The 134,460-nt window shown below is 40.2% G+C and overlaps 3 protein-coding genes across 3 annotated transcripts; 2 read left to right on the top strand and 1 right to left on the bottom strand.

The window, feature by feature from the left end:
- Nucleotides 1–12,936: 12,936 nt before the first annotated feature.
- Nucleotides 12,937–13,643, top strand: LOC128736365 (glutathione S-transferase 1-like). Its single transcript, XM_053830843.1, has 2 exons — nt 12,937–13,071; nt 13,137–13,643. Exons 1-2 carry the CDS (start codon nt 12,937–12,939, stop codon nt 13,641–13,643), a joined length of 642 nt encoding a protein of 213 aa, XP_053686818.1.
- A 1,262-nt stretch (nt 13,644–14,905) lies between these two features.
- LOC128736344 (glutathione S-transferase D7-like) lies at nt 14,906–15,608 on the top strand. Its single transcript, XM_053830824.1, has 2 exons — nt 14,906–15,040; nt 15,105–15,608. The coding sequence occupies exons 1-2, from the start codon at nt 14,906–14,908 to the stop codon at nt 15,606–15,608; spliced, it is 639 nt and encodes a 212-aa protein (XP_053686799.1).
- A 5,613-nt stretch (nt 15,609–21,221) lies between these two features.
- On the bottom strand, nt 21,222–101,779 carry LOC128740995 (uncharacterized). Its single transcript, XM_053836573.1, has 6 exons — nt 100,654–101,779; nt 23,031–23,384; nt 22,466–22,961; nt 22,248–22,406; nt 21,857–22,170; nt 21,222–21,790 (listed from the first exon to the last, which is right to left on the bottom strand). Exons 1-6 carry the CDS (start codon nt 100,727–100,729, stop codon nt 21,222–21,224), a joined length of 1,968 nt encoding a protein of 655 aa, XP_053692548.1. The 5' UTR covers nt 100,730–101,779.
- Nucleotides 101,780–134,460: the final 32,681 nt, after the last annotated feature.

Here is a 134,460-nt window from a genome sequence, read left to right as displayed (position 1 = left end):
TGGGATTGATTTTTTTCTATCAAATAAAATAGAAAAAGGCAGTAAAATGCATTTAACCTAAGTTTTCAGCCATTACACAGACAAATGTTAAGTGAAATAATTCACTCAAAAAATATTACATAAGTTTTAACAAACTCGTCGTTCGCCCCGGTTGTGAAACAGTGGAGTTCTCCGGTTATGAAAAATTCAGAAAAACGATTATTCAATACTTTAATGATCACAAACATTTTCAACACATTTTTCAGGCACATGAGAGCCAATTCTGTCTATTTGGGTTCTCGAACTTCCTGTATGTATGTAAAATACATTGATTACAATTTAGATTTAGATGATTAAATTAAGAAACTGATAAATTACTTTGCATTTAAGGTGTTTTCCGTTAATAAATGAATGGAATATTTTATTTTCATTTCATATTTCTTTATTTTTTTTCTTTATTTTTATTTTCTTTTAAGGATTTTTCGAAGTGGGACACTTTGTTTTTGGTCAAAAAATTCTATGTCTCCCAATTTCGCTATAACTTGTTTGTTTCAAGCAAAAAATATATGCTGTCTTTAGCAAAAACATACGTAAGTTCAAATGCTTTAAAAAGATTAGGAATCAAATAATCCGTTCAAAAGCTATAACCAAAAAACAAAACCTGTTTCAATAACCGGGGACATTCCCCTATTTATATTGAAATACGCACACAGAAAATTTCAGGCCATTCGCAGTCAAAGTGAAGTTAGCATGAGTTTATTCCCTCATTACCCTTCTTTCGTGTTGAATTCTATTACATTACCCCGATGAAGCCTCTTGACAGTGCTAAAAGATATTATTATAATGGACTGATCAGCCCCACCATGGATCGGGGACAGTATGCGATAGTTAAATTCAAAAATTTCATGACTCTATTTACGACAGAATGAAATCAGGACACTGAACTGAACTATAAGACTGAAGAACGTAGCAGTCGGCCAAGCTTTCCCCAATGGCGTTTTAAGGTCGCCGGCAAATACCAGTTTACATCTACCGTTAAGTAGAACCGCTACATTATTAAAAATAGCGAAAACAACAACAAGCCAAGGTCAGTACCTTGGGGAACTTCAGTCTAATTTACGAAAATATCAGAGAGTGATGCTCCAATTTTAATCTGTGGCTTCCTGTTTTTCAAATCTCTCTTCAAGAATCTAATCAACGACAAATTCGTCGAGAAAACCAATGCTTGGCGAACTTCTTCAGGGCAATATCATGATCAATCCGATCAAATGCTGACTTAAGATCTGGCTTGGTTGCCCAAGCCAATTGTACTAATGCCAAATCTAATGAAGTCTAGCAGATTCGTATCAACTGATCTACCTGGTACGAAACCATGGTGGTCAGCACGAAACAGCATGGTACGAAACCATGCTAATTTTCGTCATTTCTTAGGTGGATTTAATGAATACTCCAAAAGTTTTGCTACTGATTTGACTCAACCACACTTACCTTCCGATCCGTGCCCTTTGAATTCACTAAAAAGCGATTATTATAGCATTTTATTCAAGTTACGCTACTGACTTTATATCTTAAATTCGTCGTACCGTTTTAAAATTCGTCCATCAAAATTTTTCATCGTTCGAACTAAAAATCACAATAATGTTTACGAAGCTAGCGCGCATGTATTTGTGTAGGACAGCATGACTAATGTTATTCTGCAGACCATACAAGTTTTCTGGGCTGCAAAATAACGACAATGAGTTGCGCGAGTTATTTTCATTTTATGAATGATGGAAATTGAAACGATTAGTCGACATTGTCTTCTTCGTCGCACGAAAAAACGTAGGAAATTTGGCTGCTAGGAATCCTTTAATGAAAAATGGCATTTAAATAAATCTCAGCTTACTTTGATTGATCGCGTATGATAGTCAACAAACTAAAATATTAAGGAATGACTAATTTTGCATTGTGTGTCATAAAAATCGCTGATATTTTTAATAATTTGTGTTAGATAGGACGGGAATAGGCAATTACGACGAAGCAGCAACATACCCTAGCTGCAGTTGCTAACTAATCGTTTCTCGCCGTTTTTATAAACCGGAAACATAAACGACTTCTTACATTTTAAAGGAGGCTTTGCCTGATCCATTGAAAGCTTAAAAAATTTCAGAAGTGGCATTGATAGCTGATCAATTTTTATCATTTCAAGATTATATAGCTGTTATACCGTCAGATCCTGGCATACACTATGGTTTAAGCCTGAAACATATACTTTGAATATTTCTTCTGAATATTTACGGCAAAATCAAACGGAAATGTACAAAATAGAGTACACAGAACGCCTGTCCAAAATACATAAATCACCCTATGGATACAATCGGGCAAAAGAAAGAGCTGGTAGCTCACTTTTAGAAAGCAGTTCACTTTCAGGACATCAAATTGGACTAGGTTCAATATTTTAACAATAAATTCCGTTAAAGAGGAGAGGTGTTTTTACTCTTTCACTAAATTGTTCATTCTCAGGACATCAACATGGTCGAAACGAATAGTCTCGGGTATGTTGTAGGCACGGAGAGACTTTGTCGCTGTTTTTTAAAATCTATCGTCACGATCTTGGAAAGCAAAACCGTGCTTACATGTGGTTGATTAGTTCTGACAGTACTTGATATTTATGCTTATTCCAATGGTGAGTTGAATATTGCTAAATGGTTGAAAAAAATGTGTAAAACAGATCCCATAGTTGTCCTTAGCCTCTTATCCAGCAGCTCCTATCCCTACCTCCACGTGGTACCAGCCGGAATACGAGCAACCTTAGGGGAGATCGGCTAACCAACCCCGGTGGAAACTAAAGTCGTACATCAACAGGTAAGGAGGCACAGTGTTGTCTCGACACTGTAAGATGGCAACCCGATCACGAGACTCGGTAGCGTAAGCCCTAGTATGGCTACCTATCTAAACTCACTAAACTAGAACTAAAAAGGGTCAAGAAAATTCTACTCGGAACATTCGGTATGGACAAAGGCGACGAAATAAGGACATGGATTAGAGACTTGGTATCTGGAACTGCAGATCGCTAAATTTCATTGATAGCGACAGGGTGCTGCTCGATCAGTTAGAACCCCGAAAGTTTGGCATCGTGGCACTGCAGGAGATCTGTCGCAAAGGCGAGAAGGTGTGGAGGATCCGCCCAATTTTACCAGGGCGGTGGAGCGACCAACGAGCTGGCAACGATACGAACGATAACGGCCAGCGATGCATCAACTATACAGCTTCCCGAGGCTTGGTGATCAAAAGCATAAAGATATCTTCCCCCACAAAGATATCCACAAAGCCACCTGGTGATCACCTGACCAACGAATTTCGAATCGTTGGTCGACCATATTCTCATCGAGGGCCGGTTTTGCTCGAATATCACCTACGTACGCTCCCAAAACTATCGTGCGCCCAAAACTATCGACGTTTTATACCTCGCCGCCCTCCGCGGTTAAACATTCGGCAACTAAAAACCCGCCAGTTGCCGAAAAAACTAGATGCTAGATGAAGCTCTGCCTTTCTCTTCGACCCTCGAAAACGTCGAAAACGGATGGAGAATGATACGCTCGGCCGTCAACGAGGTCGCAGCTGCGGTGCTAGGAGCGAGGGACAAGACACTGTTGAAAATATATTACTTTTCCCTATGAAAATATTGTGCATTTACTTGACCGATGGATTCCGAGGGGAGTTCAGGTACTGTTTCAAACGTTCCAAAGGTAAAAAAATGACTAAATTGGCAACACAGTTCGTAATGTTTTATCGCCATAACTGGCAACACAGGCTCATTGCGTTTCTGTCGCAACCTTAATCGTGACTTCGTGTTAATCATACAAAAGCATTAAACAAATTGTTTTCGAATACGAACGTTATTGCTTTGTTATTGCTTGTTTGGATAATGAAGGATAAACTACGCTTTATTCACTATGAAATTTCGGCAAACCGGCGTTGAAAATACAAATTCATTTCATGCTGAATTTCATTCCGTTTCTTTTGATAGAACGGTAATTCCTAGGTTTATTTACTTTGCTCGATTGGTTCCAATAATGAAACAGCGATGATGACACAATTTGACATTTTATCTGTCAAAAGCTAAAAACGACCCTTTTTACGACCGTTCAGAAACACGACTGTTTCAACCGTCGTGTCCAGTAAGGGAATGCGCGCACAATATTTTAAAAAATATTAAAATATTTATACGATTTAAACGGGAAAAGCAAAGTAAACTGTTTTATTCATACGGCCTAATATAACCTAAAGCCTTATAAAGATATCCATTTATAGGGCTTTAATAGGGCTTAATATAATAATATATGTACACCCAATTCTGTTTTTGCGCGGAATTTTTTTACACGGATTTTTTTTGCACGATTTTTTTTGCACGGTTTCTCGAAATAACACGGTTTTTCTAAAATTTCGCCAACAACAGTTGTGCATCCAATTCTTTTTTTTTCACGGATTTCTTTACGCGGAATTTTTTTGCACTTACCCCTCGGCTAGGAGTGGAAACCTCAAGTGCACGAGGACAGAGATTGTGAGGAGTGGGAACAACTATTCCGGGCTAATGACACGCGCAAGTTTTACGAGAAGGTGAACCAAACTCATAATGGCTGTACACCTAAACCTGATATGTGTAGGTAGAAGGGAGGGGATCTAATCACAAACGAGCGCGAGGTGGTCGACAGGTGGAAGCAGTATTTCGATGAGCACCTCAACGGCGATATAGCAGCAGGAGACGCAATGGAAGTTAACCTCGAAGTTCCTACAAACGACAACAGCGTGCCGGCTTCTGATCTCGAAGATATCCGGCGAAAAATTCGTCAGCTGAAGAACAATAGAGCCGCCAGAAAGGACCGATTTCCGGTAGAGCTCTACAAAAATGGCCAAGAACCGCTAGCAACGGCACTTCGTTGGATAATTTCTAGGATTTGGGAGGAGGAGAAACTACCTTAGGAGTGGATGGAAGGTGTAGTCTGTCCCATCTACATAAAATGCCGCCTATGAGATGCTCTAGCCCCAATAGCAAGATAATTCGTAGGGCAGTATCAGGCGGGCTTTATGGGGTCCTGTGCTACTACGGATCAAATTTTTACTCTCCGACGCACGCATCATATTTTCGTGGATTTCAGGGCAGCATACGATACAGTTTAACGAGAACAGTTATGGCAGATAATGCACGAGTACGGTTTTCCGGACAAACTGACGCGGCTGATCAAAGCTACTCTGGAGCGAGTGATGTGCTACGTGTGAGTTTCGGGGACACTCTCGAGTCCTTTCGAATCGCGCATAGGGTTGCGGTAATGATGATGATGATGGAGCCCACCTCGTTCCCCTACAAAGGTTTGAGGTAGTCGATTTATCTAATAGATAATTAGTGAATATACATTTGAACCAGGTAAACAAACAAAACGATCTGGTTTTTAACACAGATATAAATTCCTTCGATAGTATTCAAATACAAGTTATAACTATTAAAAATATATAATTTTTCAAGTTATTGCCAAACCAAGAATCTTCAGTACCAATTTGCAACCTACTGTCAGTTACCAAGATGTTCATATAATTTAGGTTAAGCCGATACCCAGTTTAGTCCGCTACTAAATCGAAGCAGTCCCGACGAGGCCATTCCCGCTGTAATCAGCAAGCAAAGCACAAGTCCAACCTTCAACTTAGTATGAGACTTATAAGAGCATCCCCACCCAGGGAAATCAAGAAAATTTCCAACCCGAAAAAATCCTTGACTGGCTAGGAAATTATACATCTAATAACAAGCAGAAGCATCCAAATCTTCCTGAACAATCACGAATTTGTCAACTACTAGTAGTTAAGTCAGATATTTCTAATAGCAAGAACAGTCAAATTTTTAAATCAGTCCTCTATATCTGTTTATCGCGCGCGATTCTCAAACCTTTGAAGACTTCTCTTTTTTTTTTTTAAACTACATTAACAATTACAAAATCCATCATCACCATGATGACGAACATAATAGTTTCATTGTGCTTCATTAATCTCTAAAAAAAAATACTATAATAACAGGTGTCAAAATTAAATAATCAGTTGCAAGAACTTCGTCAAATATCATTTAAGCTCAAAATACAGCCTTTACGTGTGAAATGCATTGTCTCTTAAATTCTGATAGCGTCGTTGTACGTCTGATGTGCCTAGGTTTCGAATTGTATATCTTAATTCCTTTAAAGAACAAAGAATTTTGAGAAGCACCAGTTATAAAATTAGGTGTTCTAATCTCTGCCGCATTTCTTGTATTATATCTATGGATGTCACTACCCCTTACAATTCGATCACACAAATATCGAGGTAGCAATCCGTTAACTACTTTAAATATGAACACCATTGTCAAGAAAACAATTCGTTGCTTCACCGACAACCATTGCAAAGCATCCAGCATCAGCGTTGAGGAAGTGAATCTATTGCAACGCAAAATTAAACGCATGATTTTATTTTGCAAACGCTGTAACCTCGATATTTGTGATTCATTCGCTAAAAATAATATGGAAGTGCAAAAGTCTAAGTGGGGAGAGATGATTGATTTATAGAGATGAATCTTACTGAAAGTATTCAGCTCTTTTTTCAAACGACAGAGAATCCCGTACTTCTTGGCAATCTTTTTGATGACATTGTCAATATGAGTATTGAACTTGAGTTTGTCATCAATAATAACACCAAGATATTTAATCTCGTGTACCCGTTCAATGATTTCGCCGTCAATCTCTAGATCAACGTGATCATTCAAACGGTTGCGCGATATTACCATGAATTTGGTTTTACTAATATTTAACTTCAATTGTTTGAATTTCAACCATCTACTCAGCGAGCGCAAATCTACATTCAAGTGTGTTATGGCATAATCGAGATTTTTAGCTGCTATGAACAACACAGTATCATCAGCGAAAAGATTGATGTCACAGAAACGTAAAACTCGTCTCATGTCATTAATGTACATAATGAATAATAGAGGCCCCAATACACTCCCCTGAGGTACACCTAGAGTATTCGTCACGGGATCTGAGATAAAATCATTAAAAATTGTCTTTTGAGTTCTGTCACATAAGTAGCTCTCAAACCATTTATATGCAGTACTCGTTATTCCGAAGCGCTTTATTGTTTGCAACAATAAGGGCCTAGAAATCGTTTCAAAAGCACGTTTCAAATCCAAAAACACCGCAACAATAGTATCTTTACGCTCGATATTCTCTTTCCATTTTGCTAACACCAAATTCAATGCAGTTTCACAAGAATGATCTTCCCGATATCCTGATTGCTCTGGTATTAGCAAATCGTTATTATTAATATAGTTCAACAGCTGGCCTTTCACAACAAGCTCTAAAATTTTCTCTAAAGTGTGCAACATATTGATAGGGCGAAACTCTTCGGCTTTAATCGTCCCAGCAATTTTTTGAATCGGAACCACTAACGATTCCTTCCAAACATGTGGCACGTGCCCAGTTTGCAATGATTCATTTATAAGGCTCAGCAGGTCGTGTCCAATGACATGAAAACAATCTTGTACGACTCTAGCGTTAACATTATCAATTCCAGTCGTTTTTTGTAACGAAAAACAAATATTTTTAAGTTCTACTAATGTTATTGGATGAAAATCGCTAAAACAACAGTTAGTGGCAATCGGTTGTTTTATTTCATCTGGTTCATCAACTAATTCAATAGATTGATTAATTGAAGAAACACTATCGATGAAATAATTATTAAACTTAGAAGCGATTGTTTGTTCAGATTGCTCTTCAGTGCCGTTAAAAGTTATGGACCGCGGCTTACAATCGCCAGGTTTTAACAAAGACTTTAGTATTCTCCATAACTCTTTGCTATTGTTTTTGTGTTGATCAATTTTCCTCTGTATATATTCACTCCGTGTCTTTTTTAGAGACTGTGAATACATATTCCGCGAAACGGTATAATTGTACCAATGATCACTTCTATTTGTTTTACAAAACTTTTTGTACCATTTGTCTCTTTTGCGTTTAAGACGCAATAAATCCAAATTGTACCAGCTATTCGAGTTCTGTATAACAACGAATTTTTGTTTGACTAACTGATTGGTACATGCTTTTAAGGTGTTATTAAGCACCGCCGTTTTCTGATCAAGGCTTCCTGTTAATGGAGAATCCAAGCTTCGTGCAACAAGTTCCGATACCTTTTGTTTTGAGTAATTTTTCCAGGTCTTTAATTCCACCAGATTACTACTACTGTTCATGCTACGATCAATATTTATTACTATCGTCTCATGATCAGTAATTTTTAACTCAGGACACACCACTGCCGAAACAGAGTCAAAGTTAACGTAAACGTGGTCTATTAAAGTTCTACTGAACCTGGAAATACGCGTATATTCCTTAATTATTTGTTTTAAATTAAAGAATTCCGCTAATCGCTTCAAATGATTCGAATTATAGTTATCGCGCCAATTTATGTTGAAATCTCCCGTAATCATAGTAAAACTACTACAATCCACGAATATCTCAAACCAATTTTCTAAAATCTCTATAAATCGTTGGTCACTAGAACTGGGAGAGTGATAAATAACACCATAATTTCCCAGCTTCATGCCGCTTTCCACTGTTATGCCTAAGAACCAATTACAATCGATTGCTTCGTTGTAGCGAAGAATAATTTGAACAGATTCTTTGACATAAATAGCAACCCCTCCAGTATGCCTTGAATGTGAACAACAGGCAGATATTTTGTATCCCGGTATAGAATATTGATCAAATGCATCAATATCTACAATATGTGTTTCTGACAAACATATCAAAGATGGACGTTTTTCCTCTACAATCTGTCGCAATGCAACGTGGTTTGTAGATAACCCAGCAATATTCAAATACATTATGTCAAATTGATTCACATTTCTCTTGGAGCTTGGTTGCTATTTATCGAAATGTAAACTGCCTTTTTTTTGCTCATACAATTTCTTGTAAACTAAGCATTCTGAACTAGATGCTGCGTGGTTAACGTCCAAATTCATTTTACGTTCTTTATTGAATTTAATACAATTAACACATTTCGAAACAGTGGACGTACAATCAGATGTTCTGTGTTTTTCACTGCACAAAGAGCACGTTTCGTCATTCTTACAATCCGTACTTTTGTGACCGAATTCTCCACATTTGAAGCATCTCAAAACATTAATTGCCGGAGCAATATGGCATCGATCCCAACCGACATTCACTTTTTTTGAAGTCAATAAACAGTTGTAAGTCTGTTTGTCAACTTCAATTATCGCATTGTACTTATTATACTTGAAACGTGGATTCTCGTACATATTAACAACCTTGACTTGATCTATGGAAATATCCTCATTTTGACTTCTTAAAAAGTCAATGAAGACATCAGAAGAATACTGATCACTCATGCCCATTACTTTTAACCTTGGCACCGGGGGAATGGGAACAACAGCAGTGTAACTCTCACCAAGATTACTTTCAATGCCTTTTTTCACGTGTTCCACAATATCTTTTGTTGCACACTCAACTATAACCGAGCCATCTTTCCCGTTTTTAAAGTTACTTATCTTGTGTGTTTTTGGATTTAATTTCGATTTTAAAAAATCCCGTGTAGCCTCACTACTCTGGGAGGACTCTTTTGGTTTAATCACAATAACTGGACCAGCTTTACGTTTCTTTACATTCCCTTTCAATACGCTAGCGAAGGTTACCTCTTCCTCTTCATTATTCGCGTTACTACCGCTATCATTCAATTTACGCTTTTTACTTTTCACGCTCAATTTTTCCGAATCTAAAACATGTTCGTTCATAACAACTAATTCCTGTTTACGTTGCATGTCAAAAAATGACCCAGCCATATTTTTCATTTTTTCAAGCATAGCTTTTTCAAAGCCGAGAAATCTATCATTTATAGCACCATTTACTTTTAATCCCAACTCTTCCATCCCGCTCTTAAACGCGTTGTCTATCTGAGCAGCAATGTTGTTTTGGATATCTGTGATGGAGTCTGAAATCTTCTTGATCTCACCTTTCATCAATATGATATCCGAAACCGCAAAAACATTCTGCTCGTCACAACTCTGAACGGATAGACAGCCATCACACTTGAACAGTACATTATCGCTTGCATTGATCAATTTTACAGCAGGTCCACTTATTCCACCGCAGCGAGAGTGAAAGCTCCCGCCGCAGCGGTGGCAGCAGACAAGATCATTGATGAATACGTTCCCATTACACTTTGCACATTCCATATTGCCTAGCACGGTGGACGCTACGACAGCGCACACAGGCAATAGAGACAAAAACAAAAGGTTTATCACAATACGGCAGCGGCGAAGCCGGCTGCAAAATTATATCGTAAATAATTCAATAACAAGCAGCAGTTGCTACTGAACTTCTACTTATCTTGATAATAATCCTTTTGAGGTACACTTTGGAAACACAAATTCCTCTGTACACTTGCAATTTCACACGTAAATTAGTTAATAAATAACACAGCACGTAAGAAACAAACTATGATGTTCGCCATAACAAAAAAAAAAAAAAAAAAAAAAAAGGGTTGCGGTAAGGGGATGGACTGTCCTCGTATGTTATTCAATATCGAAACGAGAGGAACGATCTTCAGTTAGAGTAGCCAACTCTTAGCCTTCGCAGACGACCTCGACATCATTACTAGAAACCTTGGGGTGGCGGAGGCAATCTGCGCCAGACTGAACACGGAGGCTAAGAGGATAGAGTTACAAATCAATGCGTCGAAAACCAAATATATGGTAAAAAGAGGCTCCAGAGAAATCAACGTTTGCCTCCCTCGGATGGTAACTATTGACGGCGATGAACTGGAAGTGGTTGATGAATTCTTATATCTGGGATCTCTGGTCACCGTCGACCATGTACAAGCTGACGATGTACAAAACGCTAATCAAACCGGTAGTCCTCTACGGAGTTGAGACAGTATCTTTGTTTACGGAAGACATACGTGCTCTAGCCGTATTTGACGGACTATTGCGGATGTTGCGGACTATTTTTGGCGGAGTACAAACGGAAAGCGGAAAGTGGCGAAGGCATATGAATCACGATCTACAGGCACTACTTGGAGAGATTCCCATCGTACACCTGGCGAAAGTTGGGAGACTACGGTTGGCCGGCCACGTCGCAAGTATGCCAGAGGACCGTGCAGTGAAATCCGTTCTCTTCAAGAACCCCACCGGCGCACAGTTGTCCAGATGCGAAAAATGCGTACATTAGCAATTGGATAAATAATGCGTAATTTTTTAGAGGTGATATCTTCCGAGAAGTTTAATAATAAAATATAGTGCATCTTTATGCATTATTAGGGTGACCGTGAATTCATCTGTTAGGGCAGCAAGCAGTGCGGAACTGTCAATCTCAGCTTGTAGAATTTTTGCACCGAATACAGCTTGGTTTGCATTCCGTTGATCTTCCAATGTTTCGATGCCAATCAATGCACACCGATCTTTATATGGAGGCAGGTCATGCGGATGCGTCCATGGAAGGTTACGTGGCGCATATCGAACAAACCTATGCTGCACTGATTCGGTTCGGGAAATCCATATCTCTTCATAGGGCGACCATACAATTGACCCGAATTCGAGTATAGATCCTACTAAAGAACAGTACAATGCGTGAAGACACAGTGGGTCAGCGAAGTCAGCAGCAACTTTCGAAACGAAACCAAGTTGGCGATTAGCCTTGTCCACACTAGATGAGAAGTACGTTTTAAAGGACAGTTGGTAATCTAACAGAACACCTAGATCCTTGATTTGATCGACACGATTCAAAACAGTTCCGTCGATAGAGTAGTTAAACAGAATACTTCAGACGTCGATAAGAAATCACTTAGCACTTTGCTACACTAATCATAAGATTATTCAGCCGCCACCACCTGGTAAAGCTGTCGAGCATATCCTGTAGCCGGAAGCAATCATCTAGCTAGCGGATGACGAGATAAATTTTCAAATCATCCGCATAGAGCAACACACTACTTCGGTTCGGTAGAATCGAAACGACATTATTGAAGAAAAGAGCGAATAGAAGTGGTACTAAGTAACTCCCTTGAGGAACCCCGCACTTTGGACTTAATGTTGTTGAGTCAACCGATCCTATCTTTATGTATAGCCGCCGGTTTGGTAAGTAAGATTTCAGCCAATCACAGAGTCTATCCAAGAAGCCGAGACGTCGAAATTTGGCGTAGAGTATTTCGTGGTTCACTGTGTCAAAAACAGCTTTGATATCCGTATATATTGCATCAATTTGTACACCTCCATCCATCTGGCTGATACAGAAGGAAGTAAACTAACAGAGGTTCGATTCCACAGAGCGCTTGCGGAAGAATCTGAGTGCTGAGAAGGCGTGATGTAGAGTTTGCATGCTTCAAAAATCACTTTGTTCAGTATGGTCTCAAAGCATTTCGACCCGGCAGACCTTGAAGTAGTTTGTTTTATTTCGACCTAATTTCTAATATCTTTAAAACCGACTTAAAAGTGAGAATATTTTTCAACATGACGTGTAGCAGCGTGATTGAGCTGCGTGCTTGCCTTAGTATTACTTAGTATTAGTTTTTATTAGTTTTAAGCTTCAGTTTTCGTAAGTAGCAGTGAGATTTATTTTTTATTTGCGTCGTATCTGCTTGTCTATGATGAATCATAAATCAACGAAAAAATAAATAACTAACTTCACTTCCAAAACAGGCTTTGCTATTGCATAATATAACGCAAACCAAATTTAGGCGTCGTTTACATTTCGGTTCGGATTTTGGCCAGTCATTGCGTTTGCTTCGCGGGTGAACAGTCATTATCTTATCAGACACAAGCTCACGAAGAGGCACCTACATCCAAATAGAGGCAAGCGGTTATAAATTGCAGAGACAATTTCGAGCGGAACAACAGAACGTTGAGCGCGGTTCAGTAGTTGAGAGTAGTCAAGTTTATTATAATATCTATTTTTTCTGACCATGGAACTGTACATTCATCCTATGTCACCGCCATGTTGGGCCGTTCTGCTGCTTGGCCGTCAGCTAGATTTAAAAATCAACCAAAAAGTGTTGGATTTCGGAACGGAGGAACACTTGAAGGAGGACTTCGTTAAGGTTTGTTCAAATTTTACCCTCAGGTGATTGGTAGAAAAACCTTGACAAAAACGTCTCTGTTGTAGATCAATCCAGAACACACGGTTCCAACGCTGGTGGACGGAGAATTCATTCTCAGTGAGTCTCGTGCGATTCTGTCCTACCTGATGGATGCTTACGCAGAAGACAATCATGCGCTCTACCCGCGGGCGGCAAAGGAACGGGCTGTGATCCAGCACAGATTAAATTTCGATTTGGGAACCCTGTACAATCGTTTTTATGCCTACTGCTCGCCAATGTGGAACAAAAAGGCAACCTCGACCGAAGCCCAACGGGATAAACTGTACGAAGCGTTAGGATTTTTGGAAACCTACCTCGGCAGAAGCCGCTACGCCGCCGGAGATCATCTAACGATTGCGGATGTGTCCTTGGTGGCTTCCGTTTCGGCGATCGAGATTTGCTATGTAAAATTGGAAAAGTACCCAAAAGTGGTGGCCTGGTATGAGCGATGCAAAAAGGAATTAACCGGTTACGAAGATATCGTGGCCAGCCAGTTCGAGGGTTTCCGCAAGTTCATAGGTGATCCAGCTTGAGCGTTATGTGATTTGTCTAAGTAAGGTTCGAATAATAAAGCGTGGGAGATAAGTAACGTGTTGACTATTTCAGTGATTCAGAAACATTACATAGCATATATTCAATCTTTTGTGAATAAGTTGCGGGAGAAAAAGTGCCTATTCACTCAGTGGAATAATTTAGTAACCAAAGTTGCACAGCATTGAGAACGGCTGAAATCGATATACAGATATCTGTGAATGCATAAATCTGGGACTACTAAAATATTTTAATTTTAGTTTTACGAATGAATTATAGATAATTCACATGGATTTGGATGAAAAATATTGAATTCTAGTAGACGGATTCACGTCAAGTGATCGTTTGATATATTCTCCTAAAGATATGCAACCACCTTACATAATTCAACTCAGGTGAGGGGAGATATCTTTGACTCGCTTTTGAACAAAGCTGCGCAAACATGGGTGTTTCGCATGTACCGGTTTTCTTGTACATGCACTTCATCTGAATCGAATGTTACTAAAAGCAAGTAAATAGTATTTCATTTCTTTTGAGACCTATTGAGCGGTGTTTTTAATTTAAGTTTTTAAAGATTTACTTCTATTTGCTTCGTATCTGCTTGTCTTTAGTATGATAAATCATAAATCAAGGAAAAAATACCTAACTTCACTGCAACAGCTCCAAAGCAGGCTTTGCTATTTGCACAATAAAACGCAAACAAAATGCACAAACCAATGCACACTGACGTCAGTGCGTCCGTTTCATCTCAGGTTTGACAGTTTGTATTGATTATTTTGTTTTAATTTATTTGCGAAAACTCGAAGTAGAAAAACTGCAAAAATTAAATAATTGTTGAGAAAACGGCTATCATTTTTCTGCTTTCGAAAAGTCGGGCATTTTCAGTTTCCGCAACAAGTGGTACGAATTACTAGTCAAAAATTCAGCTTACCAAGAGAATCAAAATAAAGAAAACAGTGGCCAAAAAACAGACCACACAAAAACTTCAAACTAAATGTGAGGTTAGACGCCATACAATGGTCTATTCGGGCGTCGTTTCTATTTCGGTTCGGATACTATCCAGTCATTGTGTTTGCTTTGCTGGTGAACAGAACAGCGAACAGTCATTATCTTATCAGTATCAGCCACACGGCCAACGAACAAGTATACATCTAAACAGTGACAAACGGTTATAAATTGCGGAGACAATTTCGGATCGGAACAACCGATCGTTGTACGTGTTTTCAGTAGTAAACGTTATAGTCAAGTTTATCATAATCGGAACATGGAGCTGTACATTCATCCCAAGTCGCCGCCATGTTGGGCAGTTCTGCTGCTTGGCCGTCAACTTAATCTGAAAATCAACCAAAAAGTTTTGGAACTCAGAACGAAGGAACACTTGAGAGAGGACTTCATCCAGGTTTGTTCAAGTTTTATCAGCAGATGCTTGGCAGAAAAGCCCCAACCAATGTTTTTTGTGATAGATCAATCCAGAACACACGGTTCCTACGCTGGTAGACAGAGATTTCATTCTCAGCGAATCTCGCGCCATTCTGTCCTACCTGATGGATGCTTACGCTGGCAATAATCATCCGCTGTACCCGCGGGCGGCCAAGGAACGGGCTGTGATACAGCACAGATTGAATTTCGACTTGGGAACCCTGTACACCCGTTTCTATGCCTCTTGCTCTCCAATGTGGAACAGAGGGGCCACCTCAACGGAAGAACAACGGGATAAACTGTACGAAGCGTTGGGATTTTTGGAAACCTACCTCGGTCGAAGTCGCTACGCCGCCGGAGACCATCTAACGATTGCGGATGTGTCCTTGGTGAGTACCGTTTCTGCGATCGAGCTTTGCCGTATAAAGCTGGAAAGGTACCCGAAATTGGTGGCCTGGTATCAGAGATGCAAAACGGAATTGATCGGTTACGCCGATATCGTGGCCTGCCAGTTCGAGGCCGTTCAATCTTCTCTAAGCGCGGTGTAATGTGTTAATTATATATGTAATGGTAGTAATGTAATAAATTTAAAAAAAATGTCATGTAAGAAGAGCGGAATGCGGGATTTTAAATTAAACAAGTTAGTATTCATTTGTGATTGGCTGATTGGTATTCTGGTCTTTTGCTTTTTGACTGTATAATTGTTGAAAATTGGCATCGAAAATTTGTTTTGAATTCTTGTTCGTAATCAGCTCCAAATAAGCATTGCCAGCACTACTAGACGGTTAGCAGTAAAGTAGCCGTATATTATGCCAAAGTAATTTTTAGGTAGCATAAATGGTGACTTGAATGCTTATTGATTTGCATTTGAATTGTTAATTGAAGTCCTTGGAAGGGCTTTTAAATGGCGATTTGCGGCTGAGATTTTGACGTAGGGCTATGTCTTTGTTTACTATAGTGGGTTGCACTTTGTGAAAACGAAAATAGAAGTGTAACGTTTGAATGAAAGATTTCCAATCGTAATAGCTTCTAAACTACTGAACGAAACTGAACAATTTATATGTCGGTCGTTGGATAGATAAAATGATCAACAATTTTATGGAGGGAGTAAGAGAGCAATTTTATGGAGGGCGTAACCAATGAAACACAAATTTCCTCAAAACTCGAGAACCAATCAAGCAAATGGAACCAAATTTGGCATGTGGGAATTTTTGGAGGCAGGATTTTTTTCTATGGTGAATTAGGACCCCTCCTTCCAAGTTTTATTACGTTCGTATAGAGGTTTTCATGACCAATTTCATAAAACCGCTAATAAAACTATGAGCTCCACCAGAATTTTCTGATGACCGCTATAAAACTGCTTTCTGACCTAGTGGCCCACTCCTCAGAATGTTTTCATAACCGCTATCAAGTTATAAACTCAAGTAGTCGTATCACGCTCTGCTAAAAGCAACAATAAAACCGGTTAAGCTTTCGCTGCTTGACATCCATCGCCATAATTTAAAAAAGCTAGCTTTGTCAACTTGAAAATATATCCGTGGGCAGAAAAGTTTTAGTTTTACTGACATATCATTCTGAACGATTTGGTTTATAGTGACCAGAATAAAATATCCCATAGAATATTTATTAAATTTCAAATAATTCCGTTGGTTTGCACCATGTGCGCATTTAATTTCATTGTGCATTTTGATATGATAGGTCGATAAAATCAGCGCGCCACTGAAATTTTTGCAATTTTCGAAAACTGGTTGTTTTAACAAATTAAAATTATTCAGTTAGTCGATCTCAATTTCTAGCAAAATCATTTTAGTTGCTTCCTCTGACAGGAAAACCGATTGATAATAACCTTCTTTCTGCAAAATACTTTGCTTTGATGAATTGTTGTTTGCGAGCTAAAACAAAATACTAGAATATGGCAATATGGCTTCGTATAAAAAAAGATTTTGGCGTTGAACTTTGGTATTCTTCATAATAGCAACAAAAAAACTGTTTAGTAAGGGTGTTACCGTTTCAATAGCTCTATAAAACTAACAGATTTATTGTGGTTTGACTAGTAACCGCGATAAGATAAATTTTGATTGGTGCGCCATTTGATTGGTGTGTGTTTGGACTCGTATCCCCTTGGTATTGCGCAATACCACAATAAACCCAGTGGTAATGATTAATACCGCAATAAAACCTTTATAAAATTCAAGTACAACCAAGTGGCTTTAGAATTGTTACTTGGGCTGCCTTCTTTAAGAAGTTTACAGTTTACATTAGTCTTTGATCTAATGATCTGGTATAGACACCTTCGACACCCTTTTGTACAACCTATAGGGCTGTACCTTCTAGTTTTTGCTTTAAATATCGACTAGACTAGAATGGCGAAATGTAATGGAAGTTCAGTTCGTTTGTTTCACGTAATCACGGCCTTTAATTTCAATTTTTCAATTGCGAAGCCTAATATTCGTGGCTCTCCTTTCGATGCCCGCTCTTCGGATCACACCCTTAACCCATTATGTCCTAGCGTATGATATATCATACCTCGTCTTCAAAACCTGTTTACTGCTGAATTTCAATAGTTAGCATTGTTAATATATCACTACAAGAGAGATAAGACATTAATCTGATGTGTGTGTGAGATAATTTGTCAGTTTTTGTCATTTCATCTGTATTTTCAAGTTTCAACAGTTAACAACTTTGTAATTTGTTTGAAACTGAGTCTATGAAATATTAAACCTGCGATATTTTGGCCTTGAAACCATTCCAAATGACGAGTTTGCGTTTCCCGACACATTCGAGCCATAATATAATAGATTACAGAGTTTCACTTCATTTGATCTAAATTTAGGTATACCCGGGTCATAATGGGTAAAGAGCGATGTTGACAAGCGTGCAGGATAAGCCTTCTCTACCGTCGCTGCTTCTTGGGGGGACTCGAGAGCCACCCCGCGATGCGCACTCGATCGACTGTATCATATGCTGCTTTCAGTGGTGGGCACCGCTTTAGCGTCGCTAATCGTTAACCGAAAAAGTTAGCTCACTAATCGCCAAACGCTTATCGATAAACTCCGATTAGCGAAAATTTCACTAATCGCTAATCGCTAAATCTAAATTATCCAAAAATTACTGCATTTTTGTTTGAGCATATAAAATTATATATAGCGCAGACAACTGTCGACAATTCGTAATTTTTGGACATATATGCATAAAAATTAAATGATTTTAGCAATTTTTCATGCGATTACCCAACCAACTGCCAATGATGAACCCGCCTATGTACCGCCAATCATAGGAATTGATTGTGTACATAAATAATTCGATAGCGCTATCAATTGATTTTTAGCAGTTGTGACGAAAACAGGCAAGCAACTACACTCGATGTTTTGTTCGTACTGGCAGATCCAGCCCGTTAGTGAAGAGGTTGAACATCGTGAGGCACTTCGTGTCCGCCGGATATACAAATCCTCTCCCTTCTAGAGAATGGTTAAGTGCAGTAGAAGCTGAGAAGGGACACCGAGAGCAAGCTGCCCTCAGCCTTCCGCGCTTTGGGGAGGACGGAACTGAATAGTAAAGACTAAAGAAGTACCTCGCCAAAATAGACATTTTTATGTGCAGTCAAGGTTGGCTGAAGGTGCTGGTGAAAAACATCTTTCCGGCGAAGATGCAAATATGACTAAACCTACTTGATGTTAGACGCCAACGACTGTCAAATCACTGAGTACATTACGCCCCCCCCCCCCACCGGAACTACCGTTAAATATTACTTCGGGGGGAAGCTGTATCTGTACACCCCGATCCGGAGATGACGACCACGACCGCCTTTACGTCACCTCCTTCACAGGCACCCTCGCAGGGTTCTGCCATCCTTGATGCTACTACATGCTCCTTCTCCTTTTCCACTTTCCTTGCACCTGTCGAGACGCGAACCGATCCAGGGATAGCGACCAACATAACATCCATCCTCTCACGGCCGCCCTCGTAGTGTCCCAGTACGGACTTGTCAATTTTACTGTTAAATAAGGATTTTGAAGAACAAGGAACTGATATTTGAAAACATAGTCAACATAATTATAGATGTTCCTGAGAAACTAAAAAATAACTACTGTTGCAGTAGAAAGGCTAGGTCACACTGCTAGGTGGATTAATTCGGGCTTTTAGGCTTTGCCTGCGATAATTGAGACTCGGAAAAGTAGTTCAAAGTTTTCAGCCCAACAATTAAGTTGGTCCGTATAATTGCTCAGTAATATAATGTCCTGCGGTTCACCATCAACTGACACCAACTGACTCACTCAACCCATTTTCGCGGGAAGCTGTCAACCGATACCCTCTCTGTGCCAGTTACGCGCGACCGGCAACTACGCTAATATTGGGTCGTTAATACACATTCAAGGCAAATCCTATAATATGCAATAAATACCATTATATCAGGATGCCACAAGTAACTGGCTAGATTTGTGCTTGAGCAGCATCTTTGCATTAGCAGGTACTGTGGACCCCCGTTCGTTTGACCGTTTTTAATCTGAACACTTTTTAATTTGAACCCCGCTAGTTTGCACGAAGTGCAAATTAAAAATTGTTCAAATGTCATTCTCAACATGCCGTCATTTGCTTATGCAGACAATGCACATACACAGGATTTGTTTGTACTAGTCTATCGTGTTTAATATGTTTCATATTGCGTTTTCCCAACGATTATGATAGAAATCCGTTCGGAGAATGAAATATTCGCTGCTTGCAACTACCAACTGAATCAAACCACCAAAACACTAACAAAGAGTAGGGTGACCAGCTCAGACAAGTTCCAGCATATTTTGGGTTACCAATGATTCAAATTAAAAACTAAACCCGTTAGTTTGCATGAGGAATCGTTCAAACGACCGGGGGTGCACTGTACACTGGCGGCTGCCCCTACTAGCTCCTCAACTGGAGAATTTACGCAGGCGTTCTTGACCCTTATACAAGAATTTTTAACAGGCCTCTCCAGTTCGGCGTATTGTTGACGGGCTGCTGGCTTAAGCGCTCTGGTTTGTACCCTCTCAAACCTTACTCTGCTCACCGATCATCCTTCAGGTTTTATCTAAAACTCTGCCGTAGAATGTAGCGATGACTTCAAACTAACCCGTATTTTACGTGCACTGAGTTGTAAAAAATTTGACGTCTCTATTGTCTCGGCTAACAACTGTTGAATTCGAGGTTCAACGCAAAGAAAGCAAGAGAATCAAATTGTCCGTCATTACTGCCAAATTTTACACGAACTCCTTAAGACTTTTGGGAAACCCCTAGGGATTCGTGAGCCCCCATCTGAGAATTGCTGCTCTAGAAACTTAACCGAGAGCTAACGACTAATACCCAGGAGTTAGGTGCTTCAACCCTCGAAGACTGATTTAAGGCAGTTGCCACTATAGAGAATTTGGCCAAATACCAACGAACTGGTTTCTTCCGGTTGAGTACGATTCAGAGAAGGAAAAAGTGCCCGAAGCAGAACAAAGATCGTCAAGAATAACAACTAGAACTACCAACCCCGTAAGAGCTACACACTGTATCCTGAAATGTGCAGGAATGAGCTCAAGGTGGTCGACAGAGGGAAGCTGTTCTTTCCCTAGTTTAGAAGTTAATTTTAGTGTGCCCATGGTAGATGGTTGTGTCCCAGCACCAGATCTCCAAGAGGTGAAACGAAAAATCGGGTACCTGAGGGCCCACAGAGCAGCCGGTAAGGAGCGATTACCAGCAATGTTTAGCAGCAAAGCCGCTACCGGACGAGTGGATGGAAGGAGTCTTCATTTAACTATTATAAAAGACCACCGAATTGAGACCAACTATTAGATCAGATTAGTGACTTACCTCCTCGAATATCCAATAAAGAAAGAATGCGATTCTTCATGTCACGTTTGCACCACAGGTGAAAATTAACGAACGTGATTACTATGGTTACGATTACGTTGCTTAACAATATACGAATAATTCAGTCTCTTTATTTTCTACGCCACACAGACTGCTGCAGTTATCGTGGCTTGATGCTGCTAAACGCCGCCTACTAAGCATACTTCCACATCTTGTTCCGCAGGCTGTCGTCAATAGACCATCGATTTGTAGGTTTTCGAACCCTCATCTTTGAAGGTAAAGCTAACTCTCCAGGCAAATGAAACAAAACAAAATTAAATTTAAATAAAAATTGTTTAACACCTAAATTTATTACAACCTAATATAACACAGATGAGAGTTGCTAACAATAATAAATAGGACGACTGTTGTGACTGTACAAATCGAATACCGGCGGCGGCCGAGCCGGGCACGCTCGGTCTCGCCGTCGGCCGGGGCTGCGGTTGCTGCTGTTTCGGCTGCTGCTGGTTGGTGACCGTGTACTGGGTGTTGCTCTGTCCGGTGGTGACCACCGGGGACGACGGTGTCGTATTGATCACCACCGAGGGTGAGGAACTGTGCTGCTGGCTGCCGTGACCGGTCGTGGACGACCGTATCGTCGACACCTCGGAGTACTTGTGTGTCGGCCTGCTGGATGGCTTGAACGTTTCCGGCACGCTGCAGTGCGCCACCTTGTTCAGCTCCATGCCAAAACGGTGCGGATTCACGTCCCGCTGGCAGTGCTCGCCGGCTTCCTTGATGAAGATCTGCCGATCGGAAAGCATCGTGCCTACGAAGCACTCGTAGGTGCCGACGTCCCGTCGCTGCGTGTAGGTGTAGACGATGTTCCGGTGGGTCCACTGGCCCAAGCAGCGGTATTCACGCTCTGCGTGTAAAGGAAAACAGTCAATTAGTTCATCCTAAAAGGTTTTTTTTTATGAAAACAACAAACCTTCATAGACTTCATCAAAATCGCATGCAGAAATCTGATAGTACATGATATCCGGGGAGCCACACTCCGACGATAGCTTCGCACAGAGACCTTCGTCGTCCGGGATTACGCCGGAAAATTCGCCGACAATCGGACACGGAGAAACGATGCTGTTGCTGTCCAGTCGACCCTGCGTTAGCCACCGATCGTCGTTGAAGTAAAACTCGCTGCAAATCGTGGCCGTGTAGTTCGGTTCCGATCGGGAGCTGATCTGGAACTCGAACACGTTCTCGTCTCTTTGCTGGATCTTGAGGCACTGGTACTTTTCCTCACCGCTGTAACGGATATTGAATGTGGTTTGATTAGATTATTTCCTAGAACAGGAACAAACAAAAACAAACAAAACACTTACCATTGCGTTTGACTGTACACGATGTACTTGTCGGCTTCGTGGCTGGTGCTCTTTACGCACTTCATCGTGTAGGTTTTGAATGACGTATGATCCTTGTAGATGAGTTGGTTTTGGCTCACGATCACCTGCTCCCATTTACCGATCAGCCAGTTGGGGAAGCTGTAATAAAGTATCGTTTTATTTCGATCTAAACTAATGATTCTAACTAATCAACCTACCTGCAATACTGACTGATCTGGCCGAACTCCTGCGGGATCGGTTTCAGCGAGACGACCTCACTGTGGTACTCGCTGTGGATGTTGTTCCCGTACGAGTTCTGATTGCGGTGGTACTTATTGATCGACCGGCAGGTGGAGTCCTTGCTGAAGGAAATCTCGATGTCGCCACTCTTGGGATTCTCCACCCAGGTAGCGCAGCGATATTTCGGTCCAAGCCGGGCGTCGCCGTTCGCGTTCACCAGTGCGACGTAGTTCTGATTGCGCAGACCCCGCCAGTGACCGAGACACTCGAAGGTTACCTCCTGATCGCGGAAGGCACAATTGCGGAAGCGCAAGTTCAGTGCCGACCCCGACGGGCAGTTGTCCACTTCGGATTCCTGCGATTCGCACTCCACCTGATCCTCGGTACCGTTGTCGATGTTGTACGTCAGCTTGTAGCGACCGTGAATCGGGCAGTACTCCTGCCGGACCTCATCGCCGTTCCAGTCGCGAAATTCTGTGCAAAAAAATGAGAAAAAAGTTAGAATATTCTAACAAATTCGGTGACCTCTGTATGGAAACTTACTGTAGAGAATGATCTCGGTACTTTTTTCCTCGTCCAGTAGGGCTTCCTCCCCCAAACAGGATGCCAACGCTTTGTCCTCGTTGGTGTGACATTTGGAAATGTAATCGCTGTCGGCCGTCAGCACTCGGAGGACGTTTTTCGACACCAATTTCAGGTTGAAACAGCGGTAGCAGAGGGCCTCCTCCGTGCCGGTGACCAGCACCACGTTGTTGTCGTGTCTTCGGTGGCACATGCCCCAGATCGGTATTGCGCTCTCGGTGATGTTTATCCTGCTGTAACGAACCGCACCGTCGGTGACCGTGTTCTGGGTGATGTATTCGCCCTGGTACTCGATGGGAAAGAAGCATGCCGACGCTGCAAATGGAAAGAGGCAAAACACATAATTCACGGTTAAAACGAGCATTGTTGTGCAATTATATGGGGCTGAAATTTAATCCGGGAGCATCACGGAAGAAAAGTTTAGCCTAGCCGACGTCGATACAATGAAAGCCAGGAAGGTATTTCGCGCATCAGGGAGCACGGTGTCAAGTAGCTTAACCGATGCGGTCTAGGTGATTTACCGGTAGACATCCGAAAGGAAGCGAAAAAATAAACGCCGACAATCAAAGTAGTCCGTCGCGTCGGTGAAAAGTCACACCTACTGATGAAAATTAGTGACAGTAACTGTTGATGTTTGGTTGTTGATTTCTTCAATCACAGCCGAGGTGTGAAAGGGACTACTGGACGCCGGAGAAGCCCGAAAATTCACAGGTGTTAACAAGATGGCTGTAAAACCGTGGACTAACCCGTAGAACCGGAACGCCATAATTTGATTCGAAGTGCGCCGGTTTTATTTTTACGTTAGATTTCGTCTCGGTGACGGTGCCGACAACAAGAGGAATTCCGATCCGATTGATGTCCAACCCACACCGATGCAGTTGTAGGAACTTTTTTTTTGACCAGATTCATGTACCGTGATTATTATTACGAAATGTTGAGCTCAATTTCTCAGAAGGCAAACATGGTTTAGTTTAAGCTCGAGGAGGAGGAATTCCGGGGGCGAAGGCAAACGCGCCTTGCAAGGCGTCTAGAGTGTCTTCCCAATTTCATGTTTATTCCTTTTTCTCCAATTGTTATTCTCGACGACGAGCTTTTACGTGTGGTTGGTTGCGGCGATGAAGAGATACACGTCGCTTCGGTGCCGCTGGATTCAACAGCCGCCGCCGCCACCACCGCGCCGGTCCGGCTCCGTGTGCTGCCGTTTGACGGTATGTATATGGTACTTTAGAGCTGCGCCCACGCTGAAAATTCCTTTCTGAGATACAGACAAAATGCGATACACGGTCATACCCGGCGCATGTTCGATGCCCGTGGCTTCACTTGAAAGGCTTCATCTTCGTCAAAAAGCTGTGGGCTGTAACCGGCCGGAGATCTTCGAGCGGCCTAATTGCGGTAAGTTTTGCAATGATATCGAACAACCCTGATGGGTGGATACACCAGTCAGCTTCATGTTGCTTTTGTTGGGCTTAGCGAAACCTACGCGCGTCACGAGTGCACATACTTGAATGGAGAGTCCCTTTCACGGCACGGCTCACAGCCCCATTCTCATGTTGTGCGAAATATGATGGCGCGTCGTCGTTTAGGTCTTCATTTCATTCATTCTTACACGCATTCGCATTAGTCATCATCGTGCAGATCTTCACTTCCTGAGATGCCCTTGCCCTCCCGGGCAGCACGTATAATTAAATCTTCACCGCAACGCAACGGTGGGAATTTAATTAAAATCAAATCCACAGCTGCTTAGCGGGCTGCGCACCCATTCCCGTATGGATTAGCCAGAAGTGACCACCCAGACCCAGTCTCAGACAGCCCAGATTGGAAGGGAACAGAACAGGGTTCTGCTCGTTCCCTCCTAATTACTATCATTTCCGAATGCGATCCAACTCAGGTGCGCAGCGATCCCGTTAGCCGGCCGGCTGAGGCTGCAGTTGCAAAGCGCAGCCGTTATAGTTTCACTCGTTTGTAAAACAGTGCGCATTACATGCTCGTTACAGTCAGGATCCGCGAGCTCCCTCTCGTACCTGGTGCCTCGCCCCCCCCCCCCCCCCCTTATTTCCCCGTCACAGAAATTAAACTCATCAACGATGTTCAACACAGCATTTTGCATGTTGTGCCAGTTCCTTGTGATTACACGCCGGTACCATCACATGCAATCCGACTGGCTTAGCGCTGACTGACTGACTGACTGAGTATTTAGCGGCGGAACGGCAGTAGATAATGCACTTCGTCAAGCGTTCCGTTTTTTTTCCTCAGCGTTGGCAGCTGGCGCGACGGACGGCCCTGATTCGGGCGTTTTCCATCTGGATGCACCACGCTGAAGATGGAGATTGTCTTCACGCGGCATACAAAATTGCAACAGTCCATGCCCGGCTAGATGCTAGCGAGACGCTGCGCTGGCTGGCGCTCTGTGATGCTCTATAATTGCCCTGTACCTGCCTGCCTGGGCTGGGATGGGAGAGCCTTGGGCCGTAGCTGTTTTCCTTTCACCTAGGAAGCGGCGAATGCCTGATGGCCTCCGTTTCTGTCTGTCCACACGTTGGCTGCGGTGTGGGTTGTACCGTATTTTTATTATCATTAAAATATTAAAGAAATAAACATGATTGACGCTATTAAGATGCTACAACTATTGTTTTTATCCGATTGTATTCAAAATGCATGATATAAGAATAGATTGTTTGCAGTCCTCAACTTGAAGAAGGCCACACTGAAGAAGGCTACAAACCAAGTAACAATTTCAGGCTGATCAAACGCTTTTAAAGCTGATGCTATTTAACCTTTGTCTGGACGAAGGTTCGTTAATAGAAATAAAAACCTTTATTCAGCTCTTAAACAACTAAATCTGGTGATTTTGTGAATTCAACAGCAGAGGTTTTCCTGCGCTGTTAAACAGCCGGTTTTGCTTAATGCTGTAAATTCTATCTTTAGAATGAAAAATAGTTTTGCAATGCTTTTCTAGCCGCTAAAACAACGTCTCTACAACCTTTATGCAACCAAAAAATAATCTTATATATTTCCTTTTATCTCGTTTCCAGTCTCGTTGTTCCACTGGTTTCTTATCTTCTTTTCTATATCGTTTTCCCTTTTTTACTCTCACTATTCTTTTTTCTTCCGTTTTTCTCTCCGTTTCTGTTTTCTGTTTCTATTCTATTGTTTTCTGTTTTATTGTTTCGTTTTTCTTCGTTTCCTGGCCCATTTAATTCTGTTTTTCATTCATTTTTTGTAATTTTCTTTGCATTTTCCGTGTTTGCTATTTTTTTTTTATTTTTGCCTTTCTACTATATAAATATATAGTATAAAGGTATAGAAATCACTTGGAAAACCGGAAATGGAAAGAAGGTCCTGCGGGCCGAATGTCATATACCATTCGACTTAGTTTCGAAAACTGAGCATTTTCTGTGTGTGTGTATGTATGTGTGTGTGTGTGTATGTGTGTGTGTGTGTGTGTGTATGTGACGCTTTTAATCTCACTCACTTTTCTCGGAGATGGCTGGACCGATTTTAATGTTCTTAGTGTCAAATGAAAGGTCTAGGTGTCCCATTGGTCGCTATTGAATTTCATACCGATCGGACTTTTAGTTCAAAAGTTATGTATAAAAATATGAAAAATATGGGACTTCATTATCTCATAGGTCCCTTAACCGATTTGAACAAAATTGATTGCATATGAAAGAGGAGCCTTGCAAATCCTTAACTTCCAAATTTCATGACGATTGGGCTTGTAGTTTGAAAGTTACATAAAGATATGTGAAAAAATAGTATTTAAAACATATTTTTGAAACATATAAACATTAATTCAATGAAAAACATCACACATTTTATTATTATTTAAAAATTACTGCTGAGATCTATCAAACGAAACCGAGTTATTAAAAATCGGACGGTTCATTCAAAAGTTATTTAAACTTTAACACTTAAGCACCGTATATTAAACCGTTAAAACGCGTGAAATCAAAACAAATGTTGATTGTAGTCAATGTGTGTGATGTATGTATGTATGTATGTATGTATGTATGTATGTATGTATGTATGTATGTATGTATGTATGTATGTATGTATGTATGTATGTATGTATGTATGTATGTATGTATGTATGTATGTATGTATGTATGTATGTATGTATGTATGTATGTATGTATGTATGTATGTATGTATGTATGTATGTATGTATGTATGTATGTATGTATGTATGTATGTATGTATGTATGTATGTATGTATGTATGTATGTATGTATGTATGTATGTATGTATGTATGTATGTATGTATGTATGTATGTATGTATGTATGCATGTATGTATGTATGTATGTATGTATGTATGTATGTATGTATGTATGTATGTATGTATGTATGTATGTATGTATGTATGTATGTATGTATGTATGTATGTATGTATGTATGTATGTATGTATGTATGTATGTGTGTATGTATGTATGTATGTATGTATGTATGTATGTATGTATGTATGTATGTATATATGTATGTATGTATGTATGTATGTATGTATGTGTGTGTGTATGTGGTCCCAAGCAACAATGTGAGTTTGATTGTACTCTTGTGGTGGTTTTCATGACCAATTTTGGTCTTGAATGCCATCATAGGAGTGTAATAAAACTCAAATTGTTATTTGGGATGACAATTTGCAATTTTTAAATTTGCATTGAAATTCAAGAAAAGATGTTTCTCACTTTTGTGAATCAATTGTCTGAAGTTTTTGAAGCCTCTTAGTGGAATACGAAATTTGAAATCAAAGAAAAGAAAAAACTTTTACCGACTAAATTCCACAATTTAATATTTATTTGTAACAAATACGTATACGCTTTGAAATAAGACACAGATGAAGCCTGCACGTCGTAGACGAACTACGTATCTGTTGCAAATAAATATTAAATAGTGGGATTTAATCGAAAAGTTATTTCTTTTCTTTGATTTCAGATTTCAATTGTCATTTTGTTCACTTGCTGTTACTCACAATTGTACACGAAAAGCAAACAGCGAAAAGAAGCAGTTAATTTAAGCATGTAGGTATAGTGGTGTATAGGATTAAAAATACTAATGAGTTTTCCAAATAAATGTATACAAATTTCAAACAAATTTTACGCATCAATAGACGCTCTTTTTAATCAATAGATACTGGAGCTTAGAAATGTTATATGAAAAATAGGAAGTAAACTTTGCACGGTAGTAATTTTTTAGGATTTGTTTTCGTTAATGACATTTTAAAGGACAGATGTCTTATGTCATGTATCATGTTTAAACAAATAAATCAAAAATGACAAGCACTGGAAATCATATCGATCATATTTCCCATTCTCAAGCATGTTTAAGGCGCAGCTTGCATTATTTTTCGACCTCATCTTGTTTTCCTAACCCTCTAACATTGTAAAAACGATGCGATCAAGCTAATGACTATCTTTTCATGAAAGTACATTCAAAAGAAGCTTAAGTTTTGATTTTCATGCAAAATATTTATCTGAAGGAGCGCCAGCTAAGAAAAAGTTCAATTTCTCTTTTTCATATCTAATGCTCTATTCAGTTATTTTTTCTAATTCAAATATATTGCAAAATTGAAGCCAAGCAAACTAATAGTAAAATTTTGAGATTAATCATTTTGTTGTCGATATCCTTTGTCTTCAAAAGCGAAGTATAATAATAATTTTTCTGAACTCTTGCTTTTCAAAGATGCTCACTTAATTATCAAAAAATCTGTTATAATCACATATTTCATATTGTCAATTCAAAACAAGTTTCGTATGTGGCTCTGAAGCCCGAAAATTAAGGCCGACCGATTATAAAACTAAATAAGGTATTATAAGTATTTACGCACCCAAGGAAAGAAAATTTAATTATTCTACGCAATACGTTGGTAATTTTACTGGCAAATAAGGATTTTCAGGAATACGGAACGGATATTTAAAAATATAGTCAAGTTAATTATACATAGATGTTCCTGAGAAATTAAATAATGATTATTGTGGCAGTAGAAAGGCTAGGTCACGCCGCTAGGTGGATTAATTCGGGTTTTTTGTTTTCAATTTTCGTCTTTTTCTAATTCTGCTCTTCGTTTTTCTGCTTAGTCTGTTCCACTCTTCCTCTTTTAGTGCTTTTTTTAATTTTTCCACAATTCTAGTTTTAGGTTTTTTTTCGTTTTGCTGCCAGCGTTACCACTTTTATTTCCCGTTTTACGTCTTTTTCGCTAGTTTTACTACTTTCTTTGGTCGGTTTTTCCCGTTTTTTCTTTCTTTTTTATCTGTTGCATTTTCCCATTCGATTCTAATTTTGTTCCATCTCTATCGCTCCCATTTCCCATGTCTCATCTATCGGTTTTCTTTGTTTCTCTGCATCATTCCGGTTCCATTCTTTCTCTTATTAGGTTCTTCTTTTTTTCTATTCTGTCATGTTTTGTTCTTCGTGTTGTCCCATTCACCTTTTGTTATCAATTATTTCTCTTCATTTTCTTCCATTCTCCTGTTCTTCCTGTTCTCGCGTCTCAATTTTTCTGCTGCAGCATTTTCTCCTTTCCTTTTTACAAGTTTTTTCCTTGTTTGTTTCGTTTTTTCTTCCGTTTTTCTTTTTTTCTGGTCAGGCTTTCTTTTTTTGCTCGCGTTTTTAACGTAGAACTACGCTTTTGTTTTCTGTATTGAGAAGTACGTGAAATGAGCATGCACGAAAAATGGTTATGATTTGCACGCTTAAATCTCAACCATTTTTCAATGGATTTTGACGATATTTGGAACAATTGATAAGAAATGTTTCAAAAAAAAAAAAGATTAATATGGCAAATATAAAAATAATTTGTGAAATTATTATTGAAAAAAGCACTAATAGTAGGTATTTTTAAGAACGAACGAATCAGCCAATCACATGGAAGCACTCTATTACTTATACACCTGCGGTTTCGTTTACTTCGATTCTAAGAAAAAGTAACCGAACCCTTGCTTTCGAACAGGACAGGAATTCTTCATTACCAGTAAACCTGAACAAAATTGAAGACCTGAAGGTAAACAATTTTTGCAAAAATTGGAAACTACGCTCGCTTTTTGATCGATGTTATTGTTTAAACATTGAACCCAGACGAATTCGATGTCCTGAAAGTGAACAGTTGAAGAAAAGAACGCACCTACCTCTCCTCTTCGATATACTATAGAGTAGGGCGGGGAATAAGTGCGATGTTTGAAGTTGTCATCAATTTTCGTGATATATAAAGAAGGACAACAACATAATATATTTTATAGATATGCAGTAACTCAATGCCTCCACATTCAACTATAAATCATCTGCGGTAATAGTGTTTTGCAAAATAAAGTCTTCTTTCTTCTGATCATGTGCCGATACGCACTTTTACCCCACTAGCGGGGCAAAAGTGCGAAGCTCGAATCCATGAAATTAGCACAACAGTAGCTAACAAAACCATTTTATCTTCAATTTGTGTTATGTTTCGGTAAGGAATACTCTCAATTTGCACCTTTTCTATTTTGCGCTGGTGTATTGCAGCCTCCGTTAGATCGAAACTTTTCCAAACGTTTTTTTTTTGTTTCATCAGCGGAAAAACATTGTTTTCCCTCGGCCAACATCTGTAGAGCACACAGTTTTCTGCAGATTTTCCATTTCTAGTATCTGTAATATAGTGCCTAAGGCTGTATATAATTAGCTATACATTTTTGCCTCGTCCATGAATCGCACTTTTGCCCCGTCCATAAATCGCACTGTTACCCCGCTAGGCGCTTGACGGGGTTAGATTAAATTACGGAAAAGCGAAATAGATTTTGTAAATTCTTTTCACCGTATTTTCAAAACAGATGATATGTGAGTGATGTAAAACGCTGCTACAAATTTTCAACAAGTAATATCCTCCTGTTGATGTCGTATTTGCCGTATAATGAAAAATTACATCAAAACCGCCCTAAAATAACATTTGTGCATAACTCAGGAACTATGCTTCACAAGCAACCAAAGTTTACGTTAGATTCAAGCTGTCAAAGTCACCCATTCAAGCCAATGTAGTCAATTTACTCGGAATCTGCACTGATAAATCATTGAAACGCACTTTTATCCCTCCTTACTCTATATATTTTGTATAAGAACGTGGTAGATGGAATATTCTAGCCTGTGAGGCACAAATTTTCAACAATGTTGCGAATCGAGCGAGATGTCAACCATGCCTACTCACAGGCAAAAGAGTATGAGAAATATAGAATTCAACGCTTACGCCGTACACGCAGGCGTGAAAGAAACAGCCGCCGGTGCTGTGTGCAGACATTTTACTACCCACACACTCGCGCACGCACATCCTCACATCGTCTTCCTGCAAAGCTTATTTCCGAGTCAAAAAACTCGGAGAATCGGTGACGCACTGGGATATAAATTTTGCGTTACTTTTTCTTCTTCTTCTTTATCACCGCCTTCGATTCTACTGACGGGCGGAAGTACGAGCCGTCGTGAGTAATCGATATCAACAGATCGGGCTGCAACGACGAGCGACGACTGTGTAGCTGTTAGCTAAACACACACTCGCAAAAGCTCATTGCAGTGCATGAAGAAATAGGAGCGTGAGTTTTAAAGGGATGCTTACGCCGGCGTGTTCGTTAGAATGAATACGCGTGTGTTATAAAATTAGAGCACCATTAGAGGTGTGGGCTTCGCAACAGTGATTTTCAATGTTTATTTGAAGACTAACCATGAAATTCTTTACAAGATTTTGATTCAATTGCTGTAAAGTATTCAAATTACTGAAAAGCAGAGTGCTAAGAATATCTTCAATGTGCTTAGAACGATAAAATTAATTGAAAATCTTTCAACCTGCATAGTTTTAACCTTCACAGAGCACACACACCGAAAATCAGACAAATGCAAGAGATGCGTTATGTATGGTATTTTGATTTGAAAGTTTGCAGTGTCTTTCCCGACTCATATCTGCGGTTTTATTACATCCAATAGGTTGCTATAGGTTAAAAAGGCAATCAGTGAGCTGAAAAACGGTAAGGCTGCTGGGAAGGACGGTATCCCGGCTGAACTTCTAAAAGCGGGGAGCGAGCGGCTGTACGAAGCAATCCACCGGATCATTGTCGGGATCTGGGAGGAAGAACAAATGCCGGAGCAGTGGTTAGATGGCCTCATTTGCCCAACTTTCAAAAAGGGACATCGACTGGAGTGTAAAAATACTATCGAGGAATTACATTGCTCAATTCTGCCTACAAGACGCTTTCCCGTATCCTGTTCTGCATACTGAGACCGTTAGCGGAGTCCATCGTCGATGAGTGCCAAACCGGTTTTCGTGAGGGTCGCTCCACGACGGATCAGATGTTTACCCTGCGTCCGTTGCTAGACAAGTTCCGGGAGTACAACTTGCAGACACACCATCTGTTTGTGGACTTTAAAGCGGCGTACGATTCAGTTAAACGAAATGAGCTGTGACAGATAATGCTAGAACATAATTTTCCGACGAAACTAGTTACGCTGATTCGTGCGACGCTGGACGTATCTAAATCATGCGTTAGAATAGCGGGTGAGACCTCAGCTGCTTTCGTGACGTTGGATGAACTGAAACAAGGGGATGCACTCTCTACCCTGTCAACATTGCCTTGGAAGGTGCATTACGAAGGGCAAACGTGGAAAGAAATGGAACTGTCATCACGAAATCTCACATGTTTCTTGGTTTTGCGGATGACGTCTATATCATCGGAATCAACCGTAGAGCAGTAGAAGAGGCCTTCAGGCCTTTTAAAAGGGAAGCGGCGATATTGGGACTTACCATTAACACCGTCAAAACGAATTACATGATTGCTAGTAGGAACGTGGGAGCCCAAGTGGTGTTGGTGCCGAGGTGGAGTTAGATGGGGAACGATATGAAGTAGGAATTTATATACCTTGGTACACTCGTGACATGTGACAACGATGTAAGCCGCGAAGTGAAACGACGAGTTGCAGCTGCAAATCGGGCTTTCTACGGATTACTTAGCCAGCTGAAGTCCCGTAGTTTGCAAATTCGCACAAAACTGGCGCTCTACAGAACACTAATCCTCACGGTGGCTTTTACGGACACAAATCATGGACGCTAAAGGAAGCTGATCGGCGAGTGCTTGGGATTTTTGAGCGTAAAATTCTGCAATCTATACTTGGTGGTAAAATGAAAAATAAAGAACGGCAGGTACTGGAGGACCATAATTCGTTCGGCGCAGGATCGGTAATGGACCGTTGCCACTAATGTAAAGTAAGTAAGTAAGTAATGAGGTCTTACCAGCGTGGTAAGTCTTCCGAATCCGCATTTCATCGTTTCATTGAAAAGTCGCTCAAATTCCAAGAGACGGTACTCTGTGCTTTTCTTGATATTGTAAGCTCTTTCGACAACACGTCCTTCGCTTCAATTAATACGGCTCTCCTTAGCAAGGAATCTGACCAGACGACAATGAACAGGATTCAAGCATTGCTGTCAAGCAGGGAAATCCCAACTTCATTAGAAGATCCGTCGATCACGGTTTTTGCGATCAAGAGGTATCCTCAAGGACGAGTTCTCTGCCCATTGCTTTGGTCATTGTCGATGCATTTGCACAAGCTAAAGACTGTCCATGATAAAATTGCAGCACACAAAATTCGAAAACTTTGACTTTTTGTTCGATTATCATCGGATTGGAGCGAGAAGCAAACGATGTCTACTCTCACGCGGGCGAGTATGAAAAGCATAGCGTCCAAAGATTACGCCACTGACGCAAGCGTACGACAGCCTGCCGCCGCGTTGTGTGCAGACATTCTACTTTTGTTGGTAACACTGGTACGTAAAATGTAAACGTCCTCATGCCGGCACCGAAACAACAGGTTTCCTTGGCAACGGAAGTTGTTTGGTCGAACAATCTGAAACCTGGACAAGAAGCAATTTTCTCAAGCTCGTGAATTTTATCAAATATCTGTTCTTCTAACATAGATAGTTTAAACATAGTTTATAGAATAGTTTAAATTGCATTATTATTTCGGTGAGAAGTAGTGTGCTGTTGATCTCAAGTTGTGGCCTTGAAGTTCCCTAGCAAATAACGGAAGAATCTAACTTCTTCCGCGGGTGAGCATTGCCTAGGACATTTGCGACCAGGTAAAGGCCGTGGTCCTTCTTTCGCAGATGAGGATTGCTTAGGATATTTGCGACTAGGCAAAGGCTTCACTACTGTCTACACACTCGCGAACGCACAGCCACATAGTGTCTTCCTGCATAGTCTGCTCACGAGGCAAACAATTCGTGAGTAGCCAGCTGCCCGTGGGGGCTAGCGGCACACTAGGATACAGATTTTGCATTATTTGTCCTTTTCTTCTTTATTTTACGCTCTCGATTTTACATGCGGGTGGGAGTGCGAACCCTCACGAGTGGTCGGTATCAGCTGCTCGGGCTACAATGACGACCGAGAGGGACGACCGTGACTGTTAATTAAATACACACTCGCCAAACCTCCAGTGCGTGAATTAACCCTAGAATGGGTGCGCTAATGTACACGTTAGCGTTAGGAGAAGGAAGAAAGCGTGGACCTGCCGTACTAAACGTTTCCCATATAGGTAATGGTTTATTTACAGTTGTTGGGAGTATCTTTGCTAATAAAGGTTAAGTGATACTTCGGACCCTCGGGGGTGAACTAATGGCATTTAGACCAGAAGCCAAAGCCAGGTTGCAATTGCCCAAGAATATAGCGCCTTATTTTCGCTCTCTAAAAACAGATAAGTTTACCAAAAATATTAGTTTAAATAATCTAACACTCAAATAAAGTCGTGTGGTTTAATGGTTCCCTAAAACTACAGTTGTAAGATTAGGAACTGAAAACCACACGATCCACACCTCCAAGCTTGGCTACTCAATTATACAGATTGAAGTATTACCAGGTATGGCCACGAAGAGACACTGAGTAGGAGCTTGGAACGGCTAGAACTATGTTGGGCGCTTTTTCCTATATGCCTTCCCCGTATATTATTTTATGGTGACGTCATTTTGCCGTTTGCAGAAAATGTCTTTGTACTAATACTCTTTTGTACCACACTCTTTTGACACCACTTGGTGGTTTGTTTACATCCAGCGATTTCAATTTGAATTTTCGTGAAGGATCAATTGCTGTATCAATCGCTTGTAAAGCACTTTTTCTTCAATCAAAACTAAGCATTTTGATCATTATCTGGCAAGCGACGGCAGAAAACTCAATTTAAACTCTAACATCATGTAAACAAACCACCAGTGTTAGTACAAAGACATGTTCTGCACAATAGTATCATCGACATTTAATTTCCAGTGAGAAACAAAATCTTCTCGGGCGCATTGCGCTTGACCAACATTTGAACAAGGCATTTTGATCACGCATAGTGACTAATTCAATTCGTCCCTAGCCCTAATGGTTTGAACATGAACCATAACCAGCCGCAACCGAGACACCGGCTAATGGTCCTTGTTTTCCACTACCCGTTTTGGCTGACAACCGATAAGATTAACTTCCTACTTTCGCTTTCCTGACCTAGCCTGACCTCACGTGTGTTCAGGTCGATCTGGCGAGCGAATGCTTTCCACCTACTCCACGCGCTCTCAGTTGATTAAATTCTCCTCATCCGCGTTCGTCTTCCGTTCGACAATACATTCCTGCACGTCCAGCACGCCAACAGTTCCCATAAACACATTAAAACGCTTACGTTTAGGCAAGCCCAATCGGCCCCTGCTCCTTCGCCCCTCTGCTCTAGTCAACCCAACTCTTTTTATTCTCTCAATCCCTTCACCTGTTCCGTGGACCCGACGAACGAAGGCCACTTCAGTTCCCAGCAGTTAGTGTGACTAAAAGCATCTAAGGCTTACAGTTCCCGATCAAGCATGGATTCACATATACCTACACACATAGGTAGTACAAGCTGAAAATCCCTCGCTGAACCGATCAGACATAAATCCGCTATGAAAAAGAAATCAAAACACAAACGCCTAGTACTTCGATCGTCCGTTTCGCCACCGGTCCGCGGACCGACCATTCCGTAAGTTCGCGTGGCCATCAGCATGGCCGGATGCCCCCATCACTTCCACCACCACCACGACCACCATCAACATCATCATCGATTCCATCGAGCGCGCGGCCTTTCCGGGCCGGGGCAGCCGGCCGTTCGTACCTCGCTCGAGCTGCAATATTTTTAATTATATGCTCCGATAGGCTTTAATAGAATTAAATTGGACGGCCCCGGCGAACGGAGCACTACGACGGGCTGGATCGGAATGGGAAAAACGGACCCGTTTAGGCCGTTTGAGGTACGACGACGACGACGACGATGCAAAGTGAAGATTGAAAAGTCGGTACCTACCAGTCAGTACCACCAAATAAATAGTTTCGACAGATTACCTCAGGTTTTGTGTATTATTTCTTGTCCAATCCTATTTTCGCTGCATTGCTTTCGGCTTAGGGTCACACTCGGGGGAACGACAATATGCGATTTTCGACAGTATCAAATAGCAACGGTACGAAATAAGAAAACGTAGAGACGGAGAGCTTCTTAGCCGTTTCAGGTTTTGTCCTTTTCGGACTGTTATTTGATGCTGGAGAAAGAAAAATCGAAGAATTTCTTTGATTCGAACGGATTTGGCGAATTAGATTAGATGAGTTGTGTGTTTTGTGCGGTGAAACCGTGTGCTTCTGGATGGTTGGCTTAAAGTTTCCTATTTCGGTTCGCTGCGCTTGTTTAGGGCTTTTTGTCTGTTTCTCATGGTCTGGTCTCTCCCAAAACAAGATATTGCACCCGGAACAGGCACCCGCTTCTAGGAACATGTTCCAGTGTTTCTGCTACTTTATGCGCTACAAGCGGCTCTTTCTTCTGTTGTTTGGTTGTCTACTTTCGTTTTGGACCCGTTTTGGTCTGCGCCGTAACATGTTTATTTATGTTGCCATTTATTGTGTACATGTTTCCATCCAGCGCTTCTTGTTCCGACGTTTTGTTGGTCGCCAGGGGCAACGCGTATGCTTCCACTCGGTGTTCGATGATGGTTAGAGACGCAAAGCCTACTGCTGAGACGCCACCGCATCCATACCCTGCCACAGGTACATACTAGTGCCGAAGAAAGCTATTTAAGGTAGAATTCTAACATAAGTGCTATACAAATAGTGTAATTGCGATTTTCGCTTGTGTCATGTTTGTTTGTGGCTTTTCCAAGTTGTACAATCGTATGGAGTTTTTTTATGTGCTTTCCTTGCACCCCATTGGAATGTGGATCAAGATGGAAAAGTACGATTAAGTGCATTATGTAGCGAAACAGTTCAAGCGTTTTTTTTTTCACCGGGACTCTCACAGTCGGTCGGTTGGCTACCTTTACCTTTCCGCTTCTCGTACATTGTATGTATGAGGTAGGCTTAAAATTTAGCCGCGGTTAAGCAAAACACGCGTGTGAAAATAAGACGGTTTTTTTTGTGCCAACCACCGATGGATTGAACGAGGTTGAGATACATCACTGTAGAGTTCGGTACTCGGATATAGCTTTACTAGTGAGATTCCATTTGGCAGGGAAATTACGTTTATTTAGCTGAGGGAGATGAATATTGCCAGCAAAATTATATCATCTGAAAGCTGTCCTTCAGATTTTCCAGATTTGGATCCAATAATTAATGATTTCTACAAGACCTGTATCGAATTTATTGTACAGTGTGATTTCGAATATGGCTACAAATGCGTGTCGCCTGTGTTGCTAAAATCGAAACCATGCCAAAATCGAGACCCTTTTTTGATATGAATAAATTGAATGAAAATGCGTTAGAAAATGATTAAATATTATTAATCAACGATTGCTACCATTTTACGTTTGAAAAGTCCGCCAAGAGCTATCCGTCCGGTGCAAGTAAGCTTCTGGCACCCTGCGGTAAGACGTAGTCCTACGGCAATAAAACTATTATTGTTCGAAACATTCTATAATAGCAAACTATTTTTCATGAAAACACTGAGGGCATCATTTTTGCGTCATTTAAAGCATGTAAGCGGAAGCTGATTGATATTCAAGCATATTTTTGTAAGGGAAATATTTTGTGTTGCCAAAATCGAGGCTTGCCAAATTCGAAATACCACTGCACTGACAAACTGACATGACACAGAAGAAAATACTTAAAAAACCATCATCCTACTCATTTTGCTTGCACACTAACACCCTCTGTTATGCATGTTGCGGAGTAGTTGATATTTGTAGGGTTATAAACTGTAGGGTTTTTTGCATTTGTATGGTTTTATACTGAAGCGCCGCGGTGCGGCCATGTTGCGAAACATGCTTTTTTGAAAAAATAATCGGTTTTTGCATGGACGATGGAAATAATTCGAGTATCTCAACTGTTTGACTGTGCTTACAGATTAAGAACATTAAGAATTATACAAAACGGTTGGTAAACGGCTGAATAATACGTACCGTCGGTGCCTTGTGCACCTGTAGGCATAAAATAGACCCTACAGTGGTTCATAGCCTCTTATTGGTACCAGTCGGGATGCGAGTAACCGTGGTGGAGATCGGGTAACCAACCCCGGTGGAAGCCAAGGTTGTATGCCGACAAACACGAGGTAAGCCGGCGAACATCATTATTCAAACGCTAGCTGAGCTGCTGTCAACATCTTATTGGCACGCGTCAAAGGAGGAAGCATCAAGGGCAAGCGAACGCTCGAGTCGTGCACGTCAGCGGTTTCCGATCGGTCGTAATCATCGCCTGCTGAGAAAAGGAAAGTATGCTGAGCTGGAGGGGGCGCACTCGTCTCGCTGCCGTGATGTAATATCTGGCTGCTAAAGTTTTGAAATTGGCAGGAAATATGCTGCTCGCGACAACAAAACGACCAGAATTATCGTCATTTGCAGCTGGCCATTCGCAACGACGAAGAGTTGAACAAATTGCTGTCCGGTGTCACCACTCTACTCAGAGAAGTGTCCTTCCGAACATCCAAGCTGTTTTGTTGCTGCCCAAGAAAACGGATAAGGCGTAAATTTCCAACATATCGTGTCGAAACCCGTTCTTGTAAGGACGAAACATATGTTCATGAAGATTTAAGGAATTTTCACTAACTGATTTTAAATCAATTTAATTCAATTAATTGTAATTGTTCCCTTCTTATCAAATATGCTGCTCGCGACAACAAAACGACCAGAATTTTCACTTGCAGCTGACGAAAATTCAGGTGAAGGGCTCATTGGTAACATTGCTCTTGTGTTCAGACTAAAATTGAAATGCTCCAGTTTGTTCAACGTAGATGACGGAATGATGGACCATGAAAAGTAGGTGGGACCGATTCTTGTCGCTTGCTCTGGTATATAACACAAGGTAAGCCGGCGAACAGCATCATTCAAACGTTAGCTGAGCTACTGCCAACATCTTATTGGCATGTCTGGACGCGTTAAAGTAGGAAGCATCAAGGGCAAGCAAAAGTCACGCTCAACGGCTCAAGTCGTGCAGGTCTGCAGTTCCCAGTTGGTCGTATTCAACGGCTGCTGAGGAAAGGAAACTATTGAAGCTGGAGCTGGCTGCCGTGATGGAATAATTAGCTGCGAAAAGTGCTTGAGTTGGCAGGAAATACTGCTCGCGACAATAAGAAGACCAGAATTATTCCACGTCACTTGCAGCTGGCCACCCGGATTGGTAATTCATCGTGACTCATTACCATACACGAACGGCTTCGTCGACCGCTCAGCTGCTGAGGCTTTCCGGTTGGTTCGTTGCAACCAGCCGTACCTGGTTTGCGGTTATCGGTACTCCAATTTACCGAAAAGAAAATTACGTTAAGTTCGTAAGTGCAAGTTTATTGTAAGCTGGAGTTGTAATAATCAAACAATCGGTCCTTTTAAGGGCCATACAACGATCGAAGAGTTTATCATATTTTCTCGCCCAGTTAATACCATAATAACACAGGCAACGAGGGAAAAATTGAATTTTTCGCCGTTGCAGACGACCAACAAATGGCGGGAATGAGTTTTCTGGTCACGGGCGGCATTTTCTGCCACCTGTCTGTAGCTTGTAAATGCTTTACTATCAGTGTTATTCTTTTGTAAGCAGCAGAAAAGTTTTGCGCAAAATTTTCCGCATTTTGAAAACTCGCGCGTACCATCTTCGGATTACTAGAGGAAAATCACTCTTCAATGTAGAAACAGATCATGAACATTTATTTACTGTTTAGTTTAGTGTGACTTCAATTCGTTTTAATATAATAGATTCAATCAATTCGTAGAAATAACTCCGAAATCTGTTGAGGATTGAACGGCCTGGCAGGTATTGTGGGTTCAAATCCGGTTATAATCTCTGATTATAGCTTGGTTCGACCCATGCACCTTCCAGCATTGGACAAAAAATAGGAGTCACAACGACAACTTGTTAAGCGTAGCTACTTATTACCCCCCCCCCCCTTCCTTTCCACTTTTTCCCCTCCTTTCCCAAAAAAATTTACATTACTTTCCCCTACCGTCCCTCCATCAATTGTAAAACCATCGTTTGAAAAAATATCAATATTAATGCCTGACCGCATTTCACGAGTTTGGTCAGAAATAAATAAATAAAATAATCTATCTATCTTCCATATGTATAAAAGTGAGCGTGAGTATGTTTGTATGTTTGTATGTATGTTCCACCATAACTCCATAACTCCAGAACGCCTTGACCGATCTTGGCACACATATTCCTTGATATAAGAGAATCAGCATTGGGGGGTTGATAAGAGGGGGGTGGCATAACTCCGAACTGCCCGGACGGTTCTTCATCAAACTTGGCACACATGTTCCTTGATATTAGGGAATCAGCACTGGGAAATTCATAAAAGGTGGAATCCCTTACCAGGAGGGGAAAGATCTAAATAATTAAAAAGGGGTTGCGTTTTTTGCATTTAAACCGATTGCAGTTGTGCAACTGACTTTGAAAAAAGAGGGGGGTTCCCCCGAGGAGGAATATATGGTGCATAAACCTTTGTTTCGTTTCCATCATAGCGATTTTCATTGAGCAAACCGATGCACAATGGGCAAAAACGAGCTCGTAATCCCAAGAATTAAAAGCCGCTGGTTTGGAATCTTACAAGATACCTATTTATATGTTAAAAAATGCAGGATATCGATTGGTGTTGGTTTCATCCAGCGCAGGTTTTGGGAAGTGTTCCGTTTTGCCTTATTTTCCCCAAAAATCAAGATAAAAGCTATTTAAATAATATAAAAATTTATTTGCCGCTCGTGAACCAAGTACCGAACCTAAATAGCTTCCAAATTTTGTCAAAAATTCGAATCAGAAGAATCAAATTCTATCCATTCTATACTGTGCGAAATGCAAGAATAGTCCATTTTGCCCAATTCACCCCCATATACATAGATAACCTAACTAAAGCGATTAAAACTAACTCAAAGGCAAAAAAAGTCTTCAAAAAATGTGTATTTCATCATACTGAATAACTTTGGCAAACAGTTGAAAGTAATAAATAAATTGGATGCGAAATTATTGTGCAAAATTGATTTTCAAATGTACTTTTTAAATAAATCATTATATCTCGCAACCAGCAAAAGATAGATAGTTACTATCTTCAGCAAAGTTGTTCATTTTACTGTGTTCTATAATTTTTGTGAAGAAAATTTTTTTTTTGACGTATTCAAAAACACAAAAGTTTGTATCGCCCTGATAGAGGAATATAGGATCACCTTGATAGTTTAAAAAGATGCGCTGTATTTTATTGGTAAACTTTTCTAAAGACACCATCGTTGAAAAATTACGATTTTTTACGCAATAGCAAACGAACGTGGTTTTGTAGATCTAGGAGAGAATCAAAACGAACCGATTGTGAATTCATCACGGTACTAAATCGATGACATTCAAATCTCATAATGTCGTTCTAGTAAATTGATGGTTTTCGAGTTTATTCCCCTGTCTTTGAATTAGTTTTAATCGCTCTAATTAGGTTTTACTATGTATTTTGGGGTGAATTGGGCAAAATGGACTATTATTGCATTTCACATAGTATGGAATGGATGGGATTTGATTCTTCTGATATTTTGACAACATTTGGAAGCGGACGGCAAATAAGTTTTTATATTGTTTAATTAGCTTTTATCATGATTTTTGGCGCAAACAGGGTAAAATGGACCACTTACCGAAGTCTGTGCAGCATGAAACCATCACCAATTGATTTCCTGCATTTTTTTTACATAGGAATAGGTATCTTGTAAGGTTCCAAACCAGCGGCTTCTAATTCTTAGGATCATTAGCTCGTTTGTGCCCATTGTGCGATGCATAATTAGCTACATGACAGAAGAGGGAGCTGACTGGGAAGGAACCGACATGTAGGGGGACGAGGAACGTGAGTACGAATATATGTTCCGCCATACCTCCGGAACTTCTAGACTGTTCTTCATCAAACGTCATTTGTCAAACACATGTTTTTGGCATAAAAGAATCAGCACCGGGGGGGTTGTTGTCAAAAGAGGGAGACAGTCTCCTAAAAGGGGAGAGAAAGGTTCAAATAGGTAAAGGGGTGCGTTTCTCTTGCATTTGGAACGATACCAGTTGTACAAGTTGCTTTATTTCTGAAAGGGGGAATAGGGTGGGCATTAAAAAGGAGGAAGTTCAAAAACGTAAAAAAGGCTTAGTGTCGAATTATAGACACTTATAGATTTATAGAGTGTCGAGAAAAAGACAGATTTATAAGTGGTTGGGGGACAACGTGAGAGAAACTGATAAAGAGAATAGACATATTCCAATAAAAAAAGGGTTTTGTTTCTTGCATTATGAGAGTTTTTGTCACAAAAACAGATGTACAAGTGACTGAATGACAGAGGGGCCCCGAGCGAGATCGCTAGTGGCTAATAAAAGTAAGAAAACTGAAGACCTCCGAATTAAAATCACATTCAAGCTATAGCTCCAATATCTTATTTAACCAAATTGTGCAATCTTTGATCTGGAAGTGCAACCGGTGCGGTGTGACGCAGCGGGTGAATCAGTCAAAACCCACTCCACGACAGTGTGGCAGTGACTCATTAAAATGGCCCCCTTTGAAGCACTCCAAATAAGTAGTTGTACCTGCAGCAAGCGAGCAAACGTGCGGCTAGCGGCCGATGAAGACTGTCTCAAATTAAAATGACTCAATTTCATTGCTGTTGCGCCTGCTGGCAGGCACAGGCCCTGCCGAACGGAATTCCAAAGTTTGCTTCGCAATAAAGGAGCAGCTCCTTACCGACCGAGAACGGGAGGAAAGGTAAAAAAAACACGTTAACAGTTGATTCGTTTTTTATTGTGTTACGATTAATTTTAATTCGGTGTTAGATCCAAGCGAGTAGATTAGAATCATCAATCACGGCGAAAAGTTTACCCCGACGGTATGTTAAATGAGATGAGGAGTACACAGCAACAACAACACCGACAGGATGGGAGGAGAAGAGATTGTTTGCGCGTACGATCCGTATATACATTCACTCACTTGACCACCCGATTAGATCTTGGATCAGCGACGCTCCCTACAGAAATGTAGTCCGCGTGTTCAATAACCTTCTATGGGCGCGTTGATCCGTTTTGCCGATGGCGATGGCAGCTGTACAGAGCGGCGGCGGCGGCGCACCAGATTGACAAACCATAGCGAATGTCATGATTAGTATAATTGATGTTTTTTCTTCTCTTTCCTTCACTCGGTTTCGAAGTCCGGGCAGCGACGAGAAAACGATAGGTTCATAATTCGACAGGTTTCGACGAATGTGTCGCTGGCAGCTTACGGACGAAGTCGGTTCGAACTAGCGAATCGCCGCGCGCCGGTTCCCAGCACAGCGCAGCGCAACGCGATCGAGTAGGAATGTGACCCCAAATCGACAGCAGAAAGCGCAGCCTCTCGCTCTCTGGGCCAGGGCTTGGTGGTTCTGCGGCGATGATCCTAATCTATAATTTCCAGCAAGCTCTAAAAGGAAACCAGAAACCAATACGCGTATTTCAGCGTCTAAATGGAATCGTGTTTGAAAAAAGTCTGCCAAGAGATAGATATAGGTAGATGGGGAGCGAGTGAAAAGCATGAAGCCAAAGTGCGCCCAGTGCGCGAGTGCGTTCCGTTGCCGCGAGTGCGGCGGGCTAATGGAACTGGAAAAGGAGCACAATTAAATCATCCGCGTACTCCGCGTACGATGAGGCTCGCGCACAGGAAAAGTACCCGAAAAAATGAGGTTTAAATCGCAGCAATAAACGGTTGAATAGCTTACCAGAAACTGGAGAAGAAGGGAAACTACCATCGGAATAATTACACGGTTCTCGGCTGAATTTATTGGCTCCGGTTAGCCTCTTCGCCTTGCGCGTCGGCATAGGTTTCATTCCATTCCAGATGCTCTCTAAGCTTGCGTACATTTTTTTTCTGTGTATTATTCCTGTCCATGGCTCACAAGCTGGCCGGTTTTATGTCCAAGCATTAACTCCATCTTTTTTAGCATATTATACAGAGAAAAGTGTAACAATGGCAGTCGCTAAGGAAACTATCCGTTTCTTAAGTTGCTGTTTCGAAGATTCGCAACCGTCACCGTCCATCACCCGAAGTGGACTCTGAAATCGTCCAATTAAGTTTGATTAGGAAATGGCTATAAACACATGTCGGTTTCTTCGGCCATTCCACGTAAATGCGATCAATGGCGCTTGATTTTTCTCCTTCGATTTGCTGCGATTTCGGCATCGATTCAAGCAAGCCGAACGAATTGTCCAACCAATTATTAGCCACAGCATAAACTAGCCGAGAAACAGCAGGCTGAATTTTTCCAATCTAATCAGAGGAGCCACTTACGTTGTAACGATCCTACGGACGAACTCAATCGGGCGATACGAGTCCGTGTGTGCATCGTTAGCCCCAGACGAAGCAAGCCACGATCTGGCTGGATGCTGGCTGTTTCAGTTTTGCAGCGTTTTAGATTATCTACGGTTAAGACCACCTCCGTTGGCGCTTTCGCCCGTTGCGCACCAAATTAGCAACTAGTTATTTTGATAGCTTGCTTCGATGGTGTTTACCAACGCAGCTAGAGCTGAGTGAAAAGCGCTTTTCACGCGTACTGTCGGTCGAGGCGGCCGATTGTTTCGCTTTCCACCAACAACGAACGTCTCTGTCTCTGTCTCTCTCTCCCTCGAATTGGGCTGCTGTTGCTAACGGGTTTAGATCCGATCTGTTTGACCGAATTGTGGCTTCCTTCAGTTTGCATCAGCCGTTCCATTCCAAGCAGCAGCCATCATCATCGGCAGAGAAATGAGCAACATCAACTCATTAACGAAAATATGCACTTATTTCCGGTTGATTTATAATATTTTAATACGCTGGCTCTGTTTTCTGCTTCGCAGTCGCCTCCACAGGGAGCGTCCATATAGTAGCAAACGGAAAACAGGTAACGAGCTTATTGACGGGATGTTGGCTTTCTATAGGAAAGGTGAATCATTCGCAGTGTACCCTGCGGCATGCCGCAATTTATGGCCATCCCCCGTCATTTACCGATGGAGAAACAACGGCAGAAGCAGCAGCAGCAGCCGGTCGGTTCGGTAAGTGTGTTCCAATTTAGAGCGGCTCATTTCGAATTGGATGGGAATCGGCGTCGAGAGGTGATTCTGCTGATCGCAGCGATTCCAATGACGTCGCCTTCCTGATGAAGACGATGTTGATGGTTCCATATAATTTTAAAGCGAAGTTTGCTTTTCTCATCAGTTAGGGCCTCTTCTTGCGTGGCTGCGTTCCTGCAGCAGCTTCTCTCCCGAGGAGGAGCGCTTCGAATTTAGTGCTGTCTGTGTATTCATTTTTTTACGATCCAGCCAGCCACAGCCAGGCGGAGGTTACCTGTGAGTGTGTTTTTTTTTCGACTTCTCTTGTCATACCGTGGTTCGGTTTTTTCCCCGCTTGCTTTTATTTCTGGGATCCCGATTCGAAATGGGCTCCGGGGTAAGCAAGCCGTAGTTTTTGCTGTAATTTTTACGATACGACATTATTGGCTGGGTCCCCGTCCCCAGGTGGCAGGCAACTAACTGGTGGCAGTAGATTGCCCGCAGGCGATGCTTGACCGAGCCAGTTTTGCTGTGCAAATTATTGTTGGCGCAAGTGTCGTTCACTTGTGTGTTTGCGAAACTATCAACGGAAGGTGAATATTCCGAGTGGCTGGCTAGCAGGGCGCAGGAATCGATTTGCGATTTCACACAAGATTATCTTTCCATTGAGTTCCCACACAGCGCAGTAAGTCCGAGAGTAAGCGAGTGTTGCAATGTTTGAGAAATAGAGTGCATTTTTTTTATCTTTTTGATCGAATTTCTGTAAGTTCTTCTAACATCAAAACGGAATGTTTGTTCGTACGAAAACTTTTTTACATAAGGTAAAATGTGATGTCAAATGTTTTAGGGATCAAAACCGTACTAAAATAATCAAATTGCTGGCAAGTAAAGTGTGCATGCATTGAAAACCAACATTTTTTGGCGAAAGTTCTATCGAATACTATTTTAAGGAGACATGATCGACTAAAATTTTTGAAAAAATTATAATTTTTTTTATTCCAGATTTTGATTCTGCAATTTTTTTTGCTTATTTTGATACTAATTTTGTAATGATCCGACCACGGGGAGTGGCCGAAAAACGATCATACACATAAGCATGTCCGTACGGCGTGGAACAACCTCGACGGAATAAAACGCCGCTCCTGTAAAAACACGATTTTCGAACTTTATGTACCTTTTTCTCAGAAACTACACAACGTATTGGAACAAACTTTTTTTTTTGTTTTGTTGGTAGGAGCTTGTCAAAGACTTTTATAACTTTTGAGCTTTGTAAACGAAACACAGCCAGAGAAAAACAAAAGAGAAGAAGGAAAGATGGCTGAAAAATAAAATTTTGTCTTCTCTTTGACAAACATTACTGTATTGTTATATCGTTTTGGTGTAACTTTTGTATCATTTCTGCGTCATTTTCATGCCAGTTTCGTTTAAGGTTGAAAATCGTGTTTTTACAGGAGCGGCGCTTTATTCCATCGAGGTTGTTCCACGCCGCACGGGAATGCTTATGTGCTCGATCGTTTTTCGGCCACTTCCCGTAGTCGGATCATTACAAAATCAGTATCAAAATAAGCGGAAAAGACTGCAGAATCAAAGTCCGAAATAAAAAAATTATGATTTTTTCAAAATTTTTAGTCGTTTATGTCCCCTTAAGCATTCTAAATCTGATCCACTTAAGCACTCTTGAAGACTTTCCTAGTTAGAGATTTGAAAATGCAACGACTGGTTTGTTAGACTAGTGTCGTACTTTGAGACCAGCTGGGAGGCCAACGGCCTGCAGCTGGAAAAAGTATTAAATTTTAAACAAAATGATATCGGGAGTACCTCAAGGGAGTATGCTGGGACCACGGGACCACTGTTCTGCTCGCGCGAAAATTATGCAAATGTGTTAACAGGCGCGAAACTGTTGCTTATTTATTTTTGTGTCGTTTTTGTCATATTTGTGCCTATATCTTTGTATCATTTTTGTGTTATTTTTGTCGTTTTTGAGTTATTTTTATAACGTTTTTGTGTTTTTTTGTGTTATTTTTGTGCCATATTTGCATTTCCGTTTTAATTTTGGGTATGAAATGGGGAAGGCAAATGAGGAGCGTCCAATATAGCTCTAGCCATCCCAAGCCCCTACCTAGCGCCTCCACGTGGCCATACCTGGTAATGCCCTATTGAGTAGCCAAGCTAGGAGGTGCGATGCTGGGTGGTTCCCGCCTGCCTGATCTCAAAACCGCGGTTTTGGGCAGACGGCGGAGCCACACGGCCTAGCTAATAGGTAAGCCTAATAAGTTATTTTAATTATTTTTTTCGTTTTAGCTTATGAAGCATCTCCTGCTATAGAGTAGGGCGGGGCATAATTTCGATATTTGAAGTTGTCATCAATTTTTGTGAGATATAAAGAAGGACAACAACTTAATATATTTTATAGTCTCAATGTCTTCACATTCAACTATAAATCATCTGCGGTAATAGTGTTTTGCAGAATAAATTCTTCTTTCTTCTGATCAAGTGCAGATTCGCACTTTTACCCCACTAGCGGGGCAAAAGTGCGAATGCCGCGGGGCAAAAGTTCGAAGCTAGAATCCATGAAATTAGCCCAGCAGTAGCTAACAAAACCATATTATCTTCAATCTGCGTTATGTTTTGGTTAGGAATATTCTCAATTTTAACCTTTTCTATTTTGCGCTGGTGTATGCAGCCTCCGTTAGATCGAAACTTTTCCAAACGTTTGTTTTTTGTTTCATCAGCGGAAACACATTGTTTTTCTTCGGCCAACATCTATAGAGCACACAGTTTTCTGCAGATCTTTCATTTTTAGTATCTGTAATATAGTGCCTAAAGCTGTATATAATTAGCTATACATTTTTGCCTCGTCCATGAATCGCACTTTTGCCGCGTCCGTGAATCGAACTTTTACCCCGCTAGGCGCTTGACGGGGTTAGATTAAATCACGGAAAAGCGAAATATATTTTGTAAATTATTTTCGCCGTATTTTCAAAACAGATATGTGAGTGATGTAAAACGCTGCTACAAATTTTCAACAAGTAATATCCTCCTGTTGATATCGTATTTGCCGTATAACGAAAAATTACATCAAAACCGACCTAAAATAACATTTGCACAAAATTCAGCAACTATGCTTCGTAAGCAACTAAAGTTTATCGTAGATTCAAGCTCTCAAAGTAGTCACCCATCCATGCCAATGTAGTCAATTTACTCGGAATTTGCACCGATAAATCATCGAATCGCACTTTTACCCGCATCGCACTTTTACCCCTCCTTACTCTATAGTAAAAATTTTGGCCAAAACAAGTTTTAATACTGCGCATGGATACCAGAATGAAAAATTAAATTAACTATTAGAAGCACTTATAGAACCTCAAAGGACGCTACTCTATTCCATACGAAGGACTGCTGGTGAGATTGTTCTATTTTCACCAATATATACCACATTTCATCTTAATATCAAATTATTAACAGTATTATTATTGATATCATAAATGTGGAAGGCTGGATGATGGAGTGGATTGCCAACCTGAATCCTTAAGGTATGAAGCCAAAATGGCACTTCTCAATTCAAAAAATCATCACGTGAGTTAAAGTTGGGACAGCGAAATTGATTATTACATGGAAGGATCTTAATGCTGGAAGGCGACTCTTATCACCCCGGAATGCGCAAAAGTGCCTCCGCTTGAGGGTCCGCCCAATTCCTTTTGGCCCTTCTGTAACAGCATTAGTGTGAAATTCATTTGATAATCAAATTTGGATCTACTGTAATTCTACCTTGTCCTTGAAATGATGGTGGCTTTCCCCTACTACTACTACTACTACTATTTGCATTTCCGTTTTAATTTCATGTTATTTTTATTTAATTTTTAAGCCATTTTAGGATCATTTCTATCAATTTTGTGTGATGCTTGCCATTTATGTTATTTTTGGTATTTAACAATTTTGAGTGACTTTTGTCTGTTGTTTTTTGTACCATTTTATCAGTTTAGCTTCATGTATGTCCATTTTTGTGTTATTTTTGAATCATTTATATGTTATTTTCGTACCATATTACGTGATTTTTGTATCATTTTTGTGTCGAATTCATATCATGTTTATATTATTTTTGTGACATTTTAAAATCATTTCTAGACAATTTTTGTATCATTTTTAAGTCATTTTTTGGCAGTTTTGTACTATTTTTATGTGATTTTTGCATAATTTTTATAATTTTTATCATTTTTGTAAGTTTTGTAATTGAATTTTTTATCATATTGTTATATTTTTTAATGGGACTTTTGAGTCATTTTTGTGTCATGTTTGTGGCACTCAGAAGTGGGCACCGCTAATCAACTAACCGCTAACCTTTTAGCCAGCGAGTAGTATAGTAGTTTTAAATGTGTCAGCGATTTCATTAGCTTCCGATAAGTTAAAGCGCCACTAAATAAACTACTAGCCGCTAATTTTGTGCCACTTTTGTATCATTTCTGTGTGTTTTTTCGTGCCATTTTCATAAAATTTTGAGCCATTTTTGAGTCATTTTATGTGTAATACACTCGTTTACTGTCAATTTTGAGTCATGTTTCATTTTATTTATTTTTTTCCTTTTTTAGGGTCATTTTTGTGTTATTTTTGTGTCATTTTATTTGCTTTTAAGTCATTTTATATGATTTTTGAGTGAGTTTCTGTATAATTTTTTATCGTGTTAATTATTTTTGTTATTTTAGTATTTTAGTTATTTAGTGCGTCATTTTTGTGCGACTTTTGCGCCATTTGTTTCTTACTTTTGTCCTTTTTTGATCATTTTTGTGTCTTTTTTCTACTTTTTACTTCACTTCACTTTTTAATGTTTCATTTTGAGTCATTTTTTATCCTGTTTATCTTGCTTTTGTGTAATTTGCAATTTTTTTGTGACTTTTGTGACATTTTTGTGTCAGTTTTAAATCATTTTTATATGATTTTTGAGCCACTTTTTGTCATCCTTATAATTTTCTAGCTGATTGGTCAATCTTACGCGGGCCCCTATGTCTCTCAGTCACTTGTGCATCTGTTATTGTAACGAAAATTCTCATAATGCAAGAAGCCAAACTCTTTTTTTTTATTTGAATGTGTTTACTCCCTTTGTCAATTCCCCTCATGTTGACCCCCAGCCACTTGTAATTCTGTCATCTCGGTAATCTGTAAACCTTGTTAATGGCCACCGTATTCCCCCTTTCAGAAATCCAACCACTTGTACATGGGCTATCGTTCCAAATGCGCCAAAAACATGCATTGGACAAACGACGTTTGATGCAGAATAACCCAGAACTTCCGGAGCTATGACGGAACACTCATTCATACTCACGTTCCTCGTCCCCCTACCTGTCGGTTTCTTCCCAGACAGCTCGCCCTTCCGTCACATAGCTAATTATAATTATGCATTGGTTTGCTTTATGAAATTTCCTATAATGGAAACGAAACAAAGGTTTTTTTTACCATATATTCCTTGTCGGTGGAACCCTCCTCTTTTCTGAAAGTCACTCGCACAACTACAATCAGTTAAATGCAAGAGGAACGCACCCCTTTTACTTGTGTGCACCTCCCCCCTTGTTAGGAATCCCCTCTTTGGACAACCTCTCAATGCTGATTCCCTTATGTCAAGGAAGGAACATGTGTGCCAAGTTTGGTGGAGAACCGTCAAGACATTCTGCACTCAAAATAATCCACACGTCTTTTCCACGTGGAAAATCACGTAAATTTGTCTACAGGGATTTACGTGACTTTCAGGTGATTGTTATTGGAAAAAATAATAACATCTATCTGATTTTCACGTTAACGCATTAGTATGCGTGCGAACTACCTGAAAATCACGTAAATAGTACAGGAAAAGCTGGGTGGAAAATATTCACATAACTTTTCAGGTAACTTCGACGTGAAATATATTTTGAGTGTGGAGTTATGGCAGAACGTTCAAACATACTAGTAAGTAAGTTATTTGTGCAATTTAGAGTTTTTTTTGTTATCAATTTTACGTAGCTTTGGTGTTATTTTAAATCTTTTCTATATCATGTTTAACTTATGTTTTTGTTATTTTTATATCAGTTTTAAGTTATTTTTATGTTGTTTTTGAACCATTTTTGTGTTATTTTTGGGTTATTTTATGTGATTTTTCGGTCATTTTTGTATAATTTTTATCATGTTGATCATTTGTGTCATTTTGTAACTTTTGTGTAATTTTGGTGCGACTTTTGTGTTATTCGTGTATCTCTTTTGTCTGTTTTGTAACACTTTATTGTATTTTTTCTAATTTTTTGTATCATTTTTGAGTTATTGTTTATATCCCATTTGTATTGTATTTGTATAATTAGCGATGTACAATGTTTTGTGTCATTTTAAACAATTTTTGCTTTATTTTTGAGTTATTGTTTTATTTTATTTTTGTATGATTTTTATATCATGAGTTTATTTCTATATCATTTTTATCTTTTTGTGGGTGTTGAAATTAACCCTCAATTGATCAACCGGGTACACCTGTACCCCTGTCAAAATTTTCGAGTTACAGTTTCGGACTGTTCTTTTTGGATATATCGTCAAAAGAATCCACTTGTTATTTACATAATTTTACGTAAATTGAACGTAAATTTTCTCGGATTTTCGGTCAGTCAATTTGGGGTAAACTGGCGTTCCGTTCTCTGAGTTTTGACTCCCTGTTTAGTCATAATCGCTCAACTTCGCATTGTGACGACTCTAAAATGATGGTTTAAACTGTGGTTTAAATAAGCGGTTTGATTTCTATTCCCATAACTCTTGCCAATCCATGCGTAGTAATCTGATTGCTATGCTACATATCACTGCGGTTGAATTGTACGTGGAAATTTGTCCTGGATTCCCACGGTAGCAAACACTTACAGGTCTCGGTTGCAGTTGTAAACGATTCAAACCACACACGATCAATCGATATTCTGTGTGGTCGTCCCAAACGGAATGTAAATTGGAAGCTGCAGGAAAAGAAAACCATACTTAAAAAGCTGTTGAATCACTTGAAGAATGTGATCTGTTCACAGCTTTAGTAAAATTTGGTATTTGTCGTACATTTTTAGTGGTTTTATTATTAAGAAAAACTGCTATTTAATATGCAAATATTAGAACGCAGACTGACATTTTTCTCTCCGTCCGTTGATTTAGTTCCGTGTAGCATAATCGAGGCAGGTCATGATTTCCCGCAGAACCAGCCACAACTGACAAAGTCAGTGAAAGTTTACAAACACCGACACAAAAGTTGGCTTTTAATTTTCTACTCTGTTTCAAGTTGGAATTAAGAATCATATACCACACCGTCTTGCTCCAGCTCCAGCTATCTGAAGTGCGGCGCGCCGTTTTATCGGGCGATTCGATTGGATGGTACTTTTGTCCATTATTCTCATCATCATCATCATTATCATCACCAACATCACGATGATGATAATCCGCGTGCAGCGCAGTTTGTGAAGAGTTTCATTCATGAAAACAAAACAAAAAAAAAACACAATATCATCGCCTCCCGATTTCTCGCTCTCACGTGTGCGGTCTACCGCGCGGGCTGTGGCCTTTGAAAGCCGATATCTTGACCGCTTACATAGCTTTCAACGGTCATAAAAGAGCTCGGCGCACTACGGTGCAGGTCCAATCATATCGGAAACGGTGTAAAATATTGCCCTCCTAGTTTAACCCAGCAGCCGTTGACCCCCGAAGCAAGCGCCTACCTTCGTCTGTGGCAACCCGGGTCGGTCGGTACGTCCGATCCGAACCTCAACGATGATAATAGCCCATTTTCAATTCCACTTCGATGGCACATCGAGAGCCCTTTGAAGGTCCGGCCAGACGGAACTAATTTTCAACACATTAGTGTCTTTCTCTCTCTCTATTTCTCTTCTCGTCTATTCTGTACCATTCCCGGTCTGTCACAGTCCGGTGAGTTCTCACAAAAGCACCGCCGGTCGCGACATCCAAGGGAACGAAGGGAACGTCGTCTTCCCATAGTGTTCCCTTCGTTGACGGTTCCGGTTAAGGTTGATTTAGTTTGCGGAATTTCCCGCTGCTCTGCAACGCCACCTGCGATATTTAATATGCTTTGAAATTCTTCGGTTATTAGCGAAACGACCTGGCATTTGTTGCTCCCGCAGACTCGGCACGTTGTGGACCGGATCGGATTTGAACCGATCATAATTTTAATTCGAATCGGAAAGCTTACTGCGAAGCAGCAGTAGAAAACCCACACACAAACACACACCGAGCAACGATTAAAACCATAATGTTTCGTAACATGTAGAGTATCTTAATTTCGGACGAAATACCTGGTAATGGACTTCACCTCAATTAAGACCTCTTGCCTGTGTCCTCCTCCGCCGTGGGCGTGTGCCTTACCCATCCCTTTCCTGCAGAGTGGTTTCACCGCGCAGTAATTAGAGTAAGACAGAAAACCAAAAAATTTCTGTTGAAACCAAAATTATTACCCAAAATGTGCGCATCGATAGAGATAAACGCTGAATGAAAACAGAAGAAAAAACTCCAATTATAGGTTTTTTTTTCGAACTATAAACTTCGGAAAAAAGGTGCCCATCTCGCGTTCCCTGTCTTGTAATTAGGCGAGGAAATCCGGCAAATACCTTACCCATTGGCACAGGCGACCACCTCGAAGCGATCAAATTCAACCTAACGTTCGGCTCTTTTTCGGCAACATGTTAAGCGACAGTCAGACAGTCTTCGTTAGTTTCTTTTCCGTCCTTCTCGAGTACCTACAGGCTTACAAAGTGTTGAAAGTTTAAGGCCACCGTACCGTACCCCCTACTAGGGGGTACCCGCTAATGGCCGAGCCAAGAGTTTAATAGTTCGGCGGCAGCAGGTTTGCGCTTACACAATTTCATAAATCACCTCAACAACCAACCATCACACTTGTTTGCTTCTGCCCACGCTTGACGTTTGAGATTGGGGAATTAATGGCTGGCAGCGCCTATTTGGATTTTGAAAAGTAAATTCACGATGGAACCTGTTTTTTCAGGGCCCTGTACCGATAGATTCAACAACGAAAAAATGCACTATTTTCGATGAACATTTGCATGCAGTTCAAGCTTTCAGTGTTTGCTGCTATCAGAGATTGTTTGTACTTCCTCCTCAAGTCTCCAAGCAATAATTCACACATTCAATTATAGCAAAGATCGCCACCTAAAGTACCATAGTTGACCTTAGTGCCATCGCCACTGGAAGCTGGTTGCTCTTACCGCCAGTATTTCGGGGGTTATAACCAGAATCAGAAACTAGACAGCGAAGACAGAGTGTGTACAGTTAACCACTTCGGTCGGTCGGTTACTCCCGGTGCGGTGAGGTAATAATAATTGCGCGTAAATTCCACTCTTTTTGGACCATTGGAATCGATTCGAGGGGGGGCAAAGAGGGCGAGATACCAAGAAAAAAAAACGGCGGCCCACGAAAATTCTCAATGCTGCGGTATAAATTTTCTGGTAATTATACTGCTGGGAACCGAATTTTTAATTTTGCCCGGGGTATTTTCGATTGCCGGTGTTTTGGTTGGGGTTCACGGGTCTTGGGGTGCGGAAGTACAACTGTAAGAAATTCTTTTCGAGGTGCACGGGAGGGCAGGTTATGTTGTACAATTACCGCTGGATCGTATTATTCTAGAAGCCGAAAATTCCACCGGGGGACAGGTTTGATGCTTCTCAAGATATGTGATAATTGCTGTGTGTTTTTGCTTGCGGTCAAAATATTACGGTCACAAAGCAGCGACCGCCGAACGGTTGTTCGGCCAGATGTGAATTTGAACCGATGTTTTCGAGTAAATCCTTTTTCTTTGTAGATTTTTCCAGTGATAATGATAATGATAAAAATGACTCTAAATGACACAATAATAGCACATAAAGTGACAAAAGACACAATTGGATTACAAAAATCATATAAAAATAATTCAAAAACGTAATAAAAATACCTAAAAATTGCCCAAAGGACATAATATAAAAATACAAAAATCACACAAAATACGTGAGAACATAAAAAATATATAAAAATGACTCACAAAGTGTAAAAATAATATAAAAATAACTCATGATACGAAAATTATACAAAAATTAATCAAAGATGAAGCAAAAATCGCAAAAAAATTGACAAAATTGACAGAAACATAACACAAAATATGACTCAAAAATGACAAAAAATTACACACATTATAAAAACGACATTAAAAGAACATTATAATGACACAACAATGAAACGAGAAACACACGAAAGTGTAACACAAAAAAATTAAAGCAGATGACAAACATGCCACCACAAAAATGACACGTAAATGGTACAAAAGTGACACAAAAATGATTTAACAATTACACAAAAATGGCAAAAATTAACAAATCTCCCGAAAACGATAAATATGATTAAAAAATATCTCATGTCATAAAATTATAAAAAAAACAGGCTAAAAAGATAACTAAAAAATGATGCAAATAAGTCGAAAAAAGACAATAAAATGTTTCAAAAGAGATAAAAGTGATACACCAAAATCAAACAACAGTTACAAAATGACACAAAAATGGTTCAGAAATGACTCAGAAGTAACACTAAAATAACACAAAACTGATATAAAAATAACAGTAACATAACTTCAAAATGACTTAGAAATGATTAAAAAATAACACCAAAGTTACATAAAATTGATTAGAAAATAACTTAAAATTGCACAAAAATGGTGTAACAATTACACAAAAATTAAGAATTACACATAAATAATAAAGATGACATGGAAATGGCTCAAAAATCACATAAAAATGATACAAAAATTCTTTAAAAATGACACAAAAACAATTTAAAAACGATTATAAAATATCACAAAAATCCCATAAAAGTGATATAAAAATGACACAAAAATTATACAGAAATCACTAAAAAAATTTCAAATTACACAAAAACTATATGAACAGGATAAAAAATGACTCAAAATTGTTACAAAAAGTAGAAAAAAACACAAAAATGATCCAAAAAAGACAAAAATAAGACACGAATGACGCAAAAGTTGCACAAAAATGACACAAGCGTTTCCAAAATAACAAAATTAATCAAAAAGATAAAAAATTATACAGAAATAACTAAAAAATCATATACAATGACATGAAAATAACACAGAAAATATTCAGAAATAACACTAAAATGAAACATGACTTAAAATTAACACCAAAATCACAAAAAAACGACACGTGAATTATATAACAAATGACTCAAAAATAATTCAAAATTAAACGAAAATGGCATAAAATTACCACAGAAATTGTACAAAAGTGCCATAAAAGTGATATAATAGTTACACAAAAATGGCAAAAATTAAAAAATGACATACTAATGATAAAGCTGATACGAAAATTGCTCAAAAATCACGTAAAAACTATACAGTAATGATCCGATTTTGTCAGCTCCACTTCAGACAAAAATGGCTCACAAATAACACAAAAATGATACAAAAATGACTTAAAAATGAAGCAAAAGAGATTCAAAAATGACATAAAATTGACACGCGAATTGCATAAAAAATAACTAAAACATAACACAAAATTACGCGAAAAGGGCAAAAAATTGATACGAAAAAGACACAAAAATGATTTAACAATTACACAAAACTGGCAAAAATGAAAAAATGACATAAGTGATGAAGATGTCACAAACATGACACAAAAATGGCTCAAAAATCTAATAAAAACGGTATAACAATTAGATAAATTAATACTATCTCACATAAAAAAACAAAAATGATGAAAAAGATACAAAAATCACATAAAAATTAACCAGAAATGATACAAAAATGACAATTAATTAAACTTATTACAAATAGTTCAAAATTGTTACAAAAATCACATAACAATGATACAAAATTGACACAAAAATAACATAATTATTGCATAAGAAATTGAAAATTACATAAAAAGAATATAAACGGAATAAAAAATTTACTCAAAACAAACAAAAAAGCAGAAAAAAGATACAAAAATGACTCTAAAAGACAAAAGTGGTACACGAATGACACACAAGTCGCACAAAAGTCACACAAAACTTACGAAAATGACACAAATCACCAACATGATAAAAATTATACAGAAATCAATTATTACGCATACATTTCATAAAGTAACACATAAAATAACATGAAAATGACTCAGAAATAACACAAAAATGATAGAAACATGACTTAAAAATGACGCAGAAAAGATTCGAAAATGACACCAAAATCAAAGGAAAATGACACGTGAATTGCACAACTTAAAATTACCGCCATCCGGGGTGAGATTGTGCCACGGGGGTGAGATTGTGCCAAAAACCAAAAATGTTTATTTGTGAAAATTTATTATATCTGTAGAAACTGGTGACCTAAATTCAAAATGATGATGAACATAACATATTTATTCATAACTTAGAATGGAACTCAGATAATATTAGCAAACTATTTAGCCTAAACAGTGTTTCAAAGTTCGCGATCAAAAATACTCGGAAATATTATCAATTGCAAGGAAATTGTACCATCCAAAGTGCGATATCGCTCATAAAAGTGCTATTTTGCATTAAATCGTTTCGGTATCTTCGGCACACTTTTTCGTTATCTTCCAAGCAATAAGTGCGCCGAACATACCGAAACGATTTAATGCAAAATAGCACTTTTATTAGCGATATAGCACTTTGGGTGGTAAAATTTTCCTTGCGATTGACAATAACGCTTGTAAAGAATGTCTCGCATAAACCAACCCAAACAAGAAATCGCACCAACTTGCTATTTTGAAGGTATATAAACTAATCATTTACAATGTATTGAAAAGTTATTAGGCTTTGGATAAGTTTTGATGACGAAAATAATATTTTTCGAAACTTTGTACTTTTTGAGCTTCGCCGGGGTGAGATTGTGCCAAGCCATAATGATCGATCCATTTTGTGGATTTCACATACACAACAAAAATACGTCAGTATACACCAGCACACTCACATTCTTTATTATTGAGCACAATATTTTGACAGATTAGATTGCATCATCCATTTTGGAGCAAACAGCATCATAGGTCTGCTAAATAATTTAAACTAATTTTTACTTTTTCTCTGGAAATTTCAGATGCTTTGAATAAACACTCTAATATAAGACGAATATATTATACCGTGTATAAACTGCCGGTTTTAAGGAGAGAGGAGGGGGGTGGGATGGGCCACATGTTCTGCGGCCGAGGGTTCTTGAACGAAGTAATGGCAACTTTTGTTAAATGATCAAATAGGTATGCCCCCTTAGAACACACCCATTCATATATCTCCCCCTTATTAACCCTAGAACCGCTACTGGCTATATAAAGGCTGTCCATTGACTACGAACTCATTTTTAGTTATTTCAGACCTACCCGGGTTATTTTAGTTCAAACTTTTTGTATGATGCGTTGTTTTTGGCCGACCCCCTTCCCCTAATAGCTCACTTAGTTCATGGACGGCCCCATATGAACTACATTATATTGATATTTATGTGTATTGTGTATAAACATGCTAATGTTCACTGTTTAGCTTTTTAGCTTAACTTTATGTTTTTGGCACAATGTCACTCCCTAGAAGGGGTGAGATTGTGCCAAAGTTCAAGCACTCCCAGTAAAATTAGGTTTCATGGTAACTAAACCATCTCTACTATGGTAGTTGTTAATTGAACAATTTAGTATATATTGACAGGTTTGAAATCAACTTAGTTCCTAAATTGTGTGTATACTGAGCTAAAGAACAAAAACATATGTTTTTTGGCACAATCTTGCCCCGGATGACGGTATACAAAAACTAGCTGATTGCCCGATCTTACTCGGGACCCCTTTATCTCTCACTCACTTGTACCTCTGTTATTGTAACGAAAATTTTAACGAAAATGCAAGAAACAAAACCCTTTTTTTTTCATTTGAGTGTGTCTACTCCCTTTGTCAGTTCCCCTCATCTTCTCCAGCCACTCGCAAATCTGTCTTCTTCTCGGTAATTCCTATAAATCGACACAAACCCTTTTTGATGGTTTTGTACCTCCCACTTTTTAATGGCCATCCTATTCTTCCTTTCCGAAATCCAGCAACTTGTACAACTTGAACCCACCACCCCTTAGTTTTAACCCCTTCAGTTCTGATTTCCTTATGTCAAGGAACATGTATGCTAAGTTTGGTGAAGAACCGTTTAGGCGTTTCGGAGTTATGGCCTCCTCCCCTGTTAGTGCCTCCCTTCTTGTTAACCCCCCCTGTGCTGATTCCCTTACATCAAAGAACATGTGTGCCAAGTTTGGTGGAGAACGGGCAAAGCGTTCTGGAGTTATGGTGGAACATACAAACATACAATTCCGATTGTGTCATCCGCATGTTGAATTTTCGGCTGACAAAATGGGGAAACTGACAAAATCGGGAAAAAACTTTTTCGGAATTGTTTTCAAAATTCAAGACCTTGCACTATCGAAGACTTCTACTAAAAATTAAATTTAAACCCTCAATTGGTCAACCGAAAGCTCAATGAACCGGGCACAGCATTCTGGCCCGGAGCCTTGTTTAGTGCGCATTAGGTTTGAGCAGGAAAACTTGGTTTTATATTTATGAAACCTTTGGGAGAGTTTCTTAAAATTAAAAGTTCTATCGTCCAGCGGAATTCAAATTTTGATTAATCCCCCTAAAAGTGCAATAGAAAATTTATTTTTCTTCAGTTTCAATATAACATATTGATGTGTTCTGCAAAGTTTTACAGCATATTATTGCAAAAAACTTTGCTGAAGATAGTAAACTTCTATCTCTTCAGCAAAAATAGAAAAATTCTAATAAAAATCGTTAAAATCAGTTTTTCTATTTTAGCTGTTTTTGTAGTTGTTGTATGACTTTTTCCTGTTTTACAAAGTTGTACAAATAGTAAAAATACACAACATTGCTGAACATAGTCCACCTATATCTTTGCTTGTTTAGTAACTATAGAACTTTTTCTATAAAAATTCCCTAATTTTGACCCCGAATTACTCGCAAGAAGGCATCATTTTATTCAAAAACTCTCCCCAGAGAATCAAATAGTTTCAAGCAGGCTGAAAAGTTTTATAAATCATGTTTAAAAGCACAAAAGTCAAACAAAATTTATAGGCTGACAAAGTCGGGATAAAAAGCTGATAAAATCGGGAGCTGACAAAATCGAAGCATTACTGTATGTAGATGGCATACAAATGGCTCGAAAATTAAAAAAAATAAAAATTACATATAAATGATAGAGAGGCCACAAACATGGTACAAAAATTGCTCAAAAATCACATAAAAATGTTATAAAATTGACAGAAAAATCACGTAATAATGATACGTGAACAACACATAACTAACTCAAAAGTAACTCAAAAATGGACATATCATGGTGCAAAAATGACAAAATGGTACAAAAAAAAACTACAGACAAAGACACAAAAGTGACTCAAAAATGCAAAAAAAATCGAAAAATAATAGAAATGGCAAATATAACACAAAACTAAAAAAAATGATTCAAAAATAACTCAAAAACTAAATAAAAATGATACAGTAATGTTCCGATTTTGTTAGCTTCCGATTCCGGTGCTTATAAACATGATTTATAAAACTTTTCAGTCTGCATAAAACTATTCTGATTCCCTGGGGAGAATTTTTGAATAAAATGATACCTTTTTGCGAGTAATTCAGGGTTGAAATTAGGGTATTTCCTAAACAAACAAAGATAGAGGTATACTATATTCAGCAATGTTGTGTATTTTTACTATTTGTACAACTTTGTTAAAACAGAAAAAGTCATACAACGGCTATAAAAACCGCTAAAATAGAAAAACTGATTTTAACGCTTCTTCATATACATATGAGAAATAGGATTTTCTATCTATACTGAAGAGATAGAAGGTTACTGTTTTCAGCAAAATTTCTTGTAATAATATGTTAAAAAACTTTGCAGAACACATCCATGTGTTATAGCAAAGCCTTGGGCTTAAACGTCTTTCTACGTACTTGACCCTTCTTTATCGACATATTTCACAGTCGGCCATTAGAGTACATGACAGTTAAGGGGCTTGTGTTATATTGAAACTAAAAAACACTTTGTATTGCACTTTTAGGGGGATTAATCAAAATTTGAATTGCGCCAGACGATAGAACTTTTAATTTTAAGAAACTTCCAAAGGTTCCATAAACCTAAAACCAAGTATTCTTGCTCAAAACTCTAAGCGTATCAAAAAAGGTTCTGGACCAATGGCTGTGCCCGATTAATCCGATTGCGTTGCAAGGTCTTAAATCTTAAATTTTGAAAACGAATTCCCGATTTTGTCAGTTTTCCCATTTTGTTAGCCCAAAATTCAACATGGGGCTGACAAAATCGGAACATTACTGTATAAAAGTAACACGAATATGACAGGACATGGCAATAATGACACATAATTGTTACGAAAATGACTCAAAAATAACACAAAAAGCAACAAAAGAGGCACGAAAACGTTAAAAAACTAACCCCAAATAGTACAGAAATGATATAAAAATAATGACACAAATATGTCAAAAATGATACAAAAATAAATAAGCCACAACTTCGCGCTTGGTTACATATTTTCCATATTTCCAGTCATTTTCATGTTTTGTGCGTGTAGAGCGGTGAACCGTAGTCCAGTGGTGCCAACATACTGCCTTGGGGTACATCGGTACCATTCTGTTTAATATTTAACACTTTTTCAAGCTGTGAGCCTTTGGCCTGCCAGCTGGCCTCGGGGTACGACGCTAGTCTAACCAGCCAGTCGATGCACGTTCGAACCTCGAATTGAGGGTTTTTAAGAATCAATAGCATTTCCGCAATTGTCCAATATTCACAACGGCTGGCTGCAAAGTCGGTCGTAAAAAAATTAGTTTCAAAAGGGTTTGCATTGTTTGGGTTTTTAGATACACGAACGTTGAAAAAGTTAAGAAAAATCAAGTTCGCTAATTTTAATTCATTAGTTCATTGTACAAGCCTTCATAATCAGAATTTTTCAATGAAATTGCTGTTTTAATGAAATATGTCATGAAACTTTCATTTTTATCATTTTAAGTGCTTTTAAAATGCTATAATTTGCGCATAAAATACGTTTAAAAAATTTTTTATCATCCGAATTAGTTGGAACAAAACCTGTTTGGTTCGAAACTTTAATAAACAGTGAATGACATTAGAAAGCAGCTTTCAGTAAAATGAAACAGACTGTAAAATTTGTAAATACCACTAATTGAGCGAAAGTTTTCGCGCGTTTGTATCCTGTGCGAGCTCCAATGTAACCGACCTTAACATTATCTAATTCGTTTTTATTTACCATACGATTGCTTACCTGAAAATAGAGATGGAAAAAAAAGATTCAATAAATAACTGTCTTTTAAAAGTCATGATATATTGTTTTCGATCGATATCGAGCACAGATTGCTTTGATAAATCAGTCCGAAATGTCCCACAACCCCAACCCAAAACAGAAAAAAATGTCGTTTTTACCACACACCGGAAGAAGATATCGAATATCTAGGGACGATAAAACAAGATTGAACACAAAAACTAGTCTTGATTCGCTGCAGGGTGTCACCTTATGGTAGCAAACTTTATTGCCACAGTATGCTTCCCGAAAACATTACACGGTCACCCTGTGCTGTTGCCGGGGAGTGTTGATGCTAAGCTAATGCCGGTTGGGGTGGCCCTTATGCATGTTCGCAAATGGTGATGGCAAACCCCCCCAAAAGAAAGGGGAAATTTGACCGGTAAACCACAGCACCTGAAACCGGAGACGATCAGCTCCGCCAAAGAAAAAGGAACCTTTTTATTTTGGATTTTAGCAAAAGGTCTCCGGTTTCATCGTCTTCTTAGGGCCGTCTTTTGGTCGAGGGCTCTTTTGTTTCGTTAATTTTTTTCCTCGTTCCGTCGCATCGCAACCGGCCGCAGGGCTTCCATTAACGGGGAGGGTTAATTTAAAAGTTGTTTTATTCGGATACTTGGGGTAACATGACACAGATTTGGACGCGCGAGCAATTCAAATTACCATAAATATGTCGTTCGATCGATGGATGTGGTCATGCGGTGCTGCGGTTAAAACCAACGCAGACAGACAGGTTTCGGGCTTCGACGGAAAGATTCTTTTCCTCGGTGACCATCCTTGCTCTTTCTCTCGCTTTTTTTCCACTCGATTAAATTACACTTTCCGTTAAGGGCGTGCGCGTAGCAAAGAGGATTACACAGTACAAAGCGTTGGCGGCGGCAGCATCAAGAGAGCCAGCTTCGCGCGAGTTGCGAAATATTCCACGAAAGCCGATGCGAAAAGTGCACCATTTCCCAGGACTGGTATTTTGTTTTCTTCGCGTCGACAATAAGGGAAACATAGGCCGCGAGAACGTAGACCGTCCGTGCGGGAGGGAGAAAGCGAAATACAACATTGTTATCTTAAAATAAACAACCGTAATGGGTATGGAATTTTTATGTAGCTCTGTGCTCCGCCGTCACCGCCGCTGCCGCCGCACGGAACGGATCGGAACGGAACCAGATTAAACGCAGCCACCCCGGGCACAGCAACAATGGCACACCCAGATTTGCGTCGGCGACGCGGCTGTCGCGCGGTGCGGAAACTTGTTTCTTCATTTCTGCGAGCCGCGTTTAATGTCATAGTTTGCGGCCACCGTCATCGTCGTCCGTACCGCTGATTGGGGATAAGAGCAAAAAAATAAACACTCACACACAGTGATGCCAGATTTTACGGCACTCACTTTGCTCCAGTAAGACATAAATCTGTCACTTCTTTCGTTGGTTTATGGCTTGTGAATTAGATCAACGTTGCCGTTCGTTGGCGGTAGTAAAATTTCCGTGGAACTTTATTTGCAACCTTGGTCGGTGGTTCGATTGTTATCAGGGCTTTGTTTGGAGTTGGCTACAGCAACTCATTTTGACGGTAGTTTGACTGATTGAGCTTACCATTCGAGGGCGCGCTTGGCGATCGAATTTTATCGCGATGATCCAAGAAGGATAAAAATATGAAGCGGGACCAGTGATGCAATCTGTTCGGTTCCGGAGCAACCAGCGCTAGCGAAATCGATAATGATATGCAAAGTTTATGGTGATTTGATTACTGTTGGATCTACGGGACGTGCGCCCGGCAGCGGGAACAACGTACGATCTTCATTTTTGGCAATCGTAAGTATGTAGCCTGAGAAGCTGGCTGGCCGGGTTCCCGGCCGGTGGGGGAGACACCCTGTGGAGTGTCGTGTACCCGAAATGCTATCGACCTGTGCCGAGCGGTTGAGTTAAGTTGCTAAGATTTGCGTTTGCGTTTGTTTGAACGAGTGGCCACTTGATGCCAAACGATGGGGTTCGGTTGGTGCGCTTCGAATGGAACGACCGACGACGTGCTTCGGAATAAGCATGCGGTACGTACGGACGATGTTCCTCTCGATCGATGGCACAGATAAGCTTGTTTTGGCGTTACTCCCGACAACGGATCACGTCGTGATGGGGCAAGTTTTGGATCCGTGGAGGGATCCTGCCGAATTTGACGGTGGGATAACCGGGAGAGGGACAATAGGAACATTGCCCCTTGGCTAAGTACACATTCCAGTGGAACGACATCCACGGTGTGTTGCGTTGTCTTTTCTATTTGAAGTTTGTTGTTTCATAAGTAAAAAAAATGAAATTTTGTGTTCACCAAAAGTTCAACGTTTGTTCGTTCTAACTAGTCGCTCTGGACGAAAATGTGAATTTGACATGTTTGTTTTTTTTTATTCTGATGTTAGCCAATTCAATTCTATCTTTATGTCTTTGAGAAGAAGACGCACCGTCTTTCTTCAGGAAAGATTAACTAAATACAGTGTCGGACAAAACACTGAGACCACGGCACTGTACTCTAAAAGGGCGAAAAGTGGAACTTTTTTCCTAGCATCTTTTGTTTTCATTTTATCATTTATGGTCTTCAGCACATTTGTTCGTATGATTATCCCCTTTAATCTAAAACTATCAAAAGTTAGTCATCGCTCACCACAATGAAAATAAAAAAATAACTTTTTTGTGTTAGGAAATATAAACATAGTTTCTTCGGCAAAGTTGTAAATATTGTAAAAACAAGCAACTTTGTTGAGGAAATAAAATTTCTATCTTTATCGAGTGCTGAACTATAGCGCATATTCTTTAAAACTTATTTAAAAATTGGTTTTTCATGCTTAGCTTTACTCAGTCGCTTTTTACAAGAACACAATGTTTTAGGCAATTATCGAACTTCTTAAAATACACGTTTTTGCAGAAGATTGCAAATCTCTAGGACCTTTCCTTACAAAGTTATCGCTTATTAAAGCTTAATTTTTTCTTAACTTCACGAGCCAAAAGCGGTAACTTTGTAAGAAAAGGTCCTAGAGATTTGCAATCTTCTGCAAAAACGTGTATTTTGAGTCCTTCAATAATCGCCTAGAACCAACATAAGCTAAGTATGAAAAACTAATTTTTAAAGAATTTCCAAGCAAAATGCTCTATAGCTCAGCATTCGAAAGGAATAGAAATATCCAATTTTTGAAGAAGTTTTAAATAATATGCCCTATACTGCAGCACTCGATAAAGATAGAAATTTTATTTCTTCAGCAAAGTTGCTTGTTTTTACAATATTTACAACTTTGCCGAAGAAACTATGTCTATATTTCCTTACACAAAAAAGTTATTTTTTTATTTTCATTATAGTAAGCAATGACGAACTTTTGACAGTTTTAAATTAAGGGGGATATTCATACGAACAAAAGTGCTGAAGACCATAAATGATAAAATGAAAGCAAAAGACACTAGGAAAAAAGTTCTGTTTTTCGCTCTTTCGGACCACTGTGGCAGGAGAAGCACTCCCACATCATAATGTTCCCTCCTCCATACTTGGGCATGTAAGCGCAGCCTGGTGGGCGATGGATCCAAGTTTTTCCGTCCGAGCCGATGAGGTTTACCTTCGTCTCACCCGACCACAGCATATTTCGCCACTCCAATTACTCCATCGAAGTGCGCTACTGTGAAGATTTCTATTTCAATCTACAACTCGAGACAAGTCAGAGCGCTACATCGTTCGTCTACCCATACGAAAGTACGACTTCGATGCTATGTTAGGAGAATCTAAAACCTGTGCATTTCGCTGCTTCACTCAGCTTGAACGGCGACTCGACCACGATGAAGCATTGAAGGAGGAATACCATAAATTCGTAAAGGAGTACCTCTCCCTTGGCCATATGCGACTTTATTTGCCCCACCACCCTGTCCCAAAAGAAGATAATTCGACTACCAAAATTATAGTGGTATTCAACGGTTCAGCTCGTACTTCGACCGGTTTCTCTCTTAATGAAGCACTTTGTGTGGGTGCGGTGGTTTAAGATGACCTCCTTTCAATCCTCAGCTAGCATTTTTAAATGTACATAAAAGTTAAAAATTAGCATTACGTACATATATACATGCTAATAAATCGCATTTGATGCGCAAAATTGGCATATCCGTGGTATTTTGGAGGCGATATACGTGATGAGGACTAAACATACGCATTTCATCGATATAAGTAATATAATTACGACAATATCCGATTAAGCCCGACCCGCTCCATACTGCTATACGATTCTGTGCTGAATATCGTATGTATGTCAGCTATTATCATTACATACGACTGAAAATCAACTTGGGCGGACTTTATTGAGCTTTAGTTACGATTCCGAATTTGTTATTTACGATAGTTTTCGGTTATTAATGTACGATTTGGTGATGGGTCACTCTTCAGTTGGGTCACTCTTCAGTTCCTCACTTATCCTGTGGCTGTCGTCGGAAACATAGAAAAAATGTACAGGCAGACTCTACACCATCCAGATGACCGCGCTTTGCCACGCATTCTCTTCCAGTTTTCAAAGGACGTCCATGTTCAGACTTATGAGCTTCTAACCGTGACTTACGGATTAGCTCCGTCATCTTTTTTGGCTACACGAACCCTTCAACAGCTCGCAAACGACGAAGGTTCTGCATACCCCTTGGGTGCTACGCAAAAATTTCTACATTGACGATTTTATCGGAGGAGCGCGTACGGTACAGGAAGCTATCCAGCTCCGAGAAGAGTACACAATCCAGTGTCCAATTCATCACAGACGAGTCAGTGAAAACGCTGGGGATTTGGTGGTCCACTCTACATAAAACCCGTTCACAAGCGTGCAGCCCCTGCCAAGGCTTACCTTTATGTATTCATATGCTTCTCAACAAAAGCTGTCCACCTAGAGCTGGTTGGGAACCTGCCCACCCCAGGATTCTTAGCTGCTTTGCGTCGATTCATCTCGAGACGGGGAATCCCAGCACACATATATTCCGACAACGGGAAAAACTTCCAAGGAGCTAAACGCGAACTGGCGGAATTGTTCGCAAGATTGAGGAGCGACGACGAGCAAATCAAAATCTCATCTGCCTGTTCAGAGGAAGGAATCGTGTGGCATTTGACTCCCCCTAAAGCACCATACTTCGGGGGCCTGTGGGAGGCGGTGGTGAAGACCGCCAAGAGACATTTGTTTCGGCAATTGGGTAGTACACGCCTTAGTTTCGAGAACTACTGTACGATTCAGCACCAAATTGAAGCGGCCATGACCTCACGTCCTTTGCTGCCGATGTCCGATGATCCCAACAACCTTACTGGATTGACACCGGGGCACTTCCTTACCGGATCATTGCTTCAAGCCTTGCCCGACCCAGATCTTCTACATACTCCAGTAAACGGCCCCGACCATCTCCAAAGACTGCAACAACACGTCCAGAAACTTTGATCTGGCACTGGCGGTCAGAATATCTGCAGGAGCTGATAAAGGATACGAATCGTGCTGCTCGAAACGACGAAATCCAACCGGGCCGCATGGTAATCCGTTGGCCACTAACTCACGTCATACAAATACACCCTGGAAGCGATAATTTGACACGCGTGGTAACTTTGCGTGCAGTAAAAGGAGCCATAACAAAACCTATTTCTAAGATCTACCTGCTACCAGTTCCGGAATCGACTCCCGAGGATGAACATCTGGATATTCGTGCCATCGATCACCATCCTGAGCAACAAGAATAAATATTAACTGATGTATAGAAGTGAACCTAAATAGTTAGTTAATTTGAACATAGTAGTTCAAGGCGGCGGGTATGTTGACTCTGGCAGCACAGAGTAGGGTTTCGCCTTCTCACTTCGCAGCCGGTGCTAACGGGCGCACAATAAGCGAGTTTGCCTAGTCGTTCTGGCTCGTCTAGTCTAGTCGTCTTAAATTTTGACAGGCCGTCTGGCTAAAACGGATTGCTTTGATTGCGTTAAACTTGCGGTTTTCAAAGTTATCATACTAGCATAAGTGCTCGCCGCTAGGTTTCGCATATACCTACTATATTTGAATTGGCAGTAAAAAGCTTATTTGAATTTTTTACATTAGAGTGGTCTTATCGTTTTGTCCGACACTGTATGAAGGACTGCGAAATGATAGCGGTTTCCGACTGCGTCCACACTTTCTGGAACAGTCTTTACATTCAGACTGGGAGCATAAAGTTTTCAGTTATTAGAACGATTGGCACGGTATGAATGAAATTTTAAAATAAATCTAAGAGCGACTCTAATTTATGAATTAACCGATGGATTACGCCGTCTCTTATTCGGTTAATCGACTTTTTGCGAACCGAAATTCCATCCCACAGATTGTTTCTGTTTTCTCCTTCATCGTTTTTTGTTCTCATTCTATGTCATTCTCGCGCCTCACGAGTATTTTTGTTTCGTCACCCTCTCTATTTTGGCCTTGTTTACTTGTCTAACGCTCAATCAAACGTCATTGCCGCAACCAGATTAGTAAAAGCAGTTCAAACAACGAAACTTGCTACAGGGGAACCATCCCGGTTTTATCACCTCTCGCAACATATTGTGACCAAAGTTTGACGTTTATTACCTTAGTCAGTGCACGGCACGGGCGCAGGCTACCCCGCCGGATAACAATCATCCGATGGAAATCACATCACATCCAAATTTACGACTCTCGCCCGCCGCCGCCGCCGGCCGGCCGAGATTAGCAAAACTAGATTCGGCCGCATGCCGCCGCGCCGTTGCTGCTATTTATGCAAATTTTCAGCGCTACTTCAGACGGGAAGAAAAACACGACCAACATCACCCCCCCCCCCCCCTTGCGATGCGATCGAATCAAATTTACTCCTACACGCACACCACCGAGGGGAATGTCGCGGCGCGTTCGTCGGCCGTGTTCGACCCAGGTTGAGGACCATCGCGTCCCTGTTAAGCCTAATCCAAGGCAGGCCCCGTGCATTTCCGGTGCACTCCGTTGAGCGGATGAGCGTCAGTTCGCAAACACAGATTGTGTCGGACGACCGACCGACCGACGCGTCGCGTCGCGCGGGGAAGAAGCGTGAAACTGGGCGACTGAACTTTCAGTAATTTAATCCGACTCTCGTCCGGAGTTCCGAAACATCATCATCATCATCTACTTCTTCTTTTTCGTCTTCTTCGATCAGTGCGTTGAATGCCGGGGACGACGGGGAGACGAAGTTTACGGCATAATGAAATTTACGTAAATACTCATCTCTTGCTTGCAGACTGCCCCCCAAAAAAAGAGCCTGACCGTCGTCGACGGGTCGTCAATTGCTGAACTGGCTGGCTGGGTGGGTGGGTGTTTGACGAGCAAGGTTCATCGCTTTTTCGATGGTTTTAATCTTCTTTTTTTTCGCATGAAAATGGTTTTGACCCAGTCGCTGTGCCATGTTGGTACTGGTTTTTGGGGGGCGCACCGACTGGTGACAGCTTCAAGATCAGAGATTACTGCGCTCTGTTTACACTCAATTTGAGTTTTCTGATGGCACCGGCTCAAAAGAATGGGTTGGGACAAATCACAGCAAACGTGAAATTAAGGTTATGATGATGAATAGTGACTAAAAAAACAGCTTAGTTTAGTTTTTCGCCGTCGAAACAATGGGAAAATGGGTGTTTTGAATCGATTTTTTGATGGGAAGATTTTTTTTTTAGAAAGTTCGAAATGATACACCGGATAGTAGGGTATCGCAAAACCACATCAGTACGCCGCAGGCCATTACCACACGGGCAGGATACCGTCCGTCGCAATAGGATGTTGTAATTTACAGTCTCCGTTGTCGATAAAAAACGAGAACTACACTCGAATCGGTCGTAAATTTTCTATTTGATTTGTGCCAGTTAACGCTACCAGATTGCTTGGTTGGTTGGCTGGTTGGTGGGAAAGCCAAAACATGCCAACTTACAAAAGGCGCTACCTGCTCGCTTAATGTTATTATTACTTTTGCGGTTTCAGTGCCGACTTTGATTACTTGGGTCGGGCACTGACGGATGCAGAAGAACGAAGAGCTGCCTGCGTGCACACAACCATAATTATATGTTGTAATGTAATGGTTTATTGGCGGTTGCGAACCAATCTTCGTTTCGTTTGCACGCTGTGCCCACTTAAGGCCGAGGTCCGGTTGCATGCACTTTTGTCGCGCTGCCAGCAGCAGAATGTATTCTAATAAAATGCATCCCTAATGAGCAAACCGATCTAGCCAGAAGGCACTCGGCGCAGATCGCATGTCCCGACCGAAGAATGCGAGCAGAATCCGGTCATCAACGAAGTAATCGATGAGCCGCGCGGTGCAGGGCAATAAAAATGGCCTACTGTCGTTTACTCTGTGCATCGAACGGCAACGAACTCGCGAATAAAACTCGTTTTTCGGAATGCACAAGCTGGCAATCCAGATACAGGTGCTCGTGTCCTGTGCGCACCTGACGACCAACGCCGTGATGTGAAGAGGCACTTGGACACATGACAGAGGCTTCGGTCAAAATGAAAAGCAGGCCTCCATTGCCAAATAGTGTATAGTTTCTCGACTAGACAGCACTAAAAAATCATGAGATTCAATTAAACTCACCGGAACCGCAAATTTTCCCTCCCAAAAACCCCATGCCAAAAGAACGAGCAATTAGAGTAAAAACCTCACAATTTGTGCAAGCTTTGAGATCGACTGCTTCCCCATCCTCTCTCTGCTTCCTTTCCCAGCTTGTGGTTGTTTTGTTCGCCATTTGGCTGAACTTATTGAAAATTTGCCAAAAAAAAAACCGATGAGCACAAAGAAAAGGTGAAGTGAATATCATTATGATAATTAGTTCGCTTTCCTTCTGCGCACATCATTCCGTCGATTATTTCGCCTGGTTCGAACCGGGATGCTGCTGGTTCATTCGCCGGGGCTGCTGCTGGATGCTGCTACTGCCCACCGAAGGCAGCCGTGGTGGAGTGTATCCTTTACTACTTCGCTTTAATAACAGTAATTACAGGCGGTCGAAAAATTTTATATTCATACTACAATTTGGCGCAGCCAAGAGACGGCGCGCGGCTGCGGCGGCGGAGCCCAAAATTTGCCATTCCAAAATGGGGCTTGAAAAGGTGCGGAGAAGTGAACGAAAATACCAAAAAAAAATAATAAAAATAAAACAAAACACGACAGACTGGCCAGAAAGCGCATGTTGCTTATAAATTTTCGAGGAATTCATCATCATTCGGCGGCAGCAGCAGCAGCAACAGCAGCCGGCCGTTGTTGCCTGACCGGTCATCTCGGCTTTATCATTACCTTGATTTTGCTTTGTTCTTCCGTTCGACGTCTGCTGCGTAAGTCCAGCCACCGAAGAACTCGGAACAACTGGACTTTTGAAAGTTGGCAACATTTTGCATTCAAGGTCTCAATCGAAACTATAAACTTAATCAACGCGTATGACATCTCCAAAAATAATCAGCATGGGAATGACTTGCGCCGGCCGGTCCGGTTGATTTTTACAAGTGACGAACCCTTTTGCATCGAACGGTCCACCGACAGGTTCAGACACCTTACGCCTAGTAGGCCCTGACACGCCGCACGCCGTCGTCCGTATCTTGGCCAACGAGATCACGAGCTTTTGCACTCGCACTGTCTCTCTCTCTCTCTCAGCCCAGGCTCGTTCACCCGTTCGCTTGGCCTGCTGTGATGTGATGACGATCTTTTCCGTTTGCTCAACCCGCCGTTGTTGTTGTTGTTGTTGTTGTTGTTGTTGTTGTTGTCGAGTTTCGGAGCGCCCCTTGCTGGAGCATCACGCACCGTTCATTGGCAGTAGGTACAGTGGCCACTGCACTGGAAGGAATCCAGGGGAAGCATGATTTATTTAAACTCGTTCCTTCCTTTGCAGCTGGCGTGCGCAGGAAAAGGCTCCCTCTGCATGGTGAAAAAAAAATAAGAACATTGCCTTCGTCGTCTTCGGGAAATTGGAATGTTATTAATTGCGACCGGCGGTAGCCTCGGGGATCGAACAGTTCGGAGCAGAAAAACCGATGGCAGCAGGACGTTGACCGACAGGATCGTAAGCAGATGGTCTCCTCTTGAACGGTTCGCCTCGCCTCTTCTTTCGAAACTAAACGGGCGACCGTGAGAAACCGGGGGAAAATATCATTCGAATCTGTCACCAATTAAGTCAACGGGGTATCCACACGATAAAGTACCACTTCCGGTCGTATTTCCATTTCCTTCTCGTTCCAGGTCCCACCAAAATTTACATAAGCAAACGCGACAAGTTGGTAAGATAAGCAAAGATATTGTTACCGGGTTTCAACCTCCCGCGTACCGGTACGGACAAGTACGCACAAGTCACACAGTCAAAGTGATTGTTTAGCGGGGAAAATAAAAACGAGAGCTCATATAGTTTACCATACCCCGTTGCGTTGTATTGCCTTTTCGGCACGTTTGTCACCAACAGACGACGACGTGATCAAGATCCGGCTGGGAGAGGCGAGGAACAATGACGCGGAACGACATTCCGTTTGAAAGGCGTTTTCCGAAACCTTGTTGTGTCTATTATTATGTGCAGTGCTGCAGCGGTGATGAAGTGTATGATATCATTTGCATAAATAAATACGCACACTCGTGCCGGCCAGCCGGCCGGGCCGCTTAGTCATCATCCTAGCCGGTGACGATGGATGCCGGCATCGAGGCAAACTGAAGCTGAAACAAATACCCTAGTGTTAGTGTTAGTGCTAGTTTAAATAACTCATAAGCCGTAGGTAAGTAAGTTACCACATGGTTTCATCAGAAGTTTACCGTCATCAATGAATCTGCTGCTGCTTCGCGGGGCTGTTTCCATGTCGGTTGATATTTCACAATATTGCTTTCTAAGACCGCAATTGTCGCACAATTGCTTTATCCTGATTTGACTAGAGACTTTACGTCCATAAAAAGTCCATGGCCTGAGCTTACAGCTGTCCAAAACAAGTGCTCGCCGCAATTGCCTCGCCTCTCAGTTGAGCAATCTGCTCGGCGTGCCGTGTGGCGTGGAACGTAGCGCCGTCTTGTTGAAATCACATCAATTCCAGTCGAAAAATTTGGTAAAAATGCTTCTATTCCAGACAGTGAACACTGAGGGTAATAAGATGTGCCCGTTTTGCATCTGAAGATGTCCGAAAGAACGCTGTGCGCTGAAAAGTATCACGTACAAAACAAGCATAGTGTTTTCATTTCACCGAAAAAATATTAAGCAATCTCCAATCATAATATTGCGGTGATTTAATGTTTAAACTAGAGTATTTATCTTCCAATTTTTTCTGCTTCGCGTTTAAGTCTGGTGTACTGATCTTCTCCCGCCTCACACTTTCTACCGACGGACGTGGCCCGCATTTCGACCGCCGCTCGTCTTGTAACACCTTCAAGCACAATGTTAAATAATAGCGAACACCTCTATAACAAGAAGACTGGCAGCTCTGCCAATATTCGGGAGACACTGATGGTAGCTCGCTCTACCAGCCAAGGTAGTCCCTGGATGCATCTGTGTGAGTGAGTACTTGTATTCATACAGCCATGCCAACATAGCCGAACAAACACCAATACAGAAGTTTGGAGAGCTTACTAACACTTTTGCAAAATTTACCACCTTTGCTAAAAGAAGCGCCGCTGATAGTGACGCTCGACGTTTATATGAAAAAATAACAGAGATGCCAGTCTTGTTCGTAATGGGGTCTTCGATAATAGGCAGGTTGTCGAAGCCACCTGCGAGATTGGAACGGGTTCGACAATCCAGCCGTGATTCTCACACAGCACTGGACTGGATCCCATCCATCGTAGCCATGATAAGTCTAGTAAGCTTGCCCGGAAAGCCGTTTTCGTTCAGAGCTCTTGTCGGTTTACACTATCATGCGCGGCTTTGTACTCAATGAACAGATGAATCGGGGGACTCGACATGAAGCCGGCCTGATAATTTCCCACGAATCGATTTGCTATTAGCGGCAGTCGATGGAAGATGACTTCGGAAGGCATAATTCAAAGGATAGTGATCGCTCGTTAGTTCTCACAATGCAGCTTATCGCCTTTCTTGTAAATAGGGCAAATAGTTCCGTCTTTTCACTCCTCCGGTAGTCGTTCCGTATCCCAAATCTTGACAATCAAACAACTGGCCAACTTATCCGGGTCCATTTTGATAAGTTTCGCTCCAATTCCATCAGATGATCACATCACAAGCAGATGGTACCGACAAATCTGTCTGAGTGCGCCCAATCGAAGATTTCTCCGGGATTTTGAGTTCCTTGGTGTACAAAAATAACTGGAGAGCCACGAATTGCAAACAGTTGACCGGTAGAATCAAGAGATGCATTCGTAAAGTTGACAAGACGGTCGTACAACGCTCCTGTTCCGGCATCAAACGGAAGCCCCGTCGAACAGCCGATTACGGACCGTTTTCAAATGCAGCGCCGTAGCGTGGGGTTGGCCAGACTGGCTCCCGCCAAGGGCGCAAGAAAGGGCATGCGTTTTAGTAAACCATTAGCAATAATATATGCATTAAAAGCTGGGCTGAGCGAATTTTCATGCCACGCTACCAGTTGATTTGCATGCAACAGCCACGGCAAAAAGTTAAACAATTACGCTCGATGCTTTGTTCGTACTGCCAGTTTCACTCCGTAATGAAAAAGTTGGACATGGTGGAGCACTTCGTATCCGCTGAATAAATCCAATCTGGCAAAAATCATTCCCCGCGAGATAGGCGAAGCGTTGGTTCCGGCGAAGCGTTGGTTCCGGCCACCCGATAGTCCTGCACGACCGTAACGTGCATCAGAAGCTGAAGATCGAGAACAAGGTGGTTTCACAGTTCCGCGCCTTGGGTCGGGAGGTCGAAGCAACCGGTTAAACAGTGAAGTACTGGGCCAAAATGGACATTTTTTTGCGAAAGCGTCAGTCAATACTGGTTATGCCTGAGTAGCATGCAATCATCCAGAAAACGGATGAAGGTGCTGGTGAAAAACATCTTTCCGACGAAGCACAATGTCGCGTTCATAATGGGTGACGAAAAGCACTTGACGTTGAGCGGCAACGACTGGCAGCGGACCGAGTACTTTACGTCCCCCACCAAGAAAATAAGCGCTGACGTCAAGAAAATCTTTCCAAAGAAGATCCTTCTATGACTGACGATCAGCGGGAAGAGAATGTTCAAGCCGATGTTGTTGTTTTCGGAGTTTATGGTGAACAAGGAGATACGAAGATACAGTACGAAGTATCTACCGGATGTTGCCGTCTTCATCAATAAGTATCGCGCAAAGAACGAGCAAGTCTTTTGGTCGGCTCTGGCCTTGGTCCATCATGACAAGCGATCACTGGAGGAGATGAACCGTCGTACCGACGATCACCAACTCTCCGAACGTTCCCCAACTGCTACCAATCAAAAATGTTTAAGCGAAGCTCGAACGAAGCATTTACTCCAATAAGTTTGTGACCAAAATCGAGAAGGAGCTGACCACCAAGGCCACTTAAGAGTTGAATAATTTACCGACGTCTATGTTTTGATTGGCCACCAAGAAGGTTTCAGTGAACCGCCGTAAAGCCACCTGGCAGAACGTCAAAGCATTTTTATAGAAGGCTTAATAAGCGTAGGATTTATGGATAATTTGTTTCATTGCATTATCTCTTGTATTTTTTTCATCGTCATCCGAAATCCGAATTTTTTTACGGAAACAAGGGGGCGCTAAAATGGATTTTCGCCAAGGGCGCCACAATGTTACGCTACGGCTCTGTTCAAATGTACACTATTTTTTTCAACAATGAACAATGTATCTTTAATTTCGTTAAATCAAATCTTCTTCATGCATCTTTGCCTTTTTTGACAGCTGAGTAATTCTCGCTGAAACGGGGCCACTACTGACACGAGGTCTTCAAATATTGGAACTTTTGCGTGTAATTGGTTGAAAATGGTTAAAAAATAAGAATTACACTTTTGATACCTCGAAATAGTGGACCCCTCGTTCGCCAAGGGGCCTAACAGGTTCAAAAAAAGTTGAATTTTGAGCAAACCTTGAGATCTATATCATGTGATATTTCATAAATTTGCCATGAAACAACTAACAAATGGCCCGGTTTTGTAAAGAAGAAGAACAGGGCTTTCAAATAGAGTAAAAAAAATATAGGCGGCTATCTTGGGTTTGGCCGCCATGTTGGATTTTATCAAAAAAATCGCCGTTTTCACCTTGAGCCCCCCAACCGATTTTCATTTTAAGACCACCATTGGAAACCTGAGAAAAAATGCTATAAGAAACATTAATTAAATTACCTATGTAGTGGCATTAAATAAACGAAACTATTAATTATCTGTATCAAGGTTTACAACTTTCATGTAATGGAATATCTTGCTACAGATAATTAATTGTTCTATTTAGTTAATGCCATTGCACACCTAACTTGTTTCTTATAGTATGAATGTTTCTTATAGTATTTTTTCTCAGCTTTCCAATGGTGGTCTTCACATTGAAATTGGTTGGGGGATCATGGCGAAAACGGCGATTTTTTTATATAATCCAACATGGCGGCCAAGTCCAAGAAGTCCTATCTCTCCTCTTTACATAACAGTGTCGTTTGTAGTTTGTTTCATAGCAAATTTTGGAAATATGACAATAATTATATGAAAATTGTGAACCTTGCTACAAATAACTGGGATTCAGTAAATGCCATTGCACACCTAATTTCATGAATGTTTCTTGTAGCATTTTTTCTCAGCTTTCCAATGGCGGTCTTAAAATGAAAATCGGTTGGGGGCTCATGGTGAAAACGGCAAATTTATGAAAGTTTGCTCAAAATTCAACTTTTTTTGAACCTGTCAGGCCCCTTGGCGAACGAGGAGTCCACTATTTCGAGGTATCAAAAGTGTAATTCTTATTTTTTAACCATTTTCAACCAGTTAAGCGCAAAACTTCAAATATTAGAACACCTCGTGTCAGTAGTGGCCCCGTTTCAGCCAGAATTACTCAGCTAAACAAAAAAAATCCGAAATTTTACTTTTGACTGGCTTATTAGACCAGCGTCTTACTTCGAGGCTAACTAGGAGGTAATTTTTTCCGGGTATTCGAGGTAATATTCCAGTTAGGCTGTACCTTTTGTTTTTCCCAGTTCCTAAGTTCCATTTTAAGGGTACAGGAAGATAGCCCAAAGAAGGGTTCGGGTCCTACGAACTGCATAGATGATCCTTTCTTTGAAAAATTGATTAGTAGTTTCATCCCCTTTCATTCCGCAGTGACCAGGAACTCAACAAAGGTTGACCATATTGTGACAGCAAAGTTCTTTCAACAGTTTTATGCATTCTCACACCAGTTTAGAAGTTTGAGTTTTTGATTTTAAATCATTCAATGCTGCTTGACACAGATAATTGTATTTTTGTTGTTTATTTTTATGCAGATTGATACACACTCAAGTATAGCATATATTTCTGGTTGAAATACAGTGGGATGTTTTCCCATTGAAACTAAAACGTTAATCCCTGGGCCTGTTAGGCACCACCACCTGCAATGTTATTTTGTCTTGATCCGTCTGTGTAGAACACCAGTGATCCTGAGCGAAAATTGGGTTCCCTGGCATGGAAATCAAAGCGAATGAAATCAAGAACACGAAATTTGTGAACGAAGTAGTTACGCTTAAGCATATGGTTTTCGTTCATTAATATTAAGGCATTTATGGAAAACTCTTCAAGAATGTTCACATGTCCCACGAGATCGCCATCGAGGAACGTCATGGATCGCTTGAACCTTAGAACACTTTTCACAGCATTCAATTGAATAAATTGATGTAGAGGAAAAGGGTTACTAGAGCATTACGATGGTCAAAAATAAAACACATTTTCTAGCACCTTTTGCTTGCATTTTAGCAATGCTTTAACTCTTCAGGACATTTATTCGTATGAAAAATCAACTTTTTTGTGTCAGGACATAGAGACATAGTTTCTTGGGCAAAGTTGTAGAAAATGTAAAAACAACTAACTTTGTTGAAGAAATGAAATTTCCATCTCCACCGGGCACAGAGTTTGGGAATATTTTCGTTGGAAGTTTCTCAAAAACTGGTTTTTCATACTTAACTTTTGTTAGTTGCATTTTACAAGCATACGCTGTTTCAAATAATTATCGAAGCACTCAAAACGCACAACTTTGCAGAAGACCGCAAATCTCTAGAACCTTCGCTTGCAAAGTTAGCGTAAACAAATTTAACAATATGAATTGCCAAACAAGAAATATTCCATTTTATAAGAGTACAATGAGAACATAGTTTTTCCAATTTTTCTCTGGAAATTTAAGTACTTTTCAAGATAATATTTTTGCTGGAAGACTCAAAATTTTTCTTACATTTTAATTGAAATAAAAATTGTTTTACGACCCTTGCTTGGTTTAAGTGTTATAAATGTTGGAAATAAGCGGTAATCAAGAGCTTGTTGCAAAAATAGATTTTTTTTTTAAATATTGTTAAAAGTCCACGAAATCCGCATATGAAATTTCTTGCTCAAACCTGCAAGATAAGTTTGAAAAGATACTGTTTACGCGGTAACCTTCTTATTCACGGGGAAAATACCAAACCACCTTCTAATGTGTAACACATCATCGTCCTGCAATGCGCCCCGGTGCAATTTCTTGAATCAACTCCTGTCCGTGTTGCTTGAATCATCATCATCATCGTCGTCAACATCATCATCGGTGCCGAGAAGCTTCCAATCACGCTAAATTGTCTCCTGGTTAGTCACAAATTAGCGCGTGACTCTGCGGTTGCCCCTATCGGAACGAGCGGCCGGTACCGGTGCGGTGTGATACTACGGGCAGTGTGGTGTCATGTCCAACGTGCAAAGGTATCCGTTACCACAGCCCGCCGCTACCGTCCGGTCCGGTCCGGTCCGTCACCCGCAAGCGGCTCCTGCCCGGCCGGCCGGCAGCCAGCCAGCGGCAGTAGCACTCAATCAATTAGCCATTCACCCAGCCGCCCGGGTCAATATTTACACTATTCCGAGCCGTGTCTTTCTGCGTCTCCGGGCGATGTCTGACCTGTGCAGCAGCAGCGTTAGCACTACAGCTGATGATGATGGTAGTCCAGGCGGCCGGACTGGCACATTCCGCACATTTCACACGCCTCAGAATCCGCAAAACACCGAAGTGCTCACTTTCGCAACGCGTCTCTCACCTTCGCAACACGCAAGATGATATTGCGGTACAGCGCGGGGCCGAGGGCTGGGGGCTCTGGAGCGGTGATAGACTCTTCTTCTGTTTAATTTAACTCGACGCTAATTTACGTCCGCCTTTCGAATGTACGCGCTCGGTACCGAGCACTTGCGCCAAACGGTGTGTATAGTAATCTAATTATTTGTAGAAATAATGTTTTAGCATAAATTTTATGCACTAATTATGGCTGAAGTGGAACCGGTCTGCGCCGATCTACCGGGACCGTGGGTTGGTTGGAATGCTTTCTTCAGTCTTCGCCTCTGCTGCCGGAATGCGCTCGAGGCGAGAAAAAAACGTGTGCAAGAACCTAATTAGATTGGCGCCGTTCATTTGACGACCGAAAATTTAGCGACCAGATAATGAAAGTACTCTATGAAATGGTTAAGTGCCTCTTATCGGATCCTTCAGAGGGCAATTAAAACAGTACCAGATTCTTCGCCCACGCTCTGGCTGTACAGAGTGCTGCTATCTGGTGCAGGTAATATAAGACAGTTCCCACGCGTCGTCGCGCCCGCGCAGCTTGCGCTTAAGTGTCTGCACGCGAACGAGGGCAACTGCAAATGTCCTTTCCGCTGCAAAAGCTCGTTAAAAATAATAAATGACAGACGCACCGGCACACGGGCGGATGATCGTACGATCACACAACAAGGTTGGTCGCGGACTCGTTGAAGGCAACCCTATTGTGCTAATTCACCCCGAAAAAAAAGCATAACAACGAAACACACAAGCACATAACCTCCGCAAAAACCACAGGAATGCAGTTTGCAATCGGTCCGGCAAACGGGGCAATAGCAACAACGCAAGAAACCGCAAGCCTTGAGCAAGGTGTCTACCCGATCTACCCGATCTACCCGTCTACCGGACGAACGAACCAACGATCGAACGACGCGACGCGGCAGTCGGCATTAGCGCAGGATGAAAAATCGATCCCGGAGCGAACAAACACGACACTTTTTCTTCATTCCAATCTCATTTATCACACACGCCATTCGCTGAGTTTCGATTCGAGCCGAGCTGAGCAAGAGCAGAAGCAGAACCAACAGAACAGCCAGAAGAGCCTTGATCTCGATGAGGGCGCGTAGGTGTCACAACACTCCTCCGAGAAACAATATGAAGCCCGGACCGATCAGAAGATGGTCGGTTCTCGTTTGAGTGGTTCTTCGAGGTTTTGCCTGTCCAAAACAGAAGAAAAACTACTGGAAGAAGGCTCCTCAAAACTGCTTTTATTACCGGCAGAGGAATGTTGGAAGAAACCATGTTCGTTTATTTTTTTTGGTTGTTGATATTCTTCGAAACATTCGGCGGTTGCCCGATGGCCGTAGGGCCTAGTGGGAACCGGGCGGTGATCACTAATGATGATCACCCAGAACACCCCGAAGGGTAATTGAGAGTGCAGTGACATTGCGCGGATGGGGAGACTGGACGATTGTTCGGACTCCGGTAGTCGGTCGATAATAGCGAACACGGCCCGTCAAAAAAAAGTTTGATTCACATGGAATTACAGACTATTAAAACCGCCCGGGTAACGATATCTTTGGAAGCCCAATAAAATTGGAAACAATGGCTCATCGACGTTGGTCCGTAATGAGATATTTTTAGAGCAAGCAACTCCCTTGTCGGGTTTCCTCGCCCGTCAGTCCGCCACCGATGGCCATGTGGTGTCAGCGGCAGCGACGACAGGTAAATGCGAACCGAAGCAAGCCTCGTAAAATCCTAGAATTACGACCCCGGCCCAGTGGTTCGATCCTGAGACAGATTGAGCGCACGACGACGCTACTCGAGCGCGTGTCTCGCTGTCTGCCAATGTCAGTGCGTACCTATTTATGTGGTTTAATTGCCTGTCCTTTTGCGTTTTGCTCGGTCCCGATCCGGTTCTAGCGTCGGTCGGCATCATTACTCGGTTAGCAGCGAGGAAGAAGAACGATAAGAACGTGGTTCGGGGTTTCCTGTGTCGTTTAATTGCATTTTAATTGACAGTCCACCTGTCGCCCCGGGCTCGGGTAAGGAACAGGTAGATCGTCGCATGTCACGATCACGACGACTGGAGCATATGGCGCAAAACTCGGTCGACTCAGCCAGATCATCCCGTTTCGACTCGGTGCATCGGTCATGCTTCTCTTGAACGCTCAATTTAAATGCTTGAGAAAAAATGGCCTTTTGTTATGCCGCGGGAATGGGAGTCGGTCGATTCCCATAACCGGCTACCGACCGGCGGCTGTCGTCGGCTTTGCCCCGGCTGAGAGCGAAAAGATGAAATTTAATCAATCTTCAATGGCTAATGATGCCCGTTCGCGCCTGGCTTGGGGCTTTGCTTCGGTCACCGCATGATCCGTGATCAACACCTCTGCGAGAGGCGGAAGGGCGGCGGCGGCGGCCGGGGCAACGGAGAGCAACGACCGACGAAGCACCAAAAATAACAACAATGGCAGATGCGCGTAGCAGCAGGGAGCGAAAAGCGATCGCGAGGCTAATTTGAGCTTTTCATGGAAGAAAATTATCGTTATTAAAAAATACCTCCCGAAATATACGAGCCACCCGAAATCGGAGAGGGAGAACAAAGAGATGAACGCGCTGATAGCGCGTTGCAAGAAGCCGAGGAAGAAGATGAAAAGCTAAAAGACACGCGTGTGCTAGATTCGTCTTGATCAGTTGTCAACTGAAGACAGTTGTCGTTTCCGCTGATTGATCTGCGTGTTCGCTACATATCTATTCAGGCTAAAGCCCTTGATCTCCGGGAATAGTGCCAGTAGTTGGGCAAAGGAATCGAATTTCGTGCTTTCGGTCAATTTTTGGTTTGGGAGGAAAAAAACGCTCTGAATTGAGGATGATTGAGTAGCTCAGACAAAGCCAGGAGAATAACAAAAAAACAAACGCTCGCAAATTACTATCGGCGATCGCGTCAAAGAGGAAGCATAGACCGAATCGATGGTTCAATGCAGAATAAAATAATAAGCGAATTGATCATAATGATATTTAATCACCGTAATCCATCAGAGAGCGTCCGTTCGTCCCGATCCGCTCGATGTTTGATTGGGGCAGGAAATCGCGTGTGGAGCGAAAATTAGTAGCGAACCGCAGTCGAAAATACGCGAATTGTCTTAGCCTCTGCATGACAGGAAAAAAGGTAAACGATGGCCGGCTAGATGCCGAGCCCGATCGAGATGGAGTCCGAATAAAAAACCTAAAAGCGGGACAACACGCAGCGCGTTCATTCGATAGGGAATTTGGTTCGGTGTGATTCAGACAAAAAAAAATAAGTGAGCTACTTTCAGACCATGGCTGAGCCAGAGCAAGGCTCATTCGGAACCAATCGGTGGAACTCTCGCAGAGAGCTGCCCACCGTTAGACTTCCGGACGATTCCCCTTCTCTGATTTGCTTATTAGGACTTATTTTAGAGTGAATTATTTTCGTCTTGATCATCACCTGCCGAGATTATTGATCGGATCGAATGATTTCCTTCTCAGAAGTGAAAATCTTTTGAGTTGAACTATTATTGTCAAAGAAATTCGTATGAAACAATTTTTCCCTAACTTTTGTTTGTTTCAATACGGTCTGAGCATTGAAAACACTAAAAAGTTATGACATATGGAATTCTTTTGATTTTATATTATCGACGCTTTTGTAAGTTTCAATGCCAGCGCCACTATTTACGACGATTAAACCTAGACCAATTTGATGTCTCTGTTTGGGAAATACGCCAGAAAAAATGACGAAACCCCCTCGTCTCAACTGGTCGAAGATTTTTTACGTACGATGATTAATACTAGGCCATTGCATGCCGCAAGTAATTCCATTCCTACGCAATACCAAAACGGTCAAAATATTGCAACATATCAGCGCACTGCCAACTTCCCGCAAATTAATAATAGGAAAGATAAGTTTATTATTTTATTCAATACGCTTATTCACCCAGCAAATGTTACTGGTGCTGTAGATATTACACACCAATCACCGTCTCGGTTCCTGTTGATAATGAAATATGGTTTTATTTAACCCGGTTTCTGCCGCTCGAATCTGAACACAATAACATTGTTTGTTATATATCTAATCGGACCAACTGCAACCCGAACTCAATTCACTGTCACAAACTGGCGAATTTACAATCGAATCGACGTCATCTTTCACTTTTTTTCTTTCAAAATACGCGTTCCCGATGCAATTGAAGTAAAATTGCATTTCCAGGGTTCTGGCCTGAAGGAGTGTCCATATCTCCTTTTTTTAGAACGCTACACAAATTAATTCAAACGTATAACTGTTTAACGACCTCTATCTAGCCTTCCCACTGCTAGCCTCTCAGGACGCTTTTGGCTTGTGAAGCTAAGGAAAAATAGAACTTAAATAAGCGATAACTTTGTAAGGAAAGGTCATAGAAATTTCCAACCTTTTGCAAAAACATGTGTTTTAAGTCTTTCAATAATCGCCTAGAACCACATACTTTTGTAAAATGCAACCAACATACGCTAAACATGAAAAACTTATTTTTAATGAATTTCCAAAGAAAATGCTCTGAAGCTCTGCGCTCGATAGAGATAGAAATGTCATTTCTTTAGCAAAATTATTTATCTTTATATTTTCCATAACTTTACCGAAGAAACTATGTGTCTATCTACTAACATAAAAAAATTAATATTTTTTTTGAAACGATGATTCTACAATTGATGAAGGGACGGTAAGGGAAAGTAATGAAGAAGGATTTTTTTTTCGGGAATGAAGGGGAAGGGTGGAAAGGAAGGAGGGGAGGGGGTAATAGGTAGGTAGCTATGTTTAACATCCCTTCGTTACGATATACATGATCAAGGAAGCCTGCTCAAAACTAAAGTCATCCACAAATGCCTGTCCAGATGGCATCCGCGCGATCGTCTTGAAGAAATGCTCCAGCAGCCTTCTAGAGTCTCTCTCAGTCATTTTTAACTTATCGCTCCAACAGGGGATTTTTCTTCAGCCTTTGACAAAATCAATCACCAGATAGCAATAGCTAAGCTAGACAAGCTAGGATGACAAGGATCATTTCTAAACTGGCTCAACTCTTATCTCATAGGACGCAGAATGGCAGTGAAATTCGTAGTTTGTACTACTACTTACTTCGATATCACGTCTGGAGTCCCACAAGGTAGCCACCTTGGACCTTTTATGTTGCTGATCTACCCCAACGATCTTAATTTTGTTCTAAAATGTCAGAGACTTAACTTATGCTGATGATTTTAAATTATTCGAAATCGTGAGAGATTCTGAAGACGCTTTATTCCTGCAAACTCAGATAGAAGACTTCCCTAAATCCCAGTAAGTGCTCTGTTATCTCTTTCACTAGGAGACGATCATCAGTTTGCCCTCGATTACAACATCCCGGGAACTATACTTAACCGTGAGTTACAAGTCAAAGATCTGGGAGTCCTTTTAGACTCCAAACTCGACTTTAAAAGTCATATCAACTACATAACTGCAAAGGCATCTAAAACTCTTGGGTTTGTATTCCGTGTATCTAAAAATTTTCGAAATATACAATGCCACAAAGCATTGTACTTGTACTTGTTAATTAACATGTAGCTCTGAGCAGACCCGGCCGTGATTTTTAGGCACACTTCTACTATGTTCTATGGCTGTTCAAGCGGTGCCAACTATAGCTGCCAGTAAGTGCCTATTAACGAAAAAAGTTACTGATAAAAATGATAAAAATGTTGCTTGAAATCAGTTTATAAAGAAAATAAAGCAATATACGATATTTATATCTTCTAGAACGTTATGTATTTCGATGATATCAAAAAGTTTGTAGAACATGTCAAGCCAGTTAGATAAGTTTTTATGTACAAAAAGGTTAATAAACTGATTTTAAGGGGTCACAACAGAAAGCCAAGTATATCTCGCAAACCATACGACGTAGATACCTAGTATATTCGGCAAAGTTTGATCAAATGCTTGCTATCTAGTTTCTACTACAAGTTATTTTTTCAAGGGTGATATCCCCTTAATATCGACTTGTAAGAAGAAGTAAAAAGTTGCAAAAGAGTGTATTAAGTAACTTCTCCGAAGACACCTAAACTCAAAGACGTCAGGAAAGGCGAGAAAACACTTTTGACCGTTTTTTTAGAATGGTCCCACTGTGCACCACTGCGCTCGAGTGTTGCTTCGTGTTTTCAGTATAAAAACGTCGTCGTTGTCAGCAGCATAGAGCTGGTTCGACGACGACGACACGTTGAGCCCCCCTTGGTCCCAGTGCCGGTGGGGTTGTTGAAGAAACTGTTTTCGTCGCACTGCCGTCCGGCATCCTTACGACGTGTCCGACCCACCGTAGCCTACCGACTTCCATCGATGTCTGTAGCTCGTGATTTATACGCTTCCGCTACTCTCCGCTTTCAGTTTGTACTCCGCCAAATATCGTCCACAGCATCTCCCGCTCGAACGACAAGGGCGCGCGTATGTCCACCGTGAATAGCGTCCCAGTTACAAGTACATAAAGAACTTTTCGGTCTGATAAGGGTTTTGTACATTGTCAGCTTCGTACGGCAGCGGTAAAGAAGGCTCGATTTCCTGCGGGGATGCACCGCTGGATCTCCTTACTAGTATTGTTGTTCGCGGTCATCAACGCTCCCAAATACACGAATTCATCCGTGGGAGGGGCGCTTTTGTTTCTTTTGAGACTCTTTCTCTCCCAGTAAAAAACCATACAAATGTAAAAACCCTACAGTGTAAAACCCTACAAACATAAGTTACTCCGCCAAATGCATAACAGAGGGTGCTAGTGTGCAAACCAAACGCGTAGAACGAAGGTTTTTAAATGATTTTTCTCCTATGTGTTATGTAAGTTCGCCAGTTATTAAGGGGAGGAACTTGACTTATAGGTTACTAACTTATCGTAATCCTACGTCAAGCCTGCGTTTATGTCCTGACCAGGGAATCAAAAATCCCGAACGTACAAGAGATAAAGATATTGTCCCTACTTCAAAATGTTGCATGGAAGTTAGGACAATGACAAGTTATCATAGCTGTTTATCGTGGATACAGATGTTTAATGACAACTGTGTTGTTGCCTGCGAATAAGACACACTGCTGTATGCAATACGTCTTGTACGCAACAAAAGCGATCCTAATCATGTCACACTGTGTTGGCAGCGGCAGTGTTTGGTAGTTACCAAGGTAACGTTCGTTGGTAACTTTTGTACGCCAGACTTTAGGTCAAAGCAAGCTAGTCTTTTTCTCAAGGTTTATGCTGTTTGTCCCTTTTGTTTTGTGTTTTTGTGTTTGCTGATAAAGTATTGCCTTTAACCAGCCGACTTGGGACAAAGATATATTATATTGTATACCTGCATCACCAACAACAGGCGCTTGTGAGAGCGAGTGTGATCAAAATATATTCTCACCGAAAGTTGTCCGTCTCACTGGTGTGAAGGGACATTCATTTGTCCTATTATTTTGTTATCGTGGTACATTCTGGTTGCCACACATGTTTGTTTCATTGGCAGAGAATAACTGGTTTATCGCTCTTCGTTTTTGTCAGTTATTTCTGTGTATGAACCGAACTGTGTCCGGACCCAAGTAACAATTCTAAAGCCGATTAGCTTTATTTCAATTTTATAAAGTTTTATTGCAGTATTAATCATTATCTCTAGTTTATTATAGTGTTGCTCAATAGCAAACTGGTACATACAAATAAAAATTACTTATAGCTAGCTTTAAAACATAATAAAACTGTTTATAAAGCAAATTTATTGTGGTTGCTTATATTACCACGATAATACTAGTTAATTGCGATACCTCTCTTATAAACTTAGCAATACAATATGGCGCACCAACTAAAGATGAACTTATTGTAGTTGCTTGTCAAACCGCAATAAATCTGTTCGTGTTATGGTGCTATTAATATGGTAACACCCTGACCAAACAGATTTATTGCTGCTATCATGAAGAATATTAGAGTTCTAGCTTTTTTTTGGACGCCTAAAAATAATTCGTCAACGTGTAAACTGTGAATTTCCGAAAGGAAGTTGGTATTAATCGGTTTTCTTGCAAGAATGCAACTAGACTGATTTTGCTGGAAGCTAAGGTTGACTGATCGAATATATTATTTTGTTTACACAAAGTTTTCAAAAATTGCACAATTTTGATGGTGCGTTAATTCCAGCCACTTATGGTACCAATATGCACTATAAAATTTAATGCGCATATGCTGCACAACTACGGAAACTGTTGAAAATTTATTCTTTCGGATATTTTATTATGGTCGCTAGAAATCGATCAGCAGGATGATCTGACAGTAACACTTTCACTTTTCTGGTCATGGTTATATATTTTCAAGTGGATGATGAAGCTGTCTAGGTGATTTAGCATTTTACGCAGAGAGTTTTCTGCTTTATTGTTTAGTCGAACAAAGCGAAATTATAGCGGTTGCCGCTCAGCAGCGGAAAGCATAATCGGTTTTATTGCTGCTTTCAGCAGAGTATCATAAACCTACTTGAGTTTGTGGCCTGACTCTTCAAGAGGTTATAAAAACCTTCTGAAGAGTGAGACTCTTGGTCGGAACACAGTTGTATAGCGGTCGTCAGAAGTTTTACTTAAATTTCTGTTTGGGGAGACACATACTCTTCTACTTTTTTCCTGAATAATCTAATTTTGCTCACATTTCATAGGTTTGGACTTTAATTTGAACATGAATTTGGATTTCATTTAGAATATGAATTTGGACCTAAATTTGGATTACATTTTGAATATAAATGCACTTGAAACTAAATTCTAGGTCTAGATTTAGACTTGAACATGATAGTTTGAATATGATTTTAGACCAGATTTTTGATCTGAAATTGGATCTGATTTTAAACCTGAATTTAGACCTAATTTTTTACCTGAATTTGGAGCTGAGTTTGGACTTTAACTTGTATCCTGGAGATAGGCCTAAATAATACTAGATTTTTGACCTGAATTTGGACAGTAATACGTATTTCAATTTGAACATAAACCTGGACCTGGACTTGGACCTGAGTGTGAACCTGCTTTTAGTGCTGAATTTGGCCATTAATTTAAACTTCAATTTGAATGTGAATTTGAACCTGGACCTGAATTTTGGCCTGAATTTGGGCTTGAATTTTGATCTGAAGTTGGAACTAAATTTAGGCCTGAATTTGGACTTTAATTTGAACATGAATTTAGAGCTGCACCTGGACCTAAAATTAGGTCTGAATTTGCATTTGGCTTTAAACCTGAAATTCTCACTCTTTTCTTATGAGTGTTTTTGCTATATTTTTTAGTTTGCCGTATGTTTCAATCGGCACCAAACCTGGGATAAGCAATCTTCCAAAATTTGGTTCAAATCTGAGAAGGACGATTACAAGTAATTCGTAAAACTTAACGTGACTCATACCTAAAAAAAGGAATCTATATTTTGATTGTAATTAAATTTTTTGTTCAGAAAAATTTCAAATTGTCCTCGTCGAATTATTCAATCCTTTTCTCCTCAACCCTTAACTCAAACCTTATATGTATGTCGATTCTCGTTGCAACCCCAAGGCAGGATGGCAAGCAAGCAGTAGGTCCCAACCGAACCGATATGTTACTTCCGCCCGAAACAGGTGTCGGCGAGCCGTTGTTCCTTTCCATCCGGTCATTCTTCGCCGTACCTAAGTAGTAGGGTTTAATCACCCAAACGGACAACCGCATGTGTTGTGCGACGGAAGATAACGCTCCCCATTCATTCGACAATCTAAACGTTTAGACCCGTCATTCAATTTTAATTCCGCTTGGAAGTATGTACCTACTTGCATTCGCTCGCACCTGATAGCACGGTTTTCCTACGTTGCGGCTGGTTTGCTGCGATGTGTCTTAAATTTCCTACGACCACGACGACGGCGCGCGGCAACAACCGGCGGCGTCGTTGTCGGTGGCAACGGGAAACAAATTGGTACACACATGTTCGTAGCTCACATAGCATCGTCGGTACCTATCCCGGTACCTGTCACGGCCTATTGCAGAGGGCAAACAGCACACGCTCTGCTTGCTCCGGGTGACGGTGGAGGTCAAAATGTTCCTAATATGGGCTAATTGGGCACGGGCTTATGCCGTAAGTGTTGTCTTTCTCTGCTTATTCTTCGCGACACATCAAAGATTTTCCCTGTGCCCACGCCACGGTGCGGTGGTGGTCGGTGTAAGGCTAAGGATCGATAGGCAGGAAGCACAGCGAAAGGAAATCTTTGCTAAGGTTTCTTAGGTCCGCCAACGCCAACGCCGAGTGGTGGAGTGCTTCTTGCGGCGAATGGAAAATAGGGAAAACATGTGTTACGGAAAATGGCCAGCGCATTGATTAACTGCGCCCCGAACTTGGCCAGTTGGTTGGCGTGCCAGCGATCCATCATTTGCTGGTGTTTTTTGCCTTTTTCACGTGTTTTTGTTTTTCGGTGAAGAATAACTGCGTGGCGGCGGCGGCAGCTAGGCGGGAAATTAGTGCAATTTCGCTTTATTTTTCTTCGATTTTTGCTATGGGCTATTAGCAGAAAGCTTTTTCGTTATTGGAAGCAACGTAAGCGAGTGTACAATTTACTCATTTCCGACAGTGTTCGCCTCCGTTTGCACTGAGAAGGAAATGAAAATTGGTAGCTGCCCGGTTTTCCTCCCGCATAGGTGCGAAGCACAGGAGGGTTAACGCCTTTTGCGAAGAAACGCTCACCACCGCGCCACTATTCGTGCAGAACGGAACGAGCGGAAATTACATTACACTCAGGATTTATTAAATTTACTCGCCACTTTGTAATATATTAGCGGCACGTTTTTTGAAGTGAAGCGCCCGGTTTGACGTTGGGAAACGCTGGGAAACGGAGCGAGCTAATGACCGGGTTCTGGTTCTCGCTAGCTTCCTGTGTCATGCGGTACGGAGATGGAAATCAATGTCTTAGCTTTCGGGAAGCCAGAATTCTCCGAAGACCACCCAGCTGGAACTGCGTAGTGGTCAGATAAATTACTGTAATAGTTAGTTTTACCAACAATAAAAACCGAAAACAAAAGGAAATAATTGTTTTCTATTCATAGCCCGCAGGAAACGCGAATCCCTCAAATTGTGAATACCGGCCAGAAGCAACCCGTGTACACAAAGTCGAAAGCAACGGGCAAAATCAGAACCAAGCAATGGGCCATTAAAGTCGTTAATCTCGAATAAGTGCTTCCGGAGATAGGCCGAAGATCGCCAACCTGTTTTCCCTGTTTTCATCTCTCAAGCTCGGCTCGACTCGCCTTGGCTTGGTTTGGTCTGCTCATTCCGACTTTCCTTCAGGTTGGAACAAAGTCAATGCGGGACTGAACTGCTCTGTTTACTCTGATCGGATAGGGCGGAGTACGGCGATGGTGGGTCATAAAAATGAATAGTGTTGCTCTAGCGTGCCGAGAAACGGAGCACCGAGGGAGGCAGCAGAAAAAAAAATGGGAAAGAATTTCACTCAAGCAACCTGCTAAACGACCGCACTGTGGAAAAAATAGCGCATCCTCCTGTAATTTCAGTCGTTGTTTAGTGTTTAGTAAAAGTAGGCAGCAAGTCCGCAGCCGCAGAAGCCCTCTATAAAAATGGTAATAAATCTGCACATTTTTGCTTTTGTTGTTGGCTTTCGGCCGGGGGAAATCTGCCGCGCCGCCGGTGCCTACCTGGCCTAACCCGGTTGCTGCGAGTGCGAGTTGTACTAAGATGGGAACGCTGATTGCCGGAATGCCGCTAAACGGCAGGTGCGCTGTGCGCTCCGCTTGCAGTTGAGACGCAATTCGAGCGGTGCGTAGGTCCATTTACGATTGGTAGGGGATTTTGCTGCGATATCGTGCCAACCGAGCAAGTTTACGATTCGAACCGATTCGAAACGATCCTCTTCGGTTTGGCTGGAATTCGCCTATAACGGTTTGTGGTCTAACATACCGCGATCCTTTGGTATTGAACGAACGGTGAATGGTAAGGTTTGAAAAGGTCTGGAATTGGTTTATTGCAAGTAATTTGGAATTTCTAGAAACTTATGTAAGTTTTTGAAAATATATAAAAAGAATCCCAAAAAGACAAAATGGACACAAAGATACCAGAAAAACTGACAAGAATTGACATAAAAGCAGTACAAAAAATAGTACAGCGGATTTTTTTTTTGGCAAAAAAACTAAATGTTTCAGTAAGTTCACCTTGCAGAGTACTTTCAGAGCATTACAGAGCAACGTGATGCCACGGCAGTCACCGCATTCTGTTGGATCTTATTTTTTAGAGACTTTGACTAATTCAAAGAATTCAAACTGGTGCACAGTGGTACCGTTTCGAAAAAAAAACGCAATTTACGCAAAAAAACGCGTAATTTAGAACATTAGTGTCTTTGCACTATTAGTATGACTATCCACCTATTAAGGTGATACAAACTGTTGTTTTTTTGATAGCGCCCAAAAAAAAATTTTTTTTTTTCAGAAAACTTGTAGAACATACTAAAATGATCAACTTTGTTTAATATAGTAACTATCCATCTCTCACTGGTTGCAAAATATAAAGATTCGTTTAAAAAGACTATTTAAAAAGCAATTCTGCTCATTAACTTTGCACACGATTGTTTTGGCGGTTTCAAATGTTCTACAAAGTTATTCACTATATTAAAACACACATTTTCTCTGAAGACTTTTTTTTCGCTAGGATGCATATTCAATGAGTTATAAAATATCTTTAAAAAAATATTAGCACTATTCAATAATTTTGTTTTTCAATTTCGAGCAACTTCGGATAAACCAAACCACTTTCATGGGAAAGTACTATATTTTATCTACAAAAAAAACAAAAACTTCCACCAAAAATCAATTGAGAAAAAAAAAATTTTGGGGCCAATAAAAAAAATACAGTTTGTATCACCCTGATAGATCCACCTATTAGGGTGATACCAATTGGTCATACCAATAGTGCAGAAAGATGCGCTATATTTTATTACTAAACTTTTTCAACAACACTAACTTTCTAAAATTACGCGTTTCTTGCGTAAATACTAATAATCGCGTTTTTTTTCGAAACGGCACCACGGTGCGGTGATTGGACAGTTCAGCGCACACCCGCATACGATCGAAGACGCCCCACCGTGGGATGGAACCCAAATCTAGGTGGACAAAAGTAATTACGCTAAAACCGTTAGTCCTAGGTATATAGTATCTTCAGAGTAAATTTGTTATTTCAACTTCCGCATTTTTTGGTGTATATGATCATCATAGTAAGCAAGTGCAATACATAAACTTTTTTATGGCCTAAGTTAGCTGAATAAAATGTTCAGTAAAGTAAAAGAACATTAACTTTAGAGTAACTTCGCTAAAGAAATGAAAGTTCTGTCTCTTATGGTTAATGGGCTGAAGCTATTTAAAGTTTTTTGGTCGGGGTGTACCTAAAAAAATAGTTTTTTCTTTCGTGTTTATTTCTCACAAGCTATACCTTCTAAGCACTTTCATATGCATGAAAAACGCACATTTTGTTTGAAGGAATCAAGTCGCTATCTCCTTCGGTTATGAAGCTACAAGCATTTTTTCTAAAATAAATTTCAAACATGACATAAGCAATAACGGATAAACTGCTCAAAAGCAGCAAATCAAACTTTATATAGATATTTAATAAAATATTGGCCTCCGAAATTTATAGAGATCACATCGGTCCAGGTCGGCCCTTCTTTGCTAGACCGTATTCTATAATGAACTAAAAATAACCGGTTTAACCGGTTTAACCGGTTTACCGGTTTACTTACCAAATTTACAATTTTTACGTTAATAGAATGAATTCAAAAACGAAAACAAGTCTAAATGCTTGTTTTTATCTTAATTATCTGTATAGCTAAAAAAGGGCCGACCTGGACCGATGTGATCTCTATTAATTTCGGAGGCCAATATATTACTAAATCTATACCTATAAAGAAGGATTTCTGTCTGTCTGTCTGTCTGTCTGTCTGTCTGTCTGTCCGTATGTTCCTTATAGAATCGAAAACTACTGAACCAATCGGCATGAAAATATGCATGTAGAGGTTTTTTGGGGCCAGGAAAGGTTTTAGTGATGGTTAGAAACCCCTCCCCCCACTAAGAGGGGGGGCTTCCATACAAATGAAACACAAATTTCTGCATAACTCGACAACTAATCAAGCAAATAGAACAAAATTTGGCATGGGGGTGTTTTCGGTGACAAGAATTTATTCTACGGTAAATTGAGACCCCTCCCCTCTTTATAAGGGGAATTATAACTCCTCTCCTCTTTAAAAGGGGGGGCTTCCATACAAATTTCCTCATAACTCGAGAACTAATCAAGCATATGGAACCAAATTTGGCATGTGAAGGTTTTCGAGGGCAAGAATATTTTCTATAGTAAATTAGGACCCCTCCCCACTTTAAGGGGGGGGGGGCTCCTGTACCAAAGAAACACAATTTTCCTCATAACTCGAGAAGTAATTAAGCAAATGGAACCAAATTTGGCATGTGGGTGTTCTTGGAGACAAATTTTTTTTCTATGATGAATTGGGACCCCTCCCCGTTTTAGGAGGGGGGGATCCTTTACACATGAAATATAAATTTCCTCATAACTGAAGAACTAATCAAGCAATTGGAACAAAATTTGGCATGTGAAAGTTTTCGAGGGCAAGAATATTTTCTATGGTATATAAGGACCCCTCCCCACTTTAAGAGGGGGGGCTCCTATACAAACGAAATACAAATTTCCTCATAACTCGAGAACTAATCAAGCAAATGGAACAAAATTTGGCAAGTGGGTGTTTTTGGAGACAAAAATTTTTTCTATGATGAATTGGGACCCCTCCCCACTTTAGGAGGGGGGGCTCCTATTCAAACGAAATACAAATTTCCTCATAACTCGAGAACTAATCAAGCAAATGGAACCAAATTTGGCACGTGGGTGTTTTTGGAGACAAAAATTTTTTCTATGGTGAATTGGGACCCCTCCCCACTTTAGGAGGGGGGGCTCCTATACAAATGAAATTCAAATTTCCTCATAACTCGAGAACTAATCAAGCAAATAGAACCAAATTTGGCATGTGGAGGTTTCTGGAGGCAAAAATATTTTCTATGGTGAATTAGGACCCCTCCCAACTTTAAGAGGGGGGGCTCCTATACAAACGAAATACAAATTTCCTCATAACTCGAGAACTAATCAAGCAAATGGAACCAAATTTGGCACGTGGGTGTTTTTGGAGACAAAAATTTTTTCTATGATGAATTGGGACCCCTCCCCACTTTAGGAAGGGGGGCTCCTATACAAATGAAATGCAAATTTCCTCATAACTCGAGAATTAATCAAGCAAATGGAACCAAATTAGGCATGTGAAAGTTTTCTAGGGCATGAATATTTTCTATGGTGAATTAGAACCCCTCCCCACTTTAAGAGGGGGGGCTCCTATACAAACGAAATACAAATTTCCTCATAACTCGAGAACTAATCAAGCAAATGGAACCAAATTTGGCACGTGGGTGTTTTTGGAGACAAAATTTTTTTCTATGATGAATTGGGACCCCTCCCCACTTCAGGCGGGGGGGCTCCTATACAAATGAAATTCAAATTTCCTCATAACTCGAGAACTAATCAAGCAAATGGAACCAAATTTGGCACGTGGGTGTTTTTGGAGACAAAAACTTTTTCTATGATGAATTGGGATCCCTCCCAACTTTAAGAGGGGGTGCTTCTACACAAATGAAATACAAATTTCCTCATAATTCGAGAACTAATCAAGCAAATGGAACCATATTTGGCATGTGGGTGTCTTTGGAGGCAACCATTTTTTCTATGATGAATTAGGACCCCTTACCTTTTTAAGAGGGGGGGCTCTTATACAAACGAAATACAAATTTCCTCATAACTCGAGAACTAATCAAGCAAATGAAACCAAATTTATCATGTGGGTGTTTTTGTAGGCAAGAATATTTTCTATGGTATATTTTCTATGGATTTCCCCACTTTAAGAGGGGGGGGGGGGGCTCCTATACAAATGAAAAACAAATTTCCTCTTATCTCGAGAACTAATCAATCAAATGGAACCAAATTTGGCATGTGGGAGTTTTAGATGGCAGAAATTTTTTCTATGGTGAATTACGACCCCTTCCCCTTTTAAGAGGGGAGCTCCCATACAAATGAAATTCAAATTTCCCTATAACTTAAGAACTAATCAAGCAAATGGAACCAAATTTGGCATGTGGGAGATTTTGGAGTCTTGAATTTATTTTACGATAGTTAGAGACCTCTCACCCCTGTGGTAGGGGGATATGGACTCTCATACAAATAAAACAGAAATTTTTGCGAAACTCAAAAACTAATCGAACTCGAGAAATTCGAGACTCTTCCATAAAACATTAGTCAATACAAGACCACAAAAACTATCTATAGTAACACTAGATCATTCAGGACGAGACGGTCGCGAGTGTTGCCGGTGACCCGCCGTCGCAAGTGCCGCCCACTGGGGGGCTTGCAAAACTCGAGATTGTGACAAAGATCATCCGAGATTCATGATTTATGTACAACACAGGTTAATTTGTGGCAATACGAAGTTTGTCGGGTCAGCTAGTATCTATATAAAGGTTGATTTGCTGCTTTGAGCAGTTTTTCCGTTATTGACATTTGAAAAAAGCAATTTATTATAGAAAAACTGCCTGTAGCTTTAGAATATAAGGAGATAGCGACTTGATTCCTTTAAACAAAATGTGCATTTTTCGTGCATGTGAATGTGCTCAGAAGGTATGGCTTGTGAGGAATAAACACGAAAGGAGATATCAAGAAAAAACTAATTTTTAGGTACACCCCAACCAAAAAACTTCAAATAGCTCCAGCCCATCAACCATAAGAGATAGAACTTTCATTTTTTCAGCAAAGTTACTCAAAGTTTAATGTTCTTTAACTTTACTGAACATTCTATTCAGCTAACTTAAGCCATAAAAAAGTTTATGTTTTGCACTTGCTTGCTATGATGGTCCCCCTAATGTCCCCCCCTGTTGGAGTGCCGTTAAAATAGTCATTAACAGCGTGGAGTAGAACGTCTTAGACCGAGTGGCACCGACCAAGTCGACGTAACGAATGATTTGACGAAGAATCCCAGCAGATATTGGATGAGAAGAACGCAGCGCGGATACAAATGCTGCGGAAAGTCACCCGTCAGAATGTGGAGCAATAAAAACAGAATAACAGCATACCCAAGTCTTGTAGAAACCTCAACTAGCCCTTTGGTCATACACTACTATCGCATGGCCTAGTCTAACATTTGCTGATCTTGTATGCCTTTACTTCTTCATGTGAAGAAGGAAGCCCGAACTCAGTGCACTAAGTTTGCAAACGTGTCGTAACATACTTGAGGGGGACCAAATTGGTCACCTACACGTACTAAGGGAGTTCGATCTATCACCCCTAGTAACGACAATACCTGACTGGCTGGAGACACGGCCTAACATAAATGTTCCGTACAGTGTAATTGATACAGATCACACTGTATGCAGCAATGAAGGGCATGTTCTTTCATCCAGTAGCATCTGCTTCTTTACAGATGGATCAAAAACCGGAACACGCACAGGTTCCGCAGTCTACGGACCCGGAATAAAGGAAGCTCTTCCACTGGCCAAATGGCCCACCGTTTTCCAAGGGGAAGTATATGCAATATACAGCTGCGCCAAGATATGTCTGAAACGAAGGTATAGGTATGCAAAAATCGGAATCTTTGCGGACAGCCAGGCTGCACTACTGGCTCTCAAGTCCACTAAATGTGCATCCAGATTAGTTTGGGAGTACAGTACTACCTTAAGGGAGCTCTCCTGCCAGACCAAAGTTTCATTACCCTTGCCTGGACACTGCGGAATCGAGGGCAATGAGCTTGCCGACAGCCTAGCGAGACAAGGATCTGCTCATCAGTTCATTGGTCCCGAACCGTTTCTGGGCACCTCCATATCCGCTGTCAAAAGCGAATTACTGAGCTGGGAAAAGCTAGAAATATCATCCAGTTGGTATCAAGCGCAGGGCTGTAGACAAGTTAAAACGTTTATCTACCCATACTTTGCAGTAGTTAAAATACTACTTACCTTAACGCGTAGGGAACAGCGCACAATTATGGGACTCCTCACCGGACATTATCCTATTCTTTACCATTTAAACAGAATTGTCAAGGTCTCAACCGACTTTTGCCGCTTTTGCAATTTAGAACTAGAAAGTTTAGTGCACTTGCTCTGCTCCTGTGGAGCTCTTGCGACTTCCAGGTATAGCTTCTTCGGAAGCTACCTATTAACTCCATACTCTGAATGGAAACTCCATCCCAAGAAGGTTATTGCTTTTATTAACCATGTAGTACCTAATTCGGGCACAGTCTTACAACTCAGCTCAACTCCATCAATGGGTATGAGTATGAGCAATCCGTAAACTGTGTACAGCAATCGGGGCCAGCTACAAAAGACAATCTTCGTGACTGTCGCCAAGGCATTCTTAAGCCCAGTACCGTTCTGGTAGACAAAAAAGTCACCACGGTCAGAGGATTGCCCACCACTACTCCTAGCTACACTGTGGCATTCTCCAACTCTTGAATGCTTTGTTTCTCGAGTTCACTTATCCCAGGTGATTGTAGGTTATTCTAGACTTCACTGGAGTCTACCCTTAGGCCACATCCTTAGAAACTGTACTTAAATTTCCTAAATCTCCAGAATTAGAATGAACAGGGCGCTTCTTTTTTATTTGAATCTGCCTATATCTGTAGTTCAGGATAAATTTTCCTTCCACCAATTAACGCAGCGAGGAATCATCAACAGTAAGGGCGAGTTTAACGTGATCGTTACCCTTCACGTGGTGATGTAAAATCCAGCACGCATTTTCACTCTGGCTCTCAATGAGAGACAGAATCATATTTATTATTTTCATTGTCATATTTGTAACTTAAAAGAAAGAAAGCGATAAGGACGTCAGAACACGGGATGTGATCCTCGTCCACTACTACCAGATCGGCTTTTCCCATAGAGATAAGGTTAGAAACCGTTCCTTAACCCAAATAGCTGTGTCATTGTCTTGACATGTGAGTACCATGTACCTAGGCTTCAACCAGCAGCAGACAAATTTGGGCTTGAACTGCTCCCGCCATCGCTGTACGATTTTCAGCTAGGGGGCGCCCTGAACCACTTCTTGTTGATTCGTTGGCAGTTGTCACTATATGAGGTATCGGTTGGTAAAACTGCACGGGGAGCTCCCGCATTGTGCCGTTCCCGGTCTATCGTTTTCAATTACCGACCGAGAAGTTTGATATAACTGGTTTTTCTAACCGCGACGCCGTACGCGTACAAGCACTTACCACCTACAAGGCACATGCACGTCATGTTGTATGTTGGAGTGAGAGTGTTACACGTCATTCCTCGCGCTGAGGTTGATCTATTCCAAATTCTTACCAAGTTTAGTCGTATAGTTTTATCAAATTCATGACAAATTGAGTCAAAATAAAATATTTGAAACATTTTTACTAGTTCCAGATTACTCTTTCAATTCTAAATTTTGGTTTTCTTTTTCAACTTGCAAACCGCGTTTGCTGCTATCATAACATATACAACAACCTGAACGATACATGTATTTCAATATGTATTGTATTTTTTCCACCGTGCGTTTCATGATGGGACAATATTGTCCACAACCTAACTATTATTCTAAATTTCTTTGAAACCCTCACTCACATTCATGGGAATTGCTCCTACTTGACATATCTGGTTGATTCCGCAATCGAAAATTTATGCAAACTATCGTAAAAACCAATTGCAAAACTAAAGTACGCAATTTACACCCCAAGCCGGTGCGTGGAGCAATAGACAAAGACCAAATAAAAAACGCAGCACCAGAAACCAGAACAATAGCAATTGTCATTTCGCGAATCGACAGCACAGGCGTTTTAAAAACCCGGTTTTTAATTCTTTCACCACAGCCATAGTAGTACCATAATAAGATGGCACAAAAAACGGGCACCGAAATAATCTCGCGACTCCGATTGAGATGTAAAGCAATAAAAAAACGCAGCACACTCATCAAGACGAGCACTGCTTGGCGTTTTTTTTTTTATTTTTACTAAAACAATACCACAACCGTTGACGTTCGTCAGCTCTCGACCGTTTTTCCCAGCATGAACTGAACCCAGAAGAATTGGAAAATTAACCGGCTATTGGATAATAAGCTGCAAAACGGCGGAAACAGGACGGGATTGAGTAGAAAGAGACCAAATAACAAAAAAAATTAAAACAATCGATTGACGATTGTAATCGGGGTTTCACACATAACGTAACGTTTAGCTGAATAGAGCTAATTAGCGATCCAAGCACTTGACGCAATCGAGGAAGGCTGTGATCGATTTTCATCAGCTGTATTTGACAGTCAGTCTGCGGGGCGCGGTATTGGATACGGTACTGACTGTGCCGATTGCAGCTAATTTGCTCCGTTGGGCGCACTGATTTTCGAAATGAAATCACGCAACTTTTGCTGAAGGCAGCAATCATCAACGCATGCAATATCCCGTACGACGAATACGGTTTGTTTTACCATACCGACAAGCTGTGGGGCGTCTTGCATCTCGGGTACAGGAAATGGACAATTTGGTTTTCGGTTCGAACGAAAGCTTCGGGCCATTTCGCTGGCACTTACTGTAATATGCTGTGGGAAAAGGACAAGCCAGTGTCAGTGCGGTACTTACATTGTTTGATGACTATCAGCAGTAGTAGTAACGGCAGCGCAGGTTGACTTGTGATTCCACCGGTAGAAGACGCCATTGTGATGATGAACCTTTTTTTATTTACCTCGCGTGCTCGTTACCGGAGCTTGCGTTCGGGTGTTTTTTTTTTCGAGGTTTTTATTATTTTCACAGCTAAGACTGTGCGGATAACTTCACCAACGCTTTCCACTTCACGGGTAGTGGCTGAGTTCGCCTCACTGACTTAGAAATTAATGTTTCCACTAGCTTCGAATAGAAACCGGCAAATGCAGCACGGCGAATAAATTAGCAAAGCAAAGACACAAATCAAACTCGTCTCACTCGTTTGGGCCCCTCGAGCGCAAAAATTTATGGCGCGCTGTAACAATCGGCTTTCTTAATACATAAATTGAGCAAATCTCATTAAACGATACATTTTTCTTCCTTTGAACCTTCGGATGAGGCGTTTTCTCAAACGTTCTCTCTGTTTATGAATGTTGTTTTTTTTTTCGTTCGTGTTTTCCGATCCGATATCATGCAGTGTTAATTAAGATAAATGAAAATCTTTCGATGCCAAACAATCGCTAATCTTCTCCGTTAGGCTAATTAATAACGCCCGACCTTCAGCGTGCGATGAGTGATTGCACAGGCGCGCGCTCTACCGTGTTGGTGGCGAAGGCTCCCGAAACACGATCGCGATCTACCGATTAGATCTCTGACCCGGCTTCCAGTTTACATTGCGCAAACGCCTGCAGACGGATATGTCAAATCTACGCCTTAAATATCATCCAATCACAGTAAGCACTGGCGCATTCCTCGCACGGGGGCAAAACAATAAAAGAACTTCAGTATCAGTTATGCACAACGACAACGATCATCGATCGATCGACTGCTCTTCCCGCTGGCTAATCGATGAATGAAACTACGAACTTCACTTTCCGAAAAAACACCGGCTTTTCACTGCAGGCCACCCCTTCGCCTCCTGCTTCCGGGTTCGATTCCGAATTCGCGCACAATAACGTGTTACAACAAGAACGCGCACACGAGTCTTCTCCACGTACAGGAATTCTTGATAGCGCCTCTGTCTAATCCTCCACTGTCGTACGTGTCTACCTCATAAGACGAACTGCTTCAAACTAAAGCTCCGCGGGACTTACGATCACCACAAGTAGTAGGTAGTACAACAAAACCGTGAGCGGCCGTTTTTTTTTCTTGTTCGTCACGTCTCTCTTTCATCCAATTCCGTCAGCAACGGAGCTCTCTTTCGCAACGTGGTTGATTTTAAGAATGAAAAAGTTCCACAAAAATGAATGAAAAGTGATTTCCTGACCGTACCTTACGAGCCTACCTTCGCAACCCCGCACGGTACCGGGCGCGGTAGGTGGTTCAGGCAGGGGTTGCATTAACCATTCTCCTGCTCTCTCTCTCTGTCTAGCTCGGCCGTAGGTTTTCTCACTCTCCATCAGCCGGTGGTGTCCATCATCGCCATCGTTACTCGTACAAATAGTTTATTTTGCTTTGAATACCCGTTGTTCCGAGTGGTGGTGGAACGGGAGGTGCACGGAAGATTGAAGAAGTATCGAACAGAGATACCGGCAGGTTGTAGATTGCCAGTCGTAACAGTGCCGGCCGGACTGTCTCGAGACACCGCACACCGGTTCATTTGACCTTCATGTGCGAAGCGAAGGCTGAAAGTAGCATTTATTTTTATGATAAGTTCAAAGTATCTAGACCTAGAACAATAAGCAGAAAATATTATTTAAATATTACTTTACAATCACAATAGAAATTCAATACCGCTTCTTTGATCGATTTGTTAAATCCACGCTATAAGACGTACAAATTTTGAGTTGATCGACTTCACTGTTGTTAAATTTATTTCAGCAAGATTATTTGGGAAATTTGACGGGCAAACAGTAACATTTTCTGGAAAAGCGGTGTATTTTATGGAACAAAAGCGCAAACGTGACAATTGTGATAGAGATTTATCATTTTCTTTCACAATCCGCGTGTTCACTTCTGCACTATTTATTTTATTTGATCTGATCAATGTTATTCATTTTTTTATATCCTTTTAAGGTTGATTTTAAATAATTTTACATATAAATCTAGAGTTTTTATTTTCACCTTTTACAAGGCGTTTGCAACCTTGTTTGCGTTAATTTGCGTCTTTAATAAGGCTTATACAAATTTGAAAAAAAGTTTATGTCACCCCTCCCCCCCTTTGAAAATTTTCGAAATGTGAAGGGGCAAAAAAATAAAGTGTCATATTAGTCTGTTGCATTTTTTAGTGACAAGCGGATTTTTTCACAGTTCAATGAGTTTACATCTCTAAATTATCCAATATGTGCAAAGTTATAGTTATCTCGTTAGTCTCGATCAATTTTCTTTCACCAACTAAGCTTTCTGATTCTGCTGCAAGTCACTGGAAACTATTGTGCTTAATCTTTAAGTTCCCGACGTCGAAAATTGGGGTGCTTGCAATGAGACTTTCGGCTTGATTCCATTTTAATTTACCTTGTTTTAAAAGAATTAGATGGAGGCAACAATCAATTAAACAATATATTAATGAAATTTGGTACCGCTTTTGACGGAGATATTCCGATTTTTGAATTGCAGTGGGATTATTTTTTTCCCTCAAAGGTACTAGATAAGATAAAAATAGAAACACAATTTTTCGGGTTTTCGGGGCTCAAAATTGGTCGTTTTACTCCATAATGTTCAAGTAACTACCCTAATTTTGGAGGTAGGGGACTGTTCTGGCCACACTGGTGAGGTTGACAGAAGAAAATAAACAAAGTGGTGTCATAGTGATAGAAGCAAATATAGAGCATAGAAAATTGAAAGTCATGCTAAATAGTTGGATAAAAAAGTGTTGATAGTAGAATTTAAAGAGTTTTTGGAAGAATAAAGTTTGGAAAGATTTCTCGAGTGAGTTAGAAGATAGCGCGAAGCAAAATAGCTGTTCGTAGTGACAAGAATAGTGTTTGCAGGAAGAAAAATAGTTTCGAGTAAGTCAAATATAAAACAATGTTATGCTTTGAAGTGTTTAAACGATTGATTTAAAGCTATTGGTACGAGCACAAGTACGAGGGAAGATACGGATAGCTAGAAACGGAAAGGTAGAAATACATATACTGAAAAATATTGAAACAGTAAGTAGATTATAATGAATAACGATAACATTGAAAACTAAAGCCGGAAAAACATTTATTAGGGTGGTTCAACGTGAATGGTACGACAGACAGGAAATAAGTTCGCATAAAAAAAGGCAGATAGAAAATAATAATGTAAGTAGGAAGCAGGAATAACGTGAAGACAAAATTTATACTAACGGTCAAATTATATTTTTAGTTTTGATCGACGCAATAAAAAGCTCGATTTACAAAAGCATTTCTTATATCTGCTGCGTAACAACAGGGACGTAAAACTCAACGATACAGTTTTTACCATTCATTGGATGCATGCAGCATGCAGGATGTCACTGAACTGTTCGAAACTTGAAATTTTCGAAACGGTGTGCATCCTTAATCAGGGCCCGACAACCTCACCTTCAATTGCATAGCGTCACTCAACAATGAAGTAGTGAAGCTTCGGTTTTAACAGAAGCAGCACCGCTTCAGTTTCAAACTGGCTTCAGTCAGCGTCAGCGAAACGGGTTCACTTCGTCATGACCATCGGTTTCAACTTTTCATTTGTACTTTTCTATCAAATATTCAGAAGGAGGCCAGTAACTATGAATGCAAATGAATTGAATTTGAGTAACATTTCCTACAATGCAACGCACCTTGTACATGTCGACAAATCGTACCTGACTTTCTGCCGTCGTCAATTGAAACAGCCACCAACTTCAACTGAAGCTTGCTTGAAACGTTCTGTTCAACAAGTGAAGCAAGTCACTTCATGCATGAAGCGAAGGTAAGAGAAAGTCAGTTTCATTTATTTTTTTCGACGATGCCGTGCCCTGTCCTTAATATACAAAGGAGAGGCCTGATATTCATGACTAAAAGGTTGACATTGAAACGTGAATAGCTTCAGAGATTTGTTTTCTTAAAACATGTCGATAGCACAGCATAAGTGTTCCAAGTAATAAAGTGGCAGCGACCTAAGCTGCCATTTTCACACTATGGTTAGATTACGATACTATGTCGTGGTTACCGAGTTCTGAACTAGTAAGTGACACGGATTTCGATTAGGGTAATTGATCTTGAATGGACCTTTTTAGCGCTTTTTAACACCACCACTCGCACTCCTGCTCAATTTACTCGTCATTTATAAATAATATGTGGTGATGTTACTTTTTGTTGGAAAGTACCATCTTTTTTCTACATTATCAGAACTTCAAAAATGTATAATTGATGAAACTTTTATTAAATATATCGTTTTTTGCCAAAGCCTTTTTTTGATCTTGAATGGACCCAACATGATCTTGAATTGGACCTATTTTTGATTTTGAAATGGACCTAAATTAGGATTGTCTTAGTTTCTTCCATGTAAATGAACAAAATAATAACAAAGAATTTTTTTTTAATAGTACAACTATACTACTGTTATTTATTAATAGGACACAAGGTTGAACAGCTTTTACCTTTCTTATACTCTGTTAGAAAGGTATGAAAGTCGGTTGAAAAATTTGAAATCGGTCACAGTCACCGAGGGTCTTGTTTTTATGTCAGCCCAACAATTGAACAATGTTTCAGTGACTTCTTGATATGCGTTGTGTATGTATCTGTGTGTGACATTTGTATATTGGGAATTTATTATTACCTGCTGTTCAGATATGGTTGAAACGATTTCCACGTCATAAAAAAATTATGTCGCCTATTAGTTTCAAAAATTTAAACAATTCATTAAAAATATGTAATATAACTTGTATTAAACGTAGTTTATCAAGTACAGTGGGGTTCGAGTTTTTATTTAGTGACTACATATTTCGAAAGGTCAGACTTTTACTGACGTAGGACTACGTCTTACTGCAAAGCATCTAAAGGTTTGCGACAGCCCCTGTCGAACATTTTGAATATAAAACCGTTGCAATCGTGAAAAAATTCGTTAATTAGTGGTAATTATTCAATTTTTGACACATTTATATGCAATTTTTTCAGTTGAAAAATGATCTAGATATTGCCACGGTTTCGATTTTGGCAACATAGGCGACACGCATTTGTTGTCAAATTCGAAATCATACTGTAAATGGTGCTTGAAAAAATTAGACTTGGTAATTCTACTAGGTTTAAAGATAAGCTTAGATACTAGGTTTTAATTTTAAATGATAGTCGATGAAGAACTGAACCAGATAGAAAATAAGAAGTTTCAAAAATGAATATTTTAGATCTCAGAGTCAGTCAATTTCGGTGGACAAGGAGGTATTAATTTTCTCACAAGTCAGAGGGGAGAGGTGCTTAAAGAAAACTTTACATCCCCCAAGAAAAAAATCAGAGGGGTTGTGTATAAGATACGACCACGGATGAATTAGTACAACATTAGTCCGGTTGCATGATTTTGAATATTTTACTAAACTGATTTTTAATCTATCTGTCAATCGACCAAAAGGTGATGTGAAGTCAACCTGCTTACTTATCGGCTGAATATAAGGCCTTTGCAAAATATTTTTTAAGTTTTTGTCACCCACATTTTTTGTTTTGTGTTTTGTTTTGTTTGTTTTTGTTTGTTTTGGAAATTGGCTTGAAAAATCGGGGGGCTAAAAAAAATTTGTAGGATATGAGTATAAAATCAATTGTCCGTGGGCTCTACAGCCTGAAAAACTCGAAAAATGAGTGTACTCAACACTTCTAGCACGAAACAGAAATGGAAATTCGAATTCGGAGTTTCCGAAAATCGTCCAAAAAAAATCTCTCGTTTTTGTCTTCTTTTCGTACATTTTTGCATGGAAAATAATAACGTATATTAAAAGCAAGAACAGATTTGGTTTTTACGCTTAAACTTTAAATAAAAATGCTTAAAACCCATGTTTTTTGCTCGATTAAAAAATTCACTTTGTTCCCCCCCCCCCTTCAGTGGCCCAACACCGGAAGGACAAAAATATTTGTAATGGCCTAATTTTATTTTATTCTGAGCCTCATAATTATTTTAACTAAACTATTTAGAAAATTATCAAATACAATATTATTTTTTTAGGCATATCCAGTTCGAAAATGGTCCAGATATTGATCCAAATTTTATATTTTTTGTACCATATCATTATCCAGGCCTTTACCTAATTTCTAAATCCTCCATTGACGCACAGATGATTTCATTGCCAAACCGGGTAATTTTGTAGGACGGTTGGGCATCACAAAGTTTCACGAGGGTGAGGAAGTTGGCGTTCTTAACCATCAGAAGTGGCTGCTTCGTTTTACTCAGACGAGTCTGATTTTGTGACTACAGGATCCGGTTGAATTTTATTGGCCTTAGGGTTTTCGGTCAGCGCGCTAAAGGCGTTTTGAAGGTTTGGTATATGCTTGATTAACGTGTTTAAACTATTTCTCATCTGAGTTTTGTCAAAACTTAAACTTAAAGCAAAACTTTTTGCTGTATTTATATGGAAAATACAGGACGTTATTTGTCCATGAAACAAAAATTTGATTCCAACCATTTTTACGATGTTGCCCGTAGAAGCAGGGATAACCACTTTAAATAGAATTTGGAATATTAGCTTCGTAACTCAATTCGAAGTTCCAATATTAGAGTTTTCTATACAATAAAGCTATATATAAATCTTCAAAATTGTATTCTCAAATAACTTGTTTCATTCTTCTGTGCATTACTTTTAATGATACAAGAATTGTCCCGTTTAGCATAATTTGGGATTTTTTTACATAAGGCGAACAAATTGGGAAAATTTTACTCTACTTATATAGATTATATAGATTACACTTTTGCTTCGTGCTAAAACAAATACGTAAAATCCAATTGAAAAATTTAAGTGTAACTGGTTTTCTGCTAAATGCAAATGACGCAAAAATAGTTCTTTTTTAAGGTGCATAGTACCTTTTAAACCATATTTTTTGGCTAATTTCAAATAATTTTTTCTCGATAACGCGAAAGACAAATTGAATCGGGTTTTTTGCGTTCGAAACATTGTATTTTATACTAATACACTCAAGTACTTTTTTTACACGGTTTGTTTTTTCGATTAATAAGAACAGGGCAACTTAAGGACCATTAATTTATATCTCAATACATTTTGGAGTGGCCCGACATTCGTCACGTAGTTTGTAAATGATCCCTCAGTTGTACCGTTCTTGAGTAATCGGAAAAAACAAACCGTGTAAAAAAAGACTTGAGTGTATTTGCAATTTTGTTTTCATAAGGGAACCTCTTCCCCTTGCCCCTACGGCTCCTTGAAGATAGTCGTTCAAAAAAACCATGAATTGCGGTACCATGGATTGGCGCTGGGGGGCTTATCCGAATTGAAAAATTTCAAAACGACATGAAAGAACATTAAATTATTTCTTGTTTGATCCATCCTTTTTTAGAATTCGAACACATAACAAAATGGCGGACATTGAAATATAAAAGTATGGTTTTTAAGCGAAAAAATTGACTTTAAACATTTCTAAAAAATTCAAAAATTACACTATCAAGAAAAGGATGGGTCAAACACTAGATAATTTTGTTGGCTTTCAAACAAAAAACGAATCATAAGAATTGCTTGAGCCGTTCTTGAGATATTTATGGTACCGACTTTCAAAACCTGGTTTCGAGAAAAACGACGTTGAAGTTTTTACTCGTTGTTTAATCGCTCCAGACATGCGCGGTACAAATAGCTGTAACTTTATCAATATTTGGAATTCATGCAAACGACTTCAAACACATATGGTCAAAATGTTAATCTTTCGAAATAATCAATAAAAAAATTAAGGTTTTAAAAAATTTAAAAGGTACTATGCCCCCTTAACAGAAGGCAGTTAGTATCCCTCTTATCTTTTGATCCATCTTATCTTTTAATCAATGATGGTTAAAATTTTTGTACAATACTGAGAATAAATTGAGTTTATATTGTTTTAAGCATAAAATGACATATGTTAGCTAACTAATTAGGAAGACTTTTTAGTTTCAAAACTAGAGGCTACAGTGTACAAAACTATGAAGCAACTACGAAAAAGGATGAGTGATAGTTAGTTTTATCAATATAATTAAGTTTTTATTTAGGCTATAAATCAAGCCTACTTTCAATATCCCGTGCTTATAGATTAATTATAAACGGAGATACTATAGTGACAACAAGCAGTTTTATGGAATATACAACGGCGTGTTCGTTAGTGGTAGGCAATGATAGCTACCGCCGGTGATGTCTCGGAGCGCAAAACTAGGTCCATTCTAAAATCAATACTAGGTCCATTCAAGATCAAAAAAGGGGGTTTACATTTTTAAGGAATTTGAAGATTTTACTGGTTTTACTGAACTTTTAAATACCTAAATTGAAATTACACATATTTTAGCATCATTTTAAGAGTATTGTTTTATTTCAAACCAGAAGGGTTCCGGGTAGTAACAGTTTGAAAATACTCTATGGTGACTGCCAAAACGCTGAAAAACAGCTACTTTTAAATAAGCGGCAATAAAGTGGTTTTGGCTATAATTTTAATTTAATTTTAGTATATTTACGTTCAGAAATGATTAAAGATAAACATAAAAGCTAAATACAGTACAAAGACTTGATAATTATATCTTAAAATTCTTATTTAAAAATAGGTCCATTCAAGATCAGAATTCGACTAGGTCCATTTCAAAATCATTTACCCTATTAAAAAAGCAAAGTAACTAACCGAGTGACACGGAGGTTCAGAACAAAATGAAGGTCAAGTTATACGTTTGTGGCTCTCTAAGGTGATCCTGTGGCACTCCACTATTGTCAAACTGCTTCGTCTCTACCAGGATGCTTACTTTATGTGCTTGGGTCGAAAAATTTTGAAGTTTGAAAGGGTTGAACTAAAATTTAAGTACTGTACAAAATATTTGTATTAAAATTTCAATAATATGAAAAAATAAACGCTGGTTTCTTCTCTGTTGTTTGGTTATTGAAGGTTTAATGTTATTATTTTTTTCTTGCCCCACCCCCCCCTTCAGCAATATTTTGAGACCAGGACATAAACTTTTTTTCAAATTTGTATAAGGCTAATATCAATATAATTATAGAGGCAAAACAAATATTTTTCGTTCGTTGCCACACTTTATAAAGAAATGAAGGGTTAATTGACTCATTTGATGTACTTTGTTTCAACCGTTTGTAAACCAAAACCAAATTATCAGTTATTATTTATTTATTACCGTCATCCGGGGATACTTGCAACACTTCTGCGTATCGCGCTTTGGACAGCTCTGACGCATTTGTTTGTCAACATAACTGTTTGTAGCCAATGCTGTTTTAAAGAAGGGAAATTTACCCATTGTTTAGTTAAGTTTAATCCATTATATCATTGTTTTGCCTGTTTTTAAATGATTGGAAAGTAATTTCACTTTCAGAGTAGGAAAAATGGATGTGCAATGTTGCGTCAGTACATTGAAGTGAAATTATTTTTTATCGTTTGGTTCCTGAACACAATTAGTGCATCATACATGCTAACAAATAGCAACTATTAGCTTTGTTTATATTTTCAACTTCCACAGGTTGAAAGCCCCATCAAATAGTAAATAAATAAATAAAATATTTTGAACTTGGAGAAGAAACGAATAATTCGTGTTGTTATTTTCAATATGGCGCGGCTTGCAGCACTTGTAAAATACATAATTATCATAATGAACAGTATGTACAAAGTAAGTTTGCATCTGTACGATGTTATTTTGTCTACTGCCATCTTCAGAGAAATTAAAATTCCACGTGCCTTGAAACGGCAATTTGAAGTTCGCCGACTGCTGCATTTTCACCGAATATCTTTAAAAAAGCGATAGACGAAATTGGGAAACGAAACATGCCTCCAGTATCTCTTGTTTTACTACAAATAGACTCAAAATATTTAAAAATAGTCATTCGCGGTTTGAAATCAAACTTAAAATTATAAGAAACACAAAATCAGAAAAGTGTTGCAAGTAACCCCGTTTACTGGGTAACTTGCAACACCCCTATTTTTGGTTCATTCTACAGATTCATTTATTTGATATTTTTTCTCATAATCATAAATCCAAAGTACTGACGACTGACCACTATACAAGTTTTAGCTACTTACACTTGGACCTAAACGCTTCGAAAGTTATACCAAGTCAAAGTTCAAAAGTGTTGCAAGTATCTCCGGATAACGGTACCCAGTATCGTAAAGGTAAACCATAGACTAACAGACGTAACACTTCGAACAAATTTTCTAACAAAACATCGTTTCAATGACAACCCTAAAACTTGAAAAAAAAAACACTAGCATCACCTGGTGCAGTCTTCGCGCTACGCAAAGCAACTTGCGTTCTCGCGCAGCGACTGTTGTTTGAGTCTTGGCTTAAGTGAACATTTGAAATGATCGTTTTTATTGGCGATGAAAGTCGTTTTTCTTTTATCCATGGAGCCCGCACTTGGTCTCACGTGAAGTAGCTCGCCAAATATGAAGTGGGGTAAAATCAACGCTTTGAACAATTTCTGGCGTTTGCCGGTTGGGACAGCGAAAGCAGAATCGTCGAGTAATCGAAGACTTGCGTAGACTTTACCGTATTGCTGATTTACTAGACTGTCCCATTTCAGATCCATCCGTATTTCTATGACGACCCATCAAAAACATTGCTGTGCTTTTCGATTGGTTGACAAATAACTGGTTACGGTGAGACCACTTCATGAGTCGTAGAAAATAATAAAACAAAAGTGTTAATAGTGTCCATCCAACAGAATGAGACAAGACGTGAAGTGGAATGAGCAGAAAATTATGTAACGCTTTACGCTTAAGAAGTTTACCGTTCCTCTTTACCCAAGCTGGGTAAAAGCTCCCAGGCCTTGTGGATCGCAGATAGCGGTTAACCTTTAAACCTCTGGAGGTCTGGATCCAATTTAACCGTCCCCTCTGTAGATTGTACTGTCGTTATAAAAAATTATTTCTATTTAGTATTTTATTCATTTTCATTATCATACCCAGATGCACGATCCTTCCTCTGAATACTACTCATAACATTTTGTTCAACGTTTGATCCAACTTTTGTGTGTGTGGAAATCCATTTGTCATTGTATATTCCTTCGATTTTGCTTCCTCGGACGTTTCGCAGTGATTGCGTCATGATGGCCCAGTACATTTAATTTGGCCCCAGTTCCGGTGCGTTCGTGGGATTGAGATCCTTCGGTTTGAAATTGATTTCCTCAGCCTTATACAATTGCAGAACATCTTTCGAGGCTAAATCGGACGAATGACGTGCTACAGTTTAATGAGTAATGAAGAAACTGGAGTCCGGAAAGCTACCGAAAGTCAGCTTTTACGTAGGTCTCGTCATTAATAACGAAGCAGTGCTATCTTGTCGCCTCTCAGTTGGCCTCGAGATATGATGCTGGCCTAATAAGCCAGTCTTCGTATGTTCGAATCCTGATTGGAAAAAGCTATTAGGGTCAATAGCATCATAGCAACTGGCCCTGCAATCATCCTGCACTCTAACAGCTGGCGGCGAAGTATGTCGTATAAAAACAGAAGGTCAAGTTTCAATAACGGACTGTAGGAATGTGTTCTCTTCAAGAACCCTGCCAGCACCAGGAATAAAGGGGTATAACGTGCTAGATGACTCGACCAGGTTGAAGCCGACTTGCGTGTGTCGAGACGCGCAACGAATTGGCGACGAGTAGCCCAGGACCGAGTACAATGGAGAGCAATTTTTGATACGGTAAGAGCCACCCCGCGCGCTATGTCCGAAGGCACTTATTATTTTACTTTCATGCACCTCAGATTTAGCTTCACAGGATGTTAGTATTGATCAAAACGATTAATTTAAAAACGGTCTTAAAATATTCCATCTTGGGTTTTTTGAAAAATTCAAGTTTATATTATAAGCACAGACTAACACACGTAATACTGAAGCCTCATTCCATCGCCAATAAAAACGATCATTTCAAATGTTCACTTAAGCCAAGACTCAAACAACAGTCGCTGCGCGAGAACGCCGCTCGCTTGCGCTGGCGCTGTTGTCAGATAATATACAAGTAAATTTATAGCATTGATAAATTTATAGCAAGCTGCTTTGCGAAGACTACACCAGGTGATGCTAATGCTTTTTCCCAGTTTTAGGGATGTCATTGAAACGATGTTTTGTTAGAAAATTTGTTCGAAGTGTTAAGCCTGTTAGTCTGTGTTATAAGGGTCATTCCCTCTCAAGTGATTTTACCCGTTGTAATCGAACACCTCCGATTTCAACCAAATTTGGTATAATTGCTCATTCCGACCCAGCATTCAATTCTACAAAGTTTTGTATGGACTGATCAATCCCCCTTGCAGTGCCGCTTCTCTATTTAGCTCAGATTAAAAAAAACTCATTTTTCATTGCATGTCACTGCAAGGGGAATTGATCAATTCGTAAAAAAACTTTGAGAAATTAAATGTGGAATGAACAATTATACCAAATTTGAATGAAATCGGAGGTGGTCGATTACAACGGATAACATCACTTGGGAGAGAATGACCTCTACGTAAACTTAAAAGTTGAATTTTTCTAAAACCCCAATCCTTGTTTAGTTTAGTTTAGTAAAGTAAGTAAGCAAGCTATTTTGTAAACATTTTAAACATTTTCCGTACACGTGATTTCCTACCATATTCTGCCGCTCATCGCAATTCGATACCAGACCTTACGCGACCTTTATGTGATTGTTGTTGTTGCTTTTGACGTAGGACTACGTGTTTCAGGAAAGTAGCTGGTATAGGGGCTAATTCCAAAAAATCGAAAAATGCCAGCGTCACGAAAAATTATAGGATTTAAGCGCTAATAGATTAGCGGTTTTCCGATCGATTTTCAACCTTTTTGCACCAAACGATCGGAAAATCTTCTGCGCATCAACCCCAACAAAGAAACCTATTGATTTCAAAATACGCACTGTTGAAAAATTGGAAATAACTGTCCAACTAGAAATCCTCACTTCATGATTGGTTGCAAAAGACTCCATCATAGTTTTAACGTATTCTTAGAAAAAACCTGATTTAATCCACCTAGTGGTGAAAGGAACCTTTGTTATACGGTCTTACTTGCTATTTGAGATAGAAATCGACACGTTTGGTTTACATGAAATTTTTGGAAATTGAATAAGTTTACAAAATTTGAACCAAATAGAAGCACTTATAAATTTTGATAGTTCCTTTTCTCATGAAATTGCTGTGTAAGTTGTTACTAATGAGGGTAAGTGCAAGTAAAAGTAAGTTGTAAGATGAAATATTATTCTTTAACATATACATTGCGTAGTAAAGGTCTAGTTTATAGGTTTTTGAACTATGCATAATTTCCTGTATTGTCATTCTATTTGATTCACAACAATAAAGTTTTCTCGAATAAATTTCATCAATTTTTATTAACCTGCGGTTACTCACGTTATTGTATTTTGTACACCATATGTAGGTTTTTGAATGCCATATTGTTATATAGTTACAAATCGTATATTACGTATATAATGTAATAGTAATAATGCATTGAATAATTCTGACATTTTGCTCATAACATTTTTTGTTGAAGAATATACGTTAGTATTCTTCAACAAAAAATGTTATGAGCAAAATGTCAGAATTATTCAATGCATTATTACTTTAAATTGTTAGGAAAATAGATTAGCATAAACCGACATCACAGAAACGAAGCAAGTAGCATGTGAGGTGTACCGCAATTGGCCCCAACTGGAATTTTCTTTCGTTTCTTCATATGGAAAAATGGTGTCTGTGTGCAGCAAAACTACCAGCAAATGTAAAATGTTTAAAATGTATCCGTCTGTTGGTAGTCGAGTAATTCGGGGTCAAAATCAGGGTATTTTTTATAATCAAAGTTCTACAGTTCGTAAACAAGGAAACATAGAGGTATACTATGTTCAGCAAAGTTGTGTATTTTTATTATTTATACAACTTTGTAATACATGAAAAAGTCATACAACAATTACAAAAAGAGCTAAAATAGAAAAAATAATTTTTCAAATTCATATACAATAAATAAGATCTCTTCGTTGAAGAGATAGAAGGTTACTGTCTTCAGCAAAATTTCATGTAATAATATGCTCTAAAACTTTGCAGAACACATCAATGTGTTATATTGAAACTGAAGGAAAATAATTTTTACCTTTGTTATACTATATAACAAAGGTTTAGAAATTGGTCGAAAAACGCGAAATAGAACCAAGGCCCGGAGGGCCAAGTGTCATATACCAATCGATAGGGTTCGACGAATTGAGCAATGTCTGTATGTGTGTGTGTGTGTGTGTATGTATGTGTGTGCAGCTCATTTTCTATCGCCTATTTCTCGAAGATGGCTGAACCGATTCATCCGCTATTACTTTTGTTTGGAAGATATTTATGCGTAGTATATCACCATTCAGTTGTTTCGTGGTACGACGTTTCGTTTAAAAGTTATAGGCAAAAATGTGAAAACTACGTGACGCGTTTTTTTCCGGAAATACACAACCAATTTTAATGATCTTAGTACCAAATGAAAGCTCTTGCTATCACTAAACTTTCTACCAAGTTTCATGGAAAACAAATATGCAGTTTAAAAGTTACGCTTAAAAAACCAGTTTTGACAAGGTCCAAATGATCGCCTGTTTCTCAGAGATGGCTAAACCGATTTATGCGTTATCAGTTTCATTGGCAAGGTAATATAGCCGGATAGATCACTATTGAATTGTTTTTTGATTGGATGTTTAGTTTGAAAGTTATGAGCAGCCGTATACACCACACCAAAATTAACTATAAATTATAATGATTTTAACCACGTTAATCTGCCTAATTTCAGTTATTTTAATGTCAAACGAAAGGTTTTAACACTACGAATATATATGCAAAATTTCATAAGAATTGGTTTTTCCGGTCAAAAGATATTAACCCTTGAAGACTCGCGCTAACTTTTGTAGCAAAGTTACTCCTCCGCACAATAGCCCAAAACCAAAGAAAACGTGCGCACTAGAGTTTTGAATAGTAAAACTTGGTTTTAAGTTTATCAAACCTTTGGAAGAGTTTTTTGAAATTGAATGTTCTATCGTCTGGTAGAATTTAAATTTCCCTAAAAGTAAAATAAAAAAATTATTTTTCTTCAGTTTCAATATAACACATTGATGTGTTCTGCAAAGTTTTAGAGCATACTATTTCAAGAAATTTTGCTGAAGACAGTAACCTTCTATCTCTTCAGCGAAGATAGAGAAATCTTATTTATTGTAAATGCACTTGTAAAATCAGTTTTTCTATTTCAGCTCTTTTTAAAATTGTTGAATGACTTTTTCATGAACTATAACAATTTAAACATTAATGCATCGAATTATTCTGACATTTTGCTCATAACAAGTTTATTGAAAAACATGCGGTAGTTAAACAATGATATGTAACTATATAAAAATATGGCATGCAAAAACCTGCACATCTTGTACAAAATACAACAGCGTGAGTAACCGAGGGTTAATAAAAATTGATGGTAATAAAAATTGATGATGTATATTGATAAATTAGTAACAACTTACCCAGCAATTTCATGAGAAAAGGAACTATTAAAATTTATAAGTGCTTTCATTTTGATCAAATTTTGTAAACTTATTCAATTTCCAAAAATTTTATGTAAACCAACGCACAATGCAACGTTAACCAATAGATGAATTATTTTCCGAAGACGTGTCGATTTCTATCTCAAATAGCAAGTAAGACCGTATAACAAAGGTTCCTTTCACCACTAGGTGGATTAAATCAGGTTTTTTATTTCACTTTTAGGGGGATTAATCAAAATTCAAATTCTACCAGACGATAGAGCTTTCAATTTCAAGAAACTCTTCCAAAGGTTCGATAAACTTAAAACCAAGTTTTCCTAGTCAAAACTCTAGTGCGCACGTTTTCTTTGGTTTTGGGCTATTGTGCGCGCGAGTAACTGTGTTATAAAAGTTGGCGCGAGTGTTCGAGGGTTAATATCTTTTGACCGGTAAAACCAATTCTTATGAAATTTTGCATATATATTCGTAGTGTGAAAACCTCTCGTTTTATATTAAAATAATTGAAATTAGGTTATTTTTCTTGGTTAAAATCATTATAAATTATTGTTAATTTTGGTGTGGTGTATTGAATTACTCATAACTTTCAAATTAAACATCCAATCAAAAAACCATTCAATAGTGATCTATCCGGCTATATTACCTGCCAAATGAAACTAATAGCACGTAAATCGGTTTGGCCATCTCTGAGAAACAGGCGATCATTTGAACCTTGTCAAAACTGGTTTTTTAAGCATAACTTTTAAACCACTTGTTTGTTTTCAATAAAAATTGGTGTGAAGTTTAGCAATAGTAAGAGCTTTTATTTGGTACTAAGATCGATGAAATCGGTTATGTGGTTCCGGAGAAAATCGTGTCACGTAATTTTCACATTTTTGCTTATAACTTTCAAACTAAAAGTCAGACCACGAAACCATTTAATAGTGATATACTAGGTAAAAATACCTTTCAAATAAAAGTTATAGCAGACGAATCGGTTCAGCCATCTCCGAGAAATAGGCGATTGAAAATTGAAGCGCACACACATACACACATACACACACACACACACAGACATTGCTCATTCGTCGAACCTGATCGATTGGTATATGTGACACGGCCCTCCGGGCCTCAGATCGACTTCGTGTTTTTCGACCAATTCCTAAACCTTTGTTATATTGTATAACAAAGGTAAAAAGTGACAAAATCTTCCTGTCCCAACAGGTCGAAGTTCCTTTGTGACGATTGAACCTAGACCAATCTGATATCTGTGCTTGGGAAGTAAGAGAAGAGTGGCAAAGTCCCCTCGTCCCAGCAAATTCTTTACGTTTACCAAAAACCAAAGCAAAAATTCTTTACGAACGCGATTATATCTAATCCAATTCGAAATCTGTGCTTGGGAAGTACGCCAGAGTGCAAATCCACCCCTCTTCTGCAACCGAGTTGTCGTTTGAACATTAAACCTAGTCTAATTTGATGTCCTGTCCAATTTTGTTAAAATATAAAACCACCCCTATCTTTCAACCGAGTTTATCTTTATGCATTGAAACTAATCCAAATTGATGTCCTGAAAGTGGAACGACGTAGAAAAGTGGGCGGTAATCCTTTTCTTTTGCCAGATTGTATCCATATAGGTACTGCAAGAATTTGTCCGGAACTGTTGTCTTACACGGAAACAGGGTTGAAAGAATATTTGTGCATGTGACGTAACGCAGCAATTCTCAAAGCGAGGAAAATCAGCGACTCTTTTATCCGAGAATAGTTTTGAACGTTTCATTTGCTGCCTTGCGTCAGTTAGTGAGTTAGTTGTTTGCCATTTTTTACATAGTTTCAATAGTCAAGCATTAGGGTAGACTGCTGCAGGTTAAGAACATTCGCTTATTTTTAAATGAATGTAAATAGCGCCTCAATCGACATCACGTCGCCAAAATGCAAACCCTTGAAAATGCTCATAGACATGGATATCACCTCAGTTTATTTAAATAACACGTTCCTGCTTACTCATTTCTAGCAGCATAGAGCCGGGATGGCTTTTGCCGTATCAAGAATTCCTCTCCGCTGTACTCGGTTCTGGGTTGATCGTCGCCAATTCATTGAGCGTCTCGATACACGAAAGACGGCTTCAACCTGGTCGAGTCATCTAGTACGTTGGGTGCCTATATTCCTGGTGCTGGTGGGGTTCTGGAAGAGAACGGATATCTCTGTGCAGTCGTCCGGCATCCTAGCGACGTGCCCGGCCCACCGTATTCTCCCAATGAGAATCTCTCCAAGTGGTGCCTGCAGCTCGTGGTTCATACTATTATTATTATTCTTTATTTGAGAGGTTTTCAGCCTGCGGCTGGTTGCCTGTTAAACGTGGTTCATACGCCACTCTCCGCTTTTCGTTTGTACTCCGCCGAATATAGTCTACCACACCTTTCGTTCAAATACGGCAAGTGCACGTATGACTTCCGTAAGCAAAGTTACAGTCTCACGGAGACTCTTAAGTCTGTAGAACTAAAAATAATATACCAATCTCAATAACGAATCCGGCAGAAGACGCTATGAAAAAAAATCAATCGTAATACTCGACAACATTGGGACAACCAGTGGTTCGCAATGCAAGACGTAAAACTGTGCGAAGTGAAATTTGAAACTAAAAAGTGAGTACACTGTTTTAACTCGACTGAGGATTGGACACACGAGATTTACACACAGCTTTTTACTTAACAAGGACCCACTACCATCTTGCAAATGTTGCGGAACCACAATTAACGTGCGACACCTTCTTCTCGATTGCAGAAAATATACTCGTATTATTAACGGCGATGACCCGAGATCCCACATAAATGAACTCGACCGCTTCCCCACAGCCACAGGAAGGTTGAAACTCCCCACAGCCACTTCCAGTTAGTTGCCTGTTTGACAGTGACTATTCACTGTTGATGGGTAGCAAACGTTGTTTTCTCTGGGGTCTTTTCCTACCATATATTTCGCAACCTAATCATCCTAGCCTCCGTATTTAGTCTGGCGTAGATTGCCTCCGTCATCCCAAGGTTTCTAGTAATGATCCCGTAAAGCCCGCCTAAATTCTTTTGCACCTAGTAGAGGGCGTTGAGCCATTTTAATAAATGGGACACATCCATTCCTCCAGTAGTTTCTTCTCCTTCCAACTCCTTGAAATTATCCAGTGAAGGGCCCTTGCTAGTGATTTTTGCCATTTTTGTAGAATTCTGCCGGGAGTCGGTCCCTACCGACGGCTCTAAACGGCCGAGTGTTTAACCGAGAACGACGGGTTTGTCGCGAGGTATATACCGTCGCTTTGAGCGCGCCCCGTAGCAAGCGTATGTTGGTGATGTACGAGAAGAAACGGTCATCGATGAGAATATGGTCGTTTTGGTTCAATGTTCGTTGATCAGGTGATCTCCAGATGGCTTTGTGTATATCTTCGCGGCGAAAAAAGAGCTACTGATCACCAGGCCCAGCGGTAAATAGTTTGAAGCAAAATTTAGCTTGCAGTGAAATAATGAAAAAAACTCTAACTTCTTTGTGAATTTATAAATAATAGATAAAAAATATAATAAAATAATAAAATATATTTGTATAAAAAACAATTGAATTAGACAGAAAAAATAAAACATTTTCACGATCAGTAAGGTCGCGAATCGTGCAGCCTGCACTGTTTGAAACCGTAGTGCGCTTAGCGCATTTTACTCGCTTCATCATCTGTAACTTATTTTTTAACGTAGGTAATCTTTCACGATCTTCGCTCTCTTGCGGATTTTTTTTTCGCTCTCCTACTGTGTCTCTCTGTTCCGCGAATCAATTCTCCGCACTCTCTCGCATATTGTTGTATAGTAGCATCATCAAACATCGCATCTTTTCTTTCGCAGCATTCCTCAGCTCGCCTACTGCCGATGTGTGGTTTCTTTTTTCTCCAAATACTATTATAGTATAGGTATAGGAAGGAGAAAAGTTAGGAAAACAAAACATTGCGGCGCTCGCACAATGTATGGGCGATTTTGGGTTTCGCGGGGAAGTAATAAGTTAGCCGAATAGGCGAAGGCGAAGGTGAAGAGAAGGAGAGTGGAATGGAAAACCGAACGGAATGCTAGAAGGATTGGATGAATGTCGAATAATACCTTCACGAGTGAGATCAGATGAGGTTTTTAATGTGTTTCTAAAATGCATCCAATTTCGCAAACTCATTTTCATGGCTAATGTGAATTTGCTCCGTACCAGGAGTAGAAAGAAGGAGGAAGGAGAGGGCAACGGTCGAGTTGAGTATCAGGCAATCGTTTTTTTACTGAATGAAATCTGTTCGATTGTCGGTGTAAGATGAAGAAGATAGGGAAGACGACAAAAGGAAGAGGGTACGATAAATGAGTAATAGAAAAAGCAACTTATCATCGTGAGCGAAGAAGACGAATCGAAGCTATGTTGAGTGTTGACTGCCGCGCGGCCTGGGGAGCTCCAATCTAGTCGTGTAAATATTGGAGACTCAATTAAGGCACTTATCGATGGCACCGAGCGACTATAAGTTTATGCAAATTGAATGAATGAAATGCCGTTTGCTGGCTTGGTTGATAGTCGGTCGGTACCGGTACTGTCACTCGGTCACTATTTACTTCGATCGTCAACTTCAGCTTCATACACATGTCTGAAATTGTTGATCGAGTTGGAAGGCTTGCGTAAACACGTCGGTCGGGACGAGGTAATAGATGAGGTAGGTAAATGGGTATCTGTTCTTTGGGCGCACTTCCTTTCTCGACTCGTGCAGGGCCTACTCGGCGCGGCGGGCGGTAGAGTGGTTCTGATTAGATAAGAAGTAGAGGTTCATTCACTGTAAAACAACCTGGCCGGCTAGGTGCAGCGTCTATCCCCTTGCATGTGACAATTCTTTACCTTTTTCCTGCCTCGGACGGACGCACAGGTCCGATGGTGGGCTGGTTGCACCCCTCTGTTGTCTTCTGGGTTGAGTTCAAGGAATTCGATCAATTAAGCTTAAGTGGCTATTGAGCTGTGTATGTGGACAGCCGTCGATTGGAATGCGACCAAGTCCAGAGCTGTGTTCTCTGTCGGTTCGAAATCTGCAAGCCAACCAGCCAGCCTCGTACCACCTCGTACGGTGCGGTTTTCAGACAGTTTATGTTTCCCTTTCGGGCTTCCCTATTACTTTTCCTCTTCGGTTCGGAGTGGGATTTCGCCCGCTACTTCTGCTGGTGCCAAACATCACAGAACCTGCACTGAACTGCTTCTTCAAAGTCTGTCTCGGCTCTCGAGTTTTCTTCTGTGGCTTTCTTGTTTGCATCACATTTCGACCGAGTTCACTGTCGTCGGGCTATCGGAAACCACACACCGAGCGATCAAATGTCTCATCTGTCATTGGACCGTATGAGAGCCGGTTGCTGTGGGGCGTAAGAACAGTGATTTCATACTAACGCTTACGGTCGGTTTCAGCTTAAATTGCACTTTCAGAATTGCTGCACCGATTGAATTGGATTACCTGCAGGAAATTAATGGTGAAATAAAAGATCCGTTGTGCCTGGTGACATTCCTCCAGCAACAAAGTATGTCTATACACCACCAATCGGATGACTCTATCGGCTTTCTGTTTTTCCCTCGTTTTGCTTCGATTGCGTTGGCGGATTGCTCTCGTTCGAGGAATCGGCAATAATCGATTTCAAAAATCCGTGACACACCACAGTACGAGTCCCACAAAGGAAGAATTGCTGAATCGCTGATGGTTGGTTGCTTCCATCGTTGGGCTGTTATGTTATGACTGAGCATGCTGATCATTTGATTCGTCATCAGCCGAATGGCGAGGTTCTGACTCTGAGATGGAGCATTCCGGGCCGCAACCACCGGCGTCGAAGGTGTGTTCTTGCTCGACGGGTCGAATGTGCATCGGAATTTAATTGTTTCTCGTCCTCCCATTGTGTGCTTCGGTGTTTTCGGTGCGACCAGCCTGCCTGGAAAAGAGGATTAATGTCACACTGCGCGATTGGAGGCTGCTGGGAGCAGAGACGACTTTTACGTCGTGTAGGCGCACTCGATTCATGATCCCGGGCGGAGAACACGCGGCCCGATTGACTCTCTATCCGTACCAAACGATAGTTGATGTTGTAATCGCTTTGGCTAAGCTTATTAGCTCGAGAAGGAAGACGAGGTCGAAATAAGGAAGAGATCAAACGGTGCGATAGGAAGAATGTAAACAATGGCTAAAAGAAATACAGGGAAGTGAGGCGCGATTTAGCGTTGAATGTTTATCAATTCGACAGAAACTATAGAAAACAAAGCTAGGATCGATCGCAGTGTGCCGATGCCGTTTGCCGTTCGGTCGCTTGCTTTTGACGGACGAGCTCGTGTTTCGCACGGTTTACTGCGGTTAGTGAGAACCGAGCTTATTCGAGTTTATTTAACATTCCATCCAATATGCTGGGGATTACTCCATACTAAGCAGATCAACGCACTCGGTCAACTGTGGCAAACAATTCATTATTCCCTGTTTCAATATTGATCCTAAGCCGCACGGTTGCACTTGCTAAAGTGGAAGGGTTTACGTGCTTAAGCAGACAAAATTTCCATTAAACCGACGATAACAAACAACCCTTCTCTACCAGAGGAGAGAAATATAAAACGAATTATCATTTTTAATCCGATCAAACACAAAGAGATGCATCTGTCGGTTTAGTCCTGTCCCTGTGGTTGGTTAGCCTCTAGCTTGTACCTTTGGCCCTTCCTCATAGTTTTACTCTTGATGGATGGATGTGTCGCCATACTTCTTTAATCCATCCATTCTACTGGGTTATAATTCCCTTCTATTGTAGTTTGAGGATGGATACTGTTTGTTTGAAGTTCATCTGAAATTGTGAACTCATACAGGAAGTTCTTGTTAGAAGAAACCGTAAGCATCTGCTCAACTTGATTTGATCATGCACGTTAAATATTTGTTAATTTTTCTACAATTACTGAGTTATAGACTACCATTCAAATTTATTCAATCTCAATATCCATATTCTGATTATATGACCCCCAGTTTTTGCCTTAATTATCCTTTTTCCAGAAATGAACATTTTAGCTAATTAACTCCTACAAGAAAGCACACTTTAAACGCTTTTATCTTCTTTTTTTTCAGCCAAATTGTAATTGCACAACATTAGAAGGACAAAAACTTCATAAAATATTTGTAAAGGCCTGAAGACGACTAGTTGAAGTTGAAGAAAACGAGCATCACAACCGCGAGCATTCAATAGATGAGTTCGTATCGTTGAAATAAAGCAAGAAAGAATATCAATGGTCCGAGATGACTGCCCTGTGGAATTCCGGAAGTGGATGAGTTAGCTATCTTGACTGACCAACAATGATCACTGAGATACACTGAGAGGTTGGTTCCAATCCTAAAACGTTTGCTCCAAACCCTAGAACATCTATCTGGCTTTGCGGTTGAGATGGCATGGTTTATTTTGTCGTAGGCAGCTGATAAGTCCGTGTAAATAGCCATTCGACACTGCGTCAGTATGTATATGGGTCAGTATACGGGTCATTCCATGCCAATGTGACCGAAAAAAAGTACAAACTTCCAAACTTGTAATCGACCTTTTCGAATTTTTACCAAATTCGGTCAGATTGTTCGTTTTGGGTCAAAAAGCAAAACTCCCAAGTTTGGTGCGGATTGGAGACCCCCTCCCCATATGGGAGCCCCCATTTTATAAGCAAAAACCTTGTTTTCGTCAAATCAGCTGATTTTCGTTTGCTTATATCTCCGGAAATATTAAGTCTAGAAAAACACTATTTTCACATTTCAAAGAAAATTTCCCAAGGAATTCGAAAAAATAGCTATTTTTATCACCAGTGCTACCCAAAATTTTTCTTTCGATTTGAAAACTAAATTTCACCCTAATAAGTAACACCCTAATAGGTGAATTCACGGTCACCCTAATAATGCAGAAAAATGCGCTATATTTTATTAATAAACTTCTCCAAACTCCAAAGACACCACCCTTGAAAAATTACGCATTTTCTACCCTATTGCTAATGTCCGCTCTTTTTTTTTGTAAACTGAACCACTGTGGCACGGAAAAGTACTCTCTGGCATTGCTAAACAGATTTAAGCAAGTCGTCAACTAGGGGAACGATATCCTTCCAAGTCTGGCGCATTGCGTCCGGGACGGAGGGGTCGCTCACCCGGGAAAGCTTTCTCAATAATCTGCAAGAGAAACGGTAATCCCCAGTAACAATTTAGGTTTTATTACATTCTTATAATGGCATTTAAGACCAAAATTGGTCTTGAAAACCTCAATAAGAGTGCAATAAAATTCACATTGCGATCGACGGGCTGAGTGATATGACTCTCTCGGGAAGGCCTTTTCTATATATCAGAAAGAAGATTCCTCTGCATGTGTGATAACACTTCAAGTTCATGGACTCCAAGTGGTCACTTCTACGGGGTGCTCACAGATAATAAGAGGAATACATCCAAGGTATTCATAGCCATAGGGTATTATCCAATACATAATGGTGGTCAGGGCAGCGTCATTATCCTGAAATTTGATCTCCGCTTCGCTAGCAATTATCCCCTTGACGCACACCCGTTTCAATAGAATACCTCTTCCCTTCTCATTAAACAGTTTGAAGGCTGTACCCATTTCTTGACTCGTTTTCCCTGTTTTTTCTGTCACGTTTTTGTCACTCCTTCCCACCAAAGTCTCGATTTTTTTTTGTTGAAGCATTTAACTACTTCCATTAATCCATTAGTTTCAACTTTTTTCAAGTTTTTTTTCAAGTATTGTCTCGATTTCCCTCCTGTTCCCTCTCGTTTTCCTGCTGTCGCTTCTCTTTCCTCTAGTTTTCCTCTTTTCTGTTTCGATTTTGTCATTTTTCTTTCGTTTTTCCTCTTTTCCAGTTTCGTTTATTGTTTTTTTTCCGTCAACTCTGTTTCTATTTTCTCGTTCTGGCCTGCTCCGTTCTTTGTCTTATTATACCCTGCTTCTCCTTCTTGGTGTCACGTTCTATTTTTCGTTTTATCCCGTTTGTTTTTTCTCTCTACTCTTTTTCTGTTTCCGTTTTTTAATTTTTCTGCTCCCCTATTTACTCCATGTCCTTTTTTTCCTTTTCTCTTTCGTTTTATCTCATCTTTGAACTGTTTTTTTCCTTTTCTGTTCAGTTTATTCGCAATTTCTCTATCGTTTTCTTTATTTTCTCATTTAATCATTATACTTCTTTTCTCTTCCATGCTCTCTCTTTTTTGTTTAGTTTCTTCTGTTTCTGTCTCGTGTTCTCTTTTATCGCCCTTTTTCTTCTTTTTTCACTTTTTCATTTTCTCTGCTATTTTCGCATGTTTGTTCTTTTGCTTTTCTTTTTTTCATGCCAGTTTTTCGCTGCTCCCGTATTTTCGCTTTTTGTTTTCCTCCTTTTCTATTCCGCTTTATCACATTTTAGCACAGTTGTTCTCCTTTTCTGTCCAGTTTATCCTCATTTTTTTCTCATTTTCCTCATTTTATTTATCGCTTTTCCTTCTTTTCTCTTCCGTTCTTTGACTTTTCTGTTGAGGCTCTTCTTTGTTGTCTCATTTTCCCTTTTTTCTCCCGTTTTCATCTTTTCTCCCTTTTAATGTCCATATTTCTCTCCCATTGTGTAATGATTTTTCTTTTTTTCATGCCTGTTTTCTTCTTTTTCTGTCTCGCGTTTTTTTCTTTTTTTATCCCGTTTGGCCGTTTGTTTATCTGTTTTCCCGTGGCAATTTTTCGCTTTTTTCAGGGAGGGAAGCCGACTTTTCTTTGCAGTTTTGTTCCATTAAAAGCTAAGCCAAGCATAGCCATGAGTATAAACGTCCTTTAGAACTTGACGCTTCTTTTCGATAGACTACACAGTCGGTTATTAGAGTACAGGAAAATGACGGGGTCCAGTCGAGATTCAAACATACACTCTTAAATGATTCTACCTGTAAATAGGTCGGATTTAACTAAAGCTAGGTTGAAAAATGCCCTTAAGTGTACAAACTCGAATTTTGGGTAAAAAATTCAACCAATTTTGGCTACTTGCTACCCATAATTGAATTATTCTCTGTGACAAATAACGCACTTTCAAGTTCCTACTGCCAATTTTTTGATTGAAAATCTACTCAAAATTTGAGTTGCACAGTGGGACGGATTCAAAAAAAGACAAACATCGATATTTGTGACGAAACTATAAGAGATATCACATTAGCGTGTTCTGTGAAGCTTTTTCGTTTTATGAGAACTTTCTATTAGTTTTGGAGGATTAGGGCTTAATTAGGCCTATTCTTTAAAACTGACAAACCTAAATGCAGTTTACTCGTACTCGGCCCATGGTATCCCACTGTCATTTATGCAAATTCTTGTACATAAAGAGTGGGTCTTTCAAAAACATAATGAATCAGCTGCTACTTTCTGCTACTGTACAAGAAATAACCCCTGAAGTATATACTAAAAATGCAAGAAGCTTAAACAATTTTAAAATCGGTAACTGTAGAGTTTTCATATATTCTACAAAAGTACGCAACTTGACACTGTCTACAACTTTGTAGAACATCTCATGTTTATGGGGGTTGACCATGATCCCATTTTTGTACAGTTTTTCTCCTTTTCTGTCCAGTTTATCCTCATTTTTTTCCCATTCTCCTCATTTTCTTTGTTGGTTTTCCTTCTTTTCTCTTTTGTTCTCTTTCTTTTCTGTTTTGTCTCATTTTCCCTTTTCTCCCTTCTTTTTTTCTATCCATGTTATTACCCCTTTAAGCCCTAATTTTCCAATACTAAAGGGTGTCCCACATCAAATTGCACCACGGAAGAAACGCTGTAGAAAATTACCCATTGGGTATTTTCTCTTAAAAATTTAGGTAGAAGTAGTTTAGAGTGTATTGTTTACATGCGATCAGTTTTTAGAAAATTGGACAAATTGGCGTCACCCGAAAACCAACGTCGCGAATTTATTTTGCGCAAGCACCTGGAAAATCCTCAACTCTCTCATCATGGATGATGAGACTTACATCAAGGCGGACTTCTGGCATTTTCCGGGGCTACTGTACTTTAGCATCCAGCACAAGTTTGATGTTCCGGAAGAAGTAAGGATGCAGAAACTTTCATAGTTTGCCAAGAAATACATCATGTGACAAACGGAGTGCGCCGTTCGTGACTAGCGGGGTTATAAACTGGCAGATCTACCTCAAGTAGTGTTTACAGAAGCGTCTGTTTCCTCTATTGAAACAACACGAAGGCCCTACGATCTTCTGGCCGGATCTAGCTTCATGCCACTATTCAAGGGATGTCTTGGACTGGTACGAAGCCAACGGGGTTACTTTCGTTCCCAAGGACATGGATTCTCCCAACGCACCGGAACTAAGGCCCATCGAAGTATCTTAAGGAGGTCAAATCTGAGGAAGATATGAAGAAAAAGTGGGTCTTCGTACACAAGAAGCTGCAGCCAGATGTTATACAAAACTTTTTGAGTAGAGTTAAGTGGAGTTGAGTGGGTCACGCAGGAAAGCGAGAAAAATCTGCGATGCGATCGTCGGGGTGAGCGATATCTAGCCACGTCTGGCGTTTTACATCTGGAACGGAGGGATGACTCTCTCGGGAAGGCCTTTTGTAATATATCAGAAGATTCATCTGCATGTCCAAGACCATGGACGGAGTGGTCACTCGTACGGGGTTTCTCATAGATAATATAAGGAATACATCCAAGGTATTCAAAGCCATAGGGTATTATCCAATACATAATGGTGGCCGGGACAGCGTCATTGTCCTGAAAATTGATCTCCGCTTCGCTTGCAACTATTCCTTTGATGCCAGACTTGTTATAAACACCATCCGGTACGGCACGGCTGCCACCTACCCAGATACGCACCACAACGGAAGCTTTTGATAAAAGAACCCACCGTAGTTGCTACACTTCGGCACGCTTCCTGAAAATGCAAAAAAGCACGGTACAAATGACGGAGTGGATGATCTCTTTCCTTGCTTTCTTTCTTATTCGTTCATAATCGGTGTACGTGACTGAGTTGTCAGAAAATTCGAGATCCGTGCTCTGCCGTGCTCTAGCATGTGCCAGCTGGTATAGGCTGGCACGGTATAGCTTTTTTTATTTGTTGGGGATTTGACTACTAATTTGAAACTTTGAAGTATTGTCTCGATTTCCCTCCTGTTCCCTCTCGTTTTTCTGCCCCTATTTGTCTTTTCCAATTTATAATTTCTTTTATAATTTGGTCTATTTTGATCACCGTGCAATTTTCTCATCAGATTTAAATTGACTCTTTTCGGTGAATTATTAAATTAACTTAGTATTGTTAACGTTTCCGCTTACTTTATTCAGCAGCCATCATAAAAAAATTTATGACAAACAGCTTATAATTTAAATTCAAACTTGAACGTTTGTCACCGCTATCGTTTTACTGTTTCCTCGTCTGTAGTGATCACAATTCTGATAAGAGAATTTCCAAGTTCGTTTATTGTTTTCTGAAGGTTCCATTTTCAGTTTTTTGCTCAGTAGATGCTCATTTGACTGCAACGCCTCAATGAAATAGAATTCGAAAAAGCAGTGTAAAACGCAATTGTATGCATTGCATGCATGCATTTTCATAAGTTTACTGACTAGTAGGGGTTATGCCTTAATTGAGTCCGAACGAGCGGCAGCGGGTAAGGACAGTATATATCCAACATTTGAGCAGGTCGAAAGCCGCGAATACTTTCGATGACTTTCGGCCATTGTGCTTCGGTCATTTGTGATTCGTTCTCTTGTGTTTCGGCGATTAGATATACTGTGCTATTTGTTATTTCATCCATTTGAATTTCGGTCATTTGTGTTTCGGCCATTCGTGGGTAATTAAACTCACCCTATAAATGCAATGCTATTTTGAACTAAGTCGATTGGACCTTCTGCAAGCTAACGGCGAATTACCTAACGTCCTTTATGCCTGCCATACATTACGTCTTCCGGCCATTATGCCTAACGTCCATTATGCCTATCGTCCATTATGCCTAATGTCTATTATGCCTAACGTCCATATGTCATCCGTATGCCTAACGGGGTACACTCGTTTGTTTTTCAGGGGCAGCCGATTTTTCTTTGGAGTTTTCCACCATTACTTAGCTTAAAATTGGACATAAAATTGGAAATGAATATAGGGTAATTTGCCAATGATCGCACAGCTAAGCCTCTGAGTTTTGAGTTTTAACGATATTTGCTAAACAAATAATTACAAATAGACAGAAACATAAAAATCTGACTCAGATACAAAATATGTTCACATTACATGGCCATTTTCACGAAATAAATAAGTTTTTCGTGGAAAAATATGCGATTTTTTGACAACGCTTGAATGCCCAATCGTTGAACAGTTCTGAAACCGTATTGTCCTATAGTTGGACACTTATTGTCCAATGGTTCGACATGCAATATATTGCACCAACCTCAAAGTTAATTTGATAGCTTACTATTAAGAATAAATACATTTTAAGATATATTCATTAAAAGTAATCAGCAATTAGTTAACATGTTACTATTCATCAATATATTTCTTAAGAAATGTTATTTTCCCCTTTTAAACTTCGATGCTCTTCTCCTTCATTTCTGTTGCTTTCCCGCAAATTTTTCTCTCTTTACGGTTCCCTCGAAGCATACTTTTTCCTATTCTTCTATTTCCTATTGCCTAATGGCAAGACCTGTTTTTTACAAGGGAAACTATGTTTGTTTCTACCCTGGTTACTCGAAACAAATTTGTTAGCAGGTTAATAATCTGAAAAACTGTGAATATCCGTTTCCTTACAGTTGAAAAAATGCACCATTCATCTTCGTTTCATCATCGAACCTTTATTTATAAAAGAAATAAAATTATAAAATTTATAATTTTTCAAAAGTAATGAAAAAAATCATTTAGCTCTCAAAAATATCAAAAACTAGCTCGCCATTGCTGGCGAAAATTTAGAAAACAAAATATTTTCGACGTTATATAAAAAAATTGTTTCAACCCAATATTATTCTACAATATTCATAGAAGTATCTTACGTTTGCTGTTAGTACCATTAAGACCGGAACGATTCGGTGATTCAAACTTCTTAATTTTCTTCAAGTCTTTAGACTAAAATGATAATTTTTGTGATTACCCTAATTCAGGAGCAGGCACTTTTAGCACCAAATCAAATACACGATAATAAAATTTCTCAGATAAGGTACAAGTACAAATAATAGTTTAAACAAATCTGGAGTAGCTTTAGTTTGCAATAGGACTATTTTTCTCGAAATTGTTGTATTAAAACAAAAAAATTAAAAGCATGTGTGTGTATAAAATAAAAAATTAACACCATTACATAAATTTTCTTCGGAAAACTTTTGCGTACAAATGAAAACCATTTGTAAACAGTGCCATAAACATAAAAACTGTCAAATACACATGCATAATGAGAAGTAATGCGGGTTTTTCATGCTATTTCAGTTCTTGTACAAGCTTAGGACAATCGTTGCTTTTTTGTCCAATGATTAAACAGTCAAATTTTAATACTTTAAGAACTATAAGTAATTTTTTATTTTGCTTGAAAATGTTGACAAATAATGCATAGATAAATATCATCGGCTGTGTACAGCATGATATGGTAATATAATTGTTTTAAACGTTAAACATGTCTCGCTACATGTTTCTTATCTGAAATGCTAACAAAATTGAGGGTTATAGTCCATATTGTATATGACAATGTTTAACTTGATTTTTTGTTATTAAATCTTGCCTTATGTAACGCTATTGTTACAAGAAATGATCCACAACTGATCAAAGTGAGTAATTCGTGCACTTTGATAGGGTTTGAGCGTATATGTATTCTAGAATTAGCGTTTTATTGGATGCTGTCCAATCATTGGAATCGTTCAATGATAGGCAAAATACCCTAATTTGGTTTTAAATTGAACTTTCAACTGGATTTGAAATCGAACTTGAAGTAGACATTGAAAGGACTTAAAATTGAACTTGCAATCGGATTTGAAATTGTTCTTGAAACTGGACTGGACTGGATTAAATCTTACAAGGAAAGTGGGGCACGTGCCCCAGTGTGCTCCAGCCTGGACACAGGGTGAAGTTTAAGCAAATGTTGCATGCCTAATATAAAGGTTATAGTTTCCTTTTCACGTCTGGTCCCACCCTGGAGTTACTATTCAACTTCTGTTAATTGTATACAGATGTAGTACTAATCGCCGCGTTGTGACCAATGTTACCAATGTTGAAAAGCAACGCAATATAATATTACTACAATTCAGTCCTACGGCGGTCTATTCCAAGCAGCCCATAGGAATGTTCTCCATTATATTCGGACTTCCTGCGAAAAAATTCGTAATCGGGCTACCTGGCAGCAGCCGGTTGTCGAACCAATTAGCCCGCCAAATAACGTACGTCAGTCAGCCGAAGAACAGACGGTTAATTCCCCTGCGAATTGTTTCCCCCCTATTGTGTGCCTACCTTTTCGATCCGCGCCTATTCTGGGGTCAACTAGAGTTCAGCGCCGCTCTTTGCATTTCGCGCATCTGGGTTTCGCGCATCTCATCAACGCAAATGAACTTGCGGAACGAAGCGTGCGCTCCGCGATCGGCTGTGTATGTGTGTTACCCCCGGCCGGCCGGCCGGGCCGGTAGCAGCAATTTTCCCCAGCAACACGAAGATTGAAATCAATCAACGCCGACGCAATTTTCTGCCGGCTGACGTACTCGTCTTCCCAGATGGATGCCCTCCGATCGACCGGATATGAGTCCGAATATTTTTGTGTGTTTGTTTGGTTTTCCCACGTCCAAGTATGCATGTAGTCCGCTTAGCTAATGATGCTTTCCGAAAGAACGGTTGTCAACTATAGTGATTGAGAGACTACTTCGAAATGATTGTGAAGTAATGAGTATGACTCCAATGGAGTATGAGGAAACTCTCTTGTCTTCAAATCAACAACTTGTCGGTTGTTAACATTTTCCCATTTGTACCTACTGGGTGAACATGAATGGGTTTCCCTTCAGATATGCTGTGGAAGTAGCATAGCTACCATATGAGGAAGGAGGAGACGCGAAGCGGACAGCGCCCAGCGGTGGCGGTGGAAACATCGACAAGATCGCTTCTGCATATCAAGATGGCACGTCTCTCAAACAGACACCGCAAAGACCCATTTCTAATTTTCGGTTCACCGTTTTCTGTTATGGCCACGGTTCGGACCGCATGCCGGAGGCCGTGTGTGTGATGTAGTGTTTAATTATTTGTGTACCTATAAACGACTTTATTTGGACATGTTGTTAGCGGGAGGTGGTCCGTCGCAGCAGGCGAGACTGACGACGGTGGCGCTGACTATGGGGCTAACCAATTTTCGCCATAACATTTCCAATCCAACAGCGGCATACCACCCTTCTTCTCTAGAGGTATTTCTCCAATCGGAACCGAAATGCATTCGGATCAGTTCAAGCGATATTAATCTCTTTAGCACTTCCTTTTCTCAGTACTGCACGTCTCCGGTCGGTCGAGGGGACGCAGCTAAGCATCACAGCACAGCACTGCACAGTAAGTGTTGTCTGTGTGGCAAAGAGAAAGGCAAATAAAGCAGTTCAAAATAAACAAAAATATGAAAATTAAAAAATAACACCAAGTACCTGCAGCAGCCAGCCAGCCAGCCAGCGGCAGACACACAGGTATGCGGGCAAGGTAACCTTCAGCCCGAAAGGGTCTGTCCTGTCCGTCTGTGAGCGGTTCTGAGTAGTCTCTTGATTATTGCCATTGTCAAGTTTACCGTGCGCTCGAAGTCGGACCGGAGGGAAATAAAAACTAAACAGACAGGAACCCGGAAAACAGATCCTTGTCGATTCTCTTCTTGCTTGCCGGGGCCACTGTGTTGACTGAGACCGACAGAAGGAAAGGAAGGACTGTTTCAGAAACGTCTCACCAACACTTGAGAAGCTCTAAGCAGGCCTTTGTTGACAGTATGGTTTCCAATGGGCGAAAGGAGAGAATTCCGGTGAAAAATAATAATAAAGCTAGGAGAGGAATGCAGAAGGTTGGTTGTGATTTATTTGCTCGGGACCGGAGCATGGTTTGTGCAGAGATTTGTGTAAGATACCACTCAAAGGTGGCTGGTTGATGGGATAACATGACGGAATTGAGTAATAATTTCCATCCAAACGACGGGCATAACGGTTAGCTTGTGATAATCCGACATGATTCGACGAAATAGAAATACATAACCAACAGCTCTGGTTTGAATTGGAAAATGTTTCAAACTAGATCGGTCGGTGGCCGATCGTTTGCTGTTGCCATCCATCGATCGTGTGGTCTCCTCGGCTTGTGGGCTAAGCTCGAACGAACATCATGCCGCCATTGCGGTGCTTGCGGAGGAGACACACTTTGGAGAATTTTATCGTCCAATAACGATCTTCGACACCGAGACAACATGCCGACCGGGCCTGGGAGTGACAACGCGGCTGGAAGCTAACTTTTGACACAGGGTATGGCGTTGTAATGTTAGTTCATTTTTTTCCGTTTCTCGCTTTCAATCAGCTTCATCTCGAATAATTTATCATCGACGGTTGGCTTCCCGAGTGGCAGCTACTCCAGTGGCACGGTGTGGCCAAAAGCGCGAAAAGTGGAACTTTTTTCCTGTGTGTTTTGTTTTCATTTTATCATTTATGGTTTTCAGCACTTTTGAATATCCCCTTTAATCTAAAACTGTCAAGTTAGTCATCGCTTACTATGAAGAAAATAAAAAAATAACTTTTTTGTGTTAGGAAATCTAGACATAGTTTCTTTGACAAAGTTGTAAACAGTATAAAAACAAGCAACTTTGCTCAAGAAATAAAATTCCTATCTCTATCGAGTGCTGAACTACAGGGCATATTCTTTAAAACTTCTTTAAAAATTGGTTTTTCATGCTTAACTTTTCTTAGTTGCATTTTACAAGAATATAATGTTCTAGGCAATTATCGAAGCATTCAAAATACACGTTTTTGCAGAGGACCACAAAACTCTTGGACCTTTACTTGCTGAGTTATCGCATATTCAAGCTTCAAATTTCCATAGCTTCACGAGCCTATGGGGTAAAATGGGGCAAGCGGATTTCTCAAATCAGCGCCTCATCGTAAAGCTTAAGTCAAGTACTATAAACTTGTATGGGTTCCGCTTGTCCCCAACCACCCAAATGAGAGTCCGGCAAGCATATTTGTTATGTGTTTCGCGTTCGCTAAAGGCTCGATATACGTCCATTTTTTTGTGTTCGTAG

This window comes from Sabethes cyaneus, chromosome 1, assembly GCF_943734655.1.
Source record: "Sabethes cyaneus chromosome 1, idSabCyanKW18_F2, whole genome shotgun sequence".
NCBI lineage: Eukaryota > Metazoa > Arthropoda > Insecta > Diptera > Culicidae > Sabethes > Sabethes cyaneus.
The sequence above is the reverse complement of the archived record's forward strand: the minus strand, read 5'-3'. Positions and strand labels throughout refer to the sequence as shown.

Coding starts and splice junctions, on each gene's coding strand:
- LOC128736344 (XM_053830824.1), top strand. CDS start 14,906: ATGGAGCTGTACATTCATCCCAAGTCGCCGCCATGTTGGGCAGTTCTG. Junction 15,041..15,104: donor TGAGAGAGGACTTCATCCAG/GTTTGTTCAAGT, acceptor TTTTTGTGATAG/ATCAATCCAGAACACACGGT.
- LOC128736365 (XM_053830843.1), top strand. CDS start 12,937: ATGGAACTGTACATTCATCCTATGTCACCGCCATGTTGGGCCGTTCTG. Junction 13,072..13,136: donor TGAAGGAGGACTTCGTTAAG/GTTTGTTCAAAT, acceptor TCTCTGTTGTAG/ATCAATCCAGAACACACGGT.
- LOC128740995 (XM_053836573.1), bottom strand. CDS start 100,729: ATGGCGTCTTCTACCGGTGGAATCACAAGTCAACCTGCGCTGCCGTTA. Junction 22,962..23,030: donor TACCGAGATCATTCTCTACA/GTAAGTTTCCAT, acceptor TTTTTTGCACAG/AATTTCGCGACTGGAACGGC. Junction 22,171..22,247: donor GTGTACAGTCAAACGCAATG/GTAAGTGTTTTG, acceptor TATCCGTTACAG/CGGTGAGGAAAAGTACCAGT.